Raw genomic sequence first — 144,179 nt, 5'->3', positions numbered from 1 at the left:
TCTGGAAAGTCCAGCTCTGTAGAGTGTTTTGCTTAAAGGGGTCCTATGGACAGATACTCCAATCTTTGCTGTAGAGCTTTGCAGCTCCTTCAGGGTTATCTTTAGTCTCTTTGTTGCCTCTCTGATTAATGCCCTCCATGCCTGGTCCGTGAGTTTTGGTGTTGTGGCCCTCTCTTGGCAGGTTTGTTGTGGTGCCATATTCTTTCAATTTTTTAAATAATGGATTTAATGGTGCTCCGAGGGATGTTCAAAGTTTCGGATATTTTTTTATAACCCTACCCTGATCTGTACTTCTCCACAACTTTGTCCTTGACCTGTTTGGAGAGCTCCTTGATCTTCATGGTGCCACTTGCTTGATGGTGCCCCTTGCTTAGTGGTGTTGTAGACTCTAGGGCCTTTCAGAACAGGTGTATATATTTTACATTTTACATTTACGTCATTAGGCAGACGCTCTTATCCAGAGCGACTTACAAATTGGTGCATTCACCTTATGATATCCAGTGGAACAACCACTTTACAATAGTACATATATATCTTTTTTTGGGTGGGGGGGTAGAAGGATTACTATATCCTATCCCAGGTATTCCTTAAAGAGGTGGGGTTTCAGGTGTCTACGGAAGGTGGTGATTGACTCCACTGTCCTGGCGTTGTGAGGGAGCTTGTTCCACCATTGGGGTGCCAGAGCAGCGAACAGTTTTGACTGGGCTGAGCGGGAACTGTGCTTCCGCAGAGGTAGGGGGGCCAGCAGGCCAGAGGTGGCTGAACGCAGTGCCCTTGTTTGGGTGTAGGGCCTGATCAGAGCCTGAAGGTACGGAGGTGCCATCCCCCTCACAGCTCCGTAGGCAAGCACCATGGTCTTGTATATATATATATATACTGAGATCATGTGACACTTAAATTGCACACAGGTGTACTTTATTTAACTAATTATGTGACTTCTGAAGGTAATTGGTTGCACCAGATCTTATTTAGGGCCTTCACAGCAAAGGGGGTGAATACATATGCACGCACCACTTTTCAGTTTTTTTTTATTTGTATTTAATTTTTTGAAACAAGGTTTTTTTTTTCATTTCACTTCACCCGTTTGGACTATTTTGTGAATGTCCATTACATGAAATCCAAATAAAAATCAATTTAAATGACCAGTTGTAATGCAACAAAATAGGAAAAATGCAAAGGGGGATGAATACTTTTGCAAAGCACTGTATCTACCTCAAATACCTCATATCTCTGCACATTGATCTGGTATTGGTACTCCCTGTATATAGCTCCACATTGATCTGGTACTGGTACTCCCTGCATATAGCTCCACGCTGATCTGGTACTGGTACTCCCTGTATATAGCTCCACATTGATCTGGTACTTCCTGTATATAACTCCACATTGATCTGGTACTTCCTGTATATAGCTCCACATTGATCTGATACTTCCTGTATATAGCTCCACATTGATCTGGTACTTCCTGTATATAGCTCCACATTGATCTGGTACTTCCTGTATATAGCTCCACATTGATCTGGTACTTCCTGGATATAGCTCCACATTGATCTGGTACTTCCTGTATATAGCTCCACATTGATCTGGTACCTCCTGGATATAGCTCCACATTGATCTGGTACTTCCTGTATATAGCTCCACATTGATCTGGTACCTCCTGGATATAGCTCCACATTGATCTGGTACTTCCTGTATATAGCTCCACATTGATCTGGTACTTCCTGGATATAGCTCCACATTGATCTGGTACTTCCTGGATATAGCTCCACATTGATCTGGTACTTCCTGCATATACTCTCCATTCTTGTATATGTTTTTTTAGTCCTCTTGTGTTACTCTTTTTACTTTTTAATCCTGCAGTCAAGTGTCCTCACGGGTTGAATGTTATTTATATTTTTCATTATTTCATAATTAGTAAAATTAGTAAAACATTTTTTGATGTTGTTACAATTTAAGTATTCTGTGATGTATATAAAGTGGATTATTGCGATCCAAACTCAATAGTTTACATTTTAACTCTGACATTTTACAGATGTCTTATTTTTTTGAATCCCATAACCATGTGTGTGAGGTGTATACCTTCAAAGTAGATTTGTTTAAGACTTCCAAGAAACACTCTGTGTGACCCTGATTTAGCCCACTGCAGTAAAAGGTTACTCTGCATCATTGAGAAGGGCTTGTAAGCAAGTATTTCACGGTAATCTACACCTGTATATTCGGCGCGTGTGACAAATACCATTTTATTCATTTTGGCTTTAATCAAATTACATTGGCCAATACAGTACTGTAAAACTGTAATATACCATATGTACATAGCATACGCTTTTATCCGAAGTGATCAACCAGAGCTTGAAGCCCTAGGCCTATTGTATTGTCTATTTTTATTTGAATTCTGTGTTGAATTGAAACAATAGCTGTTGATGACACAGCAAATGATATATATAAGCCTAAATTGCATCATTGATGATACAGTATATAAGTGATAATGTATGGTCACATTTCATTTGCTCTGTTAAACCTACCCATTGGAATGACTTTAATAGCATCAGTGAATCTATTTAGTTTTTTTAGTGGAGATCTCAACAATAATTCCCACGAAGGCATATTGGCAATAATCACAAACACATATCATAGCTAAGCTGGGCTTGGTTAAAACCCTGGATGGGAGACCAAAGGGTAGCTGTTGTCACGGCTGTCGAAAGGAGTAGCGGAGTGCCGCATGTGAGTAGTTCCACATTTTATTTACTCTGTGAAACTCATGCAATACATCAAAATAACTGAATAGACAAAAACAACAAACCGTGACACAGAGGAGAACAAACACTACTCAAAAATAATCACCCACAAAACCCAGGAAGAAAAACGCCTGCTTAAATATGATCTCCAATTATAGACGAGGACCAGCTGCCTCCAATTGGAGATCATCCCAAACAAGCCAACATAGAAATACAAAAACTAGAACCTAAGAACATAGAAATAGAAAACATAGAAAAACACAAAACACCCCCTGTCACGCACTGACCTACTCTACCATAGAAAATAACATCTTACTATGGTCAGGATGTGACAGCTGTAGATAAATCACTTCTCTAGTCAGAGGTGCTGCATGGGAGACCAAATGGTAGCTGTAGATAAATCACTTCTCTAGTAAAAGGTGCTAACATTGAAGATCTGAGGTTGATTTTAAAGTAAAAAATTCGAACTATTTTATACAAGGTTTGTCTATGTTAAATTTGGTTACCATGATGACATAATTCTGTGGTTGAAATTTCACCCTCATAACAAAGTTAATTACTTTTTCAAATCCAATGTATTTTCCATGTAGATTCCATGTCACGATACCTTGGCAAATTACGTTGAAACAACATTGATTCAACCAGTTTGTGCCCAGTGGGTTTCCATGACTCCCATGATTTAAATCAGTCTTCCAATTGTGCGACTGAATGTGTGTTTCACTTTAAAAACATTGATTGTTGGCGTCGGGCCAACTAGTGGATTGGGCTGCCACTTGTCCTGACTCTTCCAAAGGCTTGGCCAGAACGACTCTCTGCTCCCCCAGACGCTTGTGTTCCAACAGCTGCAGCTGAAGGGAGGGTGTGTGACTGTGTCTTCCTACAATCTGTGTTATCTTTTGGGGGGATTCTTTGTCTTAGATCGTGAGCGCTTGGGAGTTGCTCAGTATAGTCTATAACAGTATAATGTTTAGTCTAAAACAGTATAACGTATAGTCTATAATAGTATAATGTTTAGTCTTTTATAGTATAATGTATAGTCTATAATAGTACAACGTTTAGTCTTTTATAGTATAATGTCTGGAAATAAAGCTGTCCAAAAAGAAGCAGGTAGTTCACTGGTTCGTTTAATAGCCATATCAGGTATAAGTCTGTCTCAGATATGGTCACATCCTCTGGTTCATATATCAGCAGATCTGCCTACATAGCAATAAATCAATGCTATGTGCAGCTGGATGTATTTCTGACACACATGTTTCAGAACATGGACATATTGGCCTTGTAAATGATCAGTTGTTTTGCTATGCATCTTGTAACTCTGCCATCATCAAACATGAATTTTAAGAACAGCTCAGCACATGTAGTTTTATACTTTGACCTTTCTATGAGGGAGGATCATAAAACAATCCCAAACAACCTTAGGTTGCATGCATTTCTGACACCCAGTTTCTGAACATGGCCATTGGCCATGGAGAAGGTCACAGACGGAGTAAAACACGTGACTACTTCTTTTAACTCTGCCATTTGAAAAACACATCCCCAGTTTGATCCAAGTGTTTATCCTTGTAAATGTATGACATTAATATTACATGTAGCCTTCAGTTGACTTCACACTGCATGCTGAAAAAAAGTGAAGACCTCATAACCATAGAGAGATCCAGTAACAGGCCAGCACATTATTTTGACCTTAGTAGTAGCCCACAAGGTCCCCACATTGCAGATATTGACCACTGTAATAGATTTACAGTGCTGTAAATTTGTGCATCCATGCCACAGCATGTGACATTTCACTTCCAGATTTAGATTTCTACTGTCTGTGACATTTTAGTGAATTGAATCATGTTACATGTCATGTGTCCTGATGTCAGCCAAGTCTCAGGCAAACTCCTGTCTGCGGTGATAAAAGGGTCATTCCACATTTTTGGTATGTGACTTGGTCATAAAAACTATTCATTTCACCTCATTTTAACATTCCGTCATAAAGAGCAGACGTTCGACTTCATTAAAACATCTCTCATCTCAAGGGGTTCAAAAATACTATAGAAAGTTAGTGCCATTAAATCAGCCTGGAATCCCCTTGTGACAGGGGGAATTGGAAGCTTGTTGTGTGCAGCAGGGAGTGGAAATTAGAATACAAGCTCCACAAAATTGTTAAAACGTTTCTAACCTATATATTTATGGGTAACAGGTTTGACGTGCTTCGACGCGCTCAGTTTTCCACCACAAAACACCAGAAAACGGCCAAAAAGAGTAGAACCAGCCCACCTGCCTTTACACTGTGATTTGATTATTAGATGTTCAATATTTATTTTGAAAAATATAATTTAAAAAGGAAAAGTTTCACCAAACGAAAGTTCAGTTCACGTAACAGGGTTGACCTTAAAAGGAGATACAAACGTAAATGTATTACTTAATCACATTAATTAAATAATAATCAGCAGAAATTACTTAAACATAATTAGGGCTTTACAATGATGATAAAAATGTTAAGAAATGTTGGGGTTAAATGGGTTCAAGAAGTCCGAAAACGTGTCGTAAAAACATGACGAATACTTTGCGAGCACAGATTGAGCCGTCTAAAGCACCCTTATGTATTGGATCAAATTTACTGTCTGATCTTCACAAGGCCCAGCCAAAATATGTCTTATGTGCAATGATGTTTTAGAATGACAGTTTTCTCAACTGCTTACTGACATTAAGTAATGGCTGTAATGGTTGTTACTATTTGCCTGAGGATAACTTCTGCCCAAAGCAAGTTTGAAGCTTAGAGAAACATGTCCCTCAAATACAAAAACACAGGTCATATACGACCCAAGATCTTTGCACATTAAAATAACTTGAATGTCATCAACTCAGTCTGCATGGTGTGAATGTTCTCTCCATCCACAATCACGCCAAGTAGATATCGTCTGACTAGTAACAGTGGCATCGGTGCCAGAATAAGGCTGTGTGGAAATGTTAGCAGATATACCAAACAATAAACCTTGGCTGTAGTGAAGAAGAGAGCACAGTCCAAGAAATGAAAAGGTGTTGATGGGGTCCTTCCAGATGGTCAGCATAGCTTCCTGCCCAACAAGTACAAGCGGCTGACTTCAGAGCGTAGTAAAAGTTTAAGACAGCTATATCGCTGTCAGCAATTTGAGTGGAGAAGATTACTGAAATACTGCACTGGTGTCATATAAGTCTTAAGAATCCTGCTGGACCGTTTTAGCCCACTGAAATGTGAGACAAATGAAAGCGTCTCCAGCATCTTCATTAGATCCTACTGATAAATAACTACACATTTGGTGGAACAGTTTAATGAGCTGTTGAATGCTTAAATGTCTCTGTTATAGCTCTTCAATATTTATTATGGTTTCACCAGGGTGATAAATCACACTTAGCAAAGCACGAGGTAACGGACAACTCCGTCACAAGCATGAGCTGAGAAGACAGTTCAGATGTTTTTACAAGCAAAATAATATAGATTTTTTTAAAGTCAAAAATATAAAATTGGTGATAACGATTATTGCCAGAAAAATGTACCTAAATAAGGACATATTAATTCATATAAGATTTATTGGTAGTGGGGAAACATGGACTCACACCGTTACAGTAGCTGAGGTGCAGTAGTAGTAACATTGGAATCAATTTGATAAATCAAACCGTTTATATTGTCATCATTATTATTAGTGAAGACATCTCTAATTTACATAAATGCAGCTAAATTCAATACAGAAGTCAAATATTGCATAAAAAAGTAATGTAATGAGAGTGTGGCGCTCCTGGAAGCGGAAGGTGCTAATGAAACATAGACATACAAAGGTCTCTCATGCAATTCATTTCCTTAAACAGAGTGGTCCACAATTAACTTTTGCTTGGTTGGCACTTTCAACCAGATATAAGCAAGCTCAGGACCCAGTATCCATAAGTCAGAAACCTTCTTCCTCTGGTAAGACTCTCTCCACCTCCTTAGATATTAAATTGGTCTCATCTTTGCGCTCAGCATCTGAGGCAGAAGCTGACTGCACTGTTTGAATTGATTTTTTGAATTAATTTTTTGAATTGATTTCTGCAACAACAACAAAAATACGTGTCTCTTGTAAGATTTTACAATATGCAATTAAGTGGCATTCATTTAATATATATATCTATCTATATATATCTATATATATATATATATATACATACATATATATATTATTTTTATAGTGCTTTACCTTAAATCTGTAACTTTAATTTAAGGTCAAAAGCGGTGCTCCTGCATTTAGCAGTAAATTGAGGCGATGGTCTAGAATGTAATTGGGTTATGTTTGAATTCTTGTCAGAATATGTAGTAAAGTGAGTTGCCACTAGGAAAATGAAAGTTACCAGTTGCACCTGTAGTTGAATTGGACATGGCCGTAACGATTGAGTTGAATGATGCCATTCAAAATGTTTTCTAGCGCTTTGGGGGCTAAATGATAGGGCTTTAGACTTGTGCGTATTCACAACACCCTGATGTTTCACAGGGTTCTCCAAGAAGTACAAATTCATCTGTAGAAGGGGAAAAATAAGGTGAGTCTTAAAAAGTTACAAAAATGTTCTGTGAGAGATACCATTCACCTTACACAGTTGACTGGGGAGGAAGCACCACAGAGTCAATCACGTTTCTCTTTCCTATAGTGATCCGTCACCATGAGTACGGACGCGGAGATGCAAATCTACGGCAAGGCTGCCATATACCTCCGTAAGCCTGAGAAGGAGAGGATGGAGGCACAAGCCGCACCCTTTGATTCAAAGAATGCTTGCTATGTGTCAGACACGAAAGAGCTGTACCTTAAAGGTTTGGTCACTGCCAGGGCTGACGGAAAGTGTACTGTGACAGTCACGAATCCTAACGGCACTAAGGAGGTAAGCCTGATTTGAAAAGTATTACATTTCAAGTTTGTGCAATTACTCAATTTCGACATTTAAAAAAAACAACATTTTATTTTATTTTATTTATTTATTTATTTATTTATTTCACCTTTATTTAACCAGGTAGGCAAGTTGAGAACAAGTTCTCATTTACAATTGCGACCTGGCCAAGATAAAGCAAAGCAGTTAGACAACATACAAAAACACAGAGTTACACATGGAGTAAAACAACATACAATCAATGATGCAGTAGGACAAAAAAATAAGACTATATACAATGTGAGCAAATTATGTGAGATAAGGGAGGTAAAGGCAAAAAAGGCCATGGTGGCAAAGTAAATAAAGTATAGCAAGTAAAACACTGGAATGGTAGATTTGTAGTTTGAAGAAAGTTCAAAGTTAAAATATAAATAATATGGTGCAAAGGAGCAAAATAAATAAAAGAAATAAATACAGTAGGGGAAGAGGTAGTAGTTTGGGCTAAATTATAGATGGGCTATGTACAGGTGCAGTGATCTGGGAGCTGCTCTGATAGCTGGTGCTTAAAGCTAGTGAGGGAGATAAGTGTTTCCAGTTTCAGAGATTTTTGTAGTTCGTTCCAGTCATTGGCAGCAGAGAACTGGAAGGAGAGACAACCAAAGGAGGAGTTGGCTTTAGGGGTGACCAGAGAGATATACCTGCTGGAGCGCGTGCTACAGGTGGGTGCTGCTATGGTGACCAGTGAGCGGAGATAAGGGGGGACTTTACTTAGCAGGGTCTTGTAGATGACCTGGAGCCAATGTGTTTGGCGACGATTATGAAGCGAAGGCCAGCCAACGAGAGCATACAGGTCGCAGTGGTGGGTAGTATATGGGGCTTTGGTGACAAAACGGATGGCACTGTGATAGACTGCATCCAGCTTGTTGAGTAGGGTATTGGAGGCTATTTTGTAAATGACATCGCCGAAGTCGAGGATTGGTAGGATGGTCAGTTTTACGAGGGTATGTTTGGCAGCATGAGTGAAGGATGCTTTGTTGCGAAATAGGAAGCCAATTCTAGATTTAACTTTGGATTGGAGGTGATTGATGTGAGTCTGGAAGGAGAGTTTACAGTCTAACCAGACACCTAGGTATTTGTAGTTGTCCACAAATTCTAAGTTAGAACCGTCCAGAGAAGTGATGCTGGACAGGCGGGCAGGTGCAGGCAGCGATCGGTTGAAGAGCATGCATTTAGTTTTACTTGTGTTTAGGAGCAGTTGGAGACCACGGAAGGAGAGTTGAATGGCATTGAAGCTCGTCTGGAGGGTTGTTAACACAGTGTCCAAAGAAGGGCCAGAAGTATACAGAAGGGTGTCGTCTGCGTAGAGGTGGATCAGAGATTCACCAGCAGCAAGAGCGACATCATTGATGTATACAGAGAAAAGAGTTGGCCCAAGAATTGAACCCTGTGGTACCCCCATAGAGACTGCCAGATGTCCGGACAGCAGGCCCTCCGATTTGACACACTGAACTCTGTCAGAGAAGTAGTTGGTGAACCAGGCGACGCAATCGTTTGAGAAACCAAGGCTACTGAGTCTGCCGATGAGGATGTGGTGATTAACAGAGTCAAAAGCTTTGGCCAGGTCAATGAATACGGCAGCACAGTATTGTTTCTTATCGATGGCGGTTACGATGTCGTTTAGGACCTTGAGCGTGGCTGAGGTGCACCCATGACCAGCTCTGAAATCAGATTGCATAGCGGAGAAGGTATGGTGGGATTCGAAATGGTCGGTAATCTGTTTGTTGACTTGGCTTTCGAAGACCTTAGAAAGGCAGGGTAGGATGGATATAGGTCTGTAGCAATTTGGGTCAAGAGTGTCACCTCCTTTGAAGAGGGGGATGACAGCAGCTGCTTTCCAATCTATGGGAATCTCAGACGACACGAAAGAGAGATTGAACAGGCTAGTAATAGGGGTTGCAATAATTTTGGCAGATAATTTTAGAAAGAAAGACATACCAATAGGTTAAATGAAATCAGTAACAGCAGAAAGATTAAGAAGCATTAGTTAGTTTTTTTGTAAACAAAAGTATAACCTTCACTGCTATTTAATAATGGCATGGCATTTTTCCTATTGACTAGTCAAGAACCACCATGTCTGTGTCAGTGGGTGATAACAAAGTCGTTTAATTAAACTGGGGTATGCATGTGTTTAAAAAGATTGAACTTCAATTATTGAATTATCAAAAAGCATTCAGTCATGTCCAGTTTGTTCTGTGTATAATCTAGAGTTGTGACTGTTTCAGGAAGGAAAAGAGTTCAAAGAGGCAGACGTCTACCAGATGAACCCCCCTAAATACGACAAGATTGAGGACATGGCCATGATGACCTACCTGAATGAAGCCTCTGTGTTGTATAACCTCAAAGAGCGTTATGCAGCATGGATGATCTATGTAAGATACCTGCACACACACACGCACACACGCACACACAGACACACACACACACACACACACACACACACACACACACACACACATACACACATACATACATACATACATACATACATACACACATACATACATACATACATACATACATACATACATACATACATACATACATACATACATACATACATACATACATACATACATACATACATACATACATACATGAACATGAGAAATAAACACATACAGTAAAACACATAAATTAATGGTAGAAACAAAAACATACCAATACAGTAGACCTACATTAGTATACCAAAGCACACCCACATCCTCACATAAATCCAGGTAAAATTCCATCTGATTTTGCTAATCCCCTAATTGAATTTATTCTCTTTCATCCAGACCTACTCTGGTCTGTTCTGTGCCACGGTGAACCCCTACAAGTGGCTTCCTGTGTACGACATGGAGGTTGTTAACGCCTACAGAGGGAAGAAGAGGATGGAGGCTCCACCCCATATCTTCTCCGTCTCTGACAACGCCTTTCAGTTCATGCAGATTGGTACGAGCTCTCATGGATGGATGGATGGATGGATGGATGGATGGATGGATGGATGGATGGATGGATGGATGGATGGATGGATGGATGGATGGATGGATGGATAGATAGATAGATAGATAGATAGATAGATAGATAGATAGATAGATAGATAGATAGATAGATAGATAGATAGATAGATAGATGATAGATAGATAGATAGATAGATAGATAGATAGATAGATAGATAGATAGATAGATAGATAGATAGATAGATAGATAGATAGATAGATAGATAGATAGATAGATAGATAGATATGGATCTCAAAGTCCATAAGTGTTTATGGATGGATGCATGAATGGAAATTAAAATATGCTTTAGAGAGGTACACCCCTTCACAAATGGTTCTATGCAATGCCAAATTAGCAGGAAAACCAGTTATCTTACATTACTTACATTCATAGCTAGGTATCTATTGCCTCCTGTAGCCAAATGTCAACATATCTGTTTTATTATAAACTGGGTGGTTCCAGCCCAGAATGCTGATTGGCTGACAGCCGTGGTATATGAGACCCTATTCCATGGGTATGACAAAACATTTGTTTTTACTGCTCTAATTACGTTGGTAACCAGTTTATAATAGCAATAAGGCACCTCGAGGGTTTGTGATATACGGCCAATATATCACGGCTAAGGGCTGTATCCAAGCACTCCGCGATGCGTCGTTCATAAGAACAGCCCTTAGACGTGATATATTGTCCATATACCACACCCCCTCAGGCCTTATTGCTTTAGCATAAACCTTTATTTTCTGTAACATCTCACTCATCCTACTGTAGGTTAGGTAGTAAGCAAGCTATCTAGTTAGCTATCTAGAAGCCTTTCCTGTTTCTGATCGTGAGATGACCTGCAACTCAACAGGGAGCCAATACTACACTACCGTTCAGCGCCGGTAGTTTCTGCAGTGCACGCTCACATGGGGAGCAGGGGAATTTTCCAAGATAAAAAAAATTATCTTGGAAAATTCATTTAAATGACATGAGAGAAAACAGACATAAAGTGAAATAAAAATCTAAAACAATTTAAACTCACCACCAATCTGAAAGGGCCATTTTTCTCATAGGATGGCAAAAGGGGAGGTGCTCAGGTATCCTTGGACCTTTATCAGTGCACATGCCTTTTTGGTGCTGTATGGTGCTCTTCTTTCTCTGTGGTCTGGGGCTGTATAGAACCCTTTTTGGTGCTGTATAGAACCCTTCTTGGTGCTGTATAGAACCCTTTTTGGGGCTGTATAGAACCCTTTTTGTTGCTGTATAGAACCCTTCTTGTTGCTGTATAGAACCCTTTTTGGTGCTGTATAGAACCCTTCTTGTTGCTGTATAGAACCCTTTTTGGTGCTGTATAGAACCCTTTTTGGTGCTGTATAGAACCCTTCTTGTTGCTGTATAGAACCCTTCTTGTTGCTGTATAGAACCCTTTTTGGTGCTGTATAGAACCCTTTTTGGTGCTGTATAGAACCCTTTTTGGTGCTGTATAGAACCCTTTTTGGTGCTGTATAGAACCCTTTTTGGTGCTGTATAGAACCCTTTTTGGTGCTGTATAGAACCCTTTTTAATGGTTCTTTATAGAACCTTTTTGGAGAATGGTTCTACAAATAACCTCTTGAAGAAGCATAAAGGGTTATTTTTTCTGGTTAGTCTTATTATATTGTTAAAATTCCATTGTTTTTATTAATTGACAGGTTGAATCAGGTGTGCTAGCTCTGGAACAGCTGGTGGTCACTGAGGAGAGAACTGAAAACCACTGACTTAGACAAGTTGTCACTGACATAAGGCCATACATGAGTCTTTCACAAGACAAGCACTGGCCATACTCATATATAGCATGTAATGGCATTACACAACAGATTAGGTCAACTGGAATGACACTCTCACTCACGGTCACACGAAAAGAGCTGTAAGCAAACCACATCTGAAAATATTCTAATCAGCTGTCGCGCTGACGTTTTCTGAATTATCGCTAAAAAGAGGGAACAACCCTATGAATGAACCCTATGAATGAACCCTATGAATGAACCCTATGAATGAACCCTATGAATGAACCCTATGAATGAACCCTATGAATGAACCCTATGAATGAACCCTATGAATGAACCCTATGAATGAACCCTATGAATGAACCCTATGAATGCACTAATGTACCCCTAATGTTGCTTGAGTATGATAAGCAATTCATTTTTTTGGTTACAGATAACGAGAACCAGTCCGTCCTGATTACGTAAGTTGTTTACTAAAGTTTCACTTGAGAAAGGTGTTTCTATTGTAATATGATGGGTCACTTGATGTGATGAAATACATGACATGATGAATGGATTAGGCAATATGTAATAATCATTCGATGAGTGGGAATATTGGTTAATTTTTTATGTTAGAAAACAGGTCAACAGTGTTTTTTTCAATGCTCATCTTTCTCTGTCATATAAACCAGTGGAGAATCTGGTGCAGGAAAGACTGTCAACACCAAGCGTGTCATCCAGTACTTTGCCACCATTGCAGTGTCTGGTGTCAAGAAGGAAGTAGACCCTACCAAAATGCAGGTAGGTTGTGCTTATGTTTACCTTTTTAACACATTCCCATTTGATTGGCTCTGTAAACTTTTTTTTCATTGGTGAATCCTATTTCAAGAAAAGTACTCAAGTAATTAAGGAAAACTAACTTTACCACTTTACCAGTTTCTAAGTCACTTGTGTTTGTGTCAATCAGGGGTCTCTTGAGGATCAGATCATTGCAGCTAACCCTCTGCTGGAGGCTTACGGTAATGCCAAGACAGTGAGGAATGACAACTCGTCTCGCTTCGTAAGTATGAAGGGTATATAAGTTACCTTATATTGAAAACTTTTATTTCAGTAGATTCCTATTGTTATGTCAATAGATGTCCAACAAACAGTAACATTTAAAGTGGTCTATCAAAGTAAAATGTTACATTTATTTTGTTGACCTAATTCCAACCTCCATGCTCAACTATAGGGTAAATTCATCAGGATTCACTTCCAAGGAGGAAAACTGGCTAAAGCTGACATTGAGACCTGTGAGTTGGTTTTGATTATTTATCAATTCTTTCCTAAATTCACACATATTCTTTTTTGGAGATCATGTCATCAAATTACGTTTTATCTCATGTTCTCTCTCTCCTCTCTCCTCTCTCTCTCTCTCTCTCTCTCTCTCTCTTTCTCGTCTCTCTCTCTCTTTCTCTCTCTCTCTCTCTCTCTCTCTCTCTCTCTCTCTCTCTCTCTCTCTCTCTCTTTCTCTCTCAGACCTTCTGGAGAAGTCCAGAGTGTCCTTCCAGCTGCCCGATGAGAGAGGCTACCACATCTTCTTCCAGATGATGACCAATCACAAACCTGAGATTGTTGGTACGGCACAGTAGAGGTTCAGGGGAAATTATTCCCACCTACATTTGTGGAATTTATAAAAAATATTCCTAGTCCACACTATTAATACTATTAAAATGAGTACATCCAAGGTAATAAGATATCTAGACACAGATCAGGTCTTTGGGAAATATCTATCAAATAATGCACTGTGATGCACTAGTCCAGGAGTCTCAGTCTCCTCTTTTGATGCTGTTTATTATATACTACATGTATCTTTGAGTCCATCTATTGAGGAGAGGAGGGAGATATACTGCAAAGGTAGGACAGCACAATTCTAAGAGATTTAACTGACAAGCCGTTCTCCATTGTCCACAGAAATGGCGCTCATCACCACCAACCCCTACGACTTCCCCATGTGCAGCCAGGGTCAGATCACTGTGGCCAGCATCAACGACAAGGAAGAGCTGGATGCCACAGACGTGAGTCAAACCAAGGGAATTTATGTATTTTTTTTGTGTTTGATAACTTTATGCCTTCACACTTGGCCTTGAGGCACAAGCCTGTACGACATCCACAAGAGAGCGCTACTAAGTGCCCCATGGAACTTTAGAAAACTCCTTTTGTTTTGCCGTCTACTAGTGTTGGCCAAGCATACTCAAGAGGAACAGAGAAGACACATATATCCATCCCATTTGTTCTGGAGTGACCACAGAACTGTAATGTACTAGAACTACTGTTCAGTTCATCACTGTTGTACTTCATCTCTAATGCCAGGATGCCATTACAATCCTGGGCTTCACTAATGAGGAGAAGATGGGCATCTACAAGCTGACAGGAGCTGTACTGCACCATGGAAACTTGCACTTCAAGCAGAAGCAGCGTGAGGAGCAGGCTGAGCCAGACGGCACAGAGGGTGAGTCCCAGTCATAGATGTACAATATGTAAAGCATAAGTCCCATTCCCAGTCCCAGTCATAGATGTACAATATGTAAAGCATAAGTCCCATTCCCAGTCCCAGTCATAGATGTACAATATGTAAAGCATAAGTCCCATTCCCAGTCCCAGTCATAGATGTACAATATGTAAAGCATTAGTCCCATTCCCAAACAATGAAATAGAACACCTAAGACAGATAGTGTCACATGAAAGTAACCCAGGAGACCAGATTTCAAACTCCAGAAATTATTTGAAATGATGGATGTGGGTGAAAATCAAAACCTAACCCAAACTATTTTGTCAGTGTGGCATGAGAAACATCTTGTGTGCCTGAGTCTATTGTTGTTGGTTCTCTCTCCAGTGGCTGATAAAATTGGCTACCTGTTGGGCCTGAACTCAGCTGAAATGCTGAAGGCTCTGTGCTACCCCAGAGTGAAGGTCGGCAACGAGTACGTGACCAAGGGACAGACTGTGCCTCAGGTAAGACGACCAAACACAGCATCTACCATTTTCTGAGCACCGGAAATCTTTTGGGGACCATAGATGTTTTTTTCTTCTTGTGATGTTGTTATTCCCAAGCTCTTATCACCTTATCACTAGACACGGTCAATATCTTATGTATTCATTTGAGGTATTATCATTATAGGTTAATAACTCAGTCTCGGCTCTGGCCAAGTCTATCTATGAGAGGATGTTCTTGTGGATGGTCATCCGTATCAACGAGATGTTGGACACCAAGAATCCAAGGCAGTTCTATATCGGCGTGCTGGATATTGCCGGGTTTGAGATCTTTGATGTGAGTATGCGACCAGAACAAGACAATTAGTTGGGATTGAGAGGGATTACAGCCTTGTATGATGTAACGAGCCTTTTTAATTCCATCACCAGTACAACAGCATGGAGCAGCTGTGCATCAACTTCACCAATGAGAAACTGCAACAGTTTTTCAACCACACCATGTTCGTCCTGGAGCAAGAGGAGTACAAGAAGGAGGGAATCATCTGGGCCTTCATTGACTTCGGCATGGACTTGGCTGCCTGCATTGAGCTTATTGAGAAGGTAAACTGTCTGTGAGGATTATAATGGACAATAACAGCAAAGCTCATATGAGCACTGTGTGAAATATTATCACAGTGGTACAACGTTTCCGACTGTTGAGAACTCAATATTTTTCCTATTATGTGCCCCTAAATGAATATAATCCTACAATAGCGTGTTTGCTAAAGGAATAAATCTGCTACTAAATGTAAATATCACTAATTTCATATACATCTCTTTTTTCGTAAAGCCATTGGGCATCTTCTCCATCCTTGAAGAGGAGTGCATGTTCCCCAAGTCTTCAGACACTACCTTCAAGGATAAGCTGTACGCCCAGCATCTTGGCAAAACCAAGGCGTTTGAGAAGCCCAAGCCTGCCAAAGGCAAGGCAGAGGCTCACTTCTCCCTGGTGCACTACGCTGGCACTGTGGACTACAACATCACTGGCTGGCTGGAGAAGAACAAGGATCCCCTGAACGACTCAGTTATTCAGCTGTACGGGAAGTCTTCAGTCAAACTTTTGGCTGCTCTGTACCCTGCTGCCCCACCTGAGGGTAAGACTAGCATCAGTTACAACTCAGACCTACATTTTTTTTTCTTTGAATGTATCACAAATGCTCAGGCTTATTCACTGGGTTAATTTACTCATATAATAGGTGTTATTTTACACAATTTCATTGGTGGCATTTGCATTAAGATAAGTATGCAGTTAACCAGAGATTATCTGGTTTATATTTAGTGCGCTTACTGAAGGCAAGAACATTCTATAATACGAGTCTTACATACTCGTATTATTATTCCACTCTGAGAAGTATACCTGTCTAGTTATATTTTACTTTGCCCATTTGAATAGATAATACCAAGAAGGGAGGTAAGAAGAAGGGGGGCTCCATGCAGACTGTGTCCTCCCAGTTCAGGGTGAGCTTCTGAAATGTGTATATTCATTCCTTCTAAATGTGCATTGATTATCATAAATTATTTCTGAGAAAATGCTTTGTAACCCTCTTATAGGAGAATTTACATAAGCTGATGACCAACTTGAGGAGCACTCATCCTCACTTTGTGCGCTGCCTGATCCCCAACGAGTCAAAGACCCCAGGTACAAGAAATATTGAGTTTAAATCTTATCAGTATAGTATCAGTAACCTTAACGAACCAATCTTTAACCTGTTCATGAGTATTAAAAGAGACTTGGTTTGTTTTACCAGGTCTGATGGAGAACTTCCTGGTTATCCACCAGCTCAGGTGTAATGGTGTTCTGGAGGGTATCCGGATCTGCAGAAAGGGCTTCCCTAGCAGAATCATCTATGCTGACTTCAAGCAGAGGTACACCCACACAAACACACACACACACACGCATGCACACACGCACGCACGCACGCACACGCACACACGCACGCACGCACGGACACGCACACACACGCACACATACAGTTCTGCTACAAGGGTTTTCCCAACATCAAAATAGGCTTACATTTTACGTAATATAACCAACCTATTACAACTTGATATATGTTAAAAATGTCTCCTCATTCAGGTACAAAGTACTGAATGCCAGTGTCATCCCAGAGGGCCAGTTCATGGACAACAAGAAGGCTTCTGAGAAGCTGCTTGGATCCATTGATGTGAATCACGAGGATTACAAGTTTGGACACACCAAGGTCAGTCACCTACCACCCTTTGCAAAAGCTGACAATAAAACACAACTCAATGGTAATTTAAACCCGTACCATTCAACATCTCTCCAGTCCATCCTTTATTTCTATTTCTTCTTCATGGAAAATGTTGAAAAACATCGTACTGTTTTTTTCTTCAATGTCATATAATCACAAGTCTAGAAGAGAAACTAAACTCATTATTCATCTACAACTGTACAACAACTTACACATTATAAACAACCTATCCCATGGATTGTTTGTGAGCATTACAATGTTTGTGTTGTTTATATCAATCTAGTGATGTTGTTTCCTGTTCTGTCATCATCTGACTCTGGTTCCATAATTGACTATGTATAACCTGTGTCTCAGGTGTTCTTCAAAGCCGGTCTGCTGGGCGTCCTGGAGGAGATGAGAGATGAGAAGCTGGCAACTCTGGTCGGCATGGTCCAGGCTCTCAGCCGTGGATTCCTCATGAGGAGAGAGTTCACCAAGATGACAGAGAGGAGGTGAGGAATAGGAGACATCTGGGCAAAGCTTTCTGTCAACCACCTGTATCTAATGCATTATTACATTCTGTATATGCTGTGAGTTGTTCAGAATGAAAAAGTACAACTTAAAATGCTCTATTAAAACTGTAGTTTGGCATTTGGCAAGCTGTTCAATTGTCATTTAAATATCTGATATTTACCCATTCATTCTTGAAGAATATAAAATGCCTCACGAGCTTGAATCTATCTAGAACGCAGTCTATGAGGGGTTACATATCCACAGCCCCATTCCTCTGCTGTACACAAAGTGCCGGGGGTCTCCATTTTGTTGTTCTTCTAATCCCAGAATGTAGCTTTATGTCACGCTATCCTTTCTGTCAACCAGAGATTCCGTCTTCACCATCCAGTACAACATCCGCTCATTCATGAATGTTAAAACCTGGCCATGGATGAAGGTGTACTTTAAGATCAAGCCCTTGCTGAAGAGCGCAGAGACTGAGAAGGAGCTGGCCAACATGAAGGAGAACTATGAGAAGATGCAGACGGACCTGGCCAAGGCTCTGGCCACCAAGAAGCAGTTGGAGGAGAAGTTGGTGTCCATGGTGCAGGAGAGGGCAGACCTGGCGCTCCAAGTAGCATCTGTGAGTGAACAATGACCCTCATGATTATTTTATTTTTAAATTTAACCTTTATTTAACTAGGCAAGTCAGTTAAGAACAAATTCTTATTTACAATGACGGCCTAGGAACAGTGGGTTAACTGGCGTGTTCAGGGGCAAAACGACAGATTTTTACCTTGTCAGCTCGGGGATTCAATCCAGCGACATTTTGGTTACTGGCCCAACGCCAGTAGGCTACCTGCTGACCCAACACATTTACACACACATGAACACGAACACAGACACACACACACATATATATGAACAGACACGTACACAGTGTCTCGCTTGGAGTGCAAATTTCCTGCACTTCTACACATTCTGCCATGGGGCAGAGAGAACATTTTATAGCACTTCTACACATTTTCTCATGGGGCTGATGGCTGTGAGAAAAAAAACACAGTTTTAAAGCCAATTTCCTGCAATTCTACACATTTTTGCCATCACTTATGTCGTGTTCTTATGCTATCTGAGTGATTCAAACACTATAGCAAAACGTTTGACATTTTTGGAATTTTAGATTCTCCATGACCGTCTAGTTTTTATTTTGGTGATTGTTAGATCTCAAAGATCTTATAAAAAAAAGATATAGCTCTGTTACATTTTTTACGTACTTTAGTCATTTAAGTTTAAACTGAAGAACGTTTTACCATCCCTAAAATTTAAAAAAGTATAAAATAAAAAATTTGTGAGTGGCAACAACTAAACATAGGGGAAATACTGATGTGTTGCATGTGGCTAACTCATACATTTATTTGTGTTACCCATGTTACATATATATATATATATATATATATATAATTTTTTTTTTAAATATTTTTTATATATATTTTTTTTATATATATATTGTGTATTTATATTGATTTGCTCTGACCTGTTTGACTAAATGAAGTCTATATTTTGATACACAAAGTGAGGCCGTAGATTTTTTTTCCCTGTTCTGAAACCAGGATTCAGAGAATCTGAACGATGCTGAGGAAAGGTGCGAGGGGCTCATCAAGAGCAAGATCCAGCTGGAGGCCAAACTCAAAGAGACGACAGAGAGGCTGGAGGATGAGGAGGAGATGAATGCTGAGTTGACTGCCAAGAAGAGGAAGCTGGAGGATGAGTGCTCTGAGTTGAAGAAGGACATTGATGACCTGGAGCTCACCCTGGCCAAAGTGGAGAAGGAGAAGCACGCCACTGAAAACAAGGTCTCGTAGACAGTCTAACCATCCAAATAAAAATCTACTCAAAACATAGCTCAACAGAAATGGAATTCAAATTGTTTTGTGGGTGCAGGGAAAATAAAGACACAAAATAGTTGAATTTCAGTTGCAGGGTACTCAATGCTTGTTCTGCCTCCCCTTGTTTATGACTTCCATTTAGTACAGTGCAATTTAGTGTTGAATCAATAGTACAGTACTTGTTGACACATTTATAATCTGAATGAAATGAATGCAATAAATATCAAACTAAATCTCCCCTTCATGGTGAAGTGACAAAAGACTTACATTTGTTGTGGACGTTTTCAGGTTAAAAACCTGACTGAGGAGATGGCGTCTATGGATGAGAGTGTTGCCAAGCTGACCAAGGAGAAGAAAGCCCTCCAAGAGGCCCACCAGCAGACACTGGACGACCTGCAGGCAGAGGAGGACAAAGTCAACACTCTGACCAAGGCCAAGACCAAGCTGGAACAGCAAGTGGACGACGTGAGTGGAGTTTTACATTTTGGACATGATTGTATGTAAGATGATATTATCTTCAGTTGTTTAGATTTGAACATTACATGTGTGTTTTTATCTTATAGCTTGAGGGTTCTCTGGAGCAAGAGAAGAAGCTCCGTATGGACCTTGAGAGAGCCAAGAGAAAGCTGGAGGGAGATCTGAAGCTTGCCCAGGAGTCCATAATGGACCTGGAGAATGACAAGCAGCAGTCTGATGAGAAAATCAAGAAGTAAACACAAACTAATTACTACAGTATTACCTGCCATATTGATCAACATAATGGTTGTTCTTGGCTCAATCTTGTAATTATGAATTAGGATTTGTATGTGATTCTTTAACCTGTTTAGGATAGGGGGCAGTATTTTCACGGCCGGATAAAAAACATACCCGATTTAATCTGGTTATTACTCCTGCCCAGAAACTAGAATATGCATATAATTATTTGATTTGAATAGAAAACACCCTAAAGTTTCTAAAACTGTTTGAATGGTGTCTGTGAGTATAACAGAACTCATATGGCAGTCCAAAATCTGAGAAGATTCTATATGGGAAGTGCCCTGTCTGACCATTTCTTGGCCTTCTGTAGCCTCTTTATCGAAATAGAGGATCTCTGCTGTAACGTGACATTTTCTAGGCTCCCATAGGCTCTCAGAAGGTGCCAGAACGTGGAATGATAACTCTGCAGTCCCTGGGCGACAAACAGTAGGGCTTTTGGAAAGTGGTTGTTCTGAGAACAATGACACTTGTGCGCGCGTGCATGTGACGACTCCATTTTCTATTTTCAGTGTTTGAACGGATACAACGTCTCCCGGTTGGAATATTATCGCTATTTTACGAGAAAAATCGCATACAAATTGATTTTAAACAGCGTTTGACATGCTTCGAAGTACGGTAATGGAATATTTTGACATTTTTTGTCACGATATGCCCCGGCGCGTCACCCTTCGGATAGTGTCTTGAACGCACGAACAAAACGCAGCTATTTGGATATAACTATGGATTATTTAGAATCAAAACAACATTGGGTGTTGAAGTAGAAGTCCTGGGAGTGCATTCTGACGAAGAACAGCAAAGGTAATCCAATTTTTCTTATAGTAAATCTGAGATTGGTGAGTACCAAACTTGGTGGGTGTCAAAATAGCTAGCCATGATGACCGGGCTATCTACTCAGAATATTGCAAAATGTACTTTCACCAAAAAGCTATTTTAAAATTGGACACCGCGATTGCATAAAGGAGTTCTGTATCTATATTTCTTAAAATAATTGTTATGTTTTTTGTGAATGTTTATCATGAGTAATTTAGTAAATTCACCGGAAGTTTTCGGTGGGTATGCTAGTTCTGAACAAAACATGCTAATGTAAAAAGCTGGTTTTTGATATAAGTTGAACTTGATTGAACAAAACATGCATGTATTGTATAACATAATGTCCTAGGAGTGTCATCTGATGAAGATCATCAAAGGTTAGTGCTGCATTTAGCTGTGGTTTTGGTTTTTGTGACATTATATGCTAGCTTGAAAAATGGGTGTGTGATTATTTCTGGCTGGGTACTCTCCTGACATAATCTAATGTTTTGCTTTCGTTGTAAAGCCTTTTTGAAATCGGACAATGTGGTTAGATAAAGGAGAGTCTTGTCTTTAAAATTGTGTAAAATAGTCATATGTTTGAGAAATTGAAATTATAGCATTTTTAAGGTTCTTCGTATTTCGCGCCAGGCGCTACCATTGGATATTGGTGAGGCGTTCCGCAAGATTAAGGCGTTCCATAAGATTAAAGCAAAGTGAATGCTATTATATTATCCCTTTACACTATCAAACCAAAACCAACTCTGCAAATCAACGTGTTTGTGTTTCTTAGGAAGGACTTTGAGACCAGCCAGCTCCTCAGCAAGGTTGAGGATGAACAGTCTCTGGGAGCTCAGCTGCAGAAGAAGATCAAGGAACTGCAGGTACAGTACAGGATCTAAGCTCCAGTACAGGAAAGCACACACCTGAAACATTTCTGGTGGCTTCTAATGGCTCAGTGAGTTGGAAGATGATGCTTTTAACCGTTGTGGTTTTGGTTGACACATTGGACACTGTCTACTGAATATATTAGTGTAACTGGCTTTATATTAACAAATGTATGCAAAATATACATACTATTATTATTTATAGAGGTTATTTAATTCAACTATATTGTAGTGTTCATCCCCCTCTGTTCCTGCCCCCTGTTCTAGGCCCGTATTGAGGAGCTGGAGGAGGAAATTGAGGCTGAGCGTGCTGCCAGGGCTAAGGTTGAGAAGCAGAGGGCCGATCTCTCCAGGGAACTTGAGGAGATCAGCGAGAGGCTGGAGGAGGCTGGAGGTGCCACTGCTGCTCAGATTGAGATGAACAAGAAGCGCGAGGCTGAGTTCCAGAAGCTGCGTCGTGATCTTGAAGAGTCCACCCTGCAGCATGAGGCCACAGCCGCCGGTCTGCGCAAAAAGCAGGCTGACAGTGTGGCTGAGCTCGGGGAGCAGATCGACAACCTGCAGCGCGTCAAGCAGAAGCTGGAGAAGGAGAAGAGCGAGTACAAGATGGAGATTGATGACCTCTCCAGCAACATGGAGGCCGTCGCCAAGGCTAAGGTGAGTAATGATGTTTTAGTCAAGCAGTGTTGAGGGAGGTCAACTTCATTACCATTCAAGTGAACTGATGTTGGCAGGAGTCCCATATATAAAGTAATAATGGAACATGTTTCACTAACAGGCCAATCTGGAGAAGATGTGTCGTACTCTTGAGGACCAGCTGAGCGAGCTCAAGACTAAGAATGATGAAAATGTTCGCCAGGTCAACGACGTCAGCGGACAGAGGGCCAGACTCCTGACAGAAAATGGTACCATTAGCAATGACCAGCAAACTAATAGTAGTACACTTCAGTAGTACACAATAACACGTGTCCAGTCCACATAGTGTTTACTGTACTATTCACAACCTAACATTGCTATTCGATACCTCAAAATACATTTTAAATCTTCGGGAACAGAGACCTCATTAACACGATGTCCCTCTATCCCTGCAGGTGAGTTTGGCCGGCAGCTGGAGGAGAAGGAAGCCCTCGTGTCTCAGCTGACCAGAGGCAAACATGCCTTCACCCAGCAGGTTGAGGAGATGAAGAGGCTGATTGAGGAGGAGGTAAAGGTAAGGGACCCAAAACAGACTCCATCTGCGACAGTTTAGAGCCATATCTCCATAAAGACAGTGACTACGCCATTCTCAGAGACTGTTTTACTCTCTCTCTAATCTCTCTTTGTCTTTGTTTGTCTTTCTCTCTCACAGGCTAAAAACGCACTGTCCCACAGTGTCCAGTCTGCCCGCCATGACTGTGACCTTCTAAGAGAGCAGTTTGAGGAGGAGCAGGAGGCCAAGGCAGAGCTGCAACGCGGCATGTCCAAGGCCAACAGTGAGGTGGCTCAGTGGAGGACTAAGTATGAAACTGATGCCATCCAGCGCACAGAGGAGCTGGAGGAGGCTAAGTGAGTTGCACACAACAGCAAAAACACAAATATAGGGTGTGGATGGTGAGGGTGGTAGTGGGCTTTGAGAAAATGTTACGTCAATATGTATTGTAACATTTGTTTCACAACAAATTGTTCACCATAAAACCACCCTCTGTCATCCAACAGGAAGAAGCTGGCCCAGCGTCTGCAGGAGGCTGAGGAGACCATTGAGGCGACCAACTCAAAGTGTGCCTCCCTGGAGAAGACCAAGCAGAGACTGCAGGGAGAGGTGGAGGACCTCATGATTGACGTTGAGAGAGCCACCGCGATGGCTGCCAACCTCGACAAGAAGCAGAGGAACTTTGACAAGGTGAAAATGCATGAACCTAATCCTAGCGGGATATTTTATGTGTGCTATTTGATCAATTGTAGTATAATTGTAACATATTTCTGATTCAAAACTCTCCATCAATGAGTTGGAATGAAAATCCCATGGATTTCCCTAGGTTCTGGCAGAGTGGAAGCAGAAGTATGAGGAAGGTCAGGCTGAACTGGAAGGAGCTCAGAAGGAGGCTCGCTCAATGAGCACTGAACTCTTCAAGATGAAGAACTCCTACGAGGAGGCTTTGGATCATCTGGAGACTCTAAAGAGAGAGAACAAGAACCTGCAACGTGAGCATTTGACAGCAATTCTTTTTGGCTCATGTTTGACTAGTGTTTTTGAAAATGGAGGGAACTGTAATCATCAGAATGACCATTACACCATTTCAGAATTGTTTTATGTACAGTTTAAAATATTCTTGTTTGAACTTGTAATCGGTATTCTTTCAAACAACCCAAGGAAGTAGGAGGAAATTCGATTTGCAAAGCGATATGAAGTGCTGTTATTAATGAACTGTTATTATGATTCATTGTCAACTTCAGTGCATTGGTGATATCCACTGAACATCTCCTGAGTCTAAACAGCTCCTGTGTTTGTGTGTGCAGAGGAGATCGCTGACCTGACTGAGCAGATCGGAGAGACTGGAAAGAGCATCCATGAGCTGCAGAAGGCCAAGAAAACCGTGGAGACAGAGAAGTCTGAGATCCAGACCGCTCTGGAGGAGGCTGAGGTACAAACTACAGCTGTTCGATGGGATAAGCAGTGTTACACTAACCAATTCCAGCTACAGTCCAATGCTTTCCTTGTTGGTGTTTATTGTAGTCATATATATTTAATTCCTTATGTCATACACATCCAAATACAAATGTATTGAACACAATTCGCCTGACTGCTTCTCTTTGTCCAGGGAACACTGGAGCACGAAGAATCCAAGATTCTGCGTGTGCAGCTGGAGCTGAACCAGATCAAGAGTGAGGTGGACAGGAAGTTGGCTGAGAAGGACGAGGAGATGGAGCAGATCAAGAGAAACAGCCAGAGGATGGTTGACTCCATGCAGAGCACCCTGGACTCTGAGGTCAGGAGCAGGAATGACGCCCTGAGGGTGAAGAAGAAGATGGAGGGAGACCTGAATGAGATGGAGATCCAGCTGAGCCACGCCAACAGGCAGGCCGCTGAGGCCCAGAAACAGCTAAGGAACATCCAGGGACAGCTCAAGGTAAAGGGACTGGGACATCAGGCAACAAAAATCTGAACATGGGGAGGGATTTGTTGTTTTTTTGATCTGTAAAAAAGAATAGAACAGAGGAATTGAATAGAGTGAACTGATATACTGTCGAAAGGTATGGACATTTGGGAAATTATTATCAATTAAAATGTCTATCACTGATCCTATTGCCCCTGCTTGCCAATGAGTCTTAATGAACCTATATCATTGTGAATCCCAGGATGCCCAATTGCACCTTGATGATGCCGTCCGTGCCTCAGAGGACATGAAGGAGCAGGCAGCCATGGTGGAGCGCAGGAACGGTCTGATGGTGGCTGAAATCGAGGAGCTGAGAGTTGCTCTGGAGCAGACAGAGAGAGGCCGCAAAGTGGCTGAGACTGAGCTGGTAGACGCCAGCGAGCGTGTTGGATTTCTGCACTCCCAGGTATGGGTCAAAAGCTATTTCTAATAAAATCTAGCAAACCATTTACACACAGCTGAAATTTGACAGTGCTTGCTTTTACATTTTCATCATTCTGTCCTGTGACTCGAGAGTCAAATAAATGTCTTGTTTCCTCCAGAACACCAGCCTTCTGAACACTAAGAAGAAGCTGGAGACTGACCTAGTGCAGGTGCAGGGAGAGGTGGATGACATCGTCCAGGAGGCCAGGAACGCAGAGGAGAAGGCCAAGAAGGCCATCACTGACGTGAGTCCTTATGATCTCTATTGAATTACATCAACTTGATTTTGTCCATAAGAGGGACGTTATAATTGGTGTAGTATCAGAAATCCCAGACCTATGGGCAACAGCACTAGGTCTGGGAATCATGTTGGATTTTCTTGGCCTATTCGGGGAGGGTGCTATTCTGACAGACAACTCTCCAAACAAATCACACATTTGGGTAGGCAGAGCTTTACTGCAAGACTATGGATGGATTTTACGGTACCCAACTCTTCCCTTTCCTCTGCCAAATTGATGTTGGTTTTAATACAGATGTGTATACTGAAACATTGGTACATTGTGGGAGGCATCCCGTCTGTCTAGAGAGAGACTATGGTTGGTGCCAATCGGTGCATAAATTCAACACACTATCATTCCAGGCGGCCATGATGGCTGAGGAGCTGAAGAAGGAGCAGGACACCAGCTCTCACCTGGAGAGGATGAAGAAGAACCTGGAGGTCACAGTCAAGGACCTGCAGCACCGTCTGGATGAGGCTGAGAATCTGGCCATGAAGGGAGGCAAGAAGCAGCTCCAGAAACTGGAGTCCAGGGTGAGTTATCAGCAGGGTGGGTTGAAACACTGATTGCTGGAAATGTATTTAATCGTATACAAATACACAGGAGCATTGTGTAATGACTTTTTCTCTCAATAACACATCTAGATAATGAAAAGCTGTTATGATTACAGACCCCTTCAATAAACATGTACAAGTGCATAGGAACAGACAACATTGTGCTTCCTTGACTAGTAGAAGATACCTCTGTTTACAAAGATTTGTAACGTATGATTTCAACACCTCAGATAAATGTCTACGTTCCTTTCTTCCACAAAGGTGCGTGAGCTCGAGACTGAGGTGGAGGCTGAGCAGAGAAGAGGTGTAGACGCGGTCAAGGGAGTCCGCAAGTATGAGCGCAGAGTCAAGGAGCTCACTTACCAGGTAAGAGAAAGTACCTTCTCCACACACTTGACACTAACACATACAGGTTTGTGTATAAAACGATGGGGCAATAATTATTTGATCTTCTCCCACAGACTGAGGAGGATAAGAAGAATGTTGGCAGACTTCAGGACCTGGTAGGCAAGCTGCAGATGAAAGTGAAGGCCTACAAGAGGCAGGCCGAGGCAGCGGTGAGTCACATACTTTGTCAGATACTCTAAAAGCATACATTCCAAAACATATAGACATTACAAAACTTCATGTCCATACCGTTTAGTTGAAGTAAGTGGTACTGCGCATCAGTCAACAATGACTCAATTGATAGTGCAAGTAATTGATATGTTATATGTTACCAACTTAAAGGAGAGGGGGTTGAATATTAATATGAAAATTAATATATTGCAGTTTGATCCCCAGTTCTGCAACTCACTTTCTCTGCTGTATCATCGGCATCTGTCAATAAAAAAAGCTTTCAAATACCTTTAAAAAATATATATTAATTTGCTACCTGAAGTTTCAAACTTTGAATGCTGATGTTCTGCTCTCCTCTCTTTTCCTCACCCAGGAGGAAGCAGCCAATAGCCACATGTCTAAGTTCCGGAAGGTTCAGCATGAGCTGGAGGAGGCTGAGGAGCGTGCTGACATTGCTGAGACTCAGGTCAACAAGCTCAGAGCCAAGACCCGCGAAGGTGGAAAGGTACAGAGCTGCTGCTGAATCTAACTCATGTTAAAATATGACCACATCAACACCACCTATGAATTAGCCTTCTCTGAGGTCCATACTGACCTTTTACACTCACTTAAATGTATTTAAGATCTTTAAGAAGCACATTTCAGGTAGGGCAAAAAATTTGGTGCTTCAAAATCAAATATTTAAGCTGAGCACTGATCATTAAATTCTTTATGCATTATATTATTTCCAAGTGTTGATACATTTTGTTCATTATTAAATACTAATCTATTGTGTTCTTTCTTCTTACAGGGCAAGGAAGCTGCTGAATAGACCAAAGTATTGAAGATCAAAGTCTTAACATTTTCTGTTGCATAAAACAGGATTTTCATGATAAAAGTTTTAGCATTGATTAAAAACATGTAGGCGTAAGTACACTTCCCTTGTGACTGTGGATTTATTACTCAGCAAACAGCTTTTTCATACCATATTCTAGGATTCCAAAAACAAAGAAGTGGTCACCTTACCAAAAACAGTCACTTTTTTGGGGTAAACGTCTGAGGAATGAGGCTGGAGAAATGTGACCACTCTCAAACTCATACTGAGCTATGGATGAATGGACTGACCATCCATAACATCAAAATAATAGTTTCAAACATTTACACTTGGGAGAATTGGCCTATATGGCCCAAATTGAAATGTTTCTAAAGAAAAAAAATAAGAAGCATACCATGGTAAAAATTGAAAAAGGAACACTGGAGATTGTGGGGAAATTCTAAGAACTAAGTTCTCAGCAAACAACAAGATGGATTTTTGCATTTAAATTTTGTCACAGATTATGCACACAGTCTCCCATGGACAGACTAAGTTAACATAAATGGTAATCGAGCATCTGACCAAATTCCATGAGATTTTAGTTCCGGGTAAACCAATATTATGCACACATTAATAGGAAAAGAAATTACAAATGTGATATTGATTTATCATTAGCCAATTAGCATTTCCAACTGATTTTCGGCTGAAATAACTAACTACATCTTTAATAATTAAGAGCTTTTTGCAAAAGCTCTTTGACTTTCAATGAACCATTGAAAAGTGATTACACAAAAGTACAAAGATCTTTTATAGCCAAGATACACCCCTCTCAACATACATGACGAACCACAGATACATAGAATGGGTCACAAGGTTAAGTTTTGTATGAAAGATATCTATAAAACATAGCAGACAGCAACTGCTGTATCAACAGTGTTCATTGTATAGACCAGTGTCTGGTCCTCCTACTCCAAACTGGAACCGTCTCTCCCTGGTACGGTATAGAACAGAACCATTAGCTCATGTCCTCTGGAATGCTCTTTAGGCGTTATTATCAAAAGACATCATAAATCTCCTCTGTCAGTGCTATCTCATAGAGGCCCATCCTCAGTAAAACACACACACATACACACACACATATGTAGACAATGTCCCTGGCATAGCACCAGGGACATGTGAAAGACAAGTCTGACCTCTCCCCTCTCTGGGGCCCAAGTGACTGAGCCCCAGCTAAGGGAAAAGTGCAACTGAAAGACACCAGAGTCCAAAAGGATACATTCTAATGACAAGTATCTCACATAAGCATATTATACACATAAAACATCTTAATTATCTATGTTACCCAACTAATTCTGATTCATCCGCCACAACGCCCCATTTATTTATCCTACGGTTCTGACTAGGTGTACAGGGAGAAAACTATAAGAATGGCCCATGTTTTGAATTATGTTGCTGTACATTTCAAAAGTGCTGAACAAATAGTTATATTGACTACGTCCATCTTAGCTCACTCATTAATGTCTTAATTTAAATTACAGATTTCCTCTTATCTGCTCATTGTTCCCTTATGCCATAGTTTGTACATCTCAATTGTCAGTAGAAACCACATTTGTTTATTAAGTAAGTCAGCCATACCAGCTATGTTTTTTAAAAAGGCAGTAAATGAGGCTGAATGAACTGTTTCGTTGCCAGACAAGGCTCTACTGATAGCCAGGTGTAGCGGTGGTAAGAAATCACTCCATGGTGCTGAAAAGGAAGCTCTGCTGCTGGGACAGCTTTATGTAGGCCCTAACAGTTTGTGGGCAACGTTTGTCACCGTTATAGTGCAATTAATGTATTGTTTAGTGCGGTGTTGTGTTGTGTAGTGGCTTTGCTGGTATGCATTAAAAAAAAAAGTTTGCCCCACCAAGATTTACATGCTAAAAGCGCCACTGGTCAGGACTGAGACTAAACCCCTCATGAATACTCAACACCTCTTGGAATCCCATTCTGGTGTGCCTTTGGCATAACCTTGCGGTTAGAGCATTGGGCCAGTAATCGAAAGGTTGCTGGTTTGAAAACCCAAGCTGACAAGGTGAAACATCTGTTGATGTGCCCTTGAACAAGGCACTTCTCCCTAATTTGCTCCAGGGGCACCTTACTACTATGGCTGACCATGTAAAACAACACATTTCACTGCACCAATCCTGTGTATGTGACAATAAAACGTTTTTGTATTTTTTACAAAATGCAACAATCCAAAATGTAGCTGGCTGTCTTCTACAAGTGAAGTAACATTACTTTGAACAAGACATGCAACCTGACTCCCCCCTCTCATTCTATTGATTTCAACATGATATCAATGAGTAATTGACAAATGAGTGTTGCGTTTCCCTTTTAGTTTTGGCGACACCCAAATCAAAATGCATCACTCCAAAATGTAACTGACTGTCTTTAGCAGGTTTTCCTCTAATCCTCTAAGCAATGATGTAAACAATAGTTCCAGTTTTTACATTTTTTTTATGTTTGTAGGGCTAATATATTTTCCTTAATCAAAATAACATTTTAATAAATGGTCATTTCCACCTCCCCCTTCCGTCGGCTCACTCTCGCGCCTCGCTCCCGTTGCAGCCAGTCACTACTTTACCTCAGTAGAGACATACACAATTAAGGTGTCTACATACATAGATTCGGTTTGCTTCTAGCAGAACTAGGCTAGGCAATCTCTTAAAATACCTTAGTGTGAAAAATTTGAAAGCGTTAGTGACTGCAACTGTGCTGTTGGCAACAACTTATTCACGCTTTTTTGCAAGCGTTTACTGACACCGGCCATATTCAACGGGTGTTGAGCATTCGTAAATTCGTCTGTTATTCTGCTCTCAAATTTATCAGCTACATTGATCAACAGCTGTCTCAGTGATATCATGAACATTCTATTGAAATGGATACTTGCATATTGGAGTCTTTTGTTAAGACATGTAGCTAGCTAGCTAAACAACTAACCATAATCGCAACTGATGACGTTACTACCCTCCACGAATCTGCAGGTAGCTAACCAACCAAGTTCAATGTTAGCTAGCTAACATTAGGCTATAACTAGCAAAGCAAATGGCTCTGAGATACGAATAATATTACTACACAGATCATACAAGTAACGTTAGCTAGTGAGCGAGCCAGCTAACATTAGCTAGCTAGCTACAGTATACTTTAACTTGAAATGAAAATGACTTTCTTACAAAATTAGAAATGTCTTATATCTGAAAATGTAGCAAGCTATACTATCTTACCCATATACATGGAAGAGCACTTCTCCCTTTCTGTCACGGATGCCATGGTTGCCCTTAGGTTTAAAGATGTAATCTGGAGACAGGTGTTTTCTCCATCCCTTTAGCTATCATACTCTAATTCCACTGATTTCAAACCTCGGTCCTCCAGAAAGTGGAGAGCAACACTTATGCTGTTCTACTATGCAATATATATATTTTTAAAGCTGCGTTAGACAGCGTGGCGGATGAATCAGAACTTATCCCTTTGGACTCTGGGGTTGGAAGCCTGACTTCTTCCCTCTGCTGGGGCTCAGTCACTTAGGGCCCAGAGAGGGGAGAGGTCAGGCATGTCTTTCACATATCCCTGGTGCTATGCAGAATATCAGAAAGGGAAGAGGACAGAATGGAACATTGTCTTCATATGTGAATGTATCTGTTTAAAGATGTAGTTTAAGTATAACTCTGACTGATGTGTGACGTTTGTAACTCTCCTCATTTGGTAATGCAGAAATTAGCCACCACAACAGGATTACCTACTACACATTCTGACCAGCTCAAATAGACAGAAGCATGCTACATGGCAGACCAATGGGAACTCATCTCTTGGCATGTCCGGCCCACTCATTATCTCAGCCAATCATTGCTAGCGGGAAGGTTGCTGACTTTTTCTGTGGCTAAACCAACTAGGCTCGTAATTTAACAATTGTATTCATATTTACAGATGGCATATAAGTTTGTTATTAAGGCACATGAAAGTACACATGTTCCAGAAGGCATTTCTGCCCCCAAAAAATGATTTGATTTAAAAAAAAATTTAAGTTCAAATGTCTCTCCTGTGAAGTATTGACACACGACAAAAGCCTAGTTTCCTGAAACGAGCCACTAATGTGGCTGTTAACAGCTGGGTGCAGGGCAAGCAACTGTCTAATGAGTGCTGAGCAGCAGCCAAATATCTACTCTATACACAGTCATTGGGCTACTCACATGCAGAGCAGGGGACAGACGAGCAGCTAATGGAGAAAGTTATTTCAGATTTTTGCGTGGGAAGGGAGTGATTTTTATCAAGACAGGAGAGTTCCCGAGGGTTATAGAACTGTTGGGCTATCAGGACAGTAGAGGAAAAACATAAACAAGATTGGACAGGAATGAATTTTCACACCAGTGTGTCAACCTCTACTGTCACTGTTGCGTGAGATCACTGTCAACACAAATTTCTTGGCACATTCCAGGTCGTCGTTATTTCAAGTGCGTTTCACCGATGGGCAGATATGATCAGATCTCAAAAAGTCCCGGGGGATTTCTCAAACACCAGTGAACCACACCAATAATATGGCTAAAGGCTTGAGATCTAGAGATGAGGCCTTCCTTCCTCGAATAAATAAGTGAAGAGTTTATTTCCACAATGCTATATGCACCAATTTTTCACCACAAATGATTGCTTATGAGTAATTTCATGTGCGTGTAAAATACTACTGTTCTCAGATTTTTTATTCATAGATTTTAGGTGGTGTTAAAATGGGAGAACCCCATAGGAAAACCCTTTTTGGTTACAGGTAAAACCATTTTGGGTTCCATGTAGAACCCTCTGTGGAAAGGGTTCAACAGGGAACCCAAAACGGTTCTACTTTGAACCAAAAGGGTTTTACCTAGAACCAACAAGAGTTCTTCAAAGGGTTCTCCGATGGGAACAGCCGAGGAATCCTTTTAGGTTCTAGATAGCACCTTTTTTTTCTAAGAGTGTACTGTATATTTGACTGAGATATGTGGTTGTAAGTTGCTCTGGATAAGAGCATATGCTAAATGACTAAAATGTTTTACATAAAGATCTCATATTACTGTATTGATTCATGTTTTTTTAAGTCTTATATAATGATGTCAGAAATATATAATTTGCACAGTTCTTTCTAAAAAAAGATATAGTTATTTGTTACATTTCATTGTGTAAAACCTAGCAGTACTACGTATTTCTGTGAGAGTGAGGCGGATATATAGCGTTTTGTGAAAAAACTGTATTATTTGTCTCTGAAATGAAACCATCAAGGGATAGATTTCAAATAGATACATGTCTGTTATTGAACAACCCACATGCCATGATTAGAGTATATATAAAAACTCTTTCATAAGTTCTTTCACCATAAAAGCTAGTTGACCAAAATTTCTGAAAATTGATATACTGGATAGTGCTTTGGAAAGAAACTGTTCAAGTGTACCAATGCATCAACACGGCTTCAAACGTGGGGCAAGACATATCACGGGAGTTGACCGTTGGTCTGAAACATTTATTTTCCTGGGACAGAGGAGCAAAAATACCTCAAACCCAAAAAGTTAGAAAGTAACTATTGTTCAACTGTGAAACCTTTGAAAATAAGGTAACATGGTGATACATAAGGGTTCAACATTTATGTGGTAAATAGCTGGAGGTAAATAGTTGCTCACTATTTGGCAAGCACTGACTAGCATGGCTTATAATACATTTACAAATGATTAGATAACCATTCATAACGTAATCATAAACTCTTATAAACCCTTTACAAATGGAACTGTAGTTGCTACGATTTCTAGATTCTAAAAGCTTTTGATGCTTAAGAATATTTATAACTGAACACTTATAGGCTTTGACTTTTACTCAAGTAGTATTTTAATGGGTGACTTTTACTTGAGTCATTTTCTATTAATGTATCTTAACTTTTACTCAGTTATGACAATTGGGTACTTTTTCCACCGCTGTCGCTTGGTATTGCAAATGCTTGGCATCTGAGGCACTACAAAGGGTAGTGCGTACAGCCCAGTACATCACTGTGGACGAGCTCCCATCCATCCAAGGACCTCTACACCAGGCGGTGTCAGAGGAAGGCCCTAAAAGCTGTCAAAGGCTCCAGCCACCCAAGTCATAGACTGTTCTTTCTGCTACCGCACTGCAAGCAGTACCGACGCACGAACTCTGCAACCAACAGGACCCTGAACAGCTTCTACCCCCAAGCCATAAGACTGCTGAACAAGACTGCTAAATAGCTAACCAAATAGCTACCCAGACTATCTGAATTGAACTTTTTTACACTAACTTTTGATTCATCATATATGCTGCTGCTACTGTCTACTATCTATCCTGTTGCCTAGTCACTTTACCCCTACCTATATGTACATATCTACCTTAATTACCTCATACCCCTGCACATCAATTCCGTACAGGTAGTCTGTGTATATAGCCAAGTTATTTTGTTTTCAGGCCTTGTGCTATTCTTTTTCTATGTTTCTATTTTTCTCTAGTCATTGTTGGGAAGCGACCGTAAGTACACATGTTTGATTTGATTTGACACACACAGATAATCTAAGCATCCCACAAGTGCAATTTATTTCTGAATAAACAGTTACAGTACCATTTTTTTCCCCAGGAAACTTCACAGTAAGTGTACAGTGTACATTCTTGCATTCTTGTCTGTCTTGGACTATGGTGCTGTTATTTACAAGCAGACCTCGAGCATTACACTGAATTCAGTTGATTATGTGTATCAGGGTAGCCCTTAGGTTTATTACCGACCAAAAGCGTCTGACACATCACTGTTGGTTGTTCTTCATTGGCTCTATACAGGCTTTGGGAAAACTGGCGCTTTAACTCTGTTCTTCTGTGATAAGGTCAGGAAAAATATAAATAAAATAAAATACCAGCTACGGTCGCATGTACTTTTAACAGTTCCAAAAATCGGAACGGATCAGGAAGTGTTTCAGTTACTCAGCTCCATAGTCTTGGAATGCTCTACAGACCAATTTGAAAACTCCAGGATCGTGTTTGTTTAGATACGTTGAAAAAGGTTGGTTGACTTACATGTTACTGAGTAACGTGATTGTCATTAGGATTTCATGCGGTGATGCATGATTGATTTGATCTATGATGTTTGCACGTTTCTGTATGTAATGTATGTGTGTCTATGTCTATAATTTGTTTATGGTGTGTCTATGTCTGTAAGATGTTAGGTCTGATATTTGTCTAAAACATTGTTCCCCCTTGCTGCTGTCTTGGTTGGACCAGGTGTCTCTTGAAAATGTGATTTTGTCTCAGTATTTAGGTGTCCATCCAATTGGCGACAGATTGTCATGCGAATATGCAAAAATCCACATACAAACAATATGCACATTTTCCCACCAGAGATGTCTTTCCATCAAACTGACTTGTTGCACTCTAGCCAACAGCTAGCAATATAGCCTACATTATGATATTATTATGGACAAAATATGATATTTATTTGTCAAACGTCAGTCAAGCATCGATCATGTCACCATAATAAGACCCTTGACATTTATTGGAAAGTAGCCTTAAGATCATACTATGCGCTTTCACCACCCTGTGAAGTTCATCATAATTAATTTCATTTGATGCCTAATAAACTGCCTGGTTTCCTGAGTCGTAGTGGGAGGACCACACACCAAAGCATCGAGTGACTCCAAGTTTACTTTGATATGATGGTTATTATATCAATATTTGTGCATAAAGGCGTTTCCACTGTCATTTCTCACGTAATTAATTTTACTGACACTAAAAGCTCCCACTAGGTCGAACAAACATTTATAAAATTATACCGGAACTTCATGTTTCAATAACAGATGTCGTGATTATGGTATGACTTTCCTTGCATAAAAACTGTGGATGGATACGTCGTTAATGAGACTACCTGGATAAATAAAGGTAAAATGAAAAAGTAATACATTTGACACAAGTCAAAGAGAGTTTAAAGAGTTTAAAGAAGAGAAGTGGAACCAAGTAAATAGTGTGGATAGTGTTTTCTACCACTTCCCTTCCAGTTCATTATGTTGCATCTTTCAAATCCATCAACAGTAAAGTAAACCTAAGTCCCACAGAAGTTTCCAGCCCAATAGCATGTGAAATTCCAAAACCACAGGTCAGTAAAGCCCTTGAACCTGGTGTATCAAAATGAGGAATGTGGAACAATGGCCTCATCTAGTGGCAATATAGAAATACAAACATGTATGAAGGGCACAAGTAATTTGTATAAATGAAGACATTTTTTGACGGAAACAAAAGACAAGGGAGACATTTGAAGTATGATCACATGAGCACTTTGTTATTAACATCCATATTACGTTGATATAGCATGGACACGGACGTGTCATACACGTCATTCGGGCACGGAGAACAGTAGTAGTGCCATGGTGATACAGAATACAGAATGAGTAACAGTTTACTTCTATCAGAACATGGACGAGAGGAACAGGAGAGACGGAGAGAGAGAGAAATAGGTGAGAGAGAGGATACATTAGCTTCTTTCTATTTCTGCCTATCACTCCCAAGTAGAGAGACAAGACCAGAACCAGTACCGTATTTTGGCCACAGGAGGTTGCTAGTTATTATAAAGGTTAAATAATATAAAAATAAATGAAACACTGCTAATTATGAAGGAGGGAAAATCCATCTGTACCGTTTTACAAATTTCTCTGTATCTTTTCTCTCTCTCCCTCTCTCTTTCTCTCTCCCCCTGCTCTATCCATCACTAAGACCTCTACTACAGTACAATACTGTCTGTCCCGTAGTATGACCCTGCAGGAGGATGTCAATGAAGAGCAAACTGTACCTGGAAGACTAACAAAAACCCCATCCTGACCGGCATATCCTGCATTTTCTGCACATTTCCTGCATCTTTCCTGCAAATTTTCTGCACATCTGACACCTTTCCTCAAGTTATGAAGATAGATATGTGCCAAAACACAAGAACAAATATATTGTTATAGTGATAATAATTTGGGCAGGTATTTATCCCCATAACTGGCATTTAACATAATATGACATGTTATGTCCTTCTCCCATAACATGATACTAACTCACATTTTAAAACGCTTGTTATTTACGCAATAATGTCTTAAAGTACAGTTGTTAACATCGATATTTCAATAGCTTCAACCCCTATCTTTCAAAATTAATTATTGAAGATATTAAATATATTTAATTTAGAGTTAACAAAATACTTAAATCATTTATGTAAACTTTTAAAAAAATTAAGAAAAAAAAGATATAAAAAAATAAAACTGTACAACAAAATAAAAGAAAGAAATACATTTTTACAAATACATTTTTAAGAGTAATAATACAACTTTATCTATAAGCTATATTAACTCTTATCTGATTGAACCTAACTCTTGTCCTCGTGGATTCGTCCTGGCAATGTTATGTTTTTCTAACCTATCATTTTTTATGTTACATTACATCATTTCATTGTGGATTATGTAGGCTCTACAAACCCTAATCTAGGGCTTAAGCCACAATGTTTTGACATCATATTAGGGTTTAATCCTTTTTTACCAGCTCTAGTTTACCTGTACAGCTAAATCTGAACCTAGTTTACCAGTACAGCTAAATCTGAACCTAGTTTACCAGTACAGCTAAATCTGAACCTAGTTTACCTGTACAGCTAAATCTGAACCTAGTTTACCTGTACAGCTAAATCTGAACCTAGTTTACCTGTACAGCTAAATCTGAACCTAGTTTACCAGTACAGCTAAATCTGAACCTAGTTTACCTGTACAGCTAAATCTGAACCTAGTTTACCTGTACAGCTAAATCTGAATCTAGTTTACCTGTACTGCTAAATCTGAATCGAGTTTATCTGTACAGCTAAATCTGAACCTAGTTTACCAGTACAGCTAAATCTGAACCTAGTTTACCAGTACAGCTAAATCTGAACCTAGTTTACCTGTACAGCTAAATCTGAACTGAGTTTACCTGTACAGCTAAATTTGAATCGAGTTTACCTGTACAGCTAAATCTGAACCTAGTTTACCAGTACAGCTAAATCTGAACCTAGTTTACCTGTACAGCTAAATCTGAATCTAGTTTACCAGTACAGCTAAATCTGAACCTAGTTTACCAGTACAGCTAAATCTGAACCTAGTTTACTTGTACAGCTAAATCTGAACCTAGTTTACCTGTACAGCTAAATTTGAATCGAGTTTACCTGTACAGCTAAATCTGAACCTAGTTTACCAGTACAGCTAAATCTGAACCTAGTTTACCTGTACAGCTAAATCTGAATCTAGTTTACCAGTACAGCTAAATCTGAACCTAGTTTACCAGTACAGCTAAATCTGAACCTAGTTTACTTGTACAGCTAAATCTGAACCTAGTTTACCAGTACAGCTAAATCTGAACCTAGTTTACCAGTACAGCTAAATCTGAACCTAGTTTACCTGTACAGCTAAATCTGAACTGAGTTTACCTGTACAGCTAAATCTGAACTGAGTTTACCTGTACAGCTAAATTTGAATCGAGTTTACCTGTACAGCTAAATTTGAATCGAGTTTACCTGTACAGCTAAATCTGAACCTAATTTACCAGTACAGCTAAATCTGAACCTAGTTTACCTGTACAGCTAAATCTGAACTGAGTTTACCTGTACAGCTAAATCTGAACTGAGTTTACCTGTACAGCTAAATCTGAACCTAGTTTACCAGTACAGCTAAATCTGAACCTAGTTTACCTGTACAGCTAAATCTGAACCTAGTTTACCTGTACAGCTAAATCTGAACCTAGTTTACCTGTACAGCTAAATCTGAACTGAGTTTACCTGTACAGCTAAATTTGAATCGAGTTTACCTGTACTGCTAGAACTGAACCTAGTTTACCTGTACTGCTAGAACTGAACCTAAGGCAACATTTGAAACATCTGAATCCAATAAATGCGTTGGGGTTTCTTCTAAAATGCCTCTTATCCTCAAAAATATTTCCGACCAGAAAACCTGAGACCTCTCAGGACTGAAAACCAGGGAAAGTGGCTGGTTGGACGCACCGTCGCGTATATAAAACATCATGTAGGGACCATAGGCATGGTCATGGCTAAATACGTCCAGCATATCAGCTCTCCCGTGGTTCTTTCTCAAGCACTTTACGGCATACGCAATAAACAAAACTCTCTTTCTCATTACATACAACCAATCAGAATCATTTGAAGTATATTTTTATGCTTGAAATTAAAACATTCAGTGTACTTCTATTATGTTTTAGAAAAGCCCACTTTTAGAGCGTTTTAGAATAGGGAGGTTGGGGTGGAGCTGGCTCTCCATTGGTTTGTATAGCCTTCTCCCCAACACGTTCAGAAAAACTCACCTGAACACCTGAACAGACCTCCAAAGCCATGTGTTGCTTTCATTCGACATCCTTCCTTCTTTATCCACCTCTACTACACGGTTTTCCTCAACGATAATAAATTATATCGTCATTAGTCATTAATCAATAAATAAGTAAGTTGTATATGCATTTACAGTATGGATTTATATATAGACACCTACAGCTCATAGCTTATCATAGCTTCTTGAAACTCTTCGTTTTCTCTGTACCAGAGGTACAGTATCCTCCTGAAAGCTGTGCAGTTTTATTGGATAAAGGAGAGAGCGGCGGAGCAGGTGGGAGGAGCTAGGGTTTTGGGGTTCGAACAGGGGTGAAGAAGAGTTGAAAAGACACAAAAACATTTGTCAGTTTGTTGCTAGGTTACATGCACTAGGCCCGGCTCCGCCCTTTTCCTTCCCAACACCTGCAGTGATAGGTCAGTTCATCCCATCCACCAAAACAAACAGAAAGTGAAGGGAGGAACCAGAGGATGTTGTTGGCTTTGTCCAATCAGTCAGGTTTATAAGTCCATCCAAAATCATTGTGTTACCAAGATGATGAGTATCAGGAATTTGCAGATGACGAGGAATTAATGAAGCCAGTTCAAACCGGTTTATCTGTCTGTCCATTTGTATTAAGCCCACACAGAGAGACGACGACAGCTGTCAGAAGACACACCCAGAGAAAGATCACACAAGCAATATTGTATTTTTTTCTGTTTTGTAACAACATTACTTTTCATACTAGCATCCTACTACAAAGCAGGGGTACTCTGGGCTAATTAAGTAAATCAAGTAGCATGATGTCAGTGTGGATACATTAAATGACAAGTCCTTTAACCAGTCTCCTGAAGTTTTATATTAGCATTAGCACTAGCATTAGCTCTAGCTTTAGCACTAGCACTTGTATTTAGCACTAGGACAAGGACTAGCACTAGCATTTGCACTAGAATTTAGCATTAGCATCTGCATTCAAAGTGTGGAACAGCTAGGTGATTGATAGAGTATAGTTCTGGTGCATGGTAAAGTAAAGCACAGCTAGGTGTGGTATATATATATATATATATATATATTGGCTGAGCTGAGGCAGTCTCTGTAGCTAGCCATGTGTCTCTGTTTGGTATTCCCATACAGTTTGTTTTGGTTTGGTTTGGTTTGGTTTGGTTTGTGTGTGTGTGTGTGTGTGTGTGTGTGTGTGTGTGTGTGTGTGTGTGTGTGTGTGTGTGTGTGTGTGTGTGTGTGTGTGTGTGTGTGTGTGTGTATAGTCTTTGAATGTATGCATGCATGAGTTTAGTGTAGATGCATGCGTAGAGAAGTCTGTTTGTTCGCGCCTGTGTGTATATGTTTATGTACATACATGCATGTTTACATCTGTGTGTGTGTGTGTGTGTGTGTGTGTGTGTGTGTGTGTGTGTGTGTGTGTGTGTGTGTGTGTGTGTGTGTGTGTGTGTGTGTGTGTGTGTGTGTGTGTGTGTGTGTGTGTGTGTGTGTGTGTGTCTGTCTGTGTTTCGTACTCATCCCACAGTACAATAATTACACTTTAAACCAGTCATATCAGCATCCTCCATGAGTATCCATTGTCTTGTATCCACTCAGTGAATATATACTGTACATCCATATTTGGCCCTCTGAGACCTTTCCTCCTTTCCCCACTCTCCCTTCCTTAATGTGGCCCCTCGGTTCAGGCTAACGTTCCCAAAATCCCTAGGTTTACCAGAAATCCCGGTTGGAGGAAACACAGATTTCCTCCTTATTTCCTCTTGATTCCAGGAATCTCCCAACAGTGATTTCTGAAAAAACTGAATTTTGAAACCCTAGTTGAGTCTGTCAGGTCAGTGTGGCCCCTGAGGCCATTGGGGTGCCTGGCTGTCCTCCATGCCCCTCAGGGTAACATAGATGAAAGGCACCAGGCCCCGCTGGGCCCCCAGGGAGCAGAGGAGCCAGTCGGAGTCGGCCCGGCTCAGGACCCTCAGTACGTCCCCTTTCTGGAAACTCAGCTGGTCAGGCTCCGTGGCTATGTGGTGGCACAGAGCTCGCACTTCACTGGAAGGGGGGGGGGGGGAAGAATATGTGTCATTGAATTTTGTATAAGTAGCTTGTATCCTGTATTTTTTATTTGCATCCTGTATTGTTTTTGGTCTCTTGACCAGTCCTGCTGAAATATTGGTTGAATATTTTTTTTTATTGAGTATGACCTTACCAGGGTTGTTTGGTGTGGCTCTCCTGTGTTGTCTGAAGAGGTGGAGAGGGTTGGTTCAGAGTGGGAGGGGCCATAGGAGCTGAAGGCTCCACCCTCTTAACTGTCCCCGCCCCCACCGTCTGAGCTACGAGGTCCAGCACGGACATGTCCAAACCTGTCAGCCAGCCGGACGGCAGCCTGGGAGGGACATACAAAGCACAGCCAAATCAATATGGAAAATTCCTTGCAAACTTGTGAGTCAAATAATTTATTGTATTCTTTGAAGTACATGTCCTAAAATATTGTCTCGGTTAATACTCAGCAAATGCTTAAAAGGTCTGTAAAATAAAGAGTAAATTATTACTGTACCATCTGTACCAATTTACACCACTTCACTTCCCTCACCTGCTCTGACTTTTGGCTGATCTCTGCTCTGGCCTGGAGGGGGTGCCACCACCTCCTACGCTGGACCCAAACAGCCTACCCCAACGCATGCCCTGGCCCTGGGAGGGACACTCAGCCTGGGCCGCTGGCTGGGCCACTGAGGCCTCTGGTGCTCCTGTCACTGGGGCCCCCAGTTCCGTCTCGTTCTCCTTGTCCTGGGTGAGCAGCGACTCTGGGGGACTCCCCATCCAGGAGAGTCTTCCTCTTCCCCTGGACCCTGTCCACTCACCACTGGAGCTGGAGCTGCTCTTCCTGCTTCTCCCTCTCTCTCTGAGACCCTCCTCATCCTGGCTAGACTCCGCCCCTTCCACCACGCCCTCCCTGGGGGGCGGAAGCTGGCTCCGCCTCTCCGCAGACTTCTTCCTCTTCTCAGTCTTGACAAACTTTGAGCCCCCCTGAGCTGATTGGTCGATGTAGACCTGGGAGCTCTGCATGAGTTGGTACCACCAGCACGCCTGGCGATCACGCTCCTGCCGCTGACGACCCTCCTCTGCCCAATCCCTCTCTCTCTCCTTCCTCCTCTCCTCCTTCCCTCCCTCACTTTCCCCTTCCCTCTGGCTCTCTCCTCCCACCCCTTTTGCTCTCTTTACTATGCCCCTCCCCCTCCCACTCTCCCTCCACAGATTGGCAAACCCTGTCCCTACTTCCGTCGTCATTGGCTGTGCTTCTAAAAGTCCTGCTCCTAAACGATCCATCCCTGCCCCTTCTCTCCTAGACCCTGTCCTCTGCATCATCCCTTCTCTACTCCCTCTCTCTCCAACCCCTTCCATCCTAGGCCACGTTCCCTCTCGTCTCAGACCCAGCCTCTCTCTCTTCCCCGCCCCGCCCCCTTCCCTTTTATCTCTCATAGACTCCGCCCTCCGTGACTCTGTGCTCCACCCCCTCATGAGCTGGAAGGTGGAGCGTGCTGATTGGTCCAGGTCCTCGCCGGTGGATGCGGAGCAGAGCTGCTCCTTGCGTCTACGGTGTTCCTGGCCCTTCTGGACTAATCGGGGCTCAAAGAGCAGGTCAAGGTCAAAGGGCAACAGGGATAGAGGCTGCAGGAGGAGAAGGAACTCCTCGAATAGAGGCTGGCAGGGCCTCTGGGACAACGGCAGGAAACCCCACGGGTGGTAGTGGGTCGCTACGATGTCTGGGGAAGACAGGTGGAGAGAGACAGATGGGGAACAAACAATGGTTAGACTTTTATTTGATCTAACCTTTATTTAAATCAGAAGAAGTTCGTATTTACAATGATGACCTGAGATTAGCAGAAGCATACCAGACATGGGTTGTAATAGTATCTGTTTTCTCTCTAAGAGGTCAGACACACTGAGAAATCTGATGGCCGACAGGGTACTTAGTACAGTAGGAGGCTGTTCTTTCTCTTGCTAGAACAACAGACGTACCTGCTGCGTACCGACGAACCTGCCGTTTCCACTTGTAGAATCGCAATGCTCGGCAGTGGTCGACAACTTGACTTTGAGCCAATCAGAGAGCATGAAACTCCACGTGGGGGAGCCGAGAGAAGTGACAACAAAAATGAAAAAAAAGTGCACTTCTCCTGGTGTCATCCACCATTTTCTTCATTGTTCTAACTAAAACAATAAAGCTGCATTATACAAGTTTTTACATATTTTACATCTAATCTAGCTAACGAGTTTTGTGCTTGAAGAAAGATTTTTTGTTAGGTTTGATAATGTGCACTAGATCACTAGGTAGCTAGCTACAGAAGCGGAGCTGGGGGGGGGGGGGGGTGATGTACCAACAAACCGGAGGAAAAACATTTTATATCACTATAAAGCATTGTCAGAATTGATATTTTATATTATTTAATTAAATGCTGGAATTGGTCTGAGCTGGTGTTGCTTATTTTTATAAAGCAATATACAGCTGTATCTGTCACTATATGCCCTCGAGGGGCCCCCTGGGACTTACAGCTGCTGCTGGTTGGCTACTGGTGGGGGGCCTGTCATATTTGATTGATGTGTAGCCTACCATGTCTGTTGCTAAGTTACATTCAGGTGAGCAATTGATAGAAAGTACAAGTCAGGTAAAACGCGAGGAACGCGAAGAACGCGCAGAATAAGAAGTTAATTGCATTCTGTGTTCCACTTACAACCTACTTCTCCTCGTCGTTGTCCTTGCAACAAGACAACCGTAAAGATGGCATGGAACATCCAACCACTGTTGTTAGTGCTCTAGCCTGACAGTGGCTAATGGGGCGGGTGTTGATGGAAGCATGGCCTCGCGCCCGTGGCAAAAATAAATAAGAAAATGGCTTTCTATATGCACTGCTGCGCACACAACATACATTTAATTCTAATGAACGCTGCAAGACCCTGTATAGCTACTGCTTCTAGCCTCCCAAGGTTTAAAATACTTCAGTTGGAACAGGAACACATGCAGTTGGAGGGAACTGTTCTCACCCTGAAATGTTATTATTTATTTATTTGATTTAACTAGGCAAGTCAGTTAAGAACAAATTCTTATTTTCATACCCCGGACGACACTGGGCCAATTGTGCACCACCCTATGGGACTCCCAATCACAGCTGGATGTGATGCAACCTGGATTTGAACCAGGTACTGCAGTGACAGACCACTGCGCTACTCGGGAGCCCCTGAAGAGCCTATCAGACACAAGATGGGCCTGCAGGAAACAGGCCAGAGAAGCGGTTATTCAGAGCCTGACCTAGATCCTTGAAGCTCTGCGCTGAATAAAGCACCATAACCATAAAACGCCAAAGTCGGCCTCTGAAGCCGACGGCCTGCTCTCAAATTGTATGTTGCTGTTTTGGAACAGTTTACTAAAGAAGACGTACATATTTTCTAACTATCTGCAAAAGGATTGGACTGCGTGGATCTCATTGACACCTGCATGGTTGAGATCAGACAGATGCGCACAGATGAGGCCTACGACAAGATAGAGAACACTGAGAAACAGATTGGCCCGACAAAACAACGCAACAACTGAGTTTGCAGAGTAGAGAGCGCGTAAGAGGAAGAGGTTTCATGATGAGGATTCAGAGGACGACCCAATTCTTGAAATCAGAAGGTGCTTTGAAGTTGATGTATATTATTGCATACTTGATGTTTTTGTGGGGCAGTTTGATATGCCGGCTTCAGAGAAATGGCACGACTATTCTCTGTGCTCAACCCACAGCGCTTTGAGCACCCTGATGAAGAAAATAATATGCTTGAGCTCACACGTTTCTACTTGGAAGACATTTCCAAGCCTGAGGAAGTTGCGGATGAGTTCCTCTCTTTCCGCACAATGTATTCCGAGTTAGCCATGGATCTCAACACTGACGCAGTCCTACCATTCCTCACTGCCAACGACATGCACTGAGCATATCCAAATCTGACCATTCTCCATAGAATCTACAAAACCATTCCCATCAGCAGTGCCGAATGACGAGTGACGTCTCAGCCTCCTGAAGCACATCAAGTGCTATTTGCGTGCATGAATGAAGCCAGACTTACCAACCTCACTTTTCTTTGTACTGAGCGGGACATAGACATCGACGAAGACAAAATGGTTGGCAGGTTTGCCAACATGAAGGAGAGGAGGATGATGTTTTAAAATGGGACCTTGATTTGTACACCTGTTGGGATTATTATTTTGTTCTATTGAATGCATGACGCAGACCCGGCGCTACAACGAATCAGTTTGTTCTATTGAATCCATGATGCAGACCCGGCACCAGAACTAATCAGTTTGTTCTATTGAATCCATGACGCAGACCCGGCGCTAGAAAGAATCAGTTTGTTCTATTCAATCCATGATGCAGACCCGGCACCAGAACTAATCAGTTTGTTCTATTGAATCCATGATGCAGACCCGGCACCAGAACTAATCAGTTTGTTCTATTGAATGCATGATGCAGACCCGGCGCCAGAACTAATCAGTTTGTTCTATTGAATCCATGATGCAGACCCGGCACCAGAACGAATCAGTTTGTTCTATTGATTCCATGATGCAGACCCGGCACCAGAACGAATCAGTTTGTTCTATTGAATGCATGATGCAGACCCAGTTTGTTCTATTGAATGCATGATGCAGACCCGGCACCAGAACTAATCAGTTTGTTCTATTGAATGCATGATGCAGACCCGGCACCAGAACTAATCAGTTTGTTCTATTGAATCCATGATGCAGACCCGGCACCAGAACTAATCAGTTTGTTCTATTGAATCCATGATGCAGACCCGGCACCAGAACTAATCAGTTTGTTCTATTGAATCCATGACGCAGACCCGGCGCTAGAAAGAATCAGTTTGTTCTATTGAATCCATGATGCAGACCCGGCACCAGAACTAATCAGTTTGTTCTATTGAATGCATGATGCAGACCCGGCGCTAGAACTAATCAGTTTGTTCTATTGAATGCATGATGCAGACCCGGCGCCAGAACGAATCAGTTTGTTCTATTGATTCCATGATGCAGACCCGGCACCAGAACGAATCAGTTTGTTCTATTGAATCCATGATGCAGACCCGGCGCCAGAACGAATCAGTTTGTTCTATTGATTCCATGATGCAGACCCGGCGCCAGAAAGAATCAGTTGGACAGGCATGTTCTTTCATGGGACCTCTTATGTGTGCACGTGCTTGTGCATTTACAAATGTTTTAATGGCTGTAATAGTAATGAATAGTAAAGTTTGGGGAAGCTTTATCCTATCATTTCTACCGATCTGCGGGCCAGTTATGATTATTTTTATTTGGACAATTTCTCAGAACAGTTTCATTTCAATAATAACGTTTTTGTTTCTCGCAATCATTGTCACGTGGTTAACCGTACAAATCTGCAGTAAAATGATACAAATCTAAAAGTAAAAATTAGACTATGCGGAGAGCACTAGGTTCTGCCATATGGACATACAGATACACCGTGATCCATTGGTGGCTAAAGAAATGAGAGCATATAACTCAGAAATGCAGCAGTAAGCCTATAACTTCCATCGTCAGCTAAGTAAAATATATAGGCCTAAAGCCAACAAATAAAAACAGTAGAAAATGTCCTGTTAAAAATTCTGATTATTTCAATCACATTCAGCTCTCTATTCCGCCTATCTGCCTCTCTATCTGTCCTGACTTGAGCTATCACTAGTGAAGTGCAACATTGTATAAAATCATCATTTGGTCCGGCCTGCTAGTGAACATGCAACATTGTATTAACTATTCCGGGCCCTCCGAGTTTCCTGCGCCAGTGAGCTCGGGACAGAAAGCTGTTGTTTTTATTACTTTTCACTGGATATACGGGATCATCAGATCATGATATTTAGCTTTTCAAACGGTTTGGTGATTATCGAAGCCGGGAGTGTTGGAAACATTTTCAGATACTGAGGAACTATCATTTGCAATGGATGTTAAAAAACAGACCTCGTTGACTTGTGTGAGGCAAAGAAAAAAATGTGTGGTGGACGTGGTCAGCCAATCAGAAATCAGACATTACCAAATGGGCGTTTTACTACATACAGTAGATCTATTTGTCTGCTAAATGAGCACTTCATGCGCTGCGATGAATGGTTTTGATGAATCTCTGCTTGGGTGCTGCTGTCCATGGTGCCGACTACCTAAAGAGCTCTCCTGGCCGCTGCGCTTTGTAGAACGACATGTGCTGTCCTTGGTGCGTTAAAACATTGTATTGACTCACGGTTGACTGGAAACCTGTTTTCTTTTTTTTTGTGCCAACTTGTGGTCTGGAGTATTTCATCTGTAGTTACGCAACAAGCTAACTGCCGACACAGGGCAGAGGTTCTGAGTACCTATCTGCATGTCAGATTTCTCTGTGCGTCTGACCCTTAACACTTAAGATGTGCATACCTTCATGAGTGTAGAGGTGATTGAACCAAAACTCCAAAGATCGCAAGCTGAAACAGGGAAAAACACAAGAGATGAACAAGAAAGGAGTCAGTTATGTTGTATTGCTATGGAAACCAATACTGAGTTAGAGCCTTGCCCGGTCAGTTGTTTAGAAGGCTATTGTTAAGGTTTGTGACAGTGAGCGGGAGATAGAGTACTGTACAGGAGGGAGACACAGAGTACAGGACTGTTAGTGACGACCACTAGAAGTCGGTAACAGAGGTAGTGTACTCACTTGAGCAGTCCGAAGATGAATGCGTTGAGTCTCATACTGTGGCTGGTGAACTCTGAGTACTGGGACACCTTGGAGAACAGGCTGTGGAGAACACGGGTAGATGGGCCTGAGGGAGGGAGGGAGGTCAGGATTAGAACTCCTGCATTGTAAGATGATTTATTCGAATGTTACCTTGACAATTAAATATTAGATTCGGTGGTGTAGTGGAGGGTGTACGCAGGTATACGCCACATAACTCACTTATTTTTCAGTGGGCTTTGCGTATACTCCCTTGCATCACTAAAAACAAAAAACTATCACAAAAAACTAGCTCCCTGGTATACAGAAAATACCTGAACCCTGAAGCAAGCTTTCAGAAAATTGGAACGGAAATGGAGCTCCACCAAATTTTAAGTCTTCCGACTAGCAGTACTGTGCTTCTCAATACACCTACTTTTCCAACCCAATTGAAGAGAATAAAAACTAAAATGTGGTTTTGATACTGTCGCAAATTGAACTAAAAAGCAGCATTCCCTAAGTGAGGATGGCCTTCACTTCAGCAGCAACTTCTTTGACAAAAAAATCATGATCATTAGACAACAAAATTACGGACTCCTCTTTGATTATGTGTATTTCTCCAAAACTCAGTTGTCCTGAGTCTGTCCAAAACTGCCAGCACCTCGGATCAATGGACACTCAAGATTTTAAATCCTGTATCTCTTGACAAGTTCACGAAAACAGTTATAGCCTCTGAACCGTCCAGCTACCTACTGGACCCTATTCCAACTGAACTACTGAAAGAGCTACTTCCTGGGCTTGGCCCTCCTATGTTGAACATAATAATTGGCTCCCTATCTTGCGGATGTGTACCAAACTCACTAAAAGTGGAAGTAATAAAGCCTCTCCTGAAAAAGCCAAACCTCGACCCATTCTCTCCCTCTCAATTTGTTTTGAAAAAGCTGTTGCTCGGTAACTCACTGCCTTCCTGAAAACAAAAAGAATGTTTAGGAAACGCTCCAGTTGTAAAGGGGTGAGTGACTGGTTGCCGGGAAGTCAGGCGCAGGAGAGCAGAGATGGGTGATAACAGGAGAACTTTAATATACACCCTGGCCCAAAGGCACAGGCGAGGCAGGACAAAGCACAACCACGGTAACATGAACCGGATTAAACAAAAATAAACAAACCTAGGTTTGAAACAAACCTAGCGCAAGCCAGCCTGTAGCGTAACACCCTACACAAAGAACAATTCCACACACAGACATGGGGGAAACAGAGGGTAATATACATTTAGTCTGATGAGGGAATGTGAACCAGGTGTGCGGGAAAACAAGACAAAACAAATGGAAAATGAAAGGTAGAGAGGCGATGGCTAGTGCTACGAACCGGCTCAGAGTTCGCAACAAAAGGGAGACAACGTGGAGACAAGGAGTATCAAAAATATATATTTATTAGATACCACAACTAGCACAACCAAAAACAAGGTGTCTGCATGGAGAGAGTCTCCCCAATGACTGTGGAAGAGGTGTCTTTATCCTGGGACACACCCGAGCCCAGGTGTTTCCCATCTAGCTGACGACCCTTCCAACTCCGCCCACCGGCATCCTAATAAGGAAACAAGAACAAAGAGAGATAATACGGCAGACAGAGTGGGAGGGTCGTCACACTAGAAGACCGGGGACGTCGACCGTCGAACGCCGCCCGAACAAGGAGAGGGACCGACTTCGGCGGAAGTCGTGACAGTACCCCCCCTCCTTGACACGCGGCTCCAGCAGCGCGCCGACACCGGCCTCGACCACCAGGTCGCTCCTACCAGGTGGCGTGGCGAGAATCCGTCTCCGCACCACGTGCTCTCACCACTGGTGTCCCCCAGGACTCAGTTCTAGGCCCTCTCCTATTCTCGCTATACACCAAGTCACTTGGCTCTGTCATATCCTCACATGGTCTCTCCTATCACTGCTACGCAGACGACACACAATTAATCTTCTCCTTTCCCCCTTCTGATAACCAAGTGGCGAATCGCATCTCTGCATGTCTGGCAGACATATCAGTGTGGATGACAGATCACCACCTCAAGCTGAACCTCGGCAAGACGGAGCTGCTCTTCCTCCCGCGGAAGGACTGCCCGTTCCATGATCTCGCCATCACGGTTGACAACTCCATTGTGTCCTCCTCCCAGAGTGCTAAGAGCCTTGGCGTGACCCTGGACAACACCCTGTCGTTCTCCACTAACATCAAGGCGGTGACCCGATCCTGTAGGTACATGCTCTACAACATTCGCAGAGTACGACCCTGCCTCACACAGGAAGCGGCGCAGGTCCTAATCCAGGCACTTGTCATCTCCCGTCTGGACTACTGCAACTCGCTGTTGGCTGGGCTCCCTGCCTGTGCCATTAAACCCCTACAACTCATCCAGAACGCCGCAGCCCGTCTGGTGTTCAACCTTCCCAAGTTCTCTCACGTCACCCCGCTCCTCCGCACACTCCACTGGCTTCCAGTTGAAGCTCGCATCTGCTACAAGACCATGGTGCTTGCCTACGGAGCTGTGAAGGGAACGGCACCTCCGTACCTTCAGGCTCTGATCAGTCCCTACACCCAAAGAAGGGCACTGCGTTCATCCACCTCTGGCCTGCTCACCTCCCTACCTCTGCGGAAGCACAGTTCCCGCTCAGCCCAGTCAAAACTGTTCGCTGCTCTGGCACCCCAATGGTGGAACAAGCTCCCTCACAACACCAGGACAGCGGAGTCAATCACCACCTTCCGGAGACACCTGAAACCCCACCTCTTTAACCTGTTAGGGCTAGGGGGCAGTATTTACACGGCCGGATAAAAAACGTACCCGATTTAATCTGGTTACTACTCCTAGAATATGCATATAATTATTGGCTTTGGATAGAAAACACCCTAAAGTTTCTAAAACTGTTTGAATGGTGTCTGTGAGTATAACAGAACTCATATGGCAGGCAAAAACCTGAGAAGATTCCATGCAGGAAGTGGCCTGTCTGACAAGTTGTTGTTCTTCTTGCCTCTGTTTATTGAAGACTGAGGATCTTTGCTGTAACGTGACACTTCCTACGGCTCCCATAGGCTCTCAGAGCCCGGGAAAAAGCTGAACGATATCGAGGCAGCCCCAGGCTGAATCACATTATCGCTTTTGACAAGTTGCCGATCAGAGGACAATGGGCTTAGGCGCGTGCCTGAGTCAACCCCGTGCTTTATTTTCTTTTGTCTGTTTACCTAATTGCAGATTCCCGGTCGGAATATTATCGTTTTTTTACGAGAAAAATTGCATAAAAATTGATTTTAAACAGCGGTTGACATGCTTCGAAGTACGGTAATGGAATATTTCGAATTTCTTTGTCACGAAATGCGCCGTGCTCGTAACCCTTATTTACCATTCGGATAGTGTCTTGAACGCACGAACAAAACGCCGCTGTTTGAACATAACTATGGATTATTTGGGACCAAACCAACATTTGTTATTGAAGTAGAAGTCCTGGGATTGCATTCTGACGAAGAACACCAAAGGTAATCAAACTTTTCTAATAGTAAATCGGAGTTTGGTGAAGGCTAAACTTGCTGGGTGTCTAAATAGCTAGCCCTGTGATGCCGGGCTATCTACTTAGAATATTGCAAAATGTGCTTTCACCAAAAAGCTATTTTAAAATCGGACATATCGAGTGCATAGAGGAGTTCTGTATCTAAAATTCTTAAAATAATTGTTATGCTTTTTGTGAACGTTTATCGTGAGTAATTTAGTAAATTGTTAGTAAATTCGCCGGAAGTTTGCGGGGGGTATGCTAGTTCTGAACGTCACATGCTAATGTAAAAAGCTGGTTTTTGATATAAATATGAACTTGATTGAACAAAACATGCATGTATTGTATAACATAATGTCCTAGGGTTGTCATCTGATGAAGATCATCAAAGGTTAGTGCTGCATTTAGCTGTCTTCTGGGTTTATGTGACATTATATGCTAGCTTGAAAAATGGGTGTCTGATTATTTCTGGCTGGGTACTCTGCTGACATAATCTAATGTTTTGCTTTCGTTGTAAAGCCTTTTTGAAATCGGACAGTGTGGTTAGATTAACGAGAGTCTTGTCTTTAAAATGCTGTAAAATAGTCATATGTTTGAGAAATTGAAGTAATAGCATTTCTAAGGTATTTGAATAACGCGCCACAGGATTCCACTGGCTGTTACGTAGGTGGGACGATTTCGTCCCGCTGGCCCTAGAGAGGTTAAGGAATACCTGGGATAGGATTAAGTAATCCTTCTAACCCTCCCCACCTACCCTCCCCCCCAAAAAAGATATAGATGTACTATTGTAAAGTGGTTGTTCCACTGGATATCATATGGTGAATGCACCAATTTGTAAGTCGCTCTGGATAAGAGCGTCTGCTAAATGACGTAAATGTAATGTAAATCTTACCCTGTGAGGGAGGAAGATCGGTGAGGAAATCGACCAACAGATGCGACCAAGGCCATTGTGGAACGGGTAAGGGGTGTAGCTTACCTCTGGGCAGGTGCCTAGGAGCCTTACACTGGGCGCACACCGAGCAGGAGGAAACATAAAACCTCACGTCCTTTGCCAAGGTGGGCCAGTACTTCCCACTCAGACAGCGCACCGTCCGACCGATGCCTGGATGACCAGAGGAGGGTGACGTGTGGGCCCAATAGATCAACCGGTCACGGACAGCAGATGGAATGCACAGACGCCCAGCGGGACACTGGTGGGGAGCGGGCTCTGCACATAACAGTGCAGATGTCCGCTTCACCACATAACAGTGCAGATGTCCGCTTCACCAGCTCCAACAGCTCCCGGTCCCCCAAACCATAGTTTCGCTCCACCGGGCTGAGCTTCTTCGAGAAGAAAGCACAGGGGCGGAGTTTCGGTGGCGTATCCGAGTGCTGAGAGAGCACGGCTCCTATCCCAGCCTCGGACGCGTCCACCTCCACTGTGAACGCCAAAGAGGGATCCGGATGCTCCAGCACGGGAGCCGAGGTAAACAGAGCCCTTAGGTGACCAAAAGCCCTGTCCGCCTCAACCGACCACTGCAAACGCACCGGGCCCCCCTTCAGCAGTGAGGTAATGGTAGACGCTACCTGACCAAAACCCTGGATAAACCTCCGGTAGTAATTGGCAAACCCTAAAAAACGCTGCACCTCCTTTACCGGGGTGGGAGTCGGCCAATTACGCACGGCTGAAATGTGGTCACTCTCCATCTCTCCACCCCTGAGGTGGAAATGTGGTATCCTAGGAAGGAGACGGACTGTTGGAAGAACAGGCATTTCTCAGCCTTGACATACAGGTCATGCTCCAACAGTCGACCAAGCACCCTGCGCACCAAGGACACATGCTCGGCAGCGGAGTATATTAGAATGTCATCGATATACACCACTACACCCTGCCCGTGCAGGTCCCTGAAAATCTCGTCCACAAAGGCTTGGAAGACTGACGGAGCATTCATCAACCCGTACGGCATGACGAGGTACTCATAATGCCCTTAGGTGGTACTGAACACTGTCTTCCACTCGTCTCCCTCCCGGATACGCACCAGGTTGAAGCGCTCCTGAGACCTAGTTTAGTGAAGAAGCGCGCCCCATGCAATGACTCATTCGCTGTGGCTATGAAAGGTAGCGGGTAACTGTACTTCACAGTGATCTGGTTAAGGGCTCGATAGTCAATACACGGGCGCAAACCTCCCTCCTTCTTCTTCACAAAAAAGAAACTCGCAGGAGGCGGGTGAAGTGGAGGACCGAATGTACCCCTGACACAGAGATTTGGAGACATATGTCCCCATAGCCGCCATCTCCGCCTGTGACAGGGGATACACGTGACTCCTGGGAAGTGCGGTGTCTACCTGAAGGTTTATCGCACAATCCCCCCGACGATGGGGTGGTAATTGAGTCGCCTTCTTCTTAGAGAAGGTGAGAGCCAAATCGGAATATTCGGGGGGAATGCGCACGGTGGAGACCTGGTCTGGACTTTCCACCATAGTAGCACCAATAGAAACCTCCAAACACCTCCCCGAACACTCTTGCGACCACCCTGTGAGAGCCCTCCGTTGCCATGAAACAGTGGGGTCATGACAGGCTAACCAGGGAAGGCCTAGCACCACAGGAGACACAGGAGAGTCAATGAGGAAGAGACTGATTCTCTCCTTGTGACCCCCCTGCATCACCATGACGAAAGGAGTGGTGGCGTCCCTGATAAAGCCGGACCCTAATGGTCGACTGTCCAACGCGTGAACTGGAAAGGGTCTAACCACTTGAACAATGGGTATCCCTAAACTATGGGCGAATGCTCTGTTGATTAAATTCTCAGCCGCGCCTGAATCGACGAGCGCCTTATGCTGGGAATGCGGGGAAAAGTTGGCTTGCAAAAACAGGTGGGCAACAGAGGGCTCTGGGTGAGAATGGTGCAAGCTCACCTGGGTTTACGCCAGTGCGCTCTGCCTGCTGCCTCGATCCCCAGAGGAACCAACCCGACACCTCTGCGGCCACAGATGGTGCACGTGAAGGCCCCCCCACCATCCTCCCTGAGCGCAGCACCCCCCAGCTCCATAGGCACCGGAGTGGTGGTGCTGGGAGATGGAACTGACAGAGCCGCATCTGAACGTCCGCGGGTGACCAGCAGGTTATCCAGCCGGATGGACAGGTCCACCAGCTGGTCAAAGGTGAGGGTGGTGTCCCTGCAGGCCAACTCCCGATGGACATCCTCGCGCAAGCTGCAGCGATAGTGGTTGATCAGGGCCCTGTCGTTCCATCCCGCTCCGGCGGCCAGGGTCCGGAAGTCCAGGGTGAACTCCTGGGCGCTCCTCGTCCCCTGCCTCAGGTGGAAGAGACGTTCACCCTCCGCTCTACCCTCGGGCCGGTGGTCGAAGACTGCCCGGAAGCGGTGGGTGAACTCCTCGAAGTGGTCCAGCGCTGCATCTCCTTCTATCCACACGGCGTTAGCCCACTCCAGGGCATTCCCTGAGAGGCACGAGACGAGGGCGGACACACTCTCACGTCCCGAAGGAGCCGGGTGGACGGTCCCCAGATACAGGTCCAGCTGCAGCAGGAACCCCTGGCAGCATGCCGCCGCCCCATAAAACTCCCTGTGAAGGGCGAGACGAATCCCACTGGGACCGGGTGCAGGGGAGGCGAGTAGTGGAGACCCCTGTTGTGCTGGTGGGGGCGCTGGAGGGACTCCGTGTCTCTCCCACCGTTCCATAGTCTGGACGACATGGTCCATGACAGCGCCGAGATGGTGAATCATCGCCGTGTGCTCCTGGATGCGCTCCTCTACACCCACAACGGTGGCACCCACTCCTGCTGACTCCATTGGCTGTGGTGAACGCCGCCTGAACAAGGAGAGGGACCAACTTCGGCGGAAGTCGTGACACCAGTCTAGACTCCATCATAGTACTGAGACCGCACTTCTTTCCATTCACGAGATCTTTTAATGGCGTCTGTCCTCGTGCTCCTAAACCTTAGTGCTGCTATCAACACCATTGATCACCAGATTCTTTTGGAGAGATTGGAAACCTATGCGGACAAATTCTTGCAAATTCTTGGTTTAGATCTTATCTTTAAGAAAGATATTAATTAGTGTCAACTTTCACTGCTATGCAGATGATGCACAGCTGTACATATCGATGAAACATAGTGAAGCCCCAAAATTGCCTACCCTGGAAGCCTGTGTTTCAGACATAAGGAAATATTTTACTTTTACACTTGGATAAAACAGCGATGCTTGTTCTAGGTCCCAAGAAACAAAGAGACCTGCTGTCAGATCTGACAATGAATCTTGATGGTTGTATAGTCATCTCAAACAAAACTGTGACAGACCTTGGCGTTACTCCCCTGATCTCTCTTTTGACAAACATATCAAAAATATTGTAAGAGATGCTTTTTTTCCAATTTCGTAACATTGCAAAAATTTACAACTTTTTGTCCAAAAATTCTGTTGAAAATCTAACCCATGCTGTTGTCACTTCTAGATTAGACTACTGCAATGCTCTATTCTCCGGCAACCCGGATAAGGCACTGAATAAACTCCAGCTAGGGCTAAATACGACTGCTAGACTGTTGACTAGAACCCCCAAATTAAATCATATTACTCTAGTGCTAGCCTCTCTACACTGGCTTCCTGTTGAGGCTATGTCTGATTTCAAGGTTTTACTGCTAAGCTACAAAGCATTACATGGGCTTGCTCCTACCGATCTCTCTGATTTGGTCCTGCCATACTTACCTACACGTATGCCACAGTCACAAGGCCTCCTTATTGTCGCTAGAATTCCTAAGCAAACAGCTAGAGATAGGGGTTTCTCCTATAGAGCTACATTTTTATAGAATTTTCTGTGAGAGACACAGACTCGGTCTCAACCTTTAAGTCTTTAGTGAAGACTCATCTCTTCAGTAGGTCCTATGATTGAGCGTAGTCTGGCCCAGGGGTGCGAAGGTGAACGGCAAGGTACTGGAGTGACGAACCACCCTTGCTGTCTCTGCTTGGCCGGCTCCCCTCTCCACTGAGATTCTCTGCCTCTGACCCCTATTAAGGGGGCTGAGTCACTGGCTTGCTCGCACGCTCCCATCCTTCCTGTCCTCGGGCTCGTGCGGTAGGGGAGATCTTCATGGGCTATACTCTGCCTTGTCTTAGGGTAGTAAGTCAGTGTTCTGTTGATATCCCTTTGGTGGTGTGGGGGCTGTGCTTTGGCAAAGTGGGTGGGGTTATATGCTGCCTGGTTGGTCCTGTCCGGGGGTAACTTTGGACGGGGCCACAGTGTCCCTCGACCTCCCAGTCTCAGTCGCCAGTATCTATGCTGCAATAGTCTATGTGCCAAGGGACTAGGGACAGTCTGTCATATCTGGTGTAATTCTCCTGTCTTATCTGATGTCCTGCGTGATCTTAGGTACAGTATGTTCCCTCTAATTATCATATCTCTCTCTCTCACTCCCCTCCTGGATGACCTGAGCCCTAGGACCATGCCTCAGGACTACCTGGCCTGACCACCTGATCGTGCTGCTGATCCAGTTTCTGCTGTTCTGCCGGGCGGCTAAGGAACCCTGACCTGTTCACCGGTCATGCTGCCTTGTCCCGAATGTGCTATTTCGACCATCTCTCTCTCTCTCTCTCTCTCCACCAGGCTCCAGGGCTTATGGCCTAATCATCATCATCACCATCATCATCATTACCTAGTTGTGTGGAGGCCTCTACCAGGCTCCAGGGCTGGTTGCGTCTCTGTCCTATGATCAGGTCCAGGACGTAGGCCTTCAGCCCATCCCCCAGCACCTCCGTTAAAGCGGGACACAGGTACTTCAGGATCAGGTGGCCCACGTTGGGACTTACCCAACTGTTACCCAGCTTCGCCTGGAAGGGGGAGGGGTGGAGAAGAAATTGAAAAAAGGTAGAGGAGGAATGAGGACAAGAGCAGAGAAGAGAGCGGGAGCAAGATAACAACAGATAGAGAGAGGAGAAAGACAACAAGAGATAGACAGTGACCAAGAGAGAGGAGAAAGGGGGAGAAAAAATACCATTTACATAACAGTTTATTTATGAAAAGAGATAAACATTGTTATGTTGTAAAAAACAACAACAGTCTACTATAGAAACCAAAAGGATGAAATAGAACAGTATTATCTAGTTATCGCTAGGGGTAAATCACACAGTAAAGTACCTTCACATCAGGGTCCCGACTAGTGCCAAAATGAGCTACGATTAAATCGACCGCTGTATTAATGGCTTTGACTAAACCTGAGAGAGAGAGACAGAGAGGGAGAGAGAGAGAGAGGAGGGAGAGAGAGGAAGGGGGCAGGAATGTAAAGAGGTAGTCAATTACAAGAGGCACTTCACATGTCAAACAGCCTCTCAGCAGTAAGTATGGTCTAATACAGTCACCTGCTTTTATCTGACTGTTATCACCCTCTTTCTATTTTCCACAATGATAATCCAATGGCCAACCTCAAGCAGAAAACTTTCATTCGCAAGGCTTGAAAGTAGAGGGACATTTCTTCATTAACTATCTACTTCAGTTTACTACCATGCACACAGCATGCTACTGTATATGTTGTTTATGGCATGTTTAACAGTAGGGCTTTCAGGATGGGTTAGAGTCAACATTCTTTTTTCCATTACAGACACTTTCTAATAGCTCCAGAAGCTTCCGAGTCACTAGCGGGAGTTAAAGTGGGTCTCGATAGAAGGACCCTTCAGTACCGGCATCAAAGGCCTAGAGACACCCACACACTCAGAGAGAGAAAGGGAGAGAGAGAGAGGGAAGAGAGAGAGAGAGAAAGTGAGAAAGAAAGAGAGAGGGGGGAGAGAGAGAAAGTGAGATGGGAGAGAGAGCACGAGAGAGGGAGAGGGAGAGAGAGAGAGAGAAAGAGAGAGAGAAAGAGAGAAAGACTCCACTCCGCATACAGCAGTAAAGGGAAGGAGGTGCAGTCAAAGGGTTTTAATACTGTACATAATGTAGCCTTTATTACCTTCTCTCTCCATTCGATGTGATATGACTGAAGGCTACGCTTCATCGTTTATGCATGGCTTTCTCCCGATCAAACAATGAATGTAATGGAGAAAAAAGTTATTTGAATACATACATACACTGTATTTACAAAAGTATGTGGACACCCCTTCAAATGTGGATTCGGCTATTTCAGCCACACCCGTTGCTGATAGGTGTATAAAATCGAGCACACAGCCATGCAATCTCCATAGACAGACATTGGCAGCAGAATGGCTTTACTGAAGAACTCAGTGACTTTCAACGTGGCGCCGTCATACGATGCCACGTTTCCAACAAGTCAGTTCAAGTCAAATTTCTGCCCTGCTAGAGATGCCAAGGTCAACTGTAAGTGCTGTTATTGTGAAGTGGAAATGTCTAGGAGCAACAACGGCTCAGCCATGAAGTGGTAGGCTACACAAGCTCACATAATGGGACGGCCGAATGCTGAAGCTCATAGCGTGTAAAAATTGTCAGTCCTCGGTTGCAACACTCACTACCGAGTTCCAAACTGCCTCTGGAAGCAACGTCTGCACAATAACTGTTCGTCGGGAGCTTCATGAAATGGGTTTCCATGGCCGAGCACCCGCACACAAGCTTAACATCACCATGCGCAATGCCAATCGTCGGCTGGAGTGGTGTAAAGCTCGCCGCCATTGGACTCTGGAACAGTGGAAGCACGTTCTCTGGAGTGATGAATCACGCTTCACCATCTGGCAGTCCGACGGAGGAATCTGGTTTTGGTGGATACCAGGAGAACGCTACCTGCCCCAATGCATAGTGCCAACTGTAAAGTTTGGTGGAAGAGGACTAATGGTCTGGGGCTGTTTTTCATGGTTTGGGCTAGGCCCCTTAGTTCCAGTGAAGGAATAAAATGACATTCAATGACATTCTAGACCATTCTATGCTTCCAACTTTGTGGCAACAGTGCAAAAAGCAGGGTCCATACAGAAATGGTTTGTCGAGATCGGTGTGGAAGAACTTGACTGGCCTTCACAAAACTCTGACCTCAACCCCTTCGAACAATTGGAACGTTGACTGCGAGCCAGGCGTAATCTCCCACCATCAGTGCCCGACCTCACTAATGCTCTTGTAGCTGAATGGAAGCAAGTCCCTGCAGCAATGTTCCAACATCTAGTGGAAAGCCTTCCCAGAAGAGTAGAGGCTGCTATAGCAGCAAAGGGGGGACCAACTCCATATTAATGCACAGGATTTTGGAATGAGATGTTCGACAAGCAGGTGTCAACATACTTTTGGTCATGTAGTGTACATACATACGTACATACACACACACATACATACATAGATACATACATACATACATACATAAACACACACACACAAACTACACCCCTCCTAGTGGCTGTCTCACCTCTCTTCTGCTGCAGGTCCACAGCGATGTGGGACTGTGAGGAAGAGGAGGAGGATGAGGAAGAGGAGGCATCCGGAGAGAGACAGAACTCTTCTGGAGGACGCTCGGTCATGGAGAAGTAGTCTGGCAAGAAGTCACTGTAGTACTGCTGCAGCTGCTTCACAGACTGGCCTGAGAACACACACGTAGGATAAGTACACACACACGTAGGATAAGTACACACAGACGTAGGATAAGTACATACAGACGTGGGATGAGAAAACACACACGCTCGACATACACTCATCACACACACTGGCAGCTATGTCTTTGGACACTATACATGAATAAACACACACACACACGCACACACACACAGGCACGTGCACAGATAGGGTCTACCTGTGCCCAGCACCTGCCAATTTGCCCTCCCACTCGCCAAATGCCCTTTGGGTGGTAGTATAATTATTATAATTTTTTTATACAGTTTTTGTTGTTTTTCTTCTGAACCCACTGACCCCAAGTTGTTGTTTGACGTCATCAAGTTCGCCAGCCCTACCCCTACCCTGTCCGTTGACCTGTACGGAGCTCGCGTGTGCCCGGTTGTGCCTTTTTCCCAGTCTGCCCTGTGTCATGACTCTCCTGTGAAGATGTGAAGGATCAGGTTACAGTGGGTCCGCTCTACAGTGACCCCTCTCTCCCGCGGAGGGGGAGAGATGGAGGGGGCAGCTTTATGGCGGTCGTAAAATACTCTGCCTCTGGGCACTGTAGCATTGGGATTGGAATGTGTGACTGTGGGACACAGAGAGAGACTTGCCAAAACTCCTACATACCCAAAATTAGGATTGTTTTGAGAATGTGGAAGCGGTCTGTGGACACTTAAGGAACCGTCATGTCGAGTTTGTTTAATTTGGTGACCTCATGAAGGACAGGAGACACACATTACTGTTTATTTGTTTGTATACACTACTCAGTTATGGAGTTTGCATCTGAATGTTGTTTAAAATAAATTATTAAGCATAAGAATACTTTTGGAAAGATAATGTGATCTTAGTCCACTAAATTATAATTATTTTTCATAGTAACTTATGATCAGTCAGTGGCCACGCCCCCATGAGCACAGACACTATACCCAAACTTCATGGAACGACTCCTTTCCACAGAGTTAATAATAGGACTCCTGACAAAAATGTACATTTAGTCAAGAGAACGCAGAGACGGGGTCCCTACATTGAAATGGCTACCACTCTACAGACCAAGCAGACCAAGGCGTGAGCCAGATGTTGCAAAATATTTTAGACGATAGAGATCAATAGATTGCTACAGAAGGAGCAAATCCTAGACGCCGCTTTACCAGTCTGCAGCTGAAAATGTGCGTAAGTCTAAGATGAGGATACCGACAACCGTGCAAGCATCTACTCTAACAGATCAACTCTAAGAACAATGGTACTCTGAAAGATCCATTCGTTATCAAACGACTGAATGATACGGCTGACGTATCCATTATAACAAGCTACAACTACGAAAGACTTTGAACTCTGGTGGACAAACCAGAGAATTTCTGTCGACTGACTATGCATCAGACGGACCAGCGATCACAGAGAGGGACAACAAAGGCATACACTTGTAAATATGCAAATTGCTATTTATTTTCAAATGAGCGGCTGTGCATGTTCAAAGTATTAAAATTTCCATGAGTGTAGTCAACTGTATGTATGTGGGTCCACTCTGAGTTTCCCGCCCCCACCCCTTTCCTTTGTCTACAAAGCCGTCATATTGGTTTAGCCCACTTGGGACTTTTCAGTGTATCATGTGAGTAACCAATGTATAACTATTGTCTGTGTGTTTATGTAATTCTGTGATTGATTAGTTAGTTAGTAAATAAATAATTAAGCCAATTTGTATATCGCTGATTCATGATCTATGCTAGGGTTCGTGCAGAAATCCAAGGGTTTGCGACATTCAGGAATGAGACTGATGAGGCAATAATACATTAATAGAAGACTGTAATCGATAAGATAATAAAATATCTGAAGAGTTATATTCGGGAAATTGTAACTATATAAACAACATTTTCCCGTGGTGCCCCGACTTCCTAGTTAATTACTATCCCGTGATTCATTTAATCACGGAATTTTCTAATTCTAGTCTAACCAATAACCAAATGGAGATTCATTGAAAATAAAAATCTCATTGATTTATCAAGACCACTCCCCATGCTTGTCTCAGAGCAGCGTGAAATGGTGCTAAAATAGTTGTAGGCTATTGCTTCTAACTTCAATATGCTCTTTAAATAAATAAGACTTACATCACTTTTACCAGCACAATACTCAACACTAGTGAGACTCATGTCGCTTACGGTAGGCCTACAGTATATCAAAACATATGACGTGACTCTCTGCCAATAATTACATATAGAGGATTGGAGGATATTTCTGTAATTCAGTTATATTTATTCCCATAGTAATTCATTATGGAGCCATAACTAAATAAACATTGGCATTTTGAAAGTGCATTTTTATCATAATTTTAATAATGAAAGCATAAAGATGCCATTATTAGTTACATTGTTTTAGTTTGAACGTGCAAACTGGCACTAAGAACAGAACAGCGGGAACGTTTCCCTAGTCAGTGCCATTATTAGTGCAATGCCCCTTAAAGTGTTGCCAGTGTGGCAGGGTGGGGGTCCACCCGCTCCCCTTCTCCTCCTCCCTTCCCCATGGGCTAGTTCGGTCTTCTGTGCGTGGCTCTGAGGCCCATCCCGTGCCCCCTGCCCTCGTGCCTCCTCATGTGGAGGATTGTGGATACAGCTGGAGAACTGCAAGGCAAATCCCACTGTGAGCCACTCAGGAGCCATGACCAATATGACCAATATATATAGTCCTGCTACTAACAGGGTTAATAATATATATGTGAGAATATCCAAGGAGCTTTTATATCATTCTAAATTAATAATAATAATAATCGCTTTGTTTAAAAAAGAAAAATATTTTGGAGATGATTTGGTTTTCAAATAACGTAAAATGAGTGAGAAAAAGGCCATTCTTGAACATGGGGTGAGACATTGTTACTAATTTGTAAATAAAGATTATTTTGTTATTTTGAATTTTTTATTTCTGTTTTTAGAGGGAGAAAAACCAAAAGCCTACAGTCATCTCATGGGTCTCCCAGTCGAGGCCGGCACTGGTATTGAACCAGCATCTGTATCAACACAGCCTGCACTGTTACACAGTGTCTTAGACCGTTGCGCCACTCAGGCACTGTACAACTTACAGTAAGACCAAAATAATCCTAACAAGATAAAATAATATAAACCTTAGTGTAACAACTGTTTTAGTAAGTAATACCGAAGTCGTGCAAAATTATCCGTTTCTATTTAGGTTTATGTCGCCCATTCACTGTCAGTTAGAGACACAGTAGGACCCAAAAGCATAATCAGTGCTCTAACTCCCCCTTGAGCTGGTCTGGAGCAATGAAGTGGTGACGCAGGGTACTGTACTAAACCACAAATGAAGTACTGCGGCGTAAGCTCGCAACTTTTAAAGGAGGAACCAGCCTTTAGTCTTAAAATCTTTGGTTGTTTTGTACATAGCCTCACATGTGAATCCTTAAAGAGATGGGTAGAGCTAAAGCTTAAGAGGGTGTGAATGATGCTGAATGGGTGTGGACAAAGAAGAGCTCTCCAGTAGGTGTACCGAAACATTCAAGGGCCATTTTCTCAAAAGTGGAGTTACAAGTTTATCAACTTTCAAAGCAGAATTACTTTCACATTGTTCCTGAGCTGTAGCGTATGATATACAATTTTCTAGCTCTGAGTGTCTACTTTTATCCAATGTAAAAAACACAATTTGAAATGTTGCTGCATAAGTCCGAATCGAGCCGGTCGGTAACATATACTAAAATATACATACAAGCCACTAGCCAGCCAGCCATATACCATTAGTTAAACGATTATGAATATTAGGTTATAGTATGAAGTTGTTATTTAAGAGACATTGAAGATGAGCCACAATCAGTAAAGAAATATAGTAGCTAGCTAACTAGCATATTTACATCAATCATTAACGATCAGCTGACAGCCCACCCTCTGTTCCAGATGTCAATCACGTCTTTAGGAGACACCGTAACTAGCTGTGAGTGTGGTGTTGCAGAAATAATATAAAAAACAATGTAAAATGTCTGTGCACGCCCCAGCACACACAGCACAGACAGACAGACAGACAGACAGACAGACAGACAGACAGACAGACAGACAGACAGACAGACAGACAGACAGACAGACAGACAGACAGACAGACTGACAAGACAGAGCGCCTGATCAACAGGGTTAGTAGTATATGAACACCGTTGAGTCGTCCCAGGGGGGCGTGGCCACTAGAGGCCGGAGGGAAGTCAAACACGTTCCTTCGTGTGATTCGCTGACCCCCGGCCCCGCCCCTACGACCGTTCCCGTCCAGACTGCCTGATAGAGGCGGTACACCTGACCCTGCAGAGCCCCCCAAGGAACACCTCTCCACCCCTAATGGGTTCTTTCGACGATACTCCCTCCATTTCAGAGTCTGTGGAGAGAGGTGGTGCCCTGTAAAGAAGGATGGACGGAGGAGAGGATACGGGGATGGAGAACACAGAGAAAAAATAAGAGAGGTGGGGGAAGAGGGGTTTGGAGGGATGCACGGAGAGATGAGAAGAGAGTCGGGTGGGAAAAGAGAAGGAGAAAATAGAGGTAATGGTAGAAAGACGGAGATGAGAGAGGAAGGTAGGTTTTCATGTGAAGGATTGGGGAAAGCAAGATTAAACCAGAAGTGAGAGGTAGATGAAGTGTACATGTGAGAAGGCAGAGGAAGAGGAGCGTTGAAATAGAGAGAGAGAGAGAGAGAGAGATGGGGTGAGTGTACATGGTAAGGAAAGGAGGATAAAAAAAAGAAAGGATGGGGAAAGTGAAAAAGAAAGAAGAGAGAGAGAGAGAGTCACTAAACGTGTACGTTATATCTGTTGAATCACCATGAGAAGTGAGTAGTAAAGAAACAGAATCAGTAGAAACCAGTAGAATCCATTAAAAGAAGACATTAAGGGGGGGGGACAGGACTGGCCAACCCACCGTCCAACAACTCCACTGACACAACCACATACAGTACAAACCCCTGACTGGACCACACTGAGACAGAGACACCTACCATGTTGTGTCCTGGGCCCTGGTCCTCTGCTCCCCTCTAGGGAGTCTGATGTCTCCTCGTATCCCAGCGAAGTCTCACTGTCCTGGGGAACGGCTGGTAAAGGGGGCAGGGTCCCACGGTGGTGGTGGTGACCCTGCACCTGGCCCTGCACCGGAGGCAACATGGGGGGCAGCGCACCCCGCTTCACCCCCAATGTTGGGGGCGGAGGTGTGGGTGGCAGAGCGGAAGCTGCCGGTGGTGCTGCTGGTGAAGGGGTATGGTGAAGGGGCAGGAGCCCGGTGGAGAGGGGGCAGGAGAGGCTACGAGGTGGCTGGGGGCTGGGGGTACAGGTAGAACAGGTCCCTGTGCTGGATGTCGCTCCCTGGAGGCGGACCGGGGAATAGCTACCCAGTGGCGAGGGTCGGACCGAGCCAGGACCAAGGTGAGCCACTGCTGTCTCCATCCCATCACCACCACTACCCTGGCACCAACGCACCGAGTCTTCCCCTGGGTCGTTGGCGCCTTCACCACCCTCCGGACCTCCAGAAGGCCCTCCACCCCGGGCCTGCATCCCAGAGACGTAGCCTGTCAGCAGGGGAAGCAGGGGCTGGGGCGGCTTGGAGAACTGGTGGTGGAAGGTGAAGGGTTGAATGGGGAGGGTGGTGGGACGCTGGTCTTTAGTGTAACGCACCACTGCTGAGCTGGATGAAGAGCTGGAGAGACCACCTGGATGCAGAGAGAGGAAAGACAAGGCCAGGAAAGGTTAGCATTTTCAGTTCACCATTTTAGCTCAGTCGTCATCCTCAAACCATATGCCCTGATAATAACTGTAACACAGTAACCACATCAGCCATTACACAGTCTGATAATAACTGTAACACAGTAACCACATCAGCCATTACACAGTCGGATAATAACTGTAAAACAGTAACTGTATCTGCCATTATACAGTCTGTATTACAAAGCTAGCATTTAAGTAAATATTAAATGTAATATTTTGTAAACATGTAGGATAAGTTGAATTGATTCACATTATACAGTCTGTATTACAAAGCTAGCATTTAAGTAAATATTAAATGTAATATTTTGTAAACATGTAAAGGATAAGTTGAATTGATTCACAGAGACAAACACAAATTGCCCAGTCATGATCCAGGAAGCTGCTACAGTCAACAGACAGAGAGTTGTTAGTACAAACAGCCCAGACTGCCCTTCAAGAGACACATAATACTATGACACACACACACACACAAACACACACACACGGCCGGGGAGAGAAGACCTGAATAATACTGCGTCACTCTGTCCTATAGCAGAAGCACCAGAGATTGAAGAAACAGCCATTTTTCTTCTTTCTGTCTCTCTGTGTGTATTAGTGGTGCGTATCAGTGGTGTGAGCATGAATTTCAGCATGTGTGTTTGGTTCCACGATCCGGTCGCTGTGTGATCCACAGGGGTGTGTGTGAGGTCGAGCAGCGACATTGCGCAAGCTGTTTGTCTCTTTTGCTCCGCCATGGAATGTCAGTCAGCCTGGGTGCAGTAACATATCTATGTCACAAGGCGCAGTGTTGAGCAATGGGTGTAGTAACATGTGTTAACCAAAGGGGCAGTGTTGAGCTATGGGATGTTGTAAGATGTTTTAACCAAAGAGGCAGTGTAGAACTATGAGTGTAGTAACATCCCTCAGCCACAGAGTTGAGCAATGGTTGCAGTGACAGATGCCAAAACAACACAGCCAGTACTGTGCTCTGAGGAAAGAAACAATGCCTCTACCTCTCATCTATATCTCTAGCCATCTCCCTCTGTCATCTATATCTCTAGCCATCTCTCTCTCAGCTATATCTCTAGCCATCTCCCTCTGTCATCTATATCTCATCTATATCTAGACATCTCTCTCTCAGCTATATCTCTAGCCATCCATCTCTCTCATCTATATCTCGAGCCATCTCAGTCTCATTTATATCTCTTGCCATCTCCCTCTCTCATCTATATCTCATCTATATCTCTAGCCATCTCTCTCTCTCTCTCTCTCTCTCTCATCTATATCTCTTGCCACCTTCCTCTCTCAGCTATATATCTAGCAATCTCCCTCTCCCAGCTATATCTCAAGCCATCTCCTTTTCTCAGCTTTAAATCTAGCCATCTCCCTTGCTCATCTATATATCTAGCCATCGCAATCTCCCAATGTCATCTCTAGTCATGTCCCTCTCTCTTCTATATCTCTAGCCATCTCTCTCTCATCTATATCTCGAGCCATGTCTCTCTCAGCTATATCTCTAGCCATCTCCCCCTCTCATCTCTAGCCGTCTCCATCTCATCTCTAGCCATCTCTCTCTCTCTCTCTCTCATCTATATATCTAGCCATCTCCCTCTCTCATCTATATCTCTAGCCATCTCCATCTCTCATCAATATCTCTAGCCATCGCCCTCTCTCATCTCTAGCCATCTCCCTCTATCATCTCTAGCTATCTCCCTCTCTCATCTATATATCTATCCATCACTCTCTCATCTATATCTCTAGCCATCACTCTCTCATCTATATCTCTAGCCATCTCCCTCTCTCATCTATATCTCTATCCATCACTCTCTCATCTATATCTCTATCCATCACTCTCTCATCTATATCTCTAGCAATCTCCCTCTCTCATCTATATCTCTAGCCATCACTCTCTCATCTATATCTCTAGCCATCTCCCTCTCTCATCTATATCTCTAGCAATCTCCCTCTCTCATCTATATCTTTAGCCATCTCCCTCTCTCATCTATATCTCTAGCAATCTCCCTCTCTCATCTATATCTCTAGCCATCTCCCTCTCTCATCTATATCTCTAGCAATCTCCCTCTCTCATCTATATCTCTAGCTATCTCCCTATCTCATCTCTTGGCATGTGCTTCTCTCATCTATATATCTAGCTGTCACGCCCTGGCCATAGAGAGACTTTTTATTCTCTATTTTGGTTAGGTCGGGGTGTGACTAGGGGGGGTGTTTTAGTCTAGGTTATTTATTTCTATGTTGGCCTGGTATGGTTCTTAATCAGATGCAGCTGTTTATCGTTGTCTCTGATTGGGGATCATATTTAGGCAGCCATTTCCCCACTGTGTTTTGTGGGATCTTGTTTATGTGTAGTTGCCTGTGAGCACTTCATGACTTCACGTTTCATTTGCCGTTTATTGTTTTGTGCGTTTCACTAATAAAGATGTGGAACCCAGATCACGCTGCACGTTGGTCCGAGTATGCTTCCAGTTCGTATGACAAGCGTGACAGAAGATCCCACCACAACAGGACCAAGCAGCGTGTCCAGGAGGAGAAGGTATCCTGGACTTGGGAGGAGATCTTGGAGGGGAAGGGATCCTGGACTTGGGAGGAAATCCTGGCAGGACAGGATCGCCTTCCTTAGCGGCAGACGCAAGGAGAGAAGGGAGGACAGCGACGACGCCGGGGTTCGCGGTCACAAGAAAAGCCCAAAGGACAGCCCAAATGTTTTTTTTTGGGGGGGGGCACATGGGGTGGTCGGCCTAGCCGAGGAATGAGCCAGAGACCGTCAGGGAGTCGAAGGAGGAACTCGATGAAAGATTCCGGAGAGAGGTCGTGGCGATAAGAGTGCTGCAGCGCAGGCGTGCCGAGGAGCATGAAACCAGTCCGGTGTCATCTGCACCGGTTTCACGCATCTGGCCTCCAGTGCGCCTCCCCAGTCCGGTACGTCCTGTGTCTCCTCCACGCACTCGTCCTGAAGTGTGTGTCACCGTTCCGGTACAATTTTGACGGCTCTACGCACCAGATCTCCAGTGTGCCTCCACAGTCCGGTATGTCCTGTGCCAGCTCTCCGCACTAGCCCTGAAGAGCGTGTCACCAGTCCGGTGCAACCTGTGCCGGCCCCACGCATCAGGCCTTCAGTGCGCCTCCCCAGTCCGGTACGTCCTGTCCCTGCTCCTTGCACTCGCCCTGAAGAGCGTGTCACCAGTCCGGCGCAACCTGTGCTGGCCCCACGCATCAGGCCTCCAGTGCGCCTCCCCAGTCCGGTACGTCCTGTGCCTCCTACCCGCACTCTTCCTGAAGAGCGTGTCACCAGTCCGGTGCAACCTGTGCCGGCTCCACGCATCAGGCCTCCAGTGCGCCTCCCCAGTCCGGTACGTCCTGTGCCTGCTCCTCGCACTCACCCTGAAGTGCGTGTCACCAGTCCAGAACCTCCTGCGACGGTCCACAGTCCAGAACTTCCTATGACGGTCAACATTCCGGAGCCTCCAGCGAGGGTCAACGGTCCGGAGCTTCCAGGCAAGGCATCCAGTCCTGCTCCAGGGCAGGAGCCTTCCTCTGCCCCGATGTCCCATCCAGGCACGGCGGCCAACTCAGCTCCATGGTCGGAGCCTTCCCCTGCGCCGATGCCCAGTCCAAGCACGGCGTCCAGTCCCGCTCCAAGGCCGAAGCCTTCCTCTGTGTCGGGGCCCAATCCGGGCACGGCGTCCAGTCCAGCTCCAAGGCCGGAGCCTTCCTTTGCGTCGGTGCCCAGTCCAGGCACGGCGGCCAACTCAGCTCCATGGCCGGAGCCTTCCCCTGCGCCAATGTCCAGTCCAGGCACGGCGTCCAGTCCAGCTCCATGGCAGGAGCCTTCCTCTGCGCCGATGCTCAGTCCAGGCACGGCGTCCAGTCCCGCTCCTTCCTCTGCGCCGAGGCCCAGTCCGGATACGGGTTTCTACCCGGCTCCATGGCCGGATCCTTGGTCTGGGTGGGAGCAAAGACCCGCACCGGAGCCGCCACCGACACTAGTCACCCCCCCTACCCTCCCCAGTTGGTTTCAGGTTTTGCGGCCGGAGTCCTCACCTTTGGGGGGGGGGGGGGGTACTGTCACGCCCTGACCATAAAGAGCCTTTTTATTCTCTATTTTGGTTAGGTCGGGGTGTGACTAGGGGGGGTATTCTAGTCTAAGTTATTTATTTCTATGTTGGCCTGGTATGGTTCCCAATCAGAGGCAGCTGTTTATCGTTGTCTCTGATTGGGGATCATATTTAGGCAGCCATTTCCCCACTGTGTTTTGTGGGATCTTGTTTATGTGTAGTTGCTTGTGAGCACTCCATGACTTCACGTTTCATTTGCCGTTTATTGTTTTGTGCGTTTCACTAATAAAGATCTCAATCTCCAAATCTCATTTCTAGTCATGTCCCTCTCTCTTCTATATCTCTAGACATCTCTCTCTCTCTCATCTAAATCTCTAGCCATCTCCCTCTCTCAGCTATATCGCTAGCCATCTCCCACTCTCATCTATATCTCTAGCCATCTCTCTCTCAGCTATATATTTAGCCATCTCCCTCTATCATCTATATCTCTAGCCATCTCTCTCATCTATATCTCGAGCCATCTCCTCTCTCATCTATATCTCTAGCCATCTCCCACTCTCATCTATATCTCTAGCCATCTCGCTCTCTCAGCTATATATCTAGCCATCTCCCTCTATCATCTATATCTCTAGCCATCCCCCTCTCATCTCTAGCCATGTCCCTCTCTTATCTCTAGCCATGTCCCTCTCTCTTCTATATCTCTAGCCATCTCCCTCTATCATCTATATCTCTAGCCATCTCTCTCTCTCTCATCTATATCTCGAGCCATCTCCTCTCTCATCTATATCTCTAGCCATCTCCCACTCTCATCTATATCTCTAGCCATCTCGCTCTCTCAGCTATATATCTAGCCATCTCACTCTATCATCTATATCTCTAGCCATCCCCCTCTCATCTCTAGCCATGTCCCTCTCTCTTCTATATCTCTAGCCATCTCCCTCTCTCACCCATATCTCTAGCCATCTCTCTCTTGTCCTCCCTCCACCTTTTTCTCTCTCTTTCTCTCTATTGCTGTCATCTATCTCTCTCATTTACTCCCTCTCTTTCTCTCTCTCTGTCATCTGTCTTTCTCTCTCTTGTCCTCCCTCCACATTTTTCTCTCTCTCTTTCTCTCTCCCACTCTCTCTCTCTCGCTGTCTCTCTGTCATCTCTCTCTCTCTCTCTCTCTCTCGCTCTCTGCCTCTCTCTCTCTCGCTCTCCCCTCTGTCATCTCTCTCTCTTTCTCTCTCGCTATCATCTCTCTCTCTCCCTCTCTCTCTCACTCTCTGCCTATCTCTCTCTCTCTCTCGCTCTCTCCCTCTGTCATCTCTCTCACTCTCTTTCTCACTGCCTCTCTCTCTTGCTTTCTGTCATCTCTCTCTATCTTTCTCACTCCCTCTCTCATCTCTAGCCAGCTCCCTATCTATCTCGTCCTCCTTCCACTTTTTTCTCTCTCTCTTTCTCTCTCTCTCGCTCTATCATGTCTCTCTCTCTTTCTCACTCCTCTCTGTCATCTCTCTCTTTTCACTCCCTCTCTCGCTGTCATCTCTCTCTTTATCACTGCCTCTCTCTCACTCTCTCTCTCTCTCTCTCTGTCATCTCTCTCTCTCTCTCTCTCTGTCTCTCTCTCTCTCTCTCTGTCATCTCTCTCTCTCCTCTCTCTCTCTCTCTCTCTCTCTCTCTCTCTCTCTCTCTCTCTCTGTCATCTCTCTGTCATCTCTCTCTCTCTCTCTCTCTGTCATCTCTCTCTCTCTCCTCTCTCTCTGTCATCTCTCTCTGTCATCTCTCTCTCTCTCTGTCATCTCTCTCTGTCATCTCTCTCTCTCTCTGTCATCTCTCTCTGTCATCTCTCTCTGTCATCTCTCTCTGTCATCTCTCTCTGTCATCTCTCTCTCTCTCTCCTCACCCCTTCCTCTCTTTATTCATGGATGAATAATTTATCCAGCTAAGCGTTCTTTGCCAGCTCACCTCTCCTGTAGGCATCATTAAAGGGAAGGGAAAGGGGATACCTAGTCAGTTGCACAACTGAATGCATTCTTCTGCATTTAACCCAACCTCTCTGAATCAGAGAAGGGCTGCCTTAATGGATGTCCACAGCATCATAGCAAACACAACTTCTAAAGACTACACAACACATTGCAGTAGACCAATGCAGTTGAATGTAGTATGTATGATATTAATAACTAGTGATGGGCATTTTAAATTATTTCACAATTTAATAATATAATGATTTTTTTCTGATATATATAGTTGAAATACATGTGTTTTAAAGATACATCTATCTCTCCATTCACCTCTCTCCAGTCCTCCCTCCTTTCCCCCTTCTACTGTCGATCCACATCCCTCCTCTCCCCTCCCCCCTATCATTTTTACAATCCCTTCAACCCATCCCTGCACCCAACGACACCAAATCCTATCCCCTGTCCTCAATCTGCTTCTAACCTGTTCCTATGTCACAGTGGTTTGTACATTACAGGCTGTCACTATGTTTTACTGTGAGAAAGCACTTGGACACCAGGGTTGGCCTCTCTAGAGTGACTGGAATGTGTGTTTCTCCCTCTCTCTTCCTCCTCTTTGTATCTCTCGCTCTAAGAACCCTGTGCTGGTTCTAGTAACTATGGTGATTGACGTGTAGCCAGGCTAGCGCAGTGCAGCTCGGCTTAGCTTGGTTTGGCTCAGTAGAATTAAAAAGGGGATCTCTCTCACTGGAACGACGCCACTAGTATACTCCCTCCCACAGTCTGACTGTCCTACTAGAACATTCCATTCAGAGTCCTCTGACACAATGTTCCACAGAGGAATTCATAGGAAATCCAAACACTGTTTGTTTACTGTAGTTCTATGGGCTGAATAGAAAGATCAGGGTGTTTTTATAAGCAGACACACAGTGAGCCTGCTGCCACTGTTCATATATATATATATCATCACCTGGTGTCACATACCTATCTATTTCATCTTCATCCTTCACATGCCTTGGTCATATTTAGCCATTGTTATTTGTTAATTGAAAAGGAGAAAACATACAGAACCAAACTCATTGATACAAAACTTTCCAAACTAGAGATAAAATGCCTCAATAACATAGAACTGTAACACATTCATAACATAGAATTGTAACACATCAATATCATAGAACTGTAACACATCCATAACATAGAACTGTAACACATCAATAACATAGAACTGTAACACATCAATAACATAGAACTGTATCACATCAATATCATATAACTGTAACACATCAATAACAAGAACTGTAACACATCAATATCATAGAACTGTAACACATCAATATCATAGAACTGTAACACATCAATAACATAGAACTGTAACACATCTTATCATAGAACTGTAACACAGCAATAACAGAACTGTAACACATCAATGTTAGAACATCGCCAACACTTTAACATGTCCCCAAAACAACCTATAACCCTATAACACTACAACCTTATAACACTACAACCTTATAACACTATAACCTTATAACACTATAACAGTATAACCCTATAACACAATAACCTTATAACACTATACCCTTATAACACTATAACAGTATAACCCTATAACCTTATAACACTATAACAGTATAACCCTATAATACTAAAACACTAAAACACTATAACACTAAAACACTATAACACTATAAACGTATAACACTATAACAATATAACAGTATAACACTAAAACACTACAACACTAAAACACTATAACCCTATAACCTTATAACACTATAACAATATAACACTATAACACTAAAACACTACAACCCCATAACACTATAACCCTATAACCTTATAACACTATAACCCTTTTAACCTTATAACACTATAACCTTATAACACCATTACACTATAACCTTATAACCCTATAACAATACAACCCCATAACCCTATAAGACTAAAATAGTATAACACTAAAACACTATAACACTATAACCCTATAACCTTAAAACACTATAACACTATAACCCTATAACCTTAAAACACTATAACACCATAACCCTATAACCCTATAACCTTATAACACTATAACCCTATAACCTTATAACACCATAGCACTATAAACCTATAACCTTATAACACTATAACCTTATATCACTATAACCTTATAACACCATAACCCTATAACCCTATAACCTTATAACACTATAACCCTATAACCTTATAACACCATAGCACTATAAACCTATAACCTTATAACACTAGAACCGTATAACACTATAACAATATAACAGTATAACCCTATAACCCTATAACACTATAACACTATAACCCCATAACACTATAACACTATAACCCTATAACACTATAACCCTATAACACTAAAACACTATAACCCTATAACACTAAAACACCATAACACTATAACACTATAACACTATAACCCTATAACCTTATAACACCATAGCACTATAAACCTATAACCTTATAACACTATAAAACTATAACACAATATAACCCTATAACACTATAACCCTATAACACTATAAGCCTATAACACTATAACCCTATAACCCTATAACATAATAATATAAAAACACTATAACACTATAACCCTAAAAATGTATACAATTATAACACTATAACCTTATAACACCATAACACTATAACTCTATAACCTTATAACACTATAACACTATAACACTATAACACTATAACACTATAACAATATAACAGTATAACCCTATAACCCTATAACACTAAAACACTATAACACTATAACACTATAAGACTATAACCCCATAACCCCATAACACTATAACACTATAACCCTATAACCTTATAACACTATAACACTATAACCTTAAAACACAATAACCATTTTAACCTTATAACACTATAACCCTATAACCTTATAACACTATAACCCTATAACCTTATAACACTATAACCCTATAACCTTATAACACTACAACACTACACCCTTATAACCCTATAACACTATAACACCATAACACCATAACACCATAAACCTATAACCCTATAACACCATAACCCTATAACCCTATAACCCTATAACCCTATAACACTATAACACTTCCCCTTCAACACCCTATAACCCTATAACACCATAACACCATAACACCATAACCCTATAACCCTATAACCTTATAACCCTACAATATATTTCCATTCAAAATCCTATTTTCCCTAACCCAAACCCAAAACTTAAACCTACCACCTAACCTTAACCCACAACCTAACCACTAACCCCTTATCCTAATTCTAATTCTAACCCTAATTGTAGCCCTAACCCTATACCTAACCCCTAAGTTTAAAATAGCCTTTGTCCTTATGGGGATGTGGGAAATTGTCTTTGTTTTAGCATCTTTGTGGGCAGGATAGAAAAACCAACCAAACCCCCCCCCCCCCCAACACACACAGTAAATTGGTCGCGTTCCAAGCTGACTAGATTTCAGTTTTGCTGCACACAGTAACCAATGGTTGCGTGCCACGTCATCGATTGCAAAATCGACATCAGATTGCTATGTTATATGATGTGGTTAGCTGATATGGATCAAACACCTATCCAGGTATTGTGAGATCTGCCAGGCGACTGCATTGTAGTCAGTTTGGAATGCAATCATAATAATGTATTATCATTATAGCTCTTAACATGTAATATAATTATTATTTTAACCAGTGTTCTTACCTTCGGCCTTGGAGCGTGTCTCTCTGGCGCCACCACCAGGTGAGTGGCGGTCCACACTGCCCTGGCTGTAGCAGCGCTGGAAGGGCAAACTTTGGCTGTGGCTCGGACCCTGACCCAGGCCCTCCAGGATGGGGGAGAAGTCGGCCGAGGAGTGGGAGTGGGCCGAGTGGGTGGAGGAGAAGGGATCTGTACATCCCCCCATCCTGAGAGAAGGAGAGCCAGTGCTTCCTCCATTTTTCCTCTTGCTCCTGGCAATCTCTGCAAAGGAAGTGACCCGCGGCAGAGGGGGTGGGCCCAGGTGGGCGGTGCCTTCACTGAGACGGACAGGGCAGCTCAGCATGCGCTCCAATGAGCCGAGCCGAGGGGGCGGGGACATGTCCAGGTTCCGGTCGTAGCTACGGGAACGGGGGCGGCTGGGCCCACCTCCGATGGGTCCTCGGCCAACCACAGGAGGGGAGATGTTGACGTACACCTGGCCCTCAATGATTGGATCTGAACAGGCTCCACCCATCTGCTGCTGCTGCTTCCTCTTCTTCCCGTCCTGCTCGTCTTCATCATTTTCTTCCTCATCTTCATGACGCTGGGTAGAGAAGACAGAGAAGGCTTAGAATAAAAGACAAAGAATCGAACACATTCTTGGATCAATGTCAAACAGGGCTCATGAAGCAGGAATAGTGTTTGGATCTCATGCTTGATACAGCAGACACTTATATAAATAATACATTTGAGTAGAGCCTTGTTTGTTTTGGATCAAACTACATTGGAAGTTGATCTCTTCCATTCTCTGCCATTGTGTTAAATAGAAACTCATAATTTCTTATGATCAAGCTCTCAATCTAAATGAAAGGAATAATTGATACTTGTTTGACTAGTCTTTAGCTTTTCAGCATCATTAAATCTCCTACATGGGCCAGTCATAGTCATTCTCTTGAGAGCACTCGCATTGCTGATACAGTTCATCAATAAGCTAGCTTTACTTTCCAGGCTGTTATTATAAATGTACATTTGCCTGCCTGGTTAAATATAGTGTACTATACAGGGACAACGGTGCCACTCGGGATGAAGCCTTAGTCTTCAGTGTGGTGTAATGCCAGTCATACTCATGTGTTGTAATGTTGACACTATTAAGATACAGGTCTATTTATAGTAGCTATCAGAGTTACAGTCTGGGATTATTTTAGCTCTCTGTGGCTCCAGTCATAATGTTTATATTTATTTAACCTTTATTTAACCAGGGCCCATAGTGCACTGTAAGTAATACGGTGCCATTTGAGACGCACATACTCTCCAGGAATACTCCATTACAGATTACCCAGCTGCCTCAGTAGACGACGATAAAAAATTCCTTTCCCTTCAACAGTAGTGGATGGTTGTACTGATCTGAAACCAGCTGCCCTCCAGTAGAGGACTTCCCCTTCAACAGTAGTGGATGGTTATACTAATCTGAAACCAGCAGCCCTCCAGTAGGGGACTTCCCCTTCAACAGTAGTGGATGGTTGTACTGATCTGAAACCACTTTGATATGGCCTGGAACGGGACTTGAACCAACAACCTCCCAGTAACTGATCCACCTCTTTAACCTATCTATCAACCCTCATTCAAATAACACTATGTCTGATTCTGAACTGAACTAATACCCTACTCCACTCACCTGTGATGACTCTCCTCCCTCCTCCTCTTCCTCCTCCTCCTCCTCCTCCTCCTCTCCCCCTGGTGGCCGCCTGAACAGGTAGTATTCGGTTGGCTGGGTGGCGGTGGGTGTGTCAGGGGCAGGGCTATCCTTGCTGTTCTCGTCAGAGCAGCTGGTAACCGACGCGGAGCTTCCCGCAGGGCTCGGGGGTGACGGAGACGAAAGGTCACAGGTCACCAGCTTGTAGTAGTTCTGGGTGGTTACCACCAGACGCGCCTGGCTCTGCAGAAGAAATTGGGGCAGAAGAAGAAGAGAAAGAAGAAAAAGAAGAAGAGAAAGAAGACTTTATTGTACACAAAGGTTTAGACTAAGTGAATTTTGACACTCAGCTTGGAGAGGATGGAGCACAGAGCAGCCATACTACACCACCCAGAAAGCACTTTTTAGTAGTTAAATGTCTAGCTCAACAGCAGGACATAGCAGCTAGGATTTGACACTGTAAAGCATTTTGTGACAACTTCTGATGTAAAAAAGGGCTTTATAAAATACATTTGATTGATTTATACCTGCAGACAGGACATGAGGTCACTTCCTGAGTCGGAGTGGGGGGGGTGATAGGAGTTGCAGTTGGCGTCCAGGTCTAGAGCCCCCTGGTGTTCAGCTGAGCAGGTGCAGGAGGAGGTGGTGGGGTGAGGGTGAGAGTGGGGTTCGATGAGTAACGGCAGGGTGTTGTTGGAGGGGCAGGAGGGTTGTTGAGAGTGGAGGTGGGGGGGTTCGGTGGGGGAGGTGTGGAGGTCTAGGTAGAATGCCCCCCCACCTCCGGAGCCTCTTCGGCTCCCTGCCTCCTCATCCAGCACTGAGCAGATGCAGACAGAGGAGGTGCAAGATTGGTCGGTGGAGCTGTTGAGGTTGGTGGTCGTGGTGGCCAGAGGTGGTGGCTTGGTAGAGGTTGCCGGGACGCTGTTGTTCATGTTATTATAGATGGCGCTGAAGTTAACCAGCACGCCATCTGAGCTGTTACAGGAAGAGTCGCTGGCGTAGCCCAGCTGGCGTTCCGACAACTCTGAAAATGGTTCCGGAAAGTGTTCAAGATACGTCTGGGAGAGGCCGCAGCAGGAGTCAGCTTGGCTACTGCCCCGTCCCCCACCCCTCACTGGGTGATCCTCCTCCTCATCCTCACCCCACTCCTGCTCTCCACAGTCCATGGAGAGGGTGGAGCCACTGCTGCCGTGGAGACGTGGACTGTCCAATCCCAGCAGGTCCAGGCCCTCCAGGTGGGTGGAGAGATCAGAGGACACGCCCCTAAGGGAGTCCAGCCTCCCTGAGCAGCCCCAAGAGTGCTTACCCAGGGTGCTGTGCAACAGGAAGGGCTTGTGTGTGGTGGACACCAGGTCGTGGAGGTGAAAGGGTGCAATCCCGTCTCCCTTCTCGTCCAGGGCGGAGTTTGTATCGCCATGGAGATGAAAGGAGGAGTCTTCCAAGTAACCATTCAGGTTATCACCATCATCTTCCTCCTCTTCCTCATCCTCATAATCATCATCCTCCTCCGTGTTGAGCAGAAAAGGGTTGTGACGGAGCCGGAGTGGGTTGTTGACCTGTTCCCTTGGCTTCACCCTGGGCATAGTGTGGGCCACCATCACCATCACCTGGTCCTCGCAGTTACTGGACGTCACCGACGAATCATCGCTCCCCGTGCTGCCTCCTCTCCCCCCTCCTCCTCCCTCTCCCTCTCCTCCTCCTCCTCCTCCTGTGGAGGTCTGGATGAGGCTGCTGTACACCAGGGCTTCCCTCTGGAGTACATCCTGCTCAGGAAGGGAGGTGGTGCGGCTCAAGCCCAGGGTTTCTGTGTAGCTGAAAGGGTTTGATCTCTTCAGGGACCCCCCTCCTCCACCACAGCCCTGCCGCCCCCCAGTCACCTGACAGTGTACCAGGGGGATGTGGTGAACGATCAGGGTCTCGCCAGACAGCTTGGGGGGGCTGTCCATGGTCCCTGGGTGTACCTGGGTATAGGGGTTCAAACAGGGGGCAGGGGAAAAGGCTGTGTGGGTGCTGGGGTGGGGGTGTAGGGTATGTGGAGGGGTATCGGACAGGGAGTTGGTTCAGTGGTTAGATGCTAGACCCAAGGCTCCAGGGCCTGGAATGTTGAAGGAGAGGTCAGGGAAATTGACTCTGTGGTCTGAGTGGTACATCTGGAAGAGAGAGAGAGCGAGAGAGAGAGAGAGAGAGAGAGAGAGAAAGAGCGAGAGAGATAGTATTAGAGAAACACACTATCACACAATTTCAAAAATACTTATATCAATGTGATATATGAAGATCTTAAGAAACGTGTGGTTTGGCTCCAAAAGACACTATCCTTAACCTGTCTGGGCTAGCGGGCAGTATTTTCACAGCCGGATGAAAAACGTACCCAATTTAAACAGGTTACTCCTCTGGCCCAGAAACTCGAATATGCATATTATAAGTACATTTGGAACGAAAACACTCTGAAGTTTCTAAAACTGTTTGAATGGTGTCTGTGAGTATAACAGAACTCATATGGCAGGCAAAAACCTGAGAAAAAGTCAACCAGGAAGTGGAGGATCTGAGAATTGTAGTTCTTCTTTCTAGTCCCTTTCAAAACTACAGTATCTGTGGGGTTACGTTGCACTTCTTAAGGCTTCCATTGGCTGTCAAAAGCCTTCAGAAAGTAGTTTGAGCATTCTCCTGTCACTGGGCAGATAATAGGAGCTCAGTTACTGAGTGGACTGCCTGGCAACAAAGGGATTGGATATGCTCGATCCCGCGAGCAAAATGTGGAATCAGTGAGGTCCTCTCCTCTCTCTACCACAGCTACATCAGACTGTCAAACAGGCCTATGAGCTCACCCATCTCATTTGAGCTCACAGATCTTAGACTTCCACAATCTTTTCATACTTTCATCACTAACAACTACTCAAATCCATTGGATATGCGTACATTCAGACAGCTTCCTCATAAGCACCCTGACACAGGGGCAGACTAATCCAGACTCAACACCTACTCAGGAGGAGTAATCCCAACTCAGAAATAATCCTAGAAAGATGAATCATCCTGAAGGAAGAAAGAGTCACAGACAGACAGACAGACAGACAGACAGACAGACAGACAGACAGACAGACAGACAGACAGACAGACAGACAGACAGACAGACAGACAGACAGACAGACAGACAGACAGACAGACAGACAGACAGACAGACAGACAGACAGACAGACAGACAGACAGACAGACTGACTGACTGACTGACTGACTGACTACAGGATAATCATCCTGAAGGAAGAAAGAGTCACAGACAGACAGACAGACAGACAGACAGACAGACAGACAGACAGACAGACAGACAGACAGACAGACAGACAGACAGACAGACAGACAGACAGACAGACAGACAGACAGACAGACAGACAGACAGACAGACAGACAGACAGACAGACTGACTGACTGACTACAGGATAAAATAAAAACCCTCCAACCCAAAAAGGCCTGTGGTGTTGATGGTATCCTCAATGAAATTATAAAATATACAGACAAAAAAATCCAATTGGCTATACTAAAACTCTTTAACATCATCCTTAGCTCTGGCATCTTCCCCAATATTTGGAACCAAGGACTGATCACCCCAATCTACAAAAGTGGAGACAAATTTGACCCCAATAACTGCCGTGGGATATGCGTCAACAGCAACCTTGGGAAAATCCTCTGCATTATCATTAACAGCAGACTCGTACAGTTCCTCAGTGAAAACAATGTACTGAGCAAATGTTATATTGGCATTTTACCAAATTATTGTACGACAGACCACATATTCACCATGAACACCCTAATTGACAAACAAACAAACCAAAACAAAGGCAAAGTCTTCTCATGCTTTGTTGATTTCAAAAAAGCCTTTGACTCAATTTGGCATGAGGGTCGGCTATACAAATTGATGGAAAGTGGTGTTGGCGGAAAACATACGTCATTATAAACTCCATGTACACAAACAACAAGTGTGCGGTTAAAAACACACACAGGGATGCAGCTTAAGCCCCACCCTCTTCAACATATATATCAACGAATTGGCGAGGGCACTAGAATAGTCTGCAGCACCTGGCATCACCCTACTAGAATCTGAAGTCAAATGTCTGCTGTTTGCTGATGATCTGGTGCTTCTGTCACCAACCAAGGAGGGCCTACAGCAGCATCTAGATCTTATGCACAGATTCTGCCAGACCTGGGCCCTGACAGTAAATCTCAGTAAGACCAAAATAATGGTGTTCCAAAAAAGGTCCAGTCGCCAGGACCACAAATACAAATTCCATCTAGACAACATTGCCCTAGAGCACACAAAAAACTATACATACGTTGGCCTAAACATCAGCGCCACAGGTAACTTCCACAAAGCTGTGAACGATCTGAGACAAGGCAAGAAGGGCCTTCTATGCCATCAAAAGGAACATAAAATTCGACATACCAATTAGGATCTGGCAAAAAATACTTGAAAAAGTTATAGAACCCATTGCCCTTTATGCCTGTGAGGCGATCCGCTCACTAACAAAGAATTCACAAAATGTGACAAACACCAAATTGAGACTCTGCATGCAGAATTCAGTAAAAATATCCTCTGTGTACAACGTAAAACACCAAATAATGCATGCAGAGCAGAATTAGGCCAATACCTGCTAATTATCAAAATCCAGAAAAGAGCCGTTAATTAAATTCTACAACCACCTAAAAGGAAGCGATTCCCAAACCTTCCATAACAAAGCCATCACCTACAGAGAGGTTAACCTGGAGAAGAGTCCCCTAAGCAAGCTGGTCCTAGGGCTCTGTCACAAACAAACAGACCCCACAGAGCCCCAGAACAGCAACACAATTAGACCTAACCAAATCATGTGAACACAAAAAGATAATTACTTGACACATTGGAAGGAATTAACAAAAAAACTGCGCAAACTTGAATGCTATTTGGCCCTAAACAGAGAGTACACAGTGGCAGAATACCTGACCACTGTGACTGACCCAAACTTAAGGAAAGCTTTGACTACGTACAAACTCAGTGAGCATAGCCTTGCTATTGAGAAAGGCCGCCGTAGGCAGACCTGGCTCTCAAGAGAAGACAGGCCATGTGCACACTGCCCACAAAATGAGGGAAACTGAGCTGCACTTCCTAACCTCCTGCCCAACGTATGACCATATTAGAGACACATATTTCCCTCACATTACACAGATCCACAAAGAATTCGAAAACAAACCCGATTTTGATAAACTCCCATATCTACTGGGTGAAACACTACAGTATGCCATCACAGCAGCAAGATTTGTGACCTGTTGCAACAAGAAAAGGGCAACCAGTGAAGAACAAACACCATTGTAAATACAACCCATTTTTATGTTTATTTATTTTACCTTTTGTACTTTAACCATTTGCACATCGTTACAACACTGTATATATACACTGCTCAAAAAAATAAAGGGAACACTTAAACAACACAATGTAACTCCAAGTCAATCACACTTCTGTAAAATCAAACTGTCCACTTAGGAAGCAACACTGATTGACAATACATTTCACATGCTGTTGTGCAAATGGAATAGACAACAGGTGGAAATTATAGGCAATTAGCAAGACACCCCCAATAAAGGAGTGGTTCTGCAGGTGGTAACCACAGACCACTTCTCAGTTCCTATGCTTCCTGGCTGATGTTTTGGTCACTTTTGAATGCTGGCGGTGCTTTCACTCTAGTGGTAGCATGAGACGGAGTCTACAACCCACACAAGTGGCTCAGGTAGTGCAGCTCATCCAGGATGGCACATCAATGCGAGCTGTGGCAAGAAGGTTTGCTGTGTCTGTCAGCGTAGTGTCCAGAGCATGGAGGTGCTACCAGGAGACAGGCCAGTACATCAGGAGACGGGGAGGAGGCTGTAGGAGGGCAACAACCCAGCAGCAGGACCGCTACCTCCGCCTTTGTGCAAGGAGGAGCACTGCCAGAGCCCTGCAAAATGACCTCCAGCAGGCCACAAATGTGCATGTGTCTGCTCAAACGGTCAGAAACAGACTCCATGAGGGTGGTATGAGGGCCCGACGTCCACAGATGGGGGTTGTGCTTACAGCCCAACACCGTGCAGGACGTTTGGCATTTGCCAGAGAACACCAAGATTGGCAAATTCGCCACTGGCGCCCTGTGCTCTTCACAGATCAAAGCAGGTTCACACTGAGCACATGTGACAGACGTGACAGAGTCTGGAGACGCCGTGGAGAACGTTCTGCTGCCTGCAACATCCTCCAGCATGACCGGTTTGGCGGTGGGTCAGTCATGGTGTGGGGTGGCATTTCTTTGGGGGGCCGCACAGCTCTCCATGTGCTCGCCAGAGGTAGCCTGACTGCCATTAGGTACCGAGATGAGATCCTCAGACCCCTTGTGAGACCATATGCTGGTGCGGTTGGCCCTGGGTTCCTCCTAATGCAAGACAATGCTAGACCTCATGTGGCTGGAGTGTGTCAGCAGTTCCCGCAAGAGGAAGGCATTGATGCTATGGACTGGCCCGCCCGTTCCCCAGACCTGAATCCAATTGAGCACATCTGGGACATCATGTCTCGCTCCATCAACCAACGCCACATTGCACCACAGACTGTCCAGGAGTTGGCGGATGCTTTAGTCCAGGTCTGGGAGGAGATCCCTCAGGAGACCATCCGCCACCTCCTCAGGAGCATGCCCAGGCGTTGTAGGGAGGTCATACAGGCACGTGGAGGCCACACACACTACTGAGCCTCATTTTGACTTGTTTTAAGGACATTACATCAAAGTTGGATCAGCCTGTAGTGTGGTTTTCCACTTTCATTTTGAGTGTGACTCCAAATCCAGACCTCCATGGGTTGATAAATTGGATTTCCATTGATTATTTTTTTGTGATTTTGTTGTCAGCACATTCAACTATGTAAAGAAAAAAGTATTTAATACGATTATTTCATTCATTCAGATCTAGGATGTGTTATTTTAGTGTTCCCTTTATTTTTTTGAGCAGTGTACATAATACGACATTTGTAATGTCTTTATTCTTTTGGAACTTCTGTGAGTGTAATGTTTACTGTTCATTTTTATAGTTTATTTCACTTTTGTATAATATCTACTTCACTTGCTTTGGCAATGTTAACATATGTTTCCCATGCCAATAAAGCCCCTTGAATTGAATTAAGACAGAGACAGAGAGACAGAGAGACAGTGATATATATAAATAGATGTTGACCTTTTAGAACAGAGACTGACAGTGCAGGTGTTGGTTAGAGACAGTAGACACACACACACACACACACACACACACACACACACACACACACACACACACACACACACACACACACACACACACACACTAGACAGTAGGCTGCTCTATCTGCTGAGCGAGCTCCAGATTAGCATTGCAGGTCAAGTCCATTCAATTTTAGCGGGCAATTCCCAGGCTAACTGAAATGCCTCTCCTGCCAGGTGCAAGAATAACCTTTCAAACAGTGAATGATTAGCCACCTGACAGCTTCACTGTTGCTGAGTGTTCCTTGTATGATTCTGTTCCCAGAGAGGGAAAGTGGTGCTAACAGGATTAGCCTCGCCTATTAGCTTATTTAGCGCTCTGAGGACAAGCCAACAATCACCACACCAGATGCTAACAGCAATAGCCAAGTGTGTTAGCACACTGAGAACAAGTCAACAATCACCACACAAATTCAGACTAAAACTAACAGCATTAGCCTAATGTATAGCATTCACCCACCCACTGTTGACCATTGAAATGGGATTAAGGGATTGTCTGAAGGATCTGGTTGGGTTTAAATGTCCCATACTATTATTTTTAACCCTAAAAATGACAACATATTTATAACCCTAAATGTGCCAACTGGGATAATTTACAAAAATGTTAATTGGTAATGATTGCAAAGAGACAATGTCTGTCAAGACATAACACTTTTTTTTATTAACCTTTTGTAACACAAGTAAATGGTTTTAATATACATTTCTGTATGTTTTTTTTTTAATGTTTTGAACAGTGATTTTTTATCAATTTCATCCATAACAACTTTTCATGAAAACATTTCTTTCATTCAAATGTTGTGTTTCTGTGATACTCCGATGCTAAGAAATTGTCAATTGAGCTAAATCTGACATACTGTACCGGTACGACCTATGATGGCCACTGCTATGGGCGCAAGTGCCATCAGACTTTTAGCTCTAACTTTGCAACGCTATATGGGATATTAACTTAGCTCCAATTGTATCTGAAAGATATGAGCCTACTTGGTATACACTGGAAGCTTCATATATTTTTAGTATTTATTTTGCCGTTATAGTGGCTGCCATGCCCTAATGGTCAAATCTGGGGCTGCTCCATATCTATATATTTTAAGAGTACTGTCACACCCTGATCTGTTTCACTTGTCTTTGTGCCGAAGCCACCCGAGTTCCTGCGGGAATCATCAGCTACAGGTGACTCGTTTACTAACTCCCATTACTCGTACTCCCTTCTTTGTTATCCTGCTGTAGGGTGATCGGTCTAAGTCTCTCCGGGTGCTCATCGACTCTGGGGCAGATGAGAGTTTTATGGACGCTACCCTGGTATCTGAGCTAGGTATCTCCATACAACTCCTCCGTTCCCATGGACGCCAGAGCACTTGACAGCCGCTCTATTGGCAGGGTCACGCACAGCACAGTTCCCAATAAACTGCGAGTATCAGGCAATCACAGTGAGTCCATACAGCTTCTCCTCATCAAATCTCCCCACGTCCCTGTTGTTTTGGGATTCTCATGGCTCCAGAAGCACAACCCCGTTATTGACTGGACTACGGGTTCAATCCTATGTTGGAGCCCGTTCTGCCACTCACATTGCCTTAAGGTGGCTCAGCCTGCCCCGGAACGTCCGCCTCCAGGGTTATGTACAGCCTCGGATTTCTCTGCTGTTCCCGCAGAGTACCATGACCTGGAGGTTTTCAGCTAGGCTCATGCTACCTCTCTTCCCCCACATTATCCTTACGACTGCAAAATTGACCTTCTCCCGGGCACCACACCGCCTCGAGGCCGGCTATATTGTGAGACAAAGGCCATGGAGAAGTACATTGAGGACTCTATGGCTGCCGGGAGCATTCGCTCTTCTGCCTCCCCTGCGTCCATGTATCGACTACCGGGGCCACAATGACATCACGGTTAAGAATCGTTACCCCCTGCCACTCCTCTCTGCTTTCGAAACTCTCTAGGGGGCTACCATCTTTCCCAAGCTGGACCTACGGAATGCCTACCACTTTGTTCGAATACGTGAGGGAGACGAGTGGAAGACGGCTTTCAACACTGCCAGTGGACATTATGAGTAACTGGTCATGCTGCTTGGGCTCACCAACAATCCCGCTGTTTTCCAGGCCCTGGTAAACGATGTTCTCCGGGACATGTTGAATCATTTTGTGTTTGTCTACCTCGACGACATCCTTGTTTTCTCCCGTTCTGCCAAAGAACACGTTCTCCATATCTGACAAGTCCTTCAGCGCCTCCTGGAGAATCAGCTGTTTGTGAAAGCGAAGTGCGATTTTCACCGCTCTACTATCTCCTTTCTAGAATACGTCATCGCTGAAGGGAATGTCCAGACGGATCCTGAAAAGGTGAGGGCGGTGGTGGATTGGCCCCAACCCATGTCCAGGGTGCAGTTACAACGGTTCCTGGGGTTTGGTCATTTCCACCGCCGTTTCATTCGGGGCTACAGCACCCTGGCGGCTCCCCTTTCTGCAGTCACCTATCCCAAGGCACCATTCACATGGTCCCCAGCTGTTGACAGGGCATTTGTGGACCTTAAGCAGCGATTAACTACAGCCCCATCCTCATCCATCCGGACCCGGCCCGTCAGGTTGTGGTTTAGGTTGACGCTTCTGACGTGGGAGTCGGGGACGTCTTGTCCCAGCTGTCTGTCCAGGACTAAAAGCTTCATCCCTTTGCCTTCCTGTTCCATTGTCTCAACTCCGTGGAAATGAACTATGACGTTGGGAACCAGGAACTTCAGACGGATAAAATGGCATTGGAGGAGTGGAGGCACTGGCTGGAAGAGGCGGAACATCCATTTTTGGTGTGGAGTGACCAGCCAAGCGCCTTAACTCTAAGTAGGCCCGTTGGGCTCTGTTATTCACCAGGTTCAACTTCACCATCTCCTACCGCCCAGGGTCCAAAAATGTGAAGCCGTATGCCCTCTCTCACCTGTACAGTTCTGCTGCCACACCCTCTGAATCTGAGACCATCCTCACTACCTCATGTCTTGCGGCTTCGGTTGTCTGGGGTATTGAGGTCCTGGTCCACAAGGCACAACGTTCCCAGCGGACCCTTGGGGGGGCCCGGCTAACCGGATGTTCTTCCCTGATTCGGCCTGGTCTCAGGTCCTGGAATGGGCTCATTCCTCCAGGCTTACCTGTCATCCTGGTGCCCATCAAACCCTGGCCTTCCTCCGACAACGTTTCAGGTGACCCGCTATGGTTCCTGATGTCTCGGCCTTCGTCGCTGCATGCACGGTGTGTGCTCAAAATATTACTCTGTGGCAAGCTCTGTCTGGCCTCCTTCAGCCACTCCCTGTTCCTCATTGCCCCTGTTCCCTTTTTTCCATGGATTTTGTCACTGGGCTCCCTCCGTCAGATGGCAACATCACCATTCTTACTGTGGTGTACAGGTTCTCTAAAGCCACTCATTTCATCCCTCTCTCCAAGTTACCGTCAGCCAAGGAGACGGCCCAGCTCATGGTGCCGCATGTCTTCCGAATCCATGGACTCCCGGTCAACATTGTCTCTGATCGTGGTCCTCAGTTCTCGTCCCGATTCTGGAAGGCGTTCTGCACCCTTATTGGGTCGTCGTCAGTATGTCCTCTGGGTTTCATCCCCAGTCCAACGGCCAGCCGGAGCGAGCCAATCAAGACATGGAAATGACACTTCAGTGTCTTGTCACTCTACCAACCCCACCACTTGGAGCCAGCAACTGGTCTGGGTGGAGTATGCTAGGAACACTCTTCCCTGCTCGGCCACTGGGCTCTCCCCTTTCGACTTCTCCATGGGATATCAGCCCCAGCTCTTCCCGGAGCAAGAAGTTGAAGTCAACAAAGACTCAGCCCAGATGTTCGTCACCCTCAGCCCAGATGTTCGTCAGCTCGGTCGGCTCTTCTCAAGACCACCTCCAGGTACCGTTGACAAGCATCGGCAAACTTTCCCCCCGTTTCATTGGTCCTTTCCCCATCTCTAGAGCCCTTAGTCCCACTGCTGTCCGTCTGTTGTTACCCCGTACCCTCCGTATACATCCTACTTTTCATGTGTCCAGGAATAAGCCCTTGTCTCACAGCTCTTTGTCTTGTGTTTCCAGGCCCACCCCTCCTCCCCTTGTCATCGATGGCTATCCGGCGTACACAGTGAGACGTCTCCTGAGTGTTCGACCATGGGACAGGGGTTTCCGGCTATGAAACACACACAGGCGCACACACAAACACACACATGCAAAAATGCACGCAGACAGGACACAGGAACTCACACACACATTCACACACACATACACACACCAAACACCAAATAACCAATAAACACAATATGAAAACGTTGCGTCTGAATGAGGGCTGAAGTGTCAATACCCATCTCTGTCCAGGGTTGATGGTGAGCTTTTGGAGGTCCAACACATACAGGATGCTCCATTACAGACAACAGACAACAGAACAAACCCAAACTATTTATTTACAAATAAACTGGGCTACGGCTCTGTGTTGTTGGGTCACTGGCAGGAATACACACAATCTTTTAGCTAGTCTATCACACGCCTCAATGACCTGGCCTTCTGTCTGTTTCTCTGAAAGCACTCTCCTCGAATATCCCCTGTCTGCTTCTATCTATCCACCCAGCGAGAGAAAGAAAGAGAGACAAAGAGAGAGAGATGGGGAGAGCGAGAGAGAGAGAGAGAGAGAGAGAGAGAGAGAAATAAGAGGCCACACAGGTTCTCTTGCCATGCCAATAAAGGAATTTGAACACACACACACACACACACACACTTTAAGGGAAAGCTGCAAACAAAGGACATCATCCTCCTCCCTCCCCTCCCTCTGACCCGCTCCCTCCCTTTCTCACTCTTACATCATTAGTGTGAACAAAGGACATCATCCTCCTCCTCCCTCCCCTCCCTCCCTCTTCCCGCTCCCTCTCTTCCTCGGGTCTTACATCATAAGGACAGGGCTGGGACTCAGAGCAGACCTTCCCAGAGACGGTGCACCCCGAGCAGCTAGAGACAGCCAGCCATGGATATTATTACCAACACCACGGTGCCTTCAGAAAGTATTCACACCCCTTGAATTTTTACACATGTTGTTATATTACAGCCTGAATTTACAATGGATTGTATTGAGATTGTGTGTCACTAGCCTACACACAATACCCCATAATGTCAAAGTGGAATTGTGTTTTTAGAAATGTTTGCAAATTAATTCAAAATGACAAGCTGAAATGTCTTGAGTCAATAAGTATTCCTTTAGGTTTGCCTTTGTTATGGCAAGCCTAAATAAGTTCAGGAGTAAAAATGTGCTTAATATGTCACATAATAAGTTACATGGACTCACTCTGTGTGCAATAATAGTGTTCTACATGATTTTTGAATGACTACCTCCAACTCTGTACCCCACACATACAATTATCTATAAGGTCCCTCAGTCTAGCAATGAATTTCAAACACAGATTCAACCACAAAGACCAGGGAGGTTTTTCAATGCCTCGCAAAGAATGGCACCGATAGGTTAAAAACAAAGCAGATGCTGGATATATCCCTTTGAACATGGTAAAGTTATTTATTACAGTTTGGATGGTGTATCAATACACCCAGTCCCTGCAAAGACACAGGTGTCCTTCCTAACTCAGTTACCGTAGAGGAAGGAAACAGCTCAGAGATTTCACCATGAGGCCAAAGGTGACTTTAAAACAGTTACAGAGTTTAATGGCTGTGATAGGAGAAAACTGAGGATGGATCAACAACATTGTAGTTACTCCACAATACTAACTTAAATGACAGAATGACAGTGAAAAGAAAACAAATATTACAGAACAAAAGCATGGTGGTGGCTGCATCATGTTATGGGTATGCTTGTCATCGGCAAGGACTGGGGAGTTTTTTTAGGATAAAAAGAAATGGAATAGAGCTAAGACCAGCAAAATCCTAGAGGTAAACCTGGTTCAGTCTGCTTTCCAACAGACACTGGGAGACAAATTCACCTTTCAGCAGGACAATAGCCTAAAACACAAGGCCAAATATACACTGTTGCTTACCAAGATGACATTGAATATTCCTGAGTGGCCTAGTTACAGTATTGACTTAAATGATCACCAACCAACTTGACAGAGCTTGAAGAATTTTAAAAAGAAGAATGAACAAATTGTGAACAAATTGTGTACAATCCAGGTGTGAACAGCTCTTAGAGACAGAAAGACTGTCAGCTCTAATCGCTGCCAAATGTGATTCTAACATGTATTGACTCAGGGGTGTGAATACTTATGTAAATGAGATATTTCTGTATTTCATTTTCAATACATTTGCAAAAAAAAATTCTAAACATGTTTTCACTTTGACATTATGGGGTATTATTGTGTGTAGATGGGTGAGAAAAAACATCGCTTTAATCCATTTTGAATACAACACAACAAAATGTGGAATAAGTCAAGGGGTATGAATACTTTCTGAAAGCACTGTCCCTCCCTACGTCTCTGATAGAGCCCCCAGATACCAACCCAGTCCCTTCCTTGTCCATGTCTCTTTCTCTCCTCCCTCCCTCCCTCCCTTTCTCCCACCCCTCTCTCCCTCCCTCCCTCCCTCCCTCCCTTTCTCCCACCCCCTCTCTCCCTCCCTCCTCTATCTCTACCACTATTCTCCATCCTCTCTCCCTCCCACCTCTCTCCCTCAAACCTCTCTCCCTAATCCTCTCTCCCTCCTCTCTCTCCCTCCTCTCTCCCTCAATCTTCTCTCTTTCCCTCCTCTCTCTCTCCCTCCCTCCCTTTCTCTCACCTCTCTCCCTTCCTCCTCTCTCCCACCTCTCTACACCTCCCACCTCTCTCTCACCTCTCCCACCTCTCTCCCTCAACACTCTCCCTCCCTCTCAAGAGTTCTTTCCCTTACATGACTATAAGAAGATTACTCTCTTTACGTAACATAGTAGCTTGATGTACAAGTTGCCTCTAGTGAAATGTCTACTAAGTATACTGTAGGTAAACACAGGTAAGTAGAGCATGCAGCTCCCTCTCTAGTTCTCTCTAATGCAGGGTGGATGATGTATCTCTGTTATATTGTGATGTGTTGACATTCTGCTGACTTAGAAAGGGAAAGGAGATAGCTGCACATTCCGTAGATCAGATGAAGTAAATGTAATTATAATAATTAGCCAATGACAGCAAGCTGACTTCATCAGGGTTCCTCAATATTCTGCAGCCTCACATCTATCAGGCTTTGGGACTGCTGATACAGTGTTTCTCAACATTCTGTAGCCTCACATCTATCAGGCTTTGGGACTGCTGATACAGTGTTTCTCCCCTCTCCTCCCCTCTTTTCTCATCTCCCCTGTCTCATAAGAAATACACTGGATGTAATACAATGTATTATACAGCCTGATAGACATATGCACACACACACCCACCCACCCACACACCCACACACCTAACCCACCCACCCGCCCGCCCGCCCACCAACCTACCCAAACCCCACCAACACACACACACACACACCTACCCACCCCACCAATCCACCAGGTGTTTTAAAGCCTTATCCTTTACCCTCACCTCCTACAGACACCCAGTCTGTTTCTGTCTCAAAATCCTGTAGAGCTTTGATGTAATCATTCCCTGCTATAGAGCCAGGACAAGTGATAACTTGATCGACCAGGGACGAGACAGACACAGTTAAGCCGCAGCTGGGCTGCTTAAGGCCGGGGGCGACACGCCCGGACATGTGCCCGCCTGTCCGGGTTATGGAAGTCATTCCCCGGTAGACCTACATACATTTAAAGCTAAGAAGCAGCAGCGTGGTAGCATAGGCCTGCTGTTGAAATGATGTAATCGCCCTGTCTGTGTTGAGCAGATATCACATCAGACATGAAAGTTCCTGACAGACAGAACTATGATGGGAAAATGCGGGATACATAACGGGACGATACGCAGCAGCACAGAAACGCTTGGTTGCATCTCGCTCTGTCTCTCGATAGAGGTTTAATAGGTCACATGGCAATGAAAACACCCAGAAGCCAAAGGGAAATATGGGGCAAGAAAAAGCGCTGCTTTTGTTATCGCAATATAGAATATTTCTGATAGCAGACCAAGTGATCCATCATATTAATATATTGGTGATATGAGTCATACGAGCCGGAATATTTTTTTGATAAATCCATCGCTTACGTTATAGAGCACCTATGCTATCACATAGACCTACGCTATACTCTCACTAATCGATAACATAGTAAATACAGTGTATCCATAATTGAACAATGTGGATATCTTGTTATGTTAACATCTGTTAATATTTCCGCGTTAGCGTTGACGTGCACTGTCTATTCCCCAAAACAACAATATAAATATCCCCAATATCACCCCTCCCATCTGTGGTGATCACTGGGAATGCGCGCACCCAAAATCGATACAATGATGGTTTTGGAGACAATGTAACTGGGTATGCTATAGGAAAGGCCCGTTACATGGCAATGTATGATTCCTTTCCAGTCCCAGAAAGGCTACATAGAAAATATTCAATACTCTAGTCTAAAACATCCACAAAAGTACCGAACGTGTCAAGAACATTTTTTGTCCGTTGTTTCTGTTTAGTTTAGAATGTAGATGACAGGACTATGTTATTATGTATCCCAGCTTCCACCATCATCATCCACCGCCCGGTACCGTGTGTCAAACAGCTTCATCGCCTTTGTAAGGATTCAGTGCGAGATGATGGCACATGGGCAATGTATGTTTATCTTGTTATTTAACCACATAGCCAAGAATTTATCACTCGGTTTCTCACCAATATTGCGATATAATCCACATATGTGCCATGCATTGTCATTAAGATGGCGTTAATTAGGCCTAATGGAGGTTGCGCTGTGTTGTCGCGAGCACTACAGTCTAATGTCTTTGGATAAAGAGTCGAGATCAGAAAATCAACAATGGGATTAAAAAGTTTACATTCCAAACGATCTAGCCATGTCAATAACCGCATTTGTTTTGACAGAAGACCCGCTTTTACTGCGCCTTTACCGTTTTGATGCTACGGCATCATTTTCCAGCTTCCCATTCAATGCTGTCCAAGCAATTCTGCATTGCTTCTCCCTCTCTCCCCATTATATCCCAACCTTCTATTAGAAAGCCACGAAGGCGACTATACTTACGTTTAAGCAGGTTGTCAACGATGATATTATTATCGTGTCAATAGTATCCACATGTCAAATGTTGTCAATAACCACAGGTATAATATGCCTAATCCTAGACGAATGGAACATGTTTTTTTCTGCCCGCGAGCAGCAGCGTTGCAGCTCTCCACAGCGCAGCAGCGGCGTAGAACGGGACTCTTACGTCAACCCCGATTCAGCTCTACTCTCCCGCATAGGGATTCGGTTAGGCCCAATACGGAGAGGATCAAGTAAAATACCTGTATCTCTAGCTTCCTGGAGGCTGGTTTCCAATTTCTGGGCAACCTGCAGGCTGGGGGGGTGGGGGGGGGGGGTGAAATAAACAATAAAAATGAGCAGTAAACATTACACTCACAGAAGTTCCAAAAGAATAAAGACATTACCAATGTCATATTATGTCTATATACAGTGCTGTAACGATGTACAAATGGTTAAAGTACAAAAGGGAAAATAAATAAACATAAATATGGGTTGTATTTACAATGGTGATTGTTCTTCACTGGTTGCCCTTTTCTTGTGACAACAGGTCACACATCTTGCTGCTGTGATGGCACACTGTGGTATTTCACCCAGTAGATATGGGAGTTTATCTAAATTGGGTTTGTTTTCGAATTCTTTGTGGATCTGTGTAATCTTAGGGAAATATGTGTCTCTAATATGGTCATACATTTGTCTGGAGGTTAGGAAGTGCAGCTCAGTTTCCACCTCATTTTGTGGGCAGTGTGAACATAGCCTGTCTTCTCTTGAGAACCAGGTCTGCCTAAGGCTGCCTTTCTCAATAGCAAGGCTATGCTCACTGAGTCTGTACATAGCAAAGCTTTCCTTAAGTAGGGGTCAGTCACAGTGGTCAGGTGTTCTGCCACTGTGTACTCTCTGTTTAGGGACAAATAGCATTCTAGTTTGCTCAGTTCTTTTGTTAATTCTATCCAATGTGTCAAGTAATTATCTTTTTGTTTTCTCATGATTTGGTTGGGTCTAATTGTGTTGCTGTCCTGCAGCTCTGTGGGGTGTGTTTGTGAACAGAGCCCCAGGACCAGCATGCTTAGGGGACTCTTCTCTCTCTCTCCCTCTTTCAATTCAAGGGGCTTTATTGGCATGGGAAACATATGTTAACATTGCCAAAGCAAATGAAGTAGATAATATACAAAAGTGAAATAAACAAAAATGAACGGTAAACATTACACTCACATTACACTCTCTCCCTCTCTAACTAGCTGTCACGTTCGTCGTAGGAAGGAGACCAAAGCGCAGCGTGGGTATCCTTCCACATCTTTTATTTTAATGTGAAACTTTGCAAAACAAACACTAAACCACAAACCGTGACGAAAGAGGTGCAACATGCACTAACTCAAAATAATCTCCCACAAAAACAGGTGGGAAAAACAACTACTTAAATATGATCACCAATTAGAGACAACGATGACCAGCTGCCTCTAATTGGGGATCATACAAAAATCCCAACATAGAAAAAAGAAACTAGAACCAAAACAACATAGAACTAAATAAACTAGATCAACCCCCCCAGTCACGCCCTGACCTACTCTACCATAGAAAATAAGAGCTCTCTAGTGGTCAGGACGTGAAACTAGCACAGACACTCGGACCCTAAAACTTCAATAACTTGCAAATGATTTGAGTTACATACCTCAGGTTAGGCATTTTATGAAGGAAAAAAAAGGTGTACAAAATTGTACAGGTATTATTTTTCTGATTCTGACCCGAGTTCCATAATCACATTGTGATGGCATTGTGATGGCATCCTGACACACCATCAAGTCAACCTAGTTAGGGACTGTCAACAAAGGGCATGATGACAATATTCAAATTTCTATAGCTCTTACACCAGGTGACATAGCAACCTAATTTCAGTTGTCTGTTATTCCTTACATAGAGAGGCAAGTTGCACATGCTTTGGTTTTCGCAAAATGATCCCAACTTTTCTTTAAATATATATATATTTATACAAAATCGCTTAAAATTCAATAGCTCCTTGACCATGTGACCTAGACACCTCAAACCAACGTTGGAGTGTTCACAGGGTAGGGACACACATCGCACACTCTTTGGTTTTCTGCATTTAAAAAAATATATATTTTACCTTAATTTATTAATTCTAATCTTTAGTTATAATTTCAATAGCTACTTGATCACATGACCTAGGCACCTCAAACAAATGTTTAATTGTTCACAGGGTAGGGAAAAACATTGCTGCTATTCCTTACATAGAGAGGCAAGTTGCACATCCTTTGGTTTTCTCAAAATGATCCCAACTTTTCTTTAAATATATATATATATTTATACAAAATCGCTTAAAATTCAATAGTTCCTTGACCGTGTGACCTAGACACCTCACACCAATGTTGGAGTGTTCACAGCATAAGGATATAAATTGCACACCCTTTGGTTTTCAGAAAAACTATTTTGTTTTATTTTACCTTAATTATTTGTAAAATGTTTGATTCTGAATTTCAATAGCTGTCACGTCCTGACCAGCAGATGGAGCTGTTGTAGTAGTTTGGGGGTCAGGACGTGGCAGTCTTGTGGGTGTGTTTGAATGTTCTGTGTGTCTTGTGACTCCTGATCAGGAACAGCTGGGGATCGTTGTTCCTGATTGGGAGTCATATATGTAGGAGTATGTTTGTCACTGGGGTTTGTGGGTGGTTGTTTTTGCACTGCGTTTATAGCATGTAAAACTGTTACTGTTGTCACCTTTATTGTTTTTTCAAGTGGATGCTTTACTCTTTTTTGGTAATAAAAAACCATGAGTATTCACATACCTGCTGCGCCTTGGTCCATTTATGAAGACAACCGTTACAATAGCTCCTTGGTCACATAACCCTCTGCTTTTCCCATAAAGCGCTTACGTGATTTTATATAAATATTGGAAAAAGGAGACAGGTTAAAGAAGGATTATTAAGCCTTGAGAAAATTAAGACATGGATTGTGTATGTGTGCCATTCAGAGGGTGAATGGGCAAGACAAAATACGTAAATGCCTTTGAACAGGGTATGGTAGTGGGTGCCAGAACTGCAACGCTGCTGGGTTTTTCACACTCAACAGCAACTCAATATTAGGAAGGTAAAGGAGGATACCTTGTCAGTTGTACAACTGAATGCATTCAACTGAAATGTGTCTTCCGCATTTAACCCAAACCCTCTGAATCAGAGAGGTGCAGGGGGGCTGCCTTAATCAACATCCACGGGACCTGGGGAACAGGTGCCTTACACAGGGGCAGAATGACAGATTTGACCCCTTTTAGCTCAGGGTTTTGATCCAGCAACCTTTTAGTTACAGGACCAACACTTCTACCAGCCAGGCTACCTGCCACCCCTGGTATCCTTAAGCTTTTGTATACTCAGCGTGTATACTCATATGTGTGTGTGTGTGCACAAATTTGTTTACATCCCTCTTAGTGAGCATTTCTCCTTTGCCAAGATAATCCATCCACCTGTGTGTGTCTCTGTGTGTGTATGTGTGTTTGTATAAGTAGAAACAAAGAGATAGAGGAGGATCAGAGGGAGCATTCCTAAGATCACACTGTACACCAGGTAGGACAGACTGACCCTAGCCGCCCGACACATACTGTAGGCTATTGCAGCATAGATACTGGAGACTGAGACAGGGGGGATGGACCAACACTCTGGCCCTGTCCAAAATTACTCCTGGACAGGACCAATCAGGCAGGATAAACACCACCAACTTGCCAAAGCACAGCCCCCACACCAGTCAAGAGAAATCAACAACCACTAACTTACTACCATGAGACAAGTTTGAGTATAGACCAGGAAGATCTCCCCCACAATGCACTAGCCCTAGGGAGGCACGAAACCGAACAGGAAGATTACGTCAGTGACTCAACCTGCCCAAGGGAGTCGAGTATAGTGAACTAAACCTGGCATGAAGTGATGCGCCCTCTTAGGGATAGCATGAGAGCGAGCGAGCAGGCCAGTGACTTGGCCTCCGTAATAGTGTCAGAAGCCCAGGAGAGAGTGGAGAGCCGGCCAGGCAGAGACAGCAAAGGTGGTTCATCTTGTCAGTGCCTTGCCGTTCACTTTCACACCCCTGAGCCACACTACACTCAATCATAGGACCTACTGAAGAGATTCAGTAAAGACTTAAAGGTTGAGACCAAGTCTGCTTCTCTCAAATGGATCGGCAGACTATTCTTTCAAAATGTATCTCTATAGGAGAAATCCCTGCCTCCAGCTGTTTCCTTTGAAATTATTGAGACAATAAGGAGGCTTGCGTCTTGTGACCATAGCGCACGTGTAGGTAAATTATGTATGGCAGGACCAAATCAGGGAGTAGGAACAAGTCCATATGATACTTTATAGGTTAATAGTAAAACCTTGAGATAAGCCCTAGCTTTAACAGGAAGTCAGCGTAGAGAGGCTAGCACTGGAGTAATATAATATGAGATGGTTTTTGAGTCTGGCTCTGATTATTCAAATGTAGTGATGGATGTTCCAGGAGTTTCAGATGAGTGCAGCTGAGCTGAAGGCACTGAAGACAAGGTCCCCAGTGGCCAGGAGTCTGGTGTTGGGGGTATTAAGGAAGCCAGAGCCAGACGAGTAGAGTGAGTAACAGGGGATTTAGGTGTGCAGCATATCAGAAAGGTAAGAAAGCACCAGAACATGAAGAGATGTGTAGGTGAGCAGTGGAGTCGGTGGAGAGTGGATGTGATGTTTACCCAGGTTTTGGTGCGTATGTAGGGAAGTTTCGGGTTCCATCGGTGGGAAATAAAGTATCCAAGGATAGAGCGAACAACAACAGTCTTTTAAAGGTAGACAGCGTTCAGACAATGTGCACAAAGGTGCGAAATGGTTTATACAGCCTGCCTGCAAAGTTCTCCAACGGTCTACAGCCTTACTTTAAACCATAACATCAGATAAGGACCCAGAGGAGGGAGAACACTACATTTTCCCTCCCCCTGCCAGCCCATCTGTCACGGGCTGGCTCGAGGAACAACAGGAGAGGTAGAGTCAGGCGCAGGAGACAGAGAGAGTTCGTGACCACACTTCTTTATTGGAAGCACTGTACGTGGTCGACAAGGTATAGGGGCGCAGCCCTGAACGATTCTGCGGTGGTGTACACAAATAAAACAAACCACTGGCAGAAGGGAAAAATTCAGTACACGTTCTTTACGAACACAAAACCCGGACAAGCAACACAATCACGTACAACCACATACATCCTACGCTAACCTAAATAACCCCCCCTTACTAATGACTAACCCAAAACAGGTGCGTGCCTACCTAGACCTAACCAAACGAAAGTGAAACAAAAAGGGATCGATGGCAGCTAGTAGGCCGGCGACGACGACCGCCGAGCTCCGCCCGGCCGAGGAGGGGCGCCACCATCCGTCACTGTCGTGACACCATCAGAATGCCTGCAAACAGTTTGAGCCATAACGGCAACCTCAAAATGGTGTACCCTTCAGGGTGAGCACTGAAGCAACAGAATTGGTTGACAGAGAGGCTATAGAGATGAGCATTACAGTAGTCCAGGTAAGAGGTGACAATCTGACAAACTGTTCAACCAATACTATTCAGAATGCCCAAAACCTGGCGGTCCAACTTTGCAGAGCTAAAAGTCTTATTGTTGAAACTGAGGCAGTCAGAGATGTGGGGCTCTAATGTTGTACTTTCTGGGAAAACCAAAAGGTGTGTGATGTGTGTCCTTACCCTCTGAACACTTCAAAGTTGGTTTGAGGTGTCTAGGTCATGTGATCAAGGACCTATTGAAATTCTAAGTAAAACATGTAAGTAATAAATTAAAGTAAAAGAAAATGTAACAACTTTTCAGAAAACCAAAGCGTGTATAGCTGTTGACCCTACCCTGTGAATGTTCCAAAGTTAGTTTGAGGTGTCTAGGTCACATGTTCAAGGAGCTATTGAATTTTTAATTATAAAAAAAAATATATATATATATATAATTAGGAATAATTTCATGACAAATCTAAAAGGGTGTGGAACATGCCTCTCTACATAAGGAATATTGGACAGATGAAACTAGGTTGTTAAGTCACGTGGTTGTAGAGTTATTGAAATTGTGTAAGCGCTTTATGGGAAAACCAAATGTTGGTTTAAGGTGACTAGGTCATGTGATCAAGAACCTACTGAAATTCTAAGTAAAATAATAATAAAAACAACAGGAAACCAAAGACTGTGTAGCTGTTGTCCCTACTGTGAACATTCCACAGTTGGTGTGAGTTGTCTAGGTCACATGGTCAAGGAGCTAGTGCATTTTAAATTATTTTTTAATGTAGGAATCATTTTAAATGTAGGAATCATTTTATGAGAAAAAAAGTGTGTGCAACATGCCTTTCTATATAAGGCATAATGGACAGTGAAATTAGGTTGCTATATCACATGGTGTAAGAGCTATTGGAATTTGAATATTGTGATTATGCAATTAGTTGACGGTCCCTAACTAGTTGCATTGACGGTTCTCCAGGCAGCCTACACCATTGCCATGTGATTATGAAACTATGGTCAGAATTGGTAAAATAAGACCTCTGCAATGTTGTACACCTTTTGTCCTTCACAAAGAACCTGAGGTATCTAGCTCAAATAGTTTGCGAATTATTGAATTATTATGACTGATTTCCATAATAACATAATGCGATTGAATCATCCTAATTCGATTATCCATTAAAACTGTGAGTTCACCTTTATCCTTGTTAGAGAGCAAAATGCCACTTATTTTAATAATAATGTATTTATCGTTAAATGATATTCGATTATTATGAATGCTCGATCCGGACACCAGAAACAAAAAGTCATAAGATAGTACATCTTAATTATGAAATATTAAGTAATTATTATGTTATAGTAATTCCTAAGTAATTATTAGGAGATACTAAGTCATTATTGTGAGACACTAAGTCCTTATTATGATATACTAAGTCATTATTGTGAGATAGTAAGTCATTATTATGAGATAGTAAGTCATGAAGTTGCACAAACAATTGTTTTGCTAACATATGATGTGGGTCGCTGAAAAGGTTGAAGACCCCTGATTTAACCTCTTGAGATGGGAAAACATGTTCTTTATTGAGTTGAACATGAGCTCTTTATTACAGAATGTTAAAATTAGGTGAAGTAAAGTTACTCTACCTAAACAGCACTCAATTGGTGGAACTACCCAAGTTCTGTAGGTCGGAGAGCTAACTATGTATCTATTGTTTCTCTCTCATATTCTGCCACCACTTCATTAAGAGAAGCTATTTCAATCTGATATTTCTCCTATGGTAGATTGTATAGATATATAGACAACATTTCCATTTTAGAGCACTTCGACAGACTTTTTACCTAGTTTGCTCTGGGATTCGAACCAGCGACCTTTCCATTTGCTGGTCCAACGCTCTTAACTTATAAATATTGGGCCAGCAAGATATGACCCCTCTCTATTATAACATAACAGTCACACATTGTAGCAAACTGACGGAATGTTAGGAGATTCACTGGAATCTAACATATAATACCATGATGTATGTTTAAATTCTAATAAATAACCAATAAAATCAACACCGTAAAAAAAATGTCGCTTTTTTAATTCATGCTTTTATTAAAGCTGAACAGTACTTTGCTCCCAGGTACCATCTCCTGCCGTTGTGCCCTAGATCAAGGCACTTAACCCATAAATGGTTCTTCATCCAAGGGGTGCTGATCCATGGCTTTCCCTGTGCCTCTCAAATTGTTTCATCATGTTGAGTTGGGAGATATCTTGTAGGTCTAGGACAGGAGGGTGGTGGAACTGACCAGCGATGTGTTCAACTTGGATAAAAATGAGAATCTCTGGTCTGTGGAGCCACTGATTGGGGGGAGGACTTGCTCAACTTCTTGCTTAACTTCTGTTTAAACCATGTTCATTTGGGGATATCTTCTAGGACAGCAGAAGTGGTGATCAGAGTTGAATTCAACAAGGATATTCAACTTGGATAAAGATGAGAATGTCAGGTCTCGGGAGGAGAGTCACTGACCTTATAATGTTTGTTGCCTCGATGAAGAGGATACTGCTGACTTGAGGAGCTTATAATGTTTTGTTGAGGAAATGTGGCCTTGAAGAAGAGGAGGAGGAATTATTGGGAGACACTTTAATTACCAATGTATCTCTAGTGGTATTGTGGCTCCGCCCAGTTTCAGTTCTGAGCAACAGGAAGTCAGGAATGCTGAAAGAATTCACTGTGTATCTTTATCTTTACAAGTGTGTTGCATGTTCACTAAATCCTCACATTTGGACACAAACATGTGGATAATGTCACTTCTTTAAAGTGGGGACATATATAATAGCACTGTAGAACATAAATACATTTTTAAACATTCTTTACCCGGTCTTAATTCTCTTCCAGATGCCTGCCTTTTTCTTGGGTTTGGTGGTTGACTGATTTCTCAGCCACCTCTGAAATCCCCTGCTGGCTCTCTGGTCCCCACTGCTGGCTCTCTAGTCCTCCCAGCTGGCTCTCTGATCCCTACTGCTGGCTCTCTGATCCTCCCAGCTGGCTCTCTGGTCCCCCCTGCTGGCTCTCTAGTCCTCCCAGCTGGCTCTCTGGTCCTCCCAGCTGGCTCTCTGATCCCTACTGCTGGCTCTCTGGTCCTCCCAGCTGGCTCTCTGGTCCCTACTGCTGGCTCTCTGGTCCTCCCTGCTGGCTCTCTGGCTCCCCCGGCTGGTCATGTACAGACCCAGCGAGCCCTTGGTTTACCTTCTGGCCCGTGGCCCACCCCAGCAACTGTTGACCGTGGTTGTAGTCAGATCGAAACTGGTTGATGAACTGGGTGCTGAACTTCTTGATTTGCCCGTCAGCCCTGTACATGTGACTATTACACTTCTAATCTAATGTAATCAGCCTCCAGATTCATCTCCTCCAGTCATTTATCCACCTGTTCTTTTAGGTGATGTTCCTTCCTCCTCTCCTTGTCCTCTTTAATTTTCTGTTGAGTCTGTTTTGTAAGCAGGGACTGCTCTCTCAAATGCTTATTGAAATACTCCATCTTCTTTCTTTTCTCCTCAGCTTTCAGCAACCCCTCCCTCTTCTCCCTCTCTCTCTGCCCAGGTGGTGAAGGATGTTATCGCTCCTATGCCTCAAGGGATGTCTGGGAGGGGAGAAGCAGAGGTCACATTTAACATGCGTCCAAAATGGCACCGTATTCCAGGGATTAACACGGGTAACCACCCTTCACATTTCCCGGGACCACCCTTCACATTTCCCGAAAATAAAATGACAAGACCCGGGAAATTACAACATTTCCCCCCGATGTCGCACTAATGCAATTCAACCAAATACACAACATGTGCAGCAGCAGATTGGCAAAACATAAAATATCCCATTATCCAAACAGGTTGGAAGCCTTGAACCTAGCATATTTACTTAATGTTGCAGCCTGGTCTTATTATCTAGATGTAACGTAATAAATGTACATCCGACACTCAAATTAGTCTGATTTGTTACATGTATGGTTATATAAGACAGATGTTTACTGAAGGCAAAAAACGAAAAAAGGGTGGTTGTTCGGGGTGGATGTGTAGGTGTATAATACGAACATCTACCCACAAACAAGTTGCACGTTTGAATCTCATCACGGACAACTTCAGCATTTTAGCTAATTAGCAACCTTACAACTTCTTAGTGCTTTTGAGCTACTTTGCAACTACTTCCCATTTTAGCTAACTCTTCCTCTAACCCTCACCTTAAAAAAACATTTAACTTAACTCCTAATCTTAACCCTAACCTTAATAATCCATATCCTTAACTCTAACCCCTAACCTAGCTAATATTAGCTAGTTAGCGTTAGCGGGCAAGCCGCCTAGCTAGAATTCGTAACATATCATACTGTAATGACCTGACTAGATCATGAAGGAACAATTGTCCAGACAGAGGATGGAGTTAACGAATGGACGGTTTATTTAACACAGGCTACTGTTTGGCCGTAGCCCACGCCAAATAAATGAAAGGTACACTACAAACCAACCGTGACCTTCTCTTGTGAAGCCCAGACGTAAGAGAGAGAACAATGGCTAAACCCGGTCTTAACTTCCAATGCTCCATCCCCCTGCCCAACCCCCCTTCACGCCACTCCGCCAACCACCAGGCTGCCCGGTATCCGAACATTCCAGGCATTCCCGTGATTGGCAGATAGCAGGTTGATTGGCATGACCCCGCGAACACTGGTAAGTACGACACAACCCACTAATAGCCTAACACATAACCCACAACTGTCTGTGCGGGTCGCTACACAGCCCCCCCACCACAAAGTCCCTCGTCACCGAGGGAACAAACAAAGTCTCTGAAGCGACCCGGAGGTCTCCTTTGCCTGCGTGGCCGTGATGGTCGCAGAGTGTCCAGATGTGAAACAGGGGGCTCCATCCGTGGCAGGGGGCTGCCCCTCTGGGACCCAGGGGATGAAGGAAGGGATATGGGAGACAAGGAAGCGGGAACGGGGAATACAGTCCGTGGCACCGGGGAACCACGCGGTGACACAGGGAGGGAGACAGGGGGAGTGGGCCGTCTGGAGCCTTGTCGACGGCACCTGGGGGTGGGTGCCTGGAGAATGTCCTTGCCAGAGAGGGGAATTGTGGGGGTCCCTGGGGTTTGGGGAGAAGCGGCCCCTCTGCATGAGGCTAACCTGTCCCGGTGCAGTGCCACCTTTCTCCCCCTGGAAGGAAGCTGCACCCGGTACACAACCTCCCCTACCCTCTCCAGGATGCTGCAGGGCCCCACCCAGTGACTGTCCAACTTGGGGCATCTGCCTTTTTTCCTTAGGGGGCTGTAGACCCAGACCAGCTCCCCAGCCACAAAGTGCCTTCCTCGGGTGTGCACGTCATAGTTCCTCTTCTGCCTCACACCTGCATTCACCAGCTGCTCTCTGGCGAAGTTGTGGGCTGTCTCCAGGCGGTCCTGGAGTCTCCGGGCATACTCCGGCCCCGGGGGAACATGAGGGCTATCCAGGGGACGGCTATCCAAACGCCATCTCCGCAGGGGTGCGGATCTCTCTCCCCAGCATGAGGAGGGCAGGCGTGCAGGAGGTGGAATCTTGGACAGCGGAACGGCCAGCTGCTGTCCAAGCGTTTTGTTGAAGCGCTCCACAAGGCCATCACTTTGAGGATGGAGAGGAGTAGTGCGGGTCTTGTGCATACCCAGCCTCTCACACATGGTGGCGAACACACGGGACTCAAAGTTTCTGCCTTGGTCGCTGTGGATGGACTCCGCAGCTCCAAACCTGCTGAACATCCCCACTGTCAGGGCGTCGACGATGGTCTCTGCCTCCTGGTCAGGCAGAGCATAGGCCTCAGGCCATTTTGTGAAATAGTCCATAGCCGTGAGCACCCAGCGGTTTCCACTGTCTGTGGTGGGGAATGGCCCAACTACATCCACTCCCACCCTCTCCATGGGAGCCCCCACTGGGAACTGTTGGAGCTGAGCATGAGAGCGGCCTTGGGGGCCCTTTCTCGCTGTGCAGTTGTCACAGCGGCGGCAAAAGTCCTCCACATCCCTCTTGTGCTGCCCCCAGTAAAAGCCCTGACGGAGGCGGTGGAGTGTTTTTGTGACCCCAAAGTGTCCAGTCCCCACCCCCCCATGAGTACTCTGGAGCACCGCCTCCCGGAATGCTTTTGGGACCACCACTTGCCACCTCTCCTCTCCCGTAGCTGACTCCTTCCATGCCCACTGTAGCACGCCATCAGCCAGCCGCAGTCTCTCAAACTTTGACCACAACCCTTTGGTCGCGAGTGAGAGCGCTGTCACCTCTTCCCATGGTGGCCTCACCTGTGCCTCTACCCACTGTAGCAGTGGCTGTAGGTCTGTGTCCCGTCCCTGCTGCTGCCCCCATTCAGCCACGTCGACAGTCTGCAGCTCACAGCAGACAGGGCCGCTCACCCGACACACTGTGGCACAGACCCCCTCCTCTGCACTCAGCGCTCTCTCCCGTCCCTCTCTCTGTTCACAGTGGCGGCAGCCATCTGCAGTACAGGGCCGACGGGACATGGCGTCGGCATTGGAGTGGCGTGCCCCTGCCCTGTGCACCACTGTGAAGTCATACAGCTGAAGCTCCTCCAACCAGCGTGCCACCTGCCCCTCTGGTTCTCTGAACGACATGAGCCACTGGAGAGCAGAGTGGTCAGTCCTCACAGTAAATGGCAGGCCACCCAGGTAGTACTTGAAGTGTTTGATGGAAGCCACAACAGCCAAGAGCTCCCGCTGGGTGACACAGTAGCGGCGCTCATGTTTGTTAAATGTTCTGCTGAAGTACGCCACCACTCTCTCCCCCTCTGGACACACCTGGGCCAGCACCCCACCCATGCCCACATTGCTCGTGTCTGTGTCCAGGATAAAGGGCAAGGTGAGGTCAGGGGGGGCGAGCACAGGGGCCTCGATCAGTGCACATTTGAGGGTGTTGAAGGCCTCCTCACACTCCCCTGTCCAAGTGAAGGCCTTGTCCTTCGGCAGCAGGCGGTTCAGGGGAGCAGCGACGCTTGAGAAGCCCCGTACAAACCTCCTGTAGTACGAGGCCAGGCCCAGGAAGCTCTTCAGCTGATGCTGGTCGGTGGGGGTGGGCCAGTCTCGGACAGCCCCCACATTGTCCTCCATGGTGCTGATCCCCTCCTTCCCCACTCTGTGGCCCAGGAAGGACACCTCTCTCCTCATGAAGTGGCACTTCTCGGGGTGGAGCTTCAGACCTGCGGCAGCCACCCGCTCCAGCACACTCCGTAGCGCCACCAGAGCTGACTGGAAGGAGCTGCCATGGGCCAGGATGTCATTGAGGTATACCAGACACTGCTGTCGGGGGATGCCATCCAGCACCCTGTCCATCAAACGCTCAAAAGTAGCTGGAGCGTTGCACAGGCCGAAGCACAGGACCTTGAACTGCCAGTGTCCTCTGTTAGTGGAGAACGCAGTTTTGGCTCTGGCCTCTGGGGAGAGGGGCACCTGCCAGTAGCCACTGCGGAGGTCTAGTAAGGAGAACCAGGAGGACCCCCTAACCAGGTCCAGCGACTCATCGATACGTGGTATGGGGTATGAGTCCTTCCTGGTTACCTCATTCAGCCGCCTGTAGTCTGCACAGAACCTCAGCTTGCCCCCCTTCTTAGGAACCATGACAACCGGCGCCGCCCAGGGGCTGTCTGAGGGCTCGATGAAGTCTGCCCGCTGCATCTCCAACACAGCCTTGTCTGCCACCTCCTGGCGTGCCAGCGGGATACGACGGGGACGCATCTTGATGGGTCGAGCATCACCTGTGTCGATCTCATGCTGCACCAGATGAGTCTGACCCACCTCTTCCTCACTCAGCGCAAAGCTGTCTCTGAATTCAAACAGCAACTGCCACAACCGTTCCTGCTGCTCAGGGTCAAGACCAACACAGTTCCTCCCCCATATCTCCCTCACTGCAGACAGTGTCCTCTCCTCTCCCATCTGGGGTAGCTGGGCTGGGGGGGGTGCAGCCCGGGCTCACGGAGGGCTGTGTCGTGGGGGTAGCTGGGGGAATGTAACACACAGCCGTAGGTGACAGGGGGGCTGGGGAAAAGTCACATACAGATGTGGGGGAGGGGGGGCAGCCATGAGTCTCTGCTGCTTTAACTGTTGGAGTAAAGGGTTTGTTGGGTTGAGTGTATGTGATATTAGGGGGGGCCATGATGACTGCAGGCCCTCCCTGGAAGCTCAGTGTGCCCCCATTTAGGTCTAACTGGCAGCCTGTGTTCCTAAGAAAGTCCAACCCCAGGATACAAGGGTCCTGCACAGCCGCCACCCACACGGGATGACGCACAGTCCTGCCCCCTACTGTCAGAGTCATTATTCCCTTCCCTTTCATGGGTGCCAGCTCACCTGTGACTGTGCGGAGCTGCACAGTTGTGGGCTCACACTGAATCCAACCTGGTACAATATCTGGCCTCACCAGGTGTAGTGGCTTCCTTTCCTCTTTACCATAGCCACTGCCCAAGCCTGAAGCGGGGTTGTTTGGTACGCATACAGTCCACACTCAAGGTTTCCAAAAAGCCAAACATTCAATGTGATCCAGGGATATGGTGCAACAAAAATGTTTATTCTTCTTATATCTAACAGGAAAATGAATATCCAATCAACTTAAAACATAGGTTACTTGATATGGAAAATACACAATATGACCTGTCTGTATGTCTGTATGTCTGTATGTCTGTATGTCTGTATGGTCAAAAAACTATACCGCTCCCGCGTCTAGCAAGGACTCCTCCCCCCAAAGGCCCAACTTCCTGCTTTTATCCTAACACACTTACTGCAGTACAATGAATGGGCAAGAGGGGGGGGACAAAACTAAGTTACACTAACAACAAATGAATACATCTCAATCAGGTAAATATAAATCATAAAGGTACGTACCTAATATTTCATCATATACATTCATATTTACACAAATATACATGGAGCTCTGAATGTTCTGTCTTTTATACAAATATGTCCAAATCGGCTCTAACATACCGGCCCCTAATTGTTGACTGCACTGAATGGACAACAATTACTTAATATTCAAACGTAGAGCCAATATACAAAACATTCTATACCAGAGCACTATAACAGTTCATAGCTATATACAAATTTACAATGTGCCATATAGGAAAATAGTCCGTAGATCTCAGTCTGAGTTGAAGTGTTCAGGTGTTCAACTTCCAAAAATGTCAAGAGTATGACGTCCAAAAAATGTATGACTACGACATCAAAGAATGTAAGAGTACAACATCAACGAATCAGAGGTGCACGTGATTCAAAGATGGAGTACTGTGTGTGTGTGTGTGTGTGTGTGTGTGTGTGTGTGTGTGTGTGTGTGTGTGTCTCACTCCGCTGCCTCCAGGAGCAGACAGAGTTTATTGATAGGTCTCTGTAAGATATTGGTCTTGGTCTTAACCATGACGCTCCGTACAAGACCTTTGGCCCCTGGCAAAGCCTCCACCACACGCCCCATTAGCCAAGAGTTCCTAGGGGCGGTGTCGTCGACGATGACCACAAGGTCACCAGGACTGAAGTTTCTCTTAGTTTTGTTCCACTTGTTCCGCTCCTGCATAAGTGGAAGATACTCCCTGATCCATCTCTTCCAGAAGAGGTCAGTAATATATTGTACTTGCTTCCATCTCCTTCGTGAGTATAGGTCGCTTCTCTGGAATAGTCCTGGTGGCAGGACTGGCTTTGCTTTCAGATGAAGCAGATGGTTCGGAGTCAGGGGTTCTAGATCATTAGGGTCATTTGTTACAGTTGTGATTGGTCTGTCGTTCATGATTGCCTCAACTTCACACAAGGCTGTCTGCAAAGCCTCATCATCCAGTACTTGCTCTTTAAGGACTGAATAGAGGATCTTTTTCACCAGTCGGATCAACCTCTCCCATACCCCCCCATGGTGGGCTCCAGAAGGAGGATTGAATGACCATGTCACTCCTTCCTTCAGTAATTCATTTTGAATCTTGTTGTGATCCAGCTCTTTCAGAGCTTCTCCTAGCTCTCTGTGTGTTCCAACAAAGTTGGTGCCATTGTCTGTTCTGATACTTGTGACTGGGCCCCTTCGACAGATGAACCTGCGCAGGGCATTGATGCAGGAATCAGTATCCAGATAACTAGCAACTTCTAGATGGACAGCTCGACTCACAAGGCAAGTAAAGATCACACCATACCGCTTCACATGAACGCGGCCTCGCTTCACCTCTATGGGGCCGAAGTAATCTATGCCCACATGGGTGAAAGGCGGCAAATCAGGTGACACCCGATCTTGTGGAAGGTCGGCCATCTTCTGTTCTCCAGCTCTAGCTTGCATCCGCCTGCAGAAGACACAGCTCTTAAGGATCTTCCTTGCTAAGGAGTTGGCACAGGGTATCCAATATCGCTGGCGAAGTCTAGAAAGCATGTGACCTCTCCCAGAGTGGCCAACCTGCTCATGGATGTGGAGTAAGATCAGTCTGGAGATGTAGGAGTCTTTGGGTAGGATCATAGGATTCTTTAGTTCCGTAGGCATAGCAGCTTTGCTTAACCTTCCTCCCACTCTCAGAATGCCATTGTCAACAATTGGATCAAGCTTACAGATTGAGCCATTTCTCTTGGCACATTGTTTTCCTTTCACAACTAGTGCAATTTCTTGTTTAAAGTGCTGTCGTTGCTCAAATCGAATGATGGCCTTTTCTGCTTCATCTAGGTCATCCACAGACAGACTTTCTTTTCCAAATGTCAGTTTGAACTTGTCAATTTGTTCCTTCAGTGAGTTTGTCAGACTCTGATCTGAACCTGGATCAGTTTGTGTGAGAACTTTCCTTTTCTGGCTTAACTGTAGAAGTCGTCTCTTCAGTTTCAGCATCCAGGCAACTGCTTTCTTCAAGCTGTTCCATGTTGAATAGTACTCAATCAGTTTGCTGGTCGGACTCTTTTCTTCCACACATATACTGTTTACGATAACGTCTTTTCTCACCTCTGGGTCATCCGAAGGGATTGAGCCAAGCTCCTCGGGGACTTTTGGCCATTGTGTTTCTGTTTTCTCCAGGAATTCTGGTCCTTTGCGCCATCTCTTTGAGTTCAGGAAAATTTCAACATGTAATCCTCTTGAAGCATCATCGGCTGGGTTGTGTTTGGAGTTCAAATACCTCCACTGTTTTGCTTTCGATAGGTCACGGATCATAGCAACCCTATTAGCCACAAAGGTATGGAATCTCTTGGTATCGTTGCGGATGTATTTTAGCACAGACTGGCTGTCTGTCCAGAAAGTTGACTCCTCAAGTTCAATCTGGAGCTCCAACCTTAACATCCTGTCCACTCTCACTGCCAATGTTGCTGCAGCAAGTTCCAGTCTGGGGATCGTCATCTGCTTGAGTGGAGTGACCCTTGATTTCCCCAGTATGAATGCAATGTGGACCTTTCCCATACCGTTTGTGAACCTAAGGTAGCTTGCCGTGCCATAACCTTGCTCACTTGCGTCACCGAAGTGATGCAGCTGTGCGGTCTTGACTTGACCAAAGTTCTCAGGCATCATACACCTGTCTATCTGGAATCTGGAAAGCTGGTCTAGCTCTGAGAGCCATCTCTTCCATGAAATAGAGTGTTCTTCGGGGATGACTTCGTCCCATCCACACTTTAGCTTGCAGAGCACTTGAAGAATTTGCTTTGCCTTTAATACAAATGGGGCGAGGAAACCTAATGGATCATAAACAGAGCTGACAGTATAGAGAATACCTCTTCTTGTAAGGGGTCTGTTCTTGACAATGACTCGGAAGGTAAACACATCTCTTTCAATGTTCCATCGGATTCCAAGTGCTCTTTCAACAGGCAGCTTTTCTCTGTCCAGGTCCACTTCATACTCTCTCTCAGGGAAGTCATGGTTGTATTGATTTACAAGAAGAACCCCCAGGTCGGCCATTGAGATACGATTGGCCATCACCGTAGGACATCCAGATTCTTCTGCCATGGTACAATTGTTAAGAGGACCGTTCATCACCCATCCAAAGATGGTTTTCACTGCATACGGTCCGTTGCCTTGGCTATTTATGATTTGCAAGGGTTCCGTTGCCTTTGGAGCATTTACGCCAATCAGGAGTTCGACGTCGGCATCAATTTCCTTCAACTGAACCTCTTTCAGGTAAGGCCACCTTTTGAGATCTTTCTGAGTGGGAATGTTCTCTGTCACTGGGATTTTATTTTGGGTGTAGACCTTTGGTAATGCAAGAAATGTGTTGCCTTCCACGTTGCCAATCTCTAATCCAGATATCTCAAAGCTCTTGGTAGGACTCTCCTGCCCCATTGTGCGTAGCAGAATTTCAGTCTCACTGCATTTAGCATTCAGCTGCCTCATGAGTCTCTCCGTACAAAATGTTGCCGAGCTACCAGAATCAAGAAACGCATAGGTTAACACAGACTTGCTTCCATTTGCCACCTTTACTTGAACTGGCACAATTGCAAGTGCACAATCTGTACCGGCCCCGGTATCTTCACCAGCTTCCAGTGAAACAAGAGCACTGCTGACAGTCTCCTCCCGCTTTACTGCTACACCACTCATATCTGCCTTTTGAGATCTAAATCTCTCTCTTCCTTCAATGTGCAGGATAGTGGGGTGCTTTCTTTGACAGCTCTGACAGGTCATCCTTCTTTTACATTCTTTGCTTAAGTGTCCTCTCATCAAACAGCCAAAACAAAGGCCTTTTGATCTCAGAAACTCAACCTTGGATTCGTGTGGCTGTGCCTTCACCTGTTGGCAGTCGACCAATAAATGCTCTCCAGCACAAAATACGCATGAGATACTGGGAGCGTCAGAAGGGTAGGTGCCTGGTCTCTTTACTTTTAATGTTTGTTCTTTTAGAGGTTTTTCAGAGTCACAACCTGCCACTACAGCTATTGCAGTGGCAAAGCTGCTTCCCCTACTCTTGGACTTGAACTGCTGTTTAAAGTCAGCTTCTTTTCTGGTTTTTAAAAACTTTTTGTTGGACAGGGGATCTTGAATATCTCCATACAACGGATCCTGCAGTATTTTGGCCTGTTTTTCCATGAACGTCACAAGGTCACTGAACTGGGCCCTCAGGTGTCTTCTCTCTAAAATATCACATGCTGTAGACCTCCATTTTTCCCTTAGTTTGTAGGGAAGTTTTGACATGATCAACTTTATGTTGGAGGGAAGATTAAGCTCTTCCATGTTCTGTAGGTCTTGCATAGCGTTACAGCAACCTCTAAGATAGAGTGCATAGCCACCCAGTCCCTTTCCATCATCCGGTTTGATGTTTGTCCAGTTCCAAGCTTTTTCCATGTAAGCAGTGGTGACTTTGATTTCATTGCCAAAGTGTTCCTTTAACAACCTCTTAGCCTCTGCATAGCCTCTTCTGGCTTCCATATGCAGACAACTACGTACCAGATCCTTGGGCTGACCAGTGGTGTACTGTTCCAGGTAATAGAGCCTATCCTGGTGACTGCTCGTCTTATCTTCTATACCATGTTCAAATGCACGCATGAATGGCCTAAAGTTCAGAGGATCACCGTCAAACATAGGTATCTCCCTAACAGGGAGTGTGGCCTGTTTGTGCTGTAGTACAAGGAGGTCGGCAATTTCATTCTGCCTTTGCATGACAGTAGAGAGGTTATCATGGCTGGTATTATCGCTGATACCCGCAGTGTTGATTCTGTGTTGATTGCTAGACCTTGCTGTTGGCTGCTGAAGGGTGTGGTTCATGACTGTCCTCTGAATAGGTTTTGATGGCTTTGTTGTCGGTTGTTGTAAAACCCTTTGTAGTGGGGTCTTTGGAACTGCACCTAATGCAGCAAACTCAACAGGTGATGGTTCAGGTTCCACATAGACCTCGGGTTCCTGGTTCTCAAAATAAGAGTTCATTCCATCTTCTTGGCTTAGTAAATGGGCTGCCATAGCATGGGATTGAGAAGTTGACTCAACACTCTCCAGGACCTTCAGTTTGGCATTATATGCTGCTATGTCCGTTTCCAGTGCCATTTTCTCCATCCTAACATTCAGTTGAGCTCTCTGTTGTTCCAGTTGAGCTTTCTCCAGTTCCAGTGCATGCTTGTCCTGTAATGATGCTTGGCGAGCTAGTAGAGCTGCTCGTTCTGCCTCAGCTTTTAGGCGTGCAGAGGACACTGAGGAAGCCGTCTTAGAACACTTTGTTTTACTTGATGTTTTTGACACATTGGAAATGCTGTCGTGTGGTTCAATGAGCGTTTGTGGCTCAACTTCAGCTTTTTTCCATATTTCCACCTCTTTCAGGAAATGTTCATAAGTTCTCATTCTTGGTTGATAATAGTTAATGCTCTCCTGGTCCTGTTCCTCCTCTGTGACCAGCTCTAGCACAGATTCATGAGCATTCTTAAAGTCATTGAGAACAGCATCAAATGCTTCAAGACTCTCATTCACAGTTTCAATGTTTCCTCCATCAACAAGAAGGACTTTTATTTCATTCATTTTGCGTGTACACACTCCAAGTTTGCCTCTCCGGGCTGCATAGAGTGAATTTAGATGCTCCTCTGCCATCTCCAGTGGAGTCTTATTTGGGATTTCATCCTCCATCATTCACTTTTAGTTCACTCAATTTACAATGACACAGTTGTTGGTTTGATTGTTAAACATAATGCCCCTTTAGACCTCCTTTAATGCTTTAAAACACAGTCATCTATTTCAGCATATTGACCCATTTTGAATTGAACATGTGCAAGTTCGGCATTTTAGTTGCGTTTTAAACATTTCATCCATTTATACGTTTTGTCCCTTTAATGAAGTTTGAACACACAGTATCATTCGTTGCGTGGATGCATTGCATTTCCACTTTAGGCCAAATATTAGACATATGATTAGGTTACATTGTGCTTAGGATCTCAGTTTTTCCCAAACTTAAACTTCTTAATTGTTTTCACAGCGCTGTGTTTTGAATTCCATTCCCAAGTTTATCAAACATTCCAATTATAAGCACATTTGCGCTTCCATAATATGCATGATCAAACGATCGCATTGAACAGGGCAGCTCATTCATTCGCAGTGGTTACTCACGGCTGGCGAATTCTAGGAGTTCAAGTCCTTCCAAGCGAGCTGTCCTTATGGTACGAATGCAATTACAAATAGAACAATATCCAGCGTGTGTCCGAAACCGGAGATTTCCTTCCGATAGCAATCCTTCACGGAGTTTTTTGACTTGATTGTAGTGGCTTCCTTTCCTCTTTACCATAGCCACTGCCCAAGCCTGAAGCGGGGTTGTTTGGTACGCATACAGTCCACACTCAAGGTTTCCAAAAAGCCAAACATTCAATGTGATCCAGGGATATGGTGCAACAAAAATGTTTATTCTTCTTATATCTAACAGGAAAATGAATATCCAATCAACTTAAAACATAGGTTACTTGATATGGAAAATACACAATATGACCTGTCTGTATGTCTGTATGTCTGTATGTCTGTATGGTCAAAAAACTATACCGCTCCCGCGTCTAGCAAGGACTCCTCCCCCCAAAGGCCCAACTTCCTGCTTTTATCCTAACACACTTACTGCAGTACAATGAATGGGCAAGAGGGGGGGGACAAAACTAAGTTACACTAACAACAAATGAATACATCTCAATCAGGTAAATATAAATCATAAAGGTACGTACCTAATATTTCATCATATACATTCATATTTACACAAATATACATGGAGCTCTGAATGTTCTGTCTTTTATACAAATATGTCCAAATCGGCTCTAACACCAGGGTTACTGTGGACCCAGTGTCCACCAGGGCAGAGCAGGGCACCCCCTACACAGTGACAGGGACATGACAAAAGTCCCCAACACAGGTCCGGCCCACCACGACAACAGGCTCCGTCCGCTTGCCCACGTCTGCTTCTGGGGGAAGTGGAGCCTTGCTTCCCCGTCTGGGCCAGTGGGCACCTCCTGAAGAAGATGGTGGTGGTTGGGATAAAAAGCCAGGGGTCCGCACTACCCGGTCAATGCGGACCCCGAGCCGTTTCCCTGAGCTCCGGGGGACTTGGGGCAATCTCGGCGCAGATGGCCTGTCTGGCCACAACCCCAGCAGACCCGGGGACCACGGCGTGTGTTTCGTTCCACCTGTAGCGACACAGCACGAATGAGTTCTGTCATATCAGCCACGCATGCAGGCTTTTCCGGCTCTGGGCTGCTCTGCCCCCCAGCTCTCCCAGAGGGTCTGCCTCCCTGCGCCCCCACCAAAGACCCAGCTGAAGCCCCAGCCCACACCAGCTCCCTCTCCAAAGCCATCTCCAAGGCTATCTGCAATGACTCATGATGAGCCAGCTGGGTCTGTATGCGCAGCTCCGTAGGAGAAAGCACCTGTATGAACTGGTCCCGTGCTAGCTCGCTCTGCACGTAGGGGGGCATGTGAGCATATGCCCGCCGAGAGAGGCTCTCAATGTCATTAGCTAGCACCCGTAGAGGCTCTCCAGGCTGCCTGCGTCTATTACTCAGTTCGGAGCGCAGCAGCCCGGGCTGTACACACTGTCCATAGCGCCTCCTCAGTGCTCCCACTAAGGCACCATAATCGCGTCTGTCCTCGGGGCTAATCAATATCAAACAGGCCAGAGCATCATCCGTCAGGCATAAAGCCAACTGCAGTGCCCTATCTTTATTCGACCACCCCCTAAAATGAGCTAACAGTTCAAACTGAGCATGAAAAGCTTCCCAATCCGCCTTACCGGAATACTTTGGGGTCTTAACGGATACGGACGCAGCCGGGGGCTGGGCGCCGCCATGTTTGTTTACATCCTGAGCCCCAGATTCCTCGTCCCGCCGCGTCGACGTCACCCCTTCGGTCCGCCCACCAGAATCCGCGCGAAACACATTAGACGAAGCACTCATGCCCGCTTCAGCCGCCATCACTCTAACGTCCTCCCTCAAGCGGCCTCTGGGATCCGACGCCCTGGCGATCTCCTCAGCCAGATCCTCCGACGTCCATGCACACGCACCTCCTTGGCCATAATCGTCCCCTACCTCCACCTTCACTTTTGGATTCCCTTGAAGCATTTTCAACCCCGTTCTCACCTATGTTAGCTAGCCACCGAAGTCAGCTAGCTGGCTAACTTTTATACACGTTTTTACTTCTGACACCAATGTAATGACCTGACTAGATCATGAAGGAACAATTGTCCAGACAGAGGATGGAGTTAACGAATGGACGGTTTATTAACCCAACTTAACACAGGCTACTGTTTGGCCGTAGCCCACGCCAAATAAATGAAAGGTAAACTACAAACCAACCGTGACCTTCTCTTGTGAAGCCCAGACGTAAGAGAGAGAACAATGGCTAAACTCGGTCTTAACTTCCAATGCTCCATCCCCCTGCCCAACCCCCCTTCACGCCACTCCGCCAACCACCAGGCTGCCCGGTATCCGAACATTCCAGGCATTCCCGTGATTGGCAGATAGCAGGTTGATTGGCATGACCCCGCGAACACTGGTAAGTACGACACAACCCACTAATAGCCGAACACATAACCCACAACTGTCTGTGTGGGTCGCTACAATACGTTTTGGAAATTCGTAACATATTGTAAGTTTTGCAAATTCATAACAGACTGTAAAATACTGTTGTAAGTAGAGATTCCGCCTAGTATTTATTATATGAGTGATGGCTTACCAGCCAATCACATGAGAGTTGTTCAGTTATATTTGTTGCGTTCTGGTTTAATAAGCATCAGATTTTGACTGTACATATTGCCACAGCATGGAACCAAGCTCGTTGTTGTTTTGGAGCTAGTTGCTCTAATTGCGTTGTATTATTTACAAGTTGGTGATAAAACGACCAAAGAGAGAAAGTTGTTGTGGCCTTCTTTCCACGCCTCCACGAAATGAGGAGTTGGAGTTGACAGGGGTCCAGGATCATTGATGTAACTACAGTACTGTAGCTAGCTACCATTAGCCAACAACTGTGGTAAAAAGCCAACAGGAGATGTCTGGTCAACTCCACGAAGCACACACAACAATTCAAATTGTAATCCATAACATATATGAAATGGGTGATGGACATCCACAAATTAATACATACCATACGAAACATAAAATGGCATGCTCAATTGAGTGTCTCGGATTTATGTACAGAATAATTTGAAATGCAATGAGACCAGGTGGCAGCCAAATTCACAGCACATAATTGACACTGCCTGAATGCAGTTCTCATCAGAACTGAAAATTCGATCCTGGTCAGACCCAAGCCCAGTGAGCTTTACGCCTGAGCCCAGGTCCGATATCACAGAAATTAAACGAGCCCGAACCTGAGAAAAGGCAGATTTCTCGATAACAGTAGGCTATATTGATTTAAACTGGCGTTGAGAATAACGCAGGGGAGGCGGTGTGAAAAGAGGAGGAACCAGCCATTGTGCCTAGAAAAAGCGCAGAGGGAGGAAAACTCACCTAAATTATGAAAATATTGGAATAAAGTAGGCTAATTCAATTGAAGGCATGTATCAAATTCTTGATTATACTGAAACTCCCAAAGTCATATACAACCGTTTTACTAATTTCCAGCAATAGTCACGTGTGGTCACCAAGATTGTCATTTCAGCCCCGGTTTGGTTGGTACAGCACCATCGCTGCTTTGAGACAAGCTCGGTAAATTATTCAATGTCAGATATTCGTTTTCACTAAACCTCCATTTTGATATTTGCTAACAATTAGTCTGGGGAAATGTTAGTTACAATAAGGTGAGTGCTAAAGATAATCTTTATTCTAGTTTACTCATATATTAGCTGAACATAGTCGCAATTCAAAGGCTCAGACACGAGAGGTTTGTGGCAGGGTCTACAGTCAATCACGGACTATAAAAGGAAAACCAGTCCCTTCGCGGACCAGGATGTCCGGACTAAACAACTTCTTTGCTCGCTTTGAGGACAATACAGTGCCACTGACACGACCCGCTACCAAAACCTGCGGGCTCTCCTTCACTGCAGCCGACATGAGCAAAACATTTAAACATGTCAACCCTCGCAAGGCTGCAGGCCCAGACGACATCCCCAGCCGCGTCCTCAGAGCATGCGCAGATCAGCTGGCTGGTGTATTTACGGACATATTCAATCAATCCTTATCCCAGTCTGCTGTCCCCATATGCTTCAAGAGGGCCACCATTGTTCTGTTCCCAAGAAAGCTAAGGTAACTGAGCTAAATGACTACCGCCCCATAGCACTCACTTCTGTCATCATGAAGTGCTTTATGAGACTAGTCAAGGATCATATCACCTCCACCCTACCTGACACCCTAGACCCACTCCAATTTGCTTACCGCCCCAATAGGTCCACAGACGACGCAATCGCAATCAAACTGCCCTAACCCATTTGGACAAGAGGAATACCTATGTGAGAATGCTGTTCATCGACTACAGCTCGAGACCATGGGTCTCAACCCTCCAAACTCGTTATCAAGCTCGAGACCATGGGTCTCAACCCCGCCCTGTGCAACTGGGTCCTGGACTTCCTGACGGGCCGCCTCCAGGGGGTGAGGGTAGGTAACAACATCTCCACCCCACTGATCCTCAACACTGGGGCTCCACAAGGATGCATTCTCAGCCCTCTCCTGTACTCCCTGTTCACCCACAACTGCGTGGCCATGCACGCTTCCAAATCAATCATCAAGTTTGCAGACGACACTACAGTGGTAGGCTTGATTACCAACAACAACGAGACGGCCTACAGGGAGGAGGTGAGGGCACTCGGAGTGTGGTGTCAGGAAAATAACCTCACACTCAACGTCAACAAAACAAAGGAGATGATCGTGGACTTCAGGAAACAGCAGAGGGAGCACCCCCCCTATCCACATCGACGGGACAGTAGTGGAGAGGGTAGAAAGTTTTAAGTTCCTTGGCGTACACATCACGGACAAACTGAAAGTGTCCAACCACACAGATAGCGTTGTGAAGAAGGCGCAGCAGCGCCTCTTCAACGTTAGGAGGATGAAGAAATTCGGCTTGTCACCAAAAACACTCACAAACTTTTACAGATGCACAATCGAGAGCATCCTGTCGGGCTGTATCACCGCCTGGTACTGCAACTGCTCCACCCATAACCGTATGGCTCTCCAGAGGGTAGTGAGGTCTGCACAACGCATCACCGGGGGCAAACTACCTGCCCTCCAGGACACCTACACAACCCGATGTCACAGGAAGGCCAAAAAGATCATCAAGGACAACAACCACCCGAGCCACTGCCTGTTCACACCGCTACCATCCAGAAGGTGAGGTCAGTACAGGTGCGTCAAAGCAGGGACCGAGAGACTGAAAAACAGCTTCTATCTCAAGGCCATCAGACTGTTAAACAGCCATCACTAACATTGAGTGGCTGCTGCCAACATACTGACTCAACTCCAGCCACTTTAATAATGGAAAAATTGATGTAATAAATGTATCACTAGCCACTTTAAACAATGCCACTTCATATAATGTTTACATACCCTACATTACTCATCTCATATGTATATACTGTACTCTATACCATACACTGCATCTTGCCTATGCCGTTCGGCCATCACTCATTCATATATTTATATGTACATATTCTTATTCATTCCTTTACACTTGTGTATATAAGGTAGTTGTTGTGAAATTGTTAGGTTAGATTACTCGATGGATATTACTGCGTTGTCGGAACTAGAAGCACAAGCATTTCGCTACACTCGCATTAACAACTGCTAACTGTGTGTATGTGACCAATAAAATTTGATTTGATCAGAACATTTTGCTAGCAAGTTATACAAGTGAATTTTGCTCTTCACTTGCATAGTAGCCTGCTTAGTAGCCTTGCCTATTCCCGACCAAACGCTGTAACTTGTCTGATAATCAATCAATATGATTTGCTTTCACAGAATCTGTCTGTATAATATTTGGTTAATTGATCTGTGGCTGGACAAGTGGTAGCTAATTTATTTGTTTGCTCATATATCCCTGATCAGAAACATTTAGCATGTGATAATGAAGTCTAAATCAAGAGTATTATTTATCTATTGACTCATGTAGTAGCCTTATATAGCCATATATAGAGCCGAGTGTAATGCCCTGGCCATAGAGAGGGTTTTTTTGTTCTTTATTTTGGTTAGGCCAGGGTGTTACATTGGGTGGGCGTTCTATGTTCTTTTTCTAGGTTTTTTGTATTTCTTTGTTTTGGGCCGTGTGTGGCTCCCAATCAGGCACAGCTGAAGTTCGTTGTTGTTGATTGGGAGTCACACATAAGGAGCGTGTTTTTCCTTTGGGTTTTGTGGGTAATTGTATTTTGTTAGTGTGTTTTCCTAACAGAACTGTTTCTGGTCGTTTTTGTTTCATTTTGTATAGTGTTCGTTCAGTCAATTAAAACCTCTAATGATGAACACATCCTCCACTGCGTATTGGTCCACCTTTTCCGACGATGACTTCTCTGTTTCATCTGACGACGAAGACAGCCGTTACACGGAGGCTGTTTTCCTGTCGTCCCAATCCCACTGAAACCCAAAATCCTCACTCCTGTCTCGCATGAAAATCCCTAACTTTATTCTATAATCCATAGGTTGCATTATCAAAGCACGTCTCGCCTATGCATGCCAAAATACCGCTATAACATTTCCCCCGGTTCTCTGCGCTGTCTCCTATTGCTCCCCATATGAGAGCTTCGGTAGATAATGTGTGATCAGCAAATGGTATGATATTAGATATGGTATATATTTTTTAACAGAGTTGGTCTCCTTTAAGATACCTTGATATTTAAACAATTTCCTCTCTTCATCTCCCCGTTATTCATGAGCTGATCTGCTATTTCTATAATCATCAACTCGATTTTGCCAAATTGGTGATATTCTGGCGATTTGGTGATTTGTCTTTTGTTTTACTGCGGTGACAAACGCTACAACCTACAAGGGGCGCGCTCTCTGCATCCTGAGCGTGCTCTTTGTCAAGATAGCCTAGCCTACTTTTCCCAGGTATTGAAATGTGGTAGATTTTTGGAAAAATATGAGTCCCTACCATATTCCTTATATAGTGAACTACTTTTGACCAGGGTCGTTGAGATCCCATGGGGTTTTCTATTCTAAATTCACTGTGTCAATAACAGATCAGTTTGACAAGTTTGGTCAATAGTTTTCTAGTGAAACAATGACACAACATGATGACAGGTGTGGAACTAACGTGTGTGTAGAGGAGACTAAAGATGATGTCATAAGGAAAACAGGTCTTACCTATGTTGATGATCTCATAGCCCTCCTCCTCTCTCTGATACATTCTCTCTGTCTTTTTGAGGTTCCTCTTCTCCCACTTCTTATTCACCCAGTGCTCTCCTTCTGATACTTTTATTGGCTGGGGAGAGGTCCTCCTTGTCGTCCTCCTTCTCTTCAGGGTTCTTCTCCTCCTCTTCAGGCTTCTCTAACTCACCCCTCTTGTACTTCTCATCCCTTCTTTCCTCTTCTGCCATCTCCTGCCTCTTTTTTGCCTCTGTCATCTTCTCTTCCTCTGATTAAAGCTATGTGGCCTTCAATGGCTCTCTTTCTCTCCTCCTCTCTCTCTTCCTGCTTCACCTCTCCTCCTCTCTAAGTCTGTCAGTTTCTTTATGTTTTGCAATTTTGATCTGTTGTTTTTTAATCCTGGTCTTCTTGTTGTCGTACCCTCTTCGATCTGTAGTTTTTATCCTGCTCTTCTTGTCGTCGTATCCTCTCCAGCTGTCTGTCCATTGCTAACAGTCTTTCTTCCTTCTTCTATCCGTTCTCTTTCCCCCTTCAATATTTCTAGCCTCTTCTCTTCATGCATATTGAGCCGTTCCTATGCCTCTGCTTGTAAGTCTTCCATTTTAATTCCATCATTCTCCATGCTTACTGTCTTCTGTTAGACTTCATCTCCCTCAGAAAGTGACAAAGATGGAGATGGTGAGTGACAAAGATAGACCTCTCCGTCCCTCTCTAGCTGTACCTTCTCTCTTTCTCTTTCCTCCTCCTCTTCTTCCTCTGTCAGTTTCTGCTTTTCTTTTCTCTTCCTTTCTGTCACTCAATTTCAAACTGTTCTCTGGTCCTCCTCTCTTCTTCTCATTTCCTCCCCCTCTCTCATAATCATCTTCTCTCTCTTCATCTCTTTCCGTCTCTCTTCTTTAAATTCCATCTCTCTCTGTTTCTGATTATCTCTCTCCCTTTCTCCATCTCTCCTCTTGAAGTTCTTATTTCTTCTATCTATGTCTCTTATGTCTCCCTCTCTTCCCTCCTTCTTCACATCAATTTGCTTCTGTTCTTGTCTATCTTCTTCTTCTGTCACTGGTGTAGAGAGGAGTTGGCAGGAGGCAGTCGCCGGTTTAGAACTACTGAATTTATTTAAGCACCATAGATCAAAGCGGGATGAAACCCAAACGCTATTGTGCTCAAAATATATCTTCATAAAACAATGCACAGCGTGAACACAAAGTGCAAAATATAAAGTACTCAGGAAATAGTAGGAGTGATTCCTTTCAGGAAAACAAGTAACATTTACAATGACCGACAAATGACAGAGGGAGTATATATACAGTGATAGAGTGGGGATTGGAACCAGGTGTGTGTAATGATGACGAGATAAGTCCGGGGTTGATGAGTGAAGGGCGTTTGCCAGCAGTAAGTTCGACAGCAGCTAGAATGCCGGCGACGCCCAATGCCTGAGCTGGACAGGAGGGGGAGCCAAAGCAAAGGCTGGTGTGACTTCTGGCTCTGTCTCTGTTTCGATCTCCCTCTCCTTCCTCCTTCTCCTTCCTTCCAACATTAATTGGTGCATGAGACTAATGCAGTGCGTCTTGAGTTTTGTCATCAGCTGGACGACTGTGTCCCCTTTCCTCAGCGGAGGGAGAGAGAGCTGAGGGACGGTGAGTCTCACCTCTGCTCCCTCCCCTCAGACTGACCATCAGATGCAGGTCATCAGTTCAGTAAAAAGGTAAAAGGTCATTATTATGCTCACTCAGCTGTGCCTCACAAGTAATACAACAAATTATCTATTACCAGTGTGATCATAGACCTACATTTGTTAAATATACTTTCTAATTAGTCTGAGAATAACAACATGTGCAGGGAAATTCAAGCACAGCCAATATGCAGTGATAATGTATTGGGCCAATAGGCTACAGAACAAACCTCATTGCTACAGAGCTGTTTTAATTGGTTAATGTAGCATAGGCTTACGTAATTTAAGTAATGTTTAAAACAATCTGAGTGGTAGATCTCGGCATGCTAAATCAACTCAAAGTGATATTGACTCAGAAAAGGTTGGTGACCACTGTTCTATGTCAATTTGTCTCTGTCTTTCCATCACTTTCTTTCCTCTTCTTGCTCTATCTCCACCTCTTTCCATCTTGCATCTTTTCCTGTGTCTTGTTCTCAATCTCTGCCTTCTCCTCTATGTCCATTTGGATCTGTTTCCATCTTTCTCCATCTTTCTCTCTCTCTTCTTCTTGAATACCTTTCTATATATGTCACTGTATTGAGTATAGATCAGTCCCCTGGGACCAGACTATATGTGTCACTGTATTGAGTATAGATCAGTCCCCTGGGACCAGACTATATGTGTCACTGTATTGAGTATAGATCAGTCCCCTGGGACCAGACTATATATGTCACTGTATTGAGTATAGATCAGTCCCCTGGGACCAGACTATATGTATGTCACTGTATTGAGTATAGATCAGTCCCCTGGGACCAGACTATATATGTTACTGTATTGAGTATAGATCAGTCCCCTGGGACCAGACTATATATGTCACTGTATTGAGTATAGATCAGTCCCCTGGGACCAGACTATATATGTCACTGTATTGAGTATAGATCATTCCCCTGGGACCAGACTATATGTATGTCACTGTATTGAGTATAGATCAGTCCCCTGGGACCAGACTATATATGTCACTGTATTGAGTATAGATCAGTCCCCTGGGACCAGACTATATATGTCACTGTATTGAGTATAGATCAGTCCCCTGGGACCAGGCTATATATGTTACTGTATTGAGTATAGATCAGTCCCCTGGGACCAGACTATATATGTTACTGTATTGAGTATAGATCAGTCCCCTGGGACCAGACTATATATGTCACTGTATTGAGTATAGATCAGTCCCCTGGGACCAGACTATATATGTTACTGTATTGAGTATAGATCAGTCCCCTGGGACCAGACTATATATGTCACTGTATTGAGTATAGATCAGTCCCCTGGGACCAGACTATATATGTCACTGTATTGAGTATAGATCAGTCCCCTGGGACCAGACATCAACAGCATCATTCCAGACACCCTGGACCCACTTCAATTTGCATACCACCCCAACAGATCCACAGATGACGCAATCTCTAATGCACTCCACACTGCCCTTTCCCACATGAACAAAATGAATGCCTATGCGAGAAGGCTGTTCATTGAGTACAGCTCAGAGTTGAACACCACAGTGCCCATAAACCTCATCACTAAGCTAAGGACCCTCGGACTAAACACCTCCCTCTGCAACTGGATCCTAATCTTCCTGACAGGCTGCCCCCAGGTGGAGGGAAGGAAACAACACATCCACCGTGTTGACCCTCAACACAGGTGCCCCTCAGGGGTGTGTGCTTAGTGGTTCCAGGACAACAACCTCTCTATCAATGTCAGCAAGACAAAAGAGCTAATCGTGAACTACAGGAAATGGAACACATGCCCACATCCACAAGGCTGTAGTGGAGCGGGTCGAGAGCTTCAAGTTCCTCGGTGCCCACATCACTAAGGAATTGTCATGGTCCACACACCACAACACATTTGTGAAGAGAGCACGACAACACCTTTTCCTCCTCAGGAGCCTGAAAATATTTCTCATGGGCCCTGAGATCCTCAAAATGTTCTACAGCTGAACCATTGAGAGCATCTTGACTGGCTGCATCACCACTTGGTATGGCAATTGCTCGGCATCCGACCACAAGGTGCTACAAAGGGTAGTGCGTACGGCCCAGTACATCACTGGGGCCAAGCTCCCTGCCATCCAAGGACCTCAATATCAGGCGGTGTTAGTGGAAGGCCCTAAAATCGACAAATATTCCAGCCACCCAATTCATAGACCTGTTCTCTCTGCTACCGCACTGCAAGTGGTACCAATGCACCAAGTCTGGAACCAACAGGACCCTGAACAGTTTCTACCACTAAGCCATAAGTAGTTAGTTAAATAGTTAACCAAGACCTTTTTTGCACTTACTCTTTTGACTCATCATATGCGCTGGTGTTACTGTTTATTATCTTTCCTGTTGCCTAGTCACTTTATCTCTACCTATATGTACATATCTACCTCAATGAGCTTATACCCCTGCAAATCTGCTCAGTACTGGTACCCCGTGTATATAGCCAAGTTATCATTACTCATTGTGGATTTATTCCTCGTGTTTTCTATTTTTCTATTATTTCTCTCTTTTTCTCTCCAACGCAGTCTAATTGGAATGAATGGCAGTAGAGGCAGAATCCTGATTTGACTTATGCAGGAAAATACAAGTAAGGCATGTGATATCAGATATTGTGTATTAGAAGTATTGTCAACCTAAAATTATAAATACAGTTTATGCAGGTTTTATACAAAAGTTCTGTATTAACGGCCTTTAAAATATATGTAAAATAGCGAGTGCTATTACATGATACAATATCAGTACTTGTTGCATTACACCTTGTCTAAGTCCTATCATCAGCTGATTTCAGCCAGTGTTTGGCTGTGGATTGACTACATTGTTTGAATGGAATGTTGGAATATTGGCAGTTAATTTGAACAATTAATGGAATCATTCCTCTAAAACTGTCTGGCTAGCTAGCTAACAAACATACAGGGAAGATACATTCCTCAAATTCATTATTTTACACAATATCTTATCAGGGCATTGGCAAACCATGGTTGACCAACTTCCTGACCAAAATGGCTGATCTTTATACCATCATTAGATGGTTCATGACCATTCTAGTATTCTAATTCCTAATAGTATGACCACCATCTCCTCCCTATCTTGGGGGTGTCTGTCGCGGACACCGACGACTTGCTTCTGGACAAGCGAAACACCTTCTTCGCCCGCTTTGAGGATAACACAGTGCCACCGACGCGGCCCGCTACCAAGGACTGTGGGTTCTCCTTCTCCGTGGCCGATGTGAGTAAGACATTTAAGTGTGTGAACCCTCCCAAGGCTGCCGACCCAGACGGCATCCCTAGCCGCGTTCTCAGAGCATGCGCAGACCAGCTGACTGGTGTGTTTAGGGACATATTCAATCTCTCCCTATCCCAGTCTGCTTTCCCCACATGCTTCAAGATGGCCACCATTGTTCCTGTACCCAAGAAATCAAAAGCAACTGAACTAAATTACTATTGCCCCGTAGCACTCACTTCTGTCATCAAGAAGTGCTTCGAGAGACTAGTCAAGGATCACATCACCTCCACCTTACCTGACACCCTAGACCCACTTCAATTTGCATACCGCCCCATTAGATCCACAGACGATGCAATCCCCATCGCACCGCAAACTGCTCTCTCATCTGGAAAGAGAAATACCTATGTAAGAATGCTGTTCATTGACCATAGCTCAACCTTCAACACCACAGTACCCTCCAAGCTCATCATTAAGCTCGAGGCCCTGGGTCTGAACCCTGCCCTGTGCAACTGGGTCCTGGACTTCCTGACGGGTCTCCCCCAGATGGTGAAGGTATTAAACAACACCTCCACTTCGCTGATCCTCCACACTGGGGCCCCACAAGGGTGTGTGCTCAGCACCCTGCTCTACTCCCTGTTCACCCATGACTGTGTGGCCACGCACGCCTTCTACTCATTAATCAACTTTGCAGATGACACAACAGTAGTATTCTTGATTAGCAACAATGACGAGACAGCCTATAGGGAGGAGGTGAGGGCTCTGGAAGTGTGGTGCCAGGAAAATAACCTCTCACTCAATGTTAACAACACAAAGGACACAAAGGAGACTGAAAAACAGCTTCTATCTCAAGGTCATCAGACTGTTAAACAGCCATCACTAGCACCTTAGAGGATGCTGCCTATATACATAGACTTGAAATCACTTGCCCACTAAAATAAATGGAACACTAGTCACTTTAATAATGTTTACATATTTTGATGTATACATACTGTATATTATTTTATTTATATTGACACTTTCTATTTCTGACATTTTTACAATGCAAGTAACCATTGGCTGTACCGTTTACACCTTCTGTAGAGACCCATTAGCAAAATATTGATATATAAAATGAATACTGACATGTGTGGCTGTAACATGATTTTGTGCCATACCACACAGACTCACTAAACACAAATGCTTCGTTTGTAAATTATGTCTGAGTGTTGGACTGTGCCACTGCTATCCGTGAAAAATATTTTAAAAATTGGGAAGTCTGGTTTAAAGAATTTGAAATGATTTATACTTTTACTTTTGATACTTAAGTACATTTCAGCAATTCCATTTACTTTGATACTTTAAATCCTTAAAGAGATGGGCGGGGCTAACTTAAGAGGGTGTGAACAATGCTGAATGGGTGTAGACAAAGGAGAGCTCTCGATTACGTACCAAAACATTCAAAGGCCCTTTTCTCAAAAGTGAGTTCATAAGTTTATCAACTTTCAAAGCAGAATTACTTTCCCATTGTTCCTCAAAAATGCAGTGTATGATATACCATTTTGTAGCTCTGAGTCTCTAACTTTTACCAATGTAAAAAACACAATTTCAAATTTTGATAGATAAGACTGAATCCAGGTGGTGAGTCACAAATAGCAGCACAACATTTCTTAAAATCAAGGGCAATGGTGACATAATTTAGGACCTTTAAGGTTGCAGTGACACATCCATAACCTGAGCGGAAACTAGATTGCATACCTGAGAGAATACTACTGTCAAAACCCACAAAACCTACTGTGGTGGACACGTTTTGTGTCCTCTGTGTCTCTGCAAATACCTGACTATATGTAGCGTGTTGACTCCTGGTTATTGTGTTAGGATGTCCTGTGACTTTGCTCCTTGTTATTGTGTTAGGATGTTCTGTGAACTTGCTCTCAGGAAGGGAACTGATAGAAGAATAACATAAAGAAGGAAACACATTGTTACTTTGGCCCAATGCCTAAATACTATGTGTGCAAGGTCATTATCATCTTACTGCACCATGAGAGCAGAGAAACCTAGTTTGAGTACAAAGTACTGAAGAGGAGCGCCCCATCAGAGCTTCTAACAGACTTATACTTTGACTATTTCGTTTGTTGTAACATCTCTGGCCGTGATAATAGAGATCTGTTAATTTAACCTTGAGTACATAGTGGTAATTTCCACGACACTTCCACGGTAGTAATATTATGGGTAGTATTGACACCTACATAAGGGTGTCAAAACCCACAAAACATCCCACAAAAGGCAAACCATTCCATTACACCATAGCCTACTTGTCAACAGTATTTGTAGAGTTGGGCCTGTCTCCTCCCTGTGTGGTGGAAGTTGTAGATTTTGGCCTGTCTCCTTCCTATGTGGTGGGGGTTGTAGATGTTGGACTGTCTCCTCCCTGTGTGGTGGGGGTTGTAGATGTTGGCCTGTCTCCTCCTTGTGTGGTGGGGATTGTAGTTGTTGGCCTGTCTCCTTCCTGTGTGGTGGGGGTTGTAGATGTTGGCATGTCTCCTCCTTGTGTGGTGGGGATTGTAGTTGTTGGCCTGTCTCCTTCCTGGATGGGCTGCATTCTAAGAAGGATTTAGTCGTTTTTTGCTTTTAAGATCTACACTCTCCTTAGCTGTTCTATTTAAGTCTTTTCAGTAAGAGTTTGTCTGTTCCAAAATATTCTCTTCAAATAGATAAGAGCGTCTGCTAAATGACTAAAATGTCAAATGTAAATGTAAAATAGTGCCCTGTGATAAGATTCAATATCCCTCCAAGGTATTGTAGTCAGAATAGAACAGATATCCTTCCAAGGTATTGCAGTCAGGATAGAACTCACAACAAGCAGAATCAGAACCAGTACCAAGCCATACACAAAATGTGTTTTCATGTTGTTGGAATCAGCAAACTTTGAACATTGAGATATGAAATAAATGATAGTAAAGAAGCATAGAATAAAAGGAGTGAAAGAGACTCGGTTTTATGTCAGAAGTTAATGGTTCTCTGAAGAAAGACAGAAGGCTTTGGAATGTGTTGGGTGGACAGGAGGAGAGCAACGTGTTGATAAGGGGAGACAGATGGACATCTGTGGATTAGGTGAAGGAGGGGTTGAGGTCAGGAGGTGAGGACAGATTCCCTTAAGGGAGTAATAAGGGTTTGATATCCTGTTACCCTCTTCCTGTAGAACCATAAAATGAAAGGATTGGAGAGAAGGAGGAGTGTCTTAAGTGGGATGTATATAACTGTGATGGTAAGAAATGTTTTGCTGTCTGAATACAGCTGTGTCGACCCTTTGGAAAGAATTAAACTTGGTTAAGCTTCTCTAGTGTCCGTGAGTTATTTACTCTGAAAAATAAGAACCTAACAATGTTAAAGCTAATTTAATATTTAGACCAAACAATACTCCACCCCCCCACTCCCACTTAATACTCTGCTCCCCCAATACCCTGGTCTTCCCCCCAATATTTTGCACCCCCCCCCCCCTCAATACTCTGGGCTTCGTTCAGTATTCTTTTATGTTCTGAAACGTTCAATTGAAGGGAAACGGCATTGTACTGAACGAGCAGTTAAAACTTGGAGGGGTTAGGTTGTGTCTGGGGGAACGCTGTCAGCTTGCCACTGCCCTTGAAATACATCACTCATTGCTTCAAGCCACTCCTCGCCACACCCAACTTACTATGTGTTGTATTAGGAAGTTAGTAACATATCCAATTGATCAAGCTGAATTTAAATGTTATAGGTAAATTTCTATTTTGCCCTGTTTATCAAAAGTGTTGGAAAAACTTGTCAATAATCAACTGACTGGCTTTCTTGATGCCTATAGTATTCTCTCTGGTATGCAATCTGGTTTCCGCTCAGGTTATGGATGTGTCAATGCAACCATTGCACTTGATTCTAAGCAATATTGTGCTCTATTTCTATTGACTTGGCCAAAGCGTTTGATACTGTAGACGATTCCATTCTTGTGGGCAGGCTAAGGAGTGTTGGTGTCTCCGAGGGGTCTTTGGCATAGTTTAATAACTACCTCTTGAAAATAAGGGAGAGCCGCACAGATGCATCTGAGCTCCTAGAGTGTGCGGCTCTCCCTTATTTTCAAGTTTTCTACTCCGCTAGCCAGCACCTCGCCTTACTAGGTGTTTGTTTCTTTTTCTTCTAGATTAATAACTACCTCTCTCAAATAGTGCATTCTATAAAGTGAGAACATCTGCTGTCCCAGCCACTGCCTGTCACCAAGGGAGTACCCCAAGGCTTAATACTAGGCCCCACGCTCGTCTCAATTTACATCAACAACATAGCTCAGGCAGTAGGAAGTTCTCATCCATTTATATGCAGATGATACAGTTTTATACTCAGCTGGCCCCTTCCCGGAGTTTGTGTTAAACGCTCTACAAAAACGTTTTCTTAGTGTCCAACAAGCTTTATCTGCCCTTAACCTTGTTCTGAACACCTCCAAAACAAAGGTCATGTGGTTTGGTAAGAAGAATGCACCTCACCCCACCGGTCTGATTAATACCTCTGAGGGTTTAGAGCTTGAAGTAGTCACCTCATAGAAGTACTTGGGAGTATGGCTAGATGGTACACTGTCCTTCTCTCAGCACATATCAAAGCTGCAGGCTAAGGTTAAATCTATACTTGGTTTCCTCTATTGTAATCGCTCCTCTTTCGCCACAGCTGCCAAACTAACCCTGATTCAGATGACCATCCTACCCATGCTAGATTACGGAGACGTAATTTATAGATTGGCAGGTAAGGGTGCTCTCGAGCGGCTAGATATTCTTTACCATTCGGCCATGCAGCCCTCATCCTCCACATACAACACCTGATCTGCCAGTCACATTCTGGCCTCCCAAGTGGCGCAGAGGTCTAAGGCACTGCATCTCAGTGCAAGAGGTGTTACAAGAGTCCCTGGTTTGAATCCAGGCTGAATGTAGCGGCTGCTTTAACTGGTGGCAGGGAAGTCAGACGCATGAGAGCAGAACTAGGCATTAGCCGTAGTAGTTTAATACAAATATTCAAAATGGGTACAAAACCCGACACGCACCAGAACCAAACGTGTAACAAGCACTACATACAAACAATACCGCACAAGGATATGGGGGGAACAGAGGATTTAATAAATACACCATTGTAACGCTCGTCGTCGGGTGATAAGGAAGCGGACCAAAGCGCAGCTGGGAGCGAACACATGTTTATTTAGACACAAATAAACACGTTACCAAAACAGACAAAGAATAGACGAAACGTTAACTTGCTCAAACAAAAGAGGCAACAACCCACAAACATCGTGGGGGAAAAGGAACTTAAATATGATTCCCCAATCAGAGGCAACTAGCGACAGCTGTCTCTGATTGGGAATCGACATAACCCAACATAGAAATATGCCCCAAAGCAAGGCTATACCAAAATATAATATAGAAAATAAACTATAGAAATGCCACACCCTGACCAAAATAGAAGAGTTCACCTGGTCAGGGTGTGACAGTACCCCCCCTCCAACGGTGCGTACTCCCGGTGCACCAACCTAATGTCTATTAGGGGGGGGACCCGGGTGGGCGCCTCACCCTCGGTGGAGGCTCTGGCCCCGGGCGTGTTTCTCCCCCTGCCTCCACCCTAGCCCTACCCCTCTGGCCCGGACTGGACCACGGTGGAGCGGCATGCTCAGGCTCCGGAGCGGAGCCGCCGACCGGAACAGGACTGGTCACGGGCCGGACAGGACCGGGGACACGCACCACCAACCTGGTGCGGGGAGCAGGGACGGGCCGGACTGGCCTGGGGACACGCACCACCGGCTTGGTGCGGGGAGCCGGGATGGGCCGGACAGGACTGTGGACACGCACCACTAACCTGGTGCGGGGAGCAGGGACGGGCCGGACAGGACTGGGGACACGCACCACTAACCTGGTGCGGGGAGCAGGGACGGGCCGGACTGGACTGGGGACACGCACCACTGGCTTGGTGCGGGGAGCAGGGACGGGCCGGACTGGACTGGGGACACGCACCACTGGCTTGGTGCGGGGAGCAGGGACGGGCCGGACGGGACCGGGGACACGCATCACTAACCTGGTGCGGGGAGCAGGGATGGGCCGGACAGGACTGTGGACACGCACCACTAACCTGGTGCGGGGAGCAGGGACGGGCCGGACTGGACTGGGGACGCCTGGCAGCTCGGGACAGTCTGGACAGTCTGGCCACTCCGGCAGTTCAGGCCACTCCGGCAGATCAGGGCAGTCTGGCCACTCTGGCAGTTCAGCGCAGTCTGGCCACTCCGGCAGTTCAGCGCAGTCTGGCCCCTCCGGCAGTTCAGCGCAGTATGGCCACTCCGGCAGTTCAGCGCAGTCTGGCCACTCCGGCAGTTCAGCGCAGTCTGACCACTCCGGCGACTGTTGACTGACGGGCAGCTCCGACGACTGTTGACTGGCGGGCAGCTCCGACGACTGTTGACTGGCGGGCAGCTCCGACGACTGTTGACTGGCGGGCAGCTCCGACGACTGTTGACTGGAGGACAGCTCCTGCCCCGTCAAACAGCCCTTGTGCCCCCCCCTAAAAAATTCTTGGGGATGCCTCTCGGTCTCCCTAAACTCTTCCATCGCCCTGGAAATGCTCCTCCTTAACTCGGCCCATGTCCATCCTTCCTCTTCGTTCCTCTGCTGCTTGGTCCTGGTTTGGTGGGTTGTTCTGTAACGCTCGTCGTCGGGTGATAAGGAAGCGGACCAAAGCGCAGCTGGGAGCGAACACATGTTTATTTAGACACAAATAAACACGTTACCAAAACAGAGAAAGAATAGACGAAACGTTAACTTGCTCAAACAAAAGAGGCAACAACCCACAAACATCGTGGGGGGAAAAGGAACTTAAATATGATTCCCCAATCAGAGGCAACTAGCGACAGCTGTCTCTGATTGGGAATCGACATAACCCAACATAGAAATACGCCCCAAAGCAAGGCTATACCAAAACATAGAAAATAAACTAAAGAAATGCCACACCCTGACCAAAATAGAAGAGTTCACCTGGTCAGGGCGTGACAACCATACGTAAACAGGGAAATATAAAACAGGTGTGTGGGAAAACAAGACAAAACAAATGAAAAATGGAATGGCAATGGCTAAAAGACCGGTGACGTCGACCACCGAATACAGCCCGAACAAGGAGAGGCACCGACTTCGGCAGAAGTCGTGACACTGAATCATTTCCGGCTGTGATTGGGAGTCCCATGAGGCGGCGCACAATTTGCCCAGCATCGACCGGGTTTGGCTGGGGTAGGCCGTCATTGTAAATAAGAATTTGTTCTTAACTGACTTGCCTGGTTAAATAAAATATATGTTTTAAAGTTCCCCAAAGCACACAGATCCCTGAGTCACTTCTCTTTTCAGTTCACTGCAGCTAGCGATTGGAACGAGCTGCAACAAACACTCAAACTGGACCGTTTTATCTCCATCTCTTCATTCAAAGACTCAATCATGGACACTTATTGACTGTTGTGGCTGCTTCGAGTGATTTACTGTATTGTTGTCTATACCTTCTTGCCCTTTGTGCTGTTGTCTGTGCCCAATAATGTTAGTACCATGTTTTGTGCTGCTACCATGTTGTGTTGCTACCGTGCTGTGTTTTCATATGTTGCTGCCATGCTTTGTTGTCTTAGGCCTCTCTTTATGTAGTGTTGTCTCTCTTGTCATGAAGTGTGTGTTGTTCTATATTTTTATTTTAAAAAATTATGCCAGCCCCCATCCCCACAGGAGGCCTTTTGCCTTCTGGTAGGCCATCAATGTAAATACGAATTTGTTCCTAACAGACTTGCCTAGTTAAATAAAACTTTGATACAACTTTTTTTTTAAAGAGAGAGGAGGGCTATGAGATCATCAACATAGTGTGATAAATATTTCTCTTGATTTAGTCTTCATTATTACATGCTAAATGTTTCTGATCAGTGATAAATGAGAAAAATAATACATTAGCTACCACTTCCACTTGTCCAGCCACAGATCAATGAACCAAATATTATACAGACAGATTCTGTGAAACCAAATCATATTGATTGACTATCAGACAAGTTACAGGCTTTTGGTCGGGAGTAGGCCAGGCTACTATGCAAGTGAAGAGAAAAATCCACTTGTTTAACATGCTAGCAAAATGTTCTGATTAGCTACTATATGAGCAAACTACAATAAAGATTATCGTTAGCACTCACCTCAATTTAATTAACATTTCCCCAGCATAATTGTTAGCAAATATCCAAATGGAGATTCAGTGAAAACAAAGATCTGACATTGATTGATTTATCTAGAGGACTTGCTTGTCTCAAAGCAGTGATGGTGCTGAAATGATAATCTAAATGACCCCACGTGACTATTGCTGGAAATTAGTATAACGGTTGTGTATGACTTTTGGGAGTTTCAGTATGAGCAAGAATTTGATACATGCCTTCAATTGAATTAGCCTACTTTATTCCAATATTTTCATCATTTAGATGTGTTTTCCTCCCTCCCTCTGCGTGAACATTCTGAATAGAAGTCTCTGATTGGCTCTGATCAACCAGTTGGCTGTTTATGACATCATCAACACTAAACACTAGTTGTATCTGTCAGACCAGATCTATAGTAATTTCTCTCCGCTTTTTACTTTTGGATGATTGAATGATTCGTAGCAGATCTTGCAACGTGATTGGGTTAATTCGGGACGGTAGGTAGCCTAGTGGGTAGAGCATTGGGCCAGTAACTGAAGGGTTGCTGGTTCAAATCCCTGACCTGACAAGGTAAAAACTGTTGTTCTGCCACTGAACCAGGCAGAAAAGAACTATGCAAGAATTAGTATGCAGAACGCACTGTTCCCCAGTAGGCTGTCATTGTAAATAAGAATTTGTTCTTAACTTATTTAACTGCCTGTTGAATAAAGGTTAAATTGAAAAAAAGCTAAGTGTCACTATCAGCGGACAGCCTGAACTGCTGTCAGTTTCCTCAAATCAAAGTTTATTAGTCACGTGCGCTGAATACAACAGGTGTAGACTTATTAACAGTGAAATGCTTACTTACAGGCTCTAACCAACAGTGCAAAAAAGTTATTAGGTGAAAAATAGGTAAGTAAAGAAATAAAAACAACAGGAAGAAGACAGTGAAAAATAACAGTAGCGAGGCTATATACAGGCACCGGTTAGTTGGGCTGATTGTGTCACAACGGCCTACTAGCCATCACCGATCCATTTTTCCTTTTCCGTTTGTTTTGTCTTTGGTTTTTTCACATCTGGTTTCATTTACTTTAATTTCTGTGTGTTAATTACCCCTGTTGCCTGCTTAGGTTTGTGCGGAATTATTTGTTTCATGTTGCTCGTTGAGGTTGTGCCTCAGTTATGTTCACGTATATACCGATTGTGTATAAGTTTAAGGAGCATTGTTTTTCCTCCTTCCGTGAGTAACTGTGTTCTCTTTTGTCGTGGGGCGTTTATTTGGTATTGTACCTGACCCTATTGTTGTGGACTTGCCTATTAACCTGTTTAGGATAGGGGGCAGTATTTTCACGGCCGGATAAAAAAACGTACCCGATGTAATCTGGTTATTACTCCTGCCCAGAAACTAGAATATGCATATAATTGTTTGATTTGGATATAAAACACCCTAAAGTTTCTAAAACTGCTTGAATGGTGTCTGTGAGTATAACAGAACTCATATGGCAGGCCAAAACCTGAGAAGATTGCATACAAGAAGTGCCCTCTCTGACCATTTCTTGGCCTTCTAAGGCATCTTTATCAAAAACAGAGGATCTCTGCTGTAACGTGACATTTCTAAGACTCCCATAGGCTCTCAGAAGGCGCCAGAACGGGGAATGATGACTCTGCAGTCCCTGGCTGAAAAACAGTAGCGCATTTGGATAGTGGTCGATCTGAGAACAATGAAATGGGCGCGCGCACATGTGAAGAGTCCATTTTACATTTTCAGGGTTTGAACAAAAACGAGGTCTCCCGGTCGGAATATTATCGCTATTTTACGAGAAAAATCACATAAAAATTGATTTTAAACAGCATTTGACATGCTTCGAAGTACGGTAATGGAATATTTTGAATTTTTTTGTCACGATATGCGCCGGCGCGTCACCCTTCGGATAGTGTCTTGAACGCAAGAACAAAACGCCGCTATTTGGATATAACTATGGATTATTTGGAACCAAAACAACATTGGGTGTAAACTAGAAGTCCTGGGAGTGCATTCTGACGAAGAACAGCAAAGGTAATCCAATTTTTCTTATAGTAAATCTGAGTTTGGTGAGTGCCAAACTTGGTGGGTGTCAAAATAGCTAGCCCGTGATGGCGAGCTATCTACTCAGAATATTACTAAATGTGCTTTCACTGAAAAGCTATTTTAAAATCGGACACCGCGATTGCATAAAGGAGTTCTGTATCTATAATTCTTTAAATAATTGTTAGGTTTTTTGTGAACGTTTATCGTGAGTAATTTAGTAAATTCACCTGAAGTTTTCGGTGGGTATGCTAGTTCTGAACGTCACATGCTAATGTAAAAAGCTGGTTTTTGATATAAATATGAACTTGATTGAACAAAACATGCATGTATTGTATAACATAATGTCCTAGGAGTGTCATCTGATGAAGATCATCAAAGGTTAGTGCTGCATTTAGCTGTGGTTTTGGTTTTTGTGACATTATATGCTAGCTTGAAAAATGGGTGTGTGATTATTTCTGGCTGGGTACTCTCCTGACATAATCTAATGTTTTGCTTTCGTTGTAAAGCCTTTTTGAAATCGGACAATGTGGTTAGATAAAGGAGAGTCTTGTCTTTAAAATGGTGTAAAATAGTCATATGTTTGAAAAATTGAAGTTTTGGGATTTTTGAGGTGTTTGTAATTCACGCCACGCCCTATCATTGGATATTGGAGCGGTGTTCCACTAGCGGAACATCTAGATGTAAGAGGGTAAAAGACACTACTTGGACATCTCTGCTCTCCCGCGCTTGACTCCTTCACCTACCTCTTAATACAATAATGCAACAGAATCCCGCACCGCATTATTACGGAGTCAGCAGGAGCTGACACGCTCCCGACATCTATGGAGGAGCGCGTGCAACACCACACGGCAGTATTACACCGTCTGGGGACCGCGATGGATCAGGTGATGGCGACGATGGAAAGATGGGAGAGAGGTTGCCTTCCTCCACCAGCCACACTCCAACCAGTCCCACAATGATCTCCTTCGTTGCCTGGTCCCAATGGAATTCGTCTCGGCTGCCAGGGGTTCCTACTCCAGCTGGAGCTATACCTGGTGGCAACCGTTCACCCGGCTCCTTCGGGAGGTGAGAGCGTGAACGCCCTCATCTCCTGCCTCTCAGGCAAAGCCCTGGAGTGGGCCAACGCGGTGTGGAACGAGGTAGACTCGGCGAGGGACCACTACCAAGAGTTCATCCGCCACTTCCGGGCAGTGTTCAACCACCCACCTGAGGGCCGAGAGGCGGGTGAACATCTGTTTCATCTGAGGCAGGAGACGAGGAGCGCACAGGACTTCGCCCTGGAGTTCCGGACCTTGGCCGCCGGCGCGGGATGGAACGACAGGGCCCTGATCGATCACTATAGGTGCAGTTTGCGCGAGGATGTTCATAGGGAGCTAGCCTGTAGAGACACCACCCTCACCTTGGACCAGCTGGTGGACATGTCCATTCGGCTGGACAACTTGCTGGCTACCCGCGGACGTTCGGATCGGGCCCTGTCAGATTCATCCCGCAGCACCTCCGCTCCAACGCCCATGGAGCTAGGAGGTGCTGCAGCGAGGGCGACCGGAGGAGGAGCCCTTTCCTGCACCAGCTGTGGTCGTAGAGGGCACACTGCTGACCGGTGCTGGAGGGGCTCTTGTGGGAGTCGAGACGGCAGGCCGAGCACTGTTCGGACTCCCCAGGTGAGTCGGCACCAGGCTCACACAGAGTCCCTGTTGGTCACATGTATGTGTTGATTTCCTTTCCTGAGTTTTCCCCTCATTCCCAGCTTAAGGCGCTAGTAGATTCAGGCACAGCGGGGAATTTTATTGACCGCGGTTTTGCGCATAGTTTAGGGATCCCCCTTGTTCGGATTGATAAACCCTTCCCAGTGCACTCTTTAGATAGTCGACCATTAGGGTCAGGGCTAGTCAAGGAGTCCACGGCTCCACTGGGCATGGTTACGCAGGAGGGTCATGAGGACAGAATTAGTCTATTCCTCATTGATTCTCCTGCATTTACAGTGGTGCTGGGGATCCCCTGGTTGGCCTGTCACAACCCCAAGATTTCGTGGCAACAGAGGGCTCTAAAGGGGTGGTCAGAGGAGTGCTCAGGCAGGTGTGTAGGAGTTTCCATCGGTGCAACGACGGTGGAGACACCAGACCAAATCTCCACCGTGCGCATTCCCTCAGAATATGCCGATTTGGCTATAGCTTTCTGTAAAAAGAAGGCGACCCAATTACCACCTCATCGACGAGGGGATTGTGCGATAAATCTCCTGGTATACGCCTCACTTCCCAGGAGTCACGTGTATCCCCTGTCACAGGAGGAGATGGTGGCTATGGAGACATATTTCTCTGAAACTCTGGGGCAGGGGTACATTCGGCCCTTCACGTCACCTGCCTCCTCGAGTTTGTTTTTTGTGAAGAAGAAGGGAGGTCTGCGTCCGTGCATTGACTATAGAGGTCTAAAATCCATCACAGTGGGGTACAGTTACCCGCTTCCTCTCATCGCCACGGCAATTAAATCATTTCACGGAGCACACTTCTTCACAAAACTGGATCTCAGGAGCACGTATAACTTGGTGCGTATCCGGGAGGGAGATGAGTGGAAGACAGTGTTTAGTACCACATCCGGCCATTATGAGTACCTTGTCATGCCGTACGGGTTGAAGAATGCTCCAGCAGTCTTCCAATCCTTTGTATACGAGATTCTCAGGGACCTGCACGAGCAGGGTGTGGTGGTTTATATCGATGACATTCTGGTATATTCCGCTACACGCGCCGCGCATGTGTCTCTGGTGCGCAAAGTACTTGGGTGACTGTTGGAGCATGACCTGTATGTCAAGGCTGAGAAATGCTTGTTCTTCAAACAGGCCGTCTCCTTCCTAGGATATCGCATTTCCGTATCAGGGTTGGTGATGGAGTGTGACCGCATTGCAGCCGTGCGTAATTGGCCGACTCCAACCACGGTAAAGGAGGTGCAGCGGTTTTTAGGGTTTGCCAACCACTACCGGAGGTTTATCCGGGGTTTTGGGCAGGTGGCTGCTCCCATTACCTCAATGCTGAAGGGGGGACCGGTGCATCTGCGGTGGTCGGCTGAGGCGGACAGAGCTTTTGGTCGTCTGAAGGCTCCGTTTACCTCGGCTCCCGTGCTCGCTCATCCGGATCCCTCTTTGGCATTCATAGTGGAGGTGGATGTGACTGAGGCTGGGATTGGAGCCGTGCTCTCACAGCGCTCGGGTACGCCACTGAAGTTCCGCCCCTGTGCTTTCTTTTCGAGGAAGCTCAGCCCGGCGGAGCAAAACTATGACGTGGGGGATCGGGAATTGTTGGCTGTCGTCAAGGCTCTGAATGTGTAGAGACATTGGCTTGAGAGGGCTCAACACCCTTTTCTCATCTGGACTGACCAGACGTAATCTGGAGTACATCCGGGTGGCGAGGAGACTGAACCCTCGCCAGGCAAGGTGGGCTAAGTTTTCACTGATTTAGGTTTACTATATCATATAGACCAGGTTCCCAGAACACTAAGGCAGACGTACTCTCCCGACTGTATGATACAGAAGAGCGGTCCATCGATCCCACTCCCATACTTCCGGCCTCTTGTCTGGTGGCACCGGTGGTGTGGGAGGTGGACGCAGACATCAAGCGGACGTCGCATTCAGAGCCTACTCCACCACAGTGTCTTGCTGGACGGGTGTACGTTCCGCTTGAAGTTCGCGACAGGTTGATCTGATGGGCTCACACGTCACCCTCCTCTGGTCATCCAGGCATCGGTAGGACGATGCGATGTCTTAGTGGGAAGTGCTGGTGGTCCACTTTGGCCAAGGACGTGACGGTTTATGTGTCCTCCTGCTCGGGGTGCGCTCAGTGCAAGGCTCCTAGGCACCTGTCCAGAGGGAAGTTACAACCCCTTCCCGTTCAACAGCGGCCTTGGTCACACCTGTCTGTGGACTTCCTGACCGATCTGTCTCCCTCACAGGGCAACACCACGATCCTGGTCGTTGTGGATTGGTTTTCTAAGTCCCCCCCTGGACATCGAGGGGGCCCCGGCGTATGCAGTTCGGTCCATACTGGACTCGAGGCGTCGGGTGAGGTGCCTTCGGTACCTCGTGGATTGGGAGGGTTACGGCCCAGAGGAGAGATGCTGGGTGCCGGTGGAGGACGTATTAGACCCATCAATGCTGAGGGAGTTTCACCGCCTCCATCCGGATCGTCCTGAGCCTCGTCCTCCGGGTCGTCCTCGAGGCCGGTGTCGGCGCGCTGCGGGAGACGTGCGTCGGGGGGGGGGGTACTGTCACGACTTCCACCAAAGGTGGTTCCTCTCCCTGTTCAGGCGGTGCTCGGCGGTTGGTGTCGCCGGCCTACTAGCCATCACCGATCCATTTTTCCTTTTCTGTTTGTTTTGTCTTTTCACATCTGGTTTCATTTACTTTAATTTCTGTGTGTTAATTACCCCTGTTGCCTGCTTAGGTTTGTGCGGAATTATTAGTTTCATGTTGCTCGTTGAGGTTGTGCCTCAGTTATGTTCACGTATATACCGATTGTGTATAAGTTCAAGGAGCGTGGTTTGTCCTCCTTCCGTGAGTAACTGTGTTCTCTTTTGTCGTGTTCGTTTATTTGGTATTGTACCTGACCCTGGACTTGGCTATTAAAAGACGCTACTTGGACATCTCTGCTCTCCTGCGCTTGACTCCTTCACCTACCACAGGGCTAGGGGGCAGTATTTACACGGCCGGATAAAAAACGTACCCGATTTAATCTGGTTATTACTACTGCCCAGAAACTAGAATATGCATATAATTATTGGCGTTGGATAGAAAACACCCTAAAGTTTCTAAAACTGTTTGAATGGTGTCTGTGAGTGTAACAGAACTCATATGGCAGGAAAAAACCTGAGAAGATTCCTTACAGGAAGTGCCCTCTCTGACCATTTCTTGGCCTTCTTGACTCTCTTTATTGAAAACAGAGGATCTCTGCTGTAACGTGACACTTCCTACGGCTCCCATAGGCTCTCAGAAGGCGGGAAAAAGCTGAATGATGTAATTCCATCCCCAGGCTGAAACACATTAGCGCTTTTGGCAAGTGCTCTATCAGAGGACAATGGGCTGAGGCGCGTGCACGACTCGACCCCATGCTTTTATTTTCTTTCGTCTTTTAACCTAAACACAGATTCCCGGTAGGAATATTATTGCTTTTTTACGAGAAAAATGGCATAAAATTTGATTTTAAACAGTGGTTGACATGCTTCGAAGTACTGTAATGGAATATTTAGAAATGTTTTGTCACGAAACGCGTCGTGCGAGTCACCATTATTTACCCTTCGGATAGTGTCTTGAACGCACGAACAAAACAGAGGATATTTGAACATAACTATGGATTATTTTGAACCAAACCAACATTTGTTATTGAAGTAGAAGTCCTGTGAGTGCATTCTGATGAAAAACAGCAAAGGTAATCAAATGTTTCTTATAGTAAATCGAGTTTGGTGAGGGCTAAACTTGGTGGGTGTCTAAATAGCTAGCCCGTGATGGCTGGGCTATCTACTCAGAATATTGCAAAATGTGCTTTCACCGAAAAGCTATTTTAAAATCGGACATAGCGATTGCATAAAGGAGTTCTGTATCTATAATTCTTAAAATAATTGTTATGTTTTTTGTGAACGTTTATTGTGAGTAATTTAGTAAATTCACCGGAAGTTTGCGGTGGGTATGCTAGTTCTGAACGTCACATGCTAATGTAAAAAGCTGGTTTTTGATATAAATATGAACTTGATTCAACAAAACATGCATGTATTGTATAACATAATGTCCTAGGAGTGTCATCTGATGAAGATCAAAGGTTAGTGCTGCATTTAGCTGTGGTTTGGGTTTATGTGACATTATATGCTAGCTTGAAAAATGGGTGTGATTATTTCTGGCTGGGTACTCTGCTGACATAATCTAATGTTTTGTTTTCGTTGTAAAGCCTTTTTGAAATCGGACAGTGTGGTTAGATAAAGGAGAGTCTTATCTTTAAAATGGTGTAAAATAGTCATATGTTTGAGAAATTGAAGTAATAGCATTTTTAAGGTATTTGAATAACGCGCCACGGGATTCAACTGGCTGTTGACCCTAGAAAGGTTAATACAATAACGCAACAGATTGAGGTAGTATGTACATGTAGATATGGTTAAAGTGACTATGCATATATGATACAGAGAGAGTAGCAGTAGCGTAAAAGAGGGGTTACTTGAAAGTTGTGAAAATTCTGTGCAATTTCTGCAGCGGGCGTTTATTGTAAACACTGAGGCTGTTCCCGCTTTAAGTTACAGTTATAACAGTGGCCAAGAAGTCTACTGATCATAATGTAGGCCAATCAGATTGACCTATCATCAAAAACAATGGAGAAAATGTATCCCATAACATTTCAACACGGAAAAAGCTGTTCTATCATTCAGCCTACAGTAGCAGCCAATGTGTGGTGTTCAATGTAGGCCTACATTCCATGAGATTTTTGGAAAAATATGCAGGGCTCTTTACCTGACTTGCTTTTCAGATGGCTAGAAATGCACACGTTTTGAGCTCTTGTAGGAAGCAAACACTCCCCCTAACTAGAAATTAGCTATAACTGGGCTAATAACTCACTGGGGGGTGGACACCAGAGTATTAAGTGTGGTGGGGGGGGGTGGACCCCAGAGTATTAAGCTTGGGGGGGTTGGACACCAGAGTATTAAGAGTGGGGGGGTGGACACCAGAGTCTTGTTTGCTCTAAATTTTCGATTACCTTTAAACACATTTTGTTTCAGGTTTATGGCTTGGTACTGGTTCTGGTTCTGCATGTTGTGAATTCAATTCTGACTGCAATACCTTGGAAGGATATCTGTTCTATTCTGTCTGCAATACCTTGGAGGGATATCAAATCACAGGAAGGAGAAAAGCCAACATGTACAAACACCCACCAGACAGGGAGGAGACAGGGAAAGCAGTGGAAAACTATACAGCCCCCTTCAACTGCAGCCCCTCCAACCCCCACCACACAGGGAGGAGACAGGGCAAGCAGCAGGGTGGAAAACATGAGCCTGTTAGACCTCACTGATGGTTGACAGAGCTAAATCATCTTTAATCCTAGGCTATAAACAGTGTAACATTCATTAATGAATATGTGTTAATATAACCAGTGAATTATTGTTTTTGTCCTTGATGATAAAATTCATATTTTGTTACTGTTAATTATATTCTGTCTTTATGTCTCCCTTTAAAGAACAATTTAACTACAAAGTCAATAATATTAACAGTCTTTATCTCCTGTCTTCAATTTACCACAGCTTTGGTGTTCACTTTGCAATTCTATTCATGTTTATGCTGTTCATTATGAAGAGTCAATGTTGGTCAATCCCCCCTGTCTCAGTCTCCAGTACCCATGCTGCAATAGTCTGTGTGATGTGGGGCAAGGGTCAGTATGTCCTATCTGGAGTGGGGGGAGGGGAGACCAGAATTTTTAGGGGGTGGAGACCAAAATATTGAAGGGATGGAGACCAGCGTAACCACACTAGTAGAGGTGTACCAGGAACTAACATCATCACTCTGTTCATCTGGGGAGAGGAAAGTAGACGGGACGGTAGTCAGGAGACGCTGTAGAAACTCTGATCATGATGGAGCACTTCAAGCCAGCATTTGACATTCTGTTAGAACGAGTGAGAAGATCAGGCAATTTTTACATGACCTTCTTTGTTCTTATTCTTTACCACGTTGTGTTTGATGATCAACTAAAATGCTCTTGTGAACATGGTGTTATTAAACCAGACATTACCTCTGACCAGTGTATCTTCTACATGGTGTTTCCAACT

The 144,179-nt window shown here is 44.6% G+C and overlaps 3 protein-coding genes across 3 annotated transcripts in view; 2 read left to right on the top strand and 1 right to left on the bottom strand.

Annotated features, from left to right (window-relative positions):
- The first annotated feature begins 7,213 nt into the window (after window positions 1-7,213).
- Window positions 7,214-28,225, top strand: LOC115200582 (myosin heavy chain, fast skeletal muscle-like). The gene is made up of 40 exons (XM_029763751.1): window positions 7,214-7,265; window positions 7,374-7,601; window positions 9,869-10,015; window positions 10,421-10,577; window positions 12,804-12,831; window positions 13,042-13,150; window positions 13,317-13,409; window positions 13,581-13,641; window positions 13,868-13,966; window positions 14,303-14,406; window positions 14,702-14,840; window positions 15,225-15,343; window positions 15,510-15,659; window positions 15,752-15,922; window positions 16,152-16,455; window positions 16,755-16,819; window positions 16,913-17,000; window positions 17,110-17,227; window positions 17,439-17,562; window positions 17,929-18,065; window positions 18,433-18,688; window positions 19,656-19,898; window positions 20,220-20,396; window positions 20,495-20,640; window positions 22,270-22,360; window positions 22,631-23,020; window positions 23,142-23,268; window positions 23,455-23,573; window positions 23,712-23,908; window positions 24,059-24,242; window positions 24,379-24,544; window positions 24,860-24,984; window positions 25,162-25,470; window positions 25,700-25,903; window positions 26,040-26,165; window positions 26,561-26,731; window positions 27,014-27,118; window positions 27,214-27,309; window positions 27,684-27,815; window positions 28,101-28,225. Exons 2-40 carry the CDS (start codon window positions 7,386-7,388, stop codon window positions 28,119-28,121), a joined length of 5,814 nt encoding a protein of 1,937 aa, XP_029619611.1. The 5' UTR covers window positions 7,214-7,265; window positions 7,374-7,385; the 3' UTR covers window positions 28,122-28,225.
- Window positions 28,226-40,667: 12,442 nt separating this feature from the next.
- LOC115200580 (iporin) lies at window positions 40,668-93,767 on the bottom strand. Its single transcript, XM_029763750.1, has 14 exons — window positions 93,621-93,767; window positions 77,795-79,417; window positions 77,250-77,510; window positions 75,599-76,178; window positions 65,153-65,857; window positions 64,324-64,557; window positions 60,000-60,170; window positions 57,803-57,879; window positions 57,321-57,495; window positions 48,163-48,268; window positions 47,889-47,935; window positions 42,042-43,212; window positions 41,658-41,834; window positions 40,668-41,500 (listed from the first exon to the last, which is right to left on the bottom strand). Exons 2-14 carry the CDS (start codon window positions 79,211-79,213, stop codon window positions 41,290-41,292), a joined length of 5,334 nt encoding a protein of 1,777 aa, XP_029619610.1. The 5' UTR covers window positions 79,214-79,417; window positions 93,621-93,767; the 3' UTR covers window positions 40,668-41,289.
- A 50,113-nt stretch (window positions 93,768-143,880) lies between these two features.
- Window positions 143,881-144,179, top strand: part of LOC115200579 (uncharacterized) — a 1,876-nt gene continuing 1,577 nt past the window's right edge. Inside the window, exon 1 of the mRNA XM_029763749.1 lies at window positions 143,881-144,179. This exon is cut by the window's right edge and continues 273 nt beyond it. Within this exon, the coding sequence (XP_029619609.1) occupies window positions 143,982-144,179 (198 nt within the window). The 5' untranslated portion in view covers window positions 143,881-143,981.

This window comes from Salmo trutta, chromosome 9 (genome assembly GCF_901001165.1).
Source record: "Salmo trutta chromosome 9, fSalTru1.1, whole genome shotgun sequence".
In the NCBI taxonomy this organism is placed as follows: domain Eukaryota; kingdom Metazoa; phylum Chordata; class Actinopteri; order Salmoniformes; family Salmonidae; genus Salmo; species Salmo trutta.
This window is presented reverse-complemented; position numbering and strand designations above follow the sequence as displayed.

Excerpts from the sequence above, each read along its gene's own strand:
- LOC115200580 (XM_029763750.1), bottom strand. The coding sequence starts at position 79,213 with ATGGACAGCCCCCCCAAGCTGTCTGGCGAGACCCTGATCGTTCACCAC. Across the intron at positions 57,880-59,999 it reads GGACCTGCAGCAGAAGAGAG|GTTTAGTCAAAGCCATTAAT; the intron begins GTGAGACAGCCA and ends TCTCTCTCTCAG. Across the intron at positions 47,936-48,162 it reads TTCATCTTCGGACTGCTCAA|CTTGCGATCTTTGGAGTTTT; the intron begins GTGAGTACACTA and ends TCCCTGTTTCAG.
- LOC115200582 (XM_029763751.1), top strand. The coding sequence starts at position 7,386 with ATGAGTACGGACGCGGAGATGCAAATCTACGGCAAGGCTGCCATATAC. Across the intron at positions 23,021-23,141 it reads AGGCCGTCGCCAAGGCTAAG|GCCAATCTGGAGAAGATGTG; the intron begins GTGAGTAATGAT and ends TTTCACTAACAG. Across the intron at positions 27,310-27,683 it reads AGAGGCAGGCCGAGGCAGCG|GAGGAAGCAGCCAATAGCCA; the intron begins GTGAGTCACATA and ends TTCCTCACCCAG.